At 42.0% G+C, this 144,179-nt stretch overlaps 1 protein-coding gene and 1 pseudogene across 1 annotated transcript; one reads left to right on the top strand and one right to left on the bottom strand.

The window, feature by feature from the left end:
* The first annotated feature begins 31,681 nt into the window (after positions 1-31,681).
* Positions 31,682-32,555, top strand: LOC130832279 (ferritin light chain-like; annotated as a pseudogene).
* Positions 32,556-38,178: 5,623 nt separating this feature from the next.
* On the bottom strand, positions 38,179-134,863 carry ANKRD55 (ankyrin repeat domain 55). The gene is made up of 12 exons (XM_057743344.1): positions 134,485-134,863; positions 126,868-126,958; positions 96,617-96,739; positions 91,425-91,555; positions 87,311-87,420; positions 76,976-77,036; positions 67,015-67,143; positions 57,038-57,222; positions 51,585-51,752; positions 47,972-48,633; positions 40,199-40,291; positions 38,179-38,300 (listed from the first exon to the last, which is right to left on the bottom strand). The coding sequence occupies exons 2-12, from the start codon at positions 126,923-126,925 to the stop codon at positions 38,179-38,181; spliced, it is 1,842 nt and encodes a 613-aa protein (XP_057599327.1). The 5' UTR covers positions 126,926-126,958; positions 134,485-134,863.
* Positions 134,864-144,179: the final 9,316 nt, after the last annotated feature.

Below are 144,179 nucleotides of genomic sequence, written 5' to 3'. Positions count from 1 at the left end.
TAAATATGACGTCAAACATATGTTTTGAAAAGTTCATAGGTTGCCTTCTGATCTCCATCAGTGGAAATGATTTCTCTATGAATCCGATTAAGAGATAAAGCATAACTTGTATTTTTTTAAAAAAGGTTCTAAAGTCACCACATTTGGTGTAGTGATTCCAGTTTGACAAAACTGGAACAAAACCACTGCATAGCCCATGTCTGTGATTTGCCACGCCTGACAGCTTACTTCATACTTCTTGTCTGTAGAAATGTCCAAATGCCATGATGATAAGCAGAGAGACAGCAAAGTTACGTTGGCAGGCCCTGGGTGTCCAAAGTGTAACTTGACTGGGTTATAGAATAACCAAGGTGTCCAGCATAGTCTATGCACTTGTTCCCCAAACAGGTTGCATGTCATAAACTTCCAGGGAACTTCAAAATGCTTTCCAATTTATTTTAAAATTTAAACATAGTAAAATTCACGTTTTGGTGTTACGTTCTGTGAGTTTCGGTGAATGGTTGTTACCCACCACCATGATCAAGAAGCAGAGCCATTTTACCCCCGCTCCAAAAATTCCCCTGTGTTATCCTTTTGTCAAAACCCACCCCCACCCTTAAGCTCTGGAAAACACTCATCTGTTCCCTGTCGCTACAGTTTTACATTTTCCTAGGAAGTCATATGAACGGAATACAGTACTGAAAGGGGATTCCTTCACTTAATGTAACGTACGGGAGATTCATCCTTGCTGTTGCTCTTATCAAAAGTCTGTTCCTCTTAATTGCTGAGTGCCATTCTAGTCTATGGGTGTATCACAGTTCGTTTATATATCCTCAACTGAGAGACATTTAGGTTATTCCCAAATTTGAATAATTATGAGTAAAGCTGCTATGGCCATTCACATATAGCTCCTCGTGTGGACATACATCTTCATTTCTCTTGGGTAAATACCCAGGAGTGAGATGCCCGGCAAGTTTTAAAAAATATTCCCATGTCTACTGAATATCTGTCTCTTGGGTATGGGGCCTTGGAATACGTACTTTTAAAATGCTCCTCAGGTGTGACTTTTAATGGGTATGGAGTCTCCTTTGGGGTCATGAAATATCTCATAAAGAAATACAAGCAGGGGCTTCCCTGGTGGCGCAGTGGTTAAGAATCCTCCTGCCAATGCATGGGACACGGGTTCGAGCCCTGGTCCGGGAAGATCCCACATGCTGCAGAGCAACTAAGCCCGTGCGCCACAACTACTGAGCCTGCACTCTAGGGCCCATGAGCCACAACTACTGAAGCCCCCGCACCTAGAGCCCATGCTCCGCAACAAGAGAAGCCACTGCAGTGAGAAGCCTGCATACCAGAACGAAGAGTAGCCCCCGCTCACCACAACTAGAGAAAGCCTGTGCACAGCAGTAAAGACTCAATGCAGCCAATAAATAAATTTATTTATTTATTAAAAAAAAAAGAAATATTGGTGATTGTTGCACAACAATGTGAATGTACTAAATATCATTGAATTGTACACTTAAAAATGGTTGGTGGTTAACTTTATATGAATTTTGCTTCAGTTAAAAAGAAACAAAAAAAATGCTCTCCAGGTGATTCTGATTTTTGGAAGCTCTGATCTCAGGAGGCTGTATGGGTGTAAGTTTCTTGTTTAAGATGTCTGTACTTGTTAGAGGCTGGCCTCAGGAGAATAAACTGAATCTTGGGTCCAACCTTCAACTTGTGAATCTGTAACAAACTTAATTTTCTTTAGAAAGTTCAGGGAGTCTTCAACAACTTTTGGTGTTTAGAAGGTAGGCCTGTAGCTTATATGCCCTCTTGGAGGTTGCTTCTGGTTTGGATGGGTCTAGAATTCTGAGGTCATCAGAATTCTGCTCTGGTCAAACCAGAGCTCCAAGGAATTAGCACGGAGCCTGGGTCCAGCCTGTCCTGGCGTGGAGCAGTGTAGCTGAGACCCTTCTCACCAGAGGGTTACCAAGGGATGGGATCACAGGGGTGTTACAGTTTAGACCTGAACTGGTGAAGAAGATTCCGTGACTGAACTTCCCTTTGTCCATGTAGGTTGCACCTGACCATGAACATAAAGAGGAAATGAGAGCCGCATCACATACACCTTGCCTCTCCCACCTTCCCCAGCTTCCTCAGGCTGCCCCAGGGCTGGGAGCATTTACTATAGACTTGGTCATGGGGATGAGGGACAAACGTGTTGGCTGCTTCTTTATCTCCTTTTTTTGGACTTCTTCCCCCAGAACTTGACGGCTTTCTAGATAGACTCTGGGGCTGTCCACCCCAGTAGGACTTTATGCACTAGACCATTTCTGACGACTTCTCTTTCCCTAACCTTACTTTTCCTGCATCCTGTTCTCCCATTAGGGCTAGTGTCAAATTGGACATAAGGTGTGGTGAAGGGCAGGGTCTTAACATATCTGCCCCCTCTCTGCTTCTAGGTGACGTGTTGTCCTCCCCTCATGATCCGCTGAAGAAATGAGCAGGGCAGGAGTGTGAGGACACACGGTAGGGCTGTGGGTGAAGATATTTTTTTGGTCGGGGAGCATTTAGATGCATACTACATAGGAAATTGACTTGAATGTATTCAGCTGTTTACATGAAAGGTTAAAATTCCAGAGTATTCTATGGAAGCATAGACTTCACATGCGTATCCACCCACCCATTCATCTCTCCATCCATCTATCCAATAAACAATTATGGACCCCTCCTTATGTACATGCTACTGTGCTATCTGAGCTAATGTAGTATATGCTGGGAAGGCGAGGAGAAGAGACAAAGATAAGGTAAATAACTGCCTTAAGGCAGTTATTGTCAGGGATTTAACATCTGAGAGAGAACTTGAAAATCTTGGCTGGTACTCACAAAGATGATCCCTAAGGAAAACAATGCAACTGCTTCACAGGCTGTAAGGGAGACCAAAAAAGCACATAATGACATCTTGGCAAATCGTACCTCAAGGCACATTTCCCACAGGGCTGTGGTTCCCCCGGTTTGCACCCCTCCTTGGTTATAACAGTGCTAGCAGGCCATGTGCTGTCATTAGTAACAGCTCTCTTTGTGGGAACAGTGGTGTAATTGTGGACAGACGTTCATGCTGAGCTCTATTTATAGCCTCTGATGACTCATTAATATGTTACCTTAGCAAAGGCTAGCTCCAGAGCTAGCCTTCTATTACCTTTTAGTCACAAACATTCTCACTGGAGTATTCTGATGAAATGAAGAGCAAATTGTCTGTAAAACACTCCGAGCAATTTGCACATCAGACTTTTAATTGACGTCATATTAACCAGTCTTACATTTAGTATTGCAAACTACAATTGTCAAAGGTACCGACATCTCCTGGTGCTTCCCAACACATATATTTTGTGTTAAGGAAAAAAGAAAAGAATTCACTGGTAGTTTTCTTAAGAGTTTAACCAGCAGTTGATCTGGAAAATATGTTAACCAACCTTCAAAAGTATTTCCGTTCCCGGAAGTCTTTGCGCCCTCTGTGACTAGGCCCTTTGTGACATTTCCACACACGTGACCTTCACACTCACCACTTTGATTCCAACAGCGAAGTCGTAGTCGGTGTAACTGAGTTTTGTAGAGATGTTAAGTAAGACTTTGAATATGCAGTACTTTCATCAATTCAGTCTGAAAAACAATCTCTGTGGTTAAACATATTAAATCCCCTGTGCTTTCATAACAGCTTGGCTAAAGGTTATTACTGTGAACACTGGAGGGTGAGTGGGAGATAACTGAGACCAGAGCACTGTCACTGAAATACGTTCAAAGGAGTTACTCATCTTCTATGCATTTAGCGAAATCTCACAATCAGATATTATTCTCCGCTTTGTTAAAAATACAGCATGTAACAAAGACTTCCAAAGCCAAGTGCTAGCAAAGATTAAAGCAACTGGAACTTTCATACATTGCTAATGGAAATGCAAACGGTACAGCCACTTTGGGAAACAATTTGGCAGTTTCTTATAAAGTGAAACATATACTTAGCCCATATAACAGTCTCAAACTCCTAGGTCTTTACTCAAGAGAAATGAAAACATATATCCCTGGCAGAGAGTGGTGCGTGTGGCAGGAACAGAGCATTCAGGCAGAGGAAACAGCATCTCCAAGAGTGTGACAAGGTAGAGGAACTGAGGATATAGAGCATGGAGGGTTGGAAGAGGCAACAAGATGAGGCTGGAGAAGGCCAGTGCTGGGCTTGGTGGGCCGTGGTAGACTTTGGTCTTTATCCCGAGATTGATGAGAGACTGTTAAAATGTGTAAAGCAAGAGGATGGGATAACCAGATATGCCTTTTTAAAAGGTCAGTCTGGCTGCAGTGTGGAGGACAGACTGGAGGGAGGCCCAGATGACTGTGGGGAGGCTGTTGAATTGTCTGGGATAATTCACAGTGGGCCTTGGGTTGGGGCTGTAGCCTTGGGGATGTTCTCTTTAACCCCCAAACCCCTGAGATGGTTTACACTGATGTCTTACATAGAACAATTCTTCTAATAGAAACAAGAATGATGCATTGCTTGTTATAAAATTTGCTTATTATAAAATACTCAGTATATTAAAAAAAACTTATGTAACATTAAGGTCAATTAAAGAACATAAGGAAAACTACGCAAAGACATCTTCCTGTTTCAGAACTAGAACTTTATTGTTATGAAAACCTTCTTTAACCCAGACTCTGTGCTTAATTTTAAAAAGGGATTGAAAACTCTCCTTGGAATGTGGTGATATCAGGACTTTCTAACAATTAGAGCTTTTAGGCAATAGAAGAAGCTATCTCAGGAGGCCATGGGAGGCCAAGCTGCAGTCTGTGTAAGACTGTGGAGGAAAGTTTTCCAGGAGGGGAGGAAGGTTGGGTGGATGAGTGCAAAGATGCCTGTCCTAAAATCCTCTGCCTCCGTGCAACAAAGAGAATAAATATATGGTAAGAGCAAAGCTTTTGAGGGGCATTTGAAATCCTGGAGTGTTGGTTTCTTAAAGTTAAACGTGAAATTATAGCTAGTTTTTGGAGAAGTCCTTTGATTTTTTGGATTACATAAGATAGTACCCTGTTTATACATGTATTCCTATATACAGAAATAAATATGACTGCAGTATTTTAAGTTCTTGAGCCCCAGAAGCAGTGGGTTAGGAGCAGGATGAGACTGGAGAGAGCTTTTGAATACTAGGAAAGAGCTGCAACTCCATTTTCTATCTGTAGCAGAGGGTGGCAGACTGCAGCTTTGGGGCCAATTGCTGCTTGTTTTTGTATGACCCACAAGCTAAGAATGGTTTTTACATTTTAAATTTGAGATAACTGTAGATTCACATGCAGTTATAATATATGTATATTACTATACAGAAAGAAATTAGATATACTGGATTCATCAAAATTAAAACTTCTGTGCATCAATAAAAAGACAGCCCATAGCATTGGTGAAAATATTTGTAAATCATATTTGATAAGTGATTAACATCTAGAAGATATAAAGAATTCTTACAACTCAAAAATAGAAAACCAAACAACCTATCAGAAAATGGGCAAAAGGGACTTCCCTGGTGGTGCAGTGGTTAAGACTCCGTGCTCCCAATGCAGGGGGCCCAGGTTTGATCCCTGGTTAAGGAACTAGATCCGATATGCATGCCGCAACTAAGAGTTTGCATGCCATAACTAAGGAGCCCAAGAGCCACAACTATGACCTGGCGCAACCAAATAAATTAATTAATTTTTAAAAATGGGCAAAAAAACTTAAATAGACCTTACTCCAGAGAAGATATAAAAATGGCCAATAAGCACTTGAAAAGATACTTAACATCAATAATCAATAGAGAAATGCAAATCAAAATCACAATGAGTGGGGCTTGCCTGGTGGCACAGTGGTTAAGAATCCACTTGCCAATGCAGGGGACACAGCTTTGATCCCTGGTCCGGGAAGATCCCATATGCTGTGGAGCAACTAAGCCCATGAGCCACAACTACTGAGCCCATGCTCTGCAACTACTGAAGCCTGCGTGCCTAGAGCCTGCGCTCCGCAACAAGAGAAGCCACCACAATGAGAAGGCTGTACACTGCAACGAAGAGTAGTCCCTGTTCTCCACAACTATAGAAAGCCTGTGCACAGCAACGAAGACCCGACACAGTCAGTAAATAAAAATAAATTCATTAAAAAAAAAATGACTACTTAAAACAAACCACAATGAGATACCACTCTATACCCATTAGGATGCCTATTAAAAATCAGGAAAATCCATGAGGAATTCCCTGGCAGTCCAGTGGTTAGGACTCAGTGCTTTCATTGCTGTGATCTGAGTTCAATCCCTATTCAGGGAACTAAGATTCTGCAAGCCGCACAGCGTGGCGGGAAAAAAAAAATTAGGAAAATCAAAATCAGAAAATAACAAGTGTTGTTAGGATGTGGAAAAATTGGAACCCTTGTTGCACTACTGGCGGGAATATAGAAAAGTGTAGCTGCTATGGAAAACATGGTAGCTCTTCAAAATGTTAAAAATAGAGTTAAAAATTACCGTGCGAGCCAGCCATTCTACTTCCAGGTCTACATCCAAAAGAATTGGAAGTAGGGACTTGAATATATACTTGTACACTCACATTCATAGCATCACTATCCACAGTACCCAAAAGGTGGAGACAACGCAAGTGTCATCAGTGTGTGATAAGATAAACAAAATGTGGTATACACACATACAATGAAATATTATTCAGCCTTAAAAAGGAATGCAGTTCTGACACAAGCTACAGTATAGAGGAACCTTGAAAACGCTGTGGTAAGCAAAAGAAACCAGACCCAAATAGACAAATACTATATGATTCCAGTTATATGATGTACCTACAGTAGTCAAATTCACAGAGACTGAAAAGGGACAGCAGGAAGGGAGGAATGAGGAGATATTTTTTAGCAGCTACAGAGTTTCATTTTGGAACAATGTAGACGTTCCGGAGGTAGCTAGTGGTGATGGTTGCACAACATTGAAATGTACTTACTACCACTAAATTGTAAACTTAAAAATGATTAAAATAATACATGTTATGTATATTTTACAATGGTTAAAAAAAATCAGAGAGATCCTGTATAATCTCTAGTTTCCCTCAGTGGTAACATCTTACAAAACCACACAATATAATATACAACCCAGGACATTGACATTGATATAATCCATTGATCTTGTCTAGATTTTCCAGTTTTACGTGTACTCATTCGTGCGATTTTAAAATTTTTAAATGACTGAAAACAATCAAAAGAATAAAATTGTGTGACATGAAAATTACATGAAATTCAAATTTCAGCACTCATAAATAAAGTTTGACTGGAATATAGCCATGCCCATTCATTTATATAATGTCTATGTCTACTTTTGTGTTATAGTGGCAGAGTTAAGAAGTTGTGACAGAGACAAGAAGTTGTGGCAGAGACATATGGCCTACAAATCAAAAACCATTTCCTATCTGGCCTTTATCTGGCCCAGAAGAAGTTTACTGAACCCTGTTCTAGAGTACAACTAGCTGCTCCCTCTAACCCTCCCCGACCCCCCAAAAAAGGTAGTGAGTGAAAAATAACTTAGGGGAATCTACTGGACATATGCATAAGTTTAGATAAAAGAATCATAATGAAAATGGTAAATGGTCAAGAGTGGTATTTACATAACTTAGGCTGGTGCTAATTGGTCTTGCTGGGAATCTTAACTGCTCCCAATGTGCATACTCACTTCTGGAGAGTGTTGAATATTGTTTTTTTGGTTCTTATACCTTCAGTCATTATATCAGTGGATATGTTTCTGATGCAAGTAACAGAAAACAAAACTGAATTGAAATAAAAATTTTTTTTTACCTCTCATTAAAGTTCTAGAAATAAGGGGACTCCAGAGGTGATCAATTCAATGTCTCAAAGATGTAATCAAGGACCCAGGTTCTGTCCACCTTCCTGCTCTGCCATCTTCAGCTTGTTCTTGGGCTCATCCTGTCATGTCCTCAATGGGGCTGCTGTAGTTCACCAGCAGGGGAAGAGGGGAAAAGGCATGGCCCTTCATCATGTTCCAGTGTAAGGATGATCAAAACTCTTCCAGAAGTCCCCCAGCAGACCTGCTTCCTGAATTGCTTTATAAGCCTACCGTTGACAGAATAGCATGATCAACCTAGACGAATCAGGATTCATCCCTGGACGGGGGAAGAGCCCAGTGTTTATGACACACACGGTCATTTAACACTTGAACGAAACTGGGATTTTGTTAGGAAAGAAAACTGTAGGGGAGCGCATGCTGGGAAGCAACAAATAGTGTCTGCCACAGTCACAGTTTGGATGTCTGCAACCTCAGTTGCAAAGTCTGTGAATCAGGATGTGGGCTTTACCAGACACCAACTCTGCTGGTACCTTGATCTTGGACTTCCCAGCCTCTAGAACTGTGAGAAACAAATTTATTGTTTATAAGCCACCCATTCTATGGTACTTTGTTACAGCAGCCCAAACTGACTAAGACACCACTCAATATCTCCTTTCCATCGGGTCTTAAAGTATTTTTGAAAGTTGACTTTTCTTTCTTAGGTGACATAACTCAGTAGTAGTCATCTCAGTTTGTGGGTAGAAATGAAATAGATTAGTCTGGTTCATGCAGAAGCTCAAATTTACCCACAGCTAACCCACCCCCTCTTTTTAGGAACAGGAGAAAAAGTCTGAGAAATCTACCTCTGACTGAAATAGAGAAAAGAGATCAGTAGTATCAATGAGAGGGCTTCTAGGAGAGTGAAGTTAGGTGGGGAATGTTACAGAGGACAGTCTAAGGGCTGAATACTTACATAAGAGGGGCATTTGGGGCAAAAGGACATTAGAACTAAAATTGGGGGGTAACGGTAAGTGCCTTCTCCTTAGACTCTGTTCTCACTCTGACCTGAATCTGAGACGTTGAGTGGTTAGAAGTTTGGATGGGGGCTATTAAATTCAGCCTAGTCCAGAGGAAGACTGTCCTGACAAGAGTCAAACCCTTATCCCTGCTAATCAGCAGCTTTCCCCACCTGCAGTCCTCTCCATACATCAATCCTTGCCTGATTCTTCCAGGAGGTCTAGGGTCCCCACAAAGACAGCCAAGTCTTAGGGAGGGTCCAGCGGGGATGGGCTTCCCCCTCCCACGATCAGATCTCTTTCCTGTATGAAATATTTGTAATGCCATCCCTAGGCCAGAGTGCCTTCACACGCTTAAGAATGTTCTCTGAAACTTCACTGGTATCCATCTGCCCTGAGTAAATTTTATTGATACCCTGAGTACAATCTGAATCTTGGTAAGCATTCTCAGAGCATTCCTTATAAGGAATGGGGGAGGGGAGAGAGAGAGAGTGGGATAAGTTCTGAGCGTGGCAAAGATGGCATAGAAGCAGTTTCCACCATTAGCGTTCCCCGAGATGAAGTGACAGAATGCTGGGATGATGTAAGAGGCACACTTGACACTCTTGGTGAGCGAGCAGAACTATGAGTGCGGAGAGGGTAAGTGGGAAGACCAAGGGTGCTTCACAGCTAAATATACCACCTCCAAAATCTTTTTAGTGTTTGGTGTGGTAAGTAGAGAATTTTTGCTACAAATCCTTATGGCTAAGATAAAACTATAAACAGGATGTCTTAGAAATAATGTTTTATTAATTCATATCCCTACTCTCTTGAGAAAAGATATATAAAATGAACAGCATAGCATGAAAAATAATTAGAAATAAAAGAAGACAACATAAAACAGAGCCAGGCACACCGTAAGTATTAGTTATGACCCGAGTGCAGATTTAACCTCAGGCTGACCAGCAACCGATGCAAAGTGGGAAGTGTGAGTGACTGGTTATACAGTTTACATAGTTGATAAGATTTTTTTTAAAAAAGGCCAGTGGCCCCAAATAAGTAAATCATTCTTGGTACTAAAACCAGACACATTCTTTGGAGAGTCTCCTGGAGCAGGACAGTGTGAAACGCTAAAAAAACGCGCTCAACCATATTCTTACAGGACATCCAATGATAAGCTCTTTCAGTCCCGCAGACTGTACTCAGGGAAAGGGTGGGTGGTGGTGGTGGTGGGTTCTTTGAAATATCAATATGTGTTCATAACTGTGAAACGCCACAAACACATGGCCAGTTTAGAACATTTCAATGTCTCAGTGAGGGAAAAATCATTAACAGTCCATTTTGTAGTAGAAGGAGAAAGTCCTTCCTTCAGAGCCCAAATATCACTGTTCTTTCTCCAGCTGATGGCGTGTGCACACACACACAACACACACACACACACACACACTTCTCTAAATTCTCAGTCCATGTCTTGGCTGAATGAGGGAAACGTTATACTATAATTGTTTTTAAAAATTAAATAGGAGCTACTAATTAAGATTACTAGGAACTGACAGTAGGTAATAAATTATAATTAAATATTATCCATTCTTTTACAATAGTGGAGCCAGATTTTGTGGGTCCTGAAGCTGATACAACTTTGGGTACTCTCTTTAAGGAAAAGAGTATAAAATTATGAAACAATGGGTATGAAAATACACAGAAAGAGGAAAATAAATCACAACAAATTATTAGAACAGTGGAAATCTGAGTTCTTTCCTTCCGAGATTAGGCAATTTCCCAGAAATGTTTGCATAGAAATGCTTCCTCCCTTTCCCACTGGCAACTAATCCCCAGCGCTCACAGGGGCCTCTGCAAGTAAGGGGCCCTGCAGCTCAACCTTCATTAATTTGTGGCTTTATAGAAAATCTTGTTCTCAGTCCCCATCACTAAGTCCATCCTCTTTTCCTAGAAGATCAAGCTTCTCCCTTCCTCTGATAATGCAAACTTTGAACTGTTATTGACAAGACCCCAAAGAAATCAATGCCTTTATGTCTTTGAAAATGACTTCGTATCCATCTGGAGAAAATAATAGCTCCCAGACTTGTCCTTTGAAAAGTGATCCTTTGCTCTCACTCACAGGTCAGGCTCTAAAAACGGGTATCTTTGGCTGTCATGCAAGAGAACTTCCAGAGAAGTGTTTTGGGGCCAAAGAGGAAGAATGTGAGATCTGCTCTGCTCTGTGAGGCAAACAGCAGGAAGCTGGGAATGTCTGATACCACTGAATGTATTTTCTGTACATCTTGTCCTTTCTTCAAATCAATTCTACTTTTATTGTTTGGATGAGGAGCTATAATCAAGTTGCCACTGACGAGCTGTGAGAATTTTGACTTCAATTTTGTAACAAATGAATTTGAAAGTAGAAAAGCCAGATGGAAAAACAACTCCAATCTGAAAAGTAAAACGTAAAATTCACTTCCAGAAAAATACTGCTTGTGACTTAGAGAAAAATTAGAATTATTTTTAAAACGACGCTGGTTTTGCTGAGAGTGTTTCCTCTCGCTTCTTGTCATTTTACTCTGGGATTTAAGCAGTGTTAGCATATTTGCTACACAATAGATTTCCTGTAGTAGGAGGAAAGAGTCACAGGTTGAGTTTATCTGAGGGAAGGCAAGGCCTTCTCATGATGAATACAAAACGTAAAGTGCTCCGATTTTTTTAGAAGTCAGCAATCAGTTTAGCACAGGAAGACTCCCCACCCTTCCCGCCCCCCACCCCCCACCCCAACGTGGCCGTGGCGCCCTGCAGTCACTGAGCTCCTGGCGGTACTCCATGGCAGTGATCCCCTCCAGGTCCCTGGAAGGTGGGGTGTGATGGGAAACTAGGTGAATGTGAGTATACAGGGGAGGCAGGGCTCTGAGCCGAGGCTGGAAAGCAAAGCCTGGGGTTCTCAGGGCTGATATTTAATCTTCTGGCCCATGGGGCTCTGCAGAAATTGGGGAACCCTTTTAGAATTGACATCTTTGCTTAGGAGGCCACAGGGCTGCACACGAGAACGGATCAAGCTGATCCACCCATGTGTTTTATAGGAGACTCTGAGAGGGAACGGAATGGGAAACAATGCACAAGAAGGCAAAAATAAAAAAGAAGAAGAGAAAGAAAGCAGGGATAAATTCAAGCTCAAAATATGGAGAAGAAACACAGACAGACTGTTCTGAAGCATAAAACTACAGTGAGCTCTCAGTAACTCAGAAAAGTGTCAAAGAGGTCTGATCCGGATAAAAACTTAAATAATACATTCATTTTTAAAGTAAACATAAATGTATTATTTTAAGGCCTATTCTTTAACAGTTAAATAGCTAAGAAAGCAAGCAGAACTCCTCCTCGGATTGCTTAAATGCCTAAAGGAAAAAAGATTATGATAAGGTTAATTGATTGTTCTTACCTAAATATATGCTGCCAAAATATTTTAAGTACTTGGAAACAGTTTGTTTTCTTTAGAAGGCTAAACGTGATTTTGGCATTTGTTCTACAAATCTTTCTTTTTCTTTTTCTTTTTCTTTGTTTTGAGTTAAAACATTTTCTTTTATTTATTTTTTTAAGCTCTTTATTGGAATATAATTGCTTTACACTCTTGTACCAGTTTTTGAGGTACACCAAAGTGAATCAGCTGTATTTATACATATACCCCCATATCCCCTGCCTCCCGCAACTCCCTCCCACCCTCCCTGTCCTGGCCCTCTAAGGCATCACCCATCATCAAGTTGATCTCCCTGTGTTATGCAGCAGCTTCCCACGAGCTATCTATTTTACATTTGGTAGTGCATCTATGTCAATGCTACTCTCTCACTTCGTCCCAGCTTCCCCTTCGCCCCCTGCCCCCCAACCCCGGGTCCTTCAGTCCATTCATGTTGTAGATTTTGACTATATCTTGAAATTACTCTGTACTCTTTCTTTTTAGCAGGATGAGGAAGAATGTGGTCTCATTCCATGTGGAATACATGTACCAATAATAACAGTTCTTGTACCAATAATAATGAGTTCTCATTTTGTGTATTTACTGTGTACCAGGCTCTATATTGATCTCATTTTGCGTATGTTTTTTGAGATTGCATTTTTTTAAAATTGGTAATCTCCACCCACTAAGAAATTTAAGAGAAACTGAAGAGCACAGAGTAAGTCTGCGGTAAGTCTTCCTTCCACTCTTGTCCCCTAATCTTTCCCCCAGAGTCCACCGGCCTCACCAGTCGCTTTTATTTGCCTTCCAAGCGCTTGTGCTGAGCATTTAGATTATTTCATTTCATCCTCACTATATTATTACCAACTTTATTAATAGATGAGGACACTGAAGCACAGAGTGTAATTGCCCCAAATCACAAGAAAATAGGAGAACCAGGATCAGAATTCACATCAGTTTCCTCACTGTTGTACTTCCTTCCCGTTATCTTCACTCCAGATGGCCTCAAAGCCTGGACTCTACTCTCTTTTTCCCTCACCTGCTCGTCTAAATCCTACCCATCCTTCAGGGCCCTGCTCAGAAGAATAGTAATAACAATAATAATAACAACAATAATAATAGCAGTATTTATCGAATGCCTTCTGTAGGCCAGGCACTCACACACCATCTTATCTAATCCTCATAGAGGCCTTTGAGGCATGTACTATTATTATCCTCATTTAACAGAAGTGAAACTGAGACTTAGAAAGTCACACAGATGGTCTGACCGGGGCCTTTGCCTCCAAGCTCAGGAAAGCCTCTCAACACTTTTCATCACAAACCAAGATGGTATCAGCTAGCAAATTGTCCTCTGGCAATTCAGCCTTCTAGATTCTTCTCCTTCAACTTTGTTGTCCACTCCTGGAGAGCAAAGACTATTTTTAATGCTCCGTCATAATGCTTCGCAAGTGCCTGGAGAGCAGGAACAGTGCGCAGTACAACTGGTGTTTTATTGTAAGAAAACATTTTAGCTCCATGCAAGCAGTTGTAGAAATCCTCATGAGATTTTACACAATAGAACAAAATGGACTAATGAAAACTGAACTCTTTAAACGTCTGTCTGGAATTATGTCATCAGCGTATTTAACGTCTGAAAAATCAAATCAGTGTGCACTAGAAAAAGTGAGAGGAAAAAAGTCAGTTTAGAGTGCAGTGATTCTGCCTGCAGGCAGGTAGCAGGTGTCTGCAGCCTGTCTTTGCTGGGTGGGTCTCCATTCAAAGGCTTCTCAGAGTGTGATGTACCTTCTTTCTGAATGTGGTTCTACTGCTTCTACTGTTTTTTGCTGGGTTTTGTTGTTGTTGTTGTTCTTAAATACAAACAGCCTCTACAAGTTGACTATTTATCTGGTGTTCAACTGAGGACACTAACTGGGTTCAAATGCTAGAAGGTAATCCAACTGTATATTCTACTTTTAGGGAAATTGAAGAGTTCTAATCTGAGCATACACAGTTTCTACTTTTGGAACCTAACTGCAGTTTAAGATGCTATGACATTGTACCTTGTATCTAAGGATAACGACAGCCCCTAGCCAGGGAAACTTCAGATCCCATTAGTTTGCTTGCTAATATTGGGCAAATAAATCTGAAAAATATTTTCTGCAGTGAAAAAAGACCTGTATGTGAAATGAGGTTGTTTCTGTTTTGTATTGGTTTGCCTCTTCTCTTTCCAGGGACACTGTCTCAACTTGCAAACTAACCCTCATCACAGGTGAGGCCTTTACTTAAGAAACTGACAGCAATGTACTCTGATAGGTCAACTTAGCACAAACTTGGAAGTAAAAGGGATCCTGCTGGGTGGAGCATGGGATTAGAAGTTCTCCACGTTTCCTTCCAAACCTCTCATTCTGTAATAATATTCCAACAGCCCTAAGTCTATTAGAAAAACATCTTCTGAATAATTTATGGCCTCTTTCCTTTAACCAAGCACATTAGCTGCTCTGCAGACACTTCTATTCCTTTGGAAGCAATAGGGTGCTGTATCATCAGCCACACTCTGGGCCAGTTTGCTGGGCTTTGGGGACAAGTGCTCAGACCTGCAGGGACATGTTTAACCTGCTGCTGTGGGGCTGGCCCCAGCTACTTACTGGTCTTGTCTGCCTCCTGTTAGGTCAGTGAACACAGTGAGTGGACTAGTTCAATTTAAGGAGGATTAAGTGTTATTTGAGGATATTTGCACCCTGGAACCCCAGGCAGGGGTACAGGTCTGCTTTGGGGCCCTCTGAAAGCAGAACAGACTTCTGGAGCTTGAGCAGAGGGCCTCTCGGTCAGAAAAGCAGGACACCAGGATGGGTGATGAAAATTTGCTGGGGAAGGATACCAGCCCTTGCCTCAACCTTTGGGGCTGCCTGATCGTTTCTGTGTCTCCTTAAAGCCGTCTTGCCTTGGGACTTCCCTGGTGGCGCAGTGGTTAAGAATCTGCCTGCCAGGGCAGGGGACACAGGTTTGAGCCCTTGTCCGGGAAGATCCCACATGCCGCAGAGTAACCAAGCCCCTGTGCCGCCACTGAGCCTGTGCTCTGCCTAGAGCCCATGCTCTGCAACGAGAAGCCCGTGTAAGAGTAGCCCTTGCTCGCCACAGCTGGAGAAAGCCCGTGTGCAGCAACAGAGCCCCAACGCAGCCAATAAATAGGTACACAAATAAATACATAAAATAATAAATTGCTATCTTAAAAAAAAATCTGTCTTGCCTTATTGTCACCTGTTTTTCTGAGAAATGGCTTTCTTCAGCCCCCTACCTAGAGACCCTCAGTTAAACTTTCTTTCTCCTTCTCTGGGACATATTACCATGAATGGGCTTAAAAAGCCATGTCCTCTGACGATTCCCTTCCCCATACCCCCCTTTCCACCCAGTCTCACAACCCCTGGCCCCCCAAATCGAAGAGTGCTTTCTTGCTAGAGGAGGAAAGCCAGTTCTGGAACTTCTCTGCCCATTTATCAAGCCCCAGCCCAAGTGTCCTTTCCTTTAGGAGGCTCCTGCCCCCCCCCCCACAAATACCAATCCCTGATTCCCACCCCACCTGAGACCACACTCCTCCCTCCCACGGCACCTGGGACGCTGATCTGTCTGGTCTATTTGTCTGCCTTTCAGCCTGAGCTGTTACCTCAACAACTGGCTATTATTCATCCTTCCCCACAGTCCCTGCAAACAGTGGTTTGGGGAATAATTGACCTGTATGGGGAGGTTTTCGCTTCTTATCTTCCTAAGCTCTTTTACATTTTTACACTGTCATACATCCTCATATAAGCAGAAAAATGGAACACTACATAGTGAACACTCATTGATCCAGATTCACCTAGTTTTACTAATTGCGTGCACCCTGCCATACTTACTTCACCTGCTCTTTTTTGCTCAGCTATTTCAAATTTCAGATTTAATAACATTTTACTCCTAAATACTCATGTATATGTTTCTAAAAATAAGGATTTTTTTTTTTTTTTTTTTTTTTTGGCTGCACTGCACGGCTTGTGGGATCTTAGTTTCCCAACCAGGGATTGAACCCAAGCCCTTGCCAGTGAAAGTGCAGAATCCTAACCACTGGACTTGCAGGGAGTTCCCAGGACATTTTCCGACAGAATCATGATAACATTATCACACATATTCATATTATCACACCTAATAAAATAAACAATAGTTCCCAAATATCACCATTGTTCCCAGAAAGTTTTTTACAACTGGTTTATTCAAACTGGAATCCACTTAGGGACTACGCATTATTATCTCCCTAACCAATCAATTGGAGACAGTTGTTATGTCTCTAAATTTCTTTTAACCTTCAACAGTCCCTTCCCCTCTTTCCCTGACTTGTTGAAAAAAATCCAGCCAATTCTGTTGGAGGTCCCACTTTCATGGTGCTGTGTAACTTTACCAGACTTCTGAGGTGAGCTGACCTAGGGAAGAATCACAGCCACTGCTGCAGGAGTCTCCTCCACATCAGGGGCCTTCCAGTCCTATCGTCTTCTTTTCCCTTTAAGCTCTTTATTGGAACATAATTGCTTTACACTGGTGTGCCCGTTTTTGCTGTACACCAAAGTGAATCAGCTGTATTTATACATATATCCCCATATCTTCTCCCTCCCTCAACTCCCTCCCACCCTCCCTATCCCAGCCCTCTAAGGCATCACCCATCATGGAGTTGATCTCCCTGTGTTATGCAGCAGCTTCCCACTAGCTATCTATTTTACCGTTGGTAGTGTATATGTGTCAGTGCTTCTCTTCTTTGTTCTCATCATCTAAGCACAAATCCTTAGGGCAATAAGACTCAAGACTTACCCTGTGCTCTCACATCTTCTGCTTGGATGTCCCTTTCCTGTCCTTGCTGTCAGCTCGTGTGCTCCTTCCAATAAAGCAGAGACCTGCACGGCTCTCCCTTCAACCGCGGGCCACAGTCACTTGAAAATCTGGAGCCCATAAAACACGCCGGGGAGAAAGGCTTTGAACTTGGGCCTCTGAGGCTTCATTAATGGTAGCAGCAACCAGAAGCCACCATTTTCGAATGAAGTTAAACTCTCTCCTCCAACTTCCGTGAAGTCAATAAACCTCTTAAATTCATCCCAGAAAAACAACCTGTTTCCTAAGTGATATAAGGTCTGGCAGTGCCACCCCAACTCTCTTGCCCCAGACAGATGGTCTGTCTCCAGGCAGAAAATCTTTCACACTGGCTGCTCCCGCTGGCAACAAAGAGAGATGTTTCCACTGATTTGGCGGAGACATGTGAGGGATTTAGTCTCTGCATAAAGTCAATAGAGAGTTTTCTTGGCTGAGATGCTCCAGCAAATCGCCCAGGAAGAGCAGGATCTATTTCCCGTTTCAGAGGGAGGGCTGGAGGTGGGAGGCGGTGGGCAGCTTGGGAAGGGAGAGAATGGAGTCGGTGGGGAGGTTGAGAACAGCTGTGTGTTTACATTGGAGGCCCTAGGCCGCGGGCCGTCAGAGAACCAGGCAAATTCAGGCACACAGAGGATTCCTGAAAGTGTCGATCCCTCTTTGGGGGAAGAGAGAAGCAGAGGAGAGTCGTGGCAGCAGGGGGTGTGGGCTGGAAACCCCAAAGGGACAGTTCCAGCCAGCCTAATATGAATGTCTGGCTGTTTCCTTTGGCTCCTGGAATTTTTAGTTGTGTTTATTTTTTTAATGAGGAAAAAACGCTCCAACAACGACATTGCTAGTGGTGGAGTAGGTCTCCTGGTTTATTCTTCCTGAATGTGGTAAAACGCTTGATAGGTAACAAAAGGGAGAAAAGAGAGGCCCTTATACTTTTACAAAAACTTCTCAGTTTGGAGGTCAGTGAAACCTGTTCATTTTCTGGCCCTTCCTCCTCATAACTCCATTTCTTGGTTTCCCTTTCTGCTGGGGTGCTCCCTTCCCTGCCCCCCGCCCCCAACACACACACACACACACACACACACACACACACACCCACTCTCTGACCAAATCAGAACATTATTTGGTTTTGAAATAGTCCCTGTGGAAGTTGATGACATCTTTTTCTTCAGAGGTTTGAGCCTCTCTCTTTGTTGCAATAGCTTAGGGAGCGTGGGTGGGGGAGGGTGCTGGTGAGAGACCAGGTGACCGCTCCAGGACTCCCCTGCTGTGGTATGCAGAAACCTGATCCCCAGGGCAGAGACACAGTGGCAGAAACTTCAGTGTTCCTTCCTCAAGATCCAGGGGGAGGCCTGGCTTTTTTGGCAAAACACTTGTCCTCCACCTTGCTATATGGTTGATTTGGAAAGCAGCTTGCTAAGAACAGCAAGAAAAGCTGGAACCTTGAAACTGCTTTCACGTGAAGGGCGCTCCTAATGCACAGTCGGGGTGGATCTGGCTCACCTGAGCGTGCCGAGGGCCCCCCGCAGCCTTCTGCGGTCCGCTGTGTGGGGTGGAAATTCCCCTTCCTGTGTGAAGCCACAGCGGGAAGTGAGGTCTGGGAGTCTGAAGCAGCTTCAGCTTTCTGGGAGTATATTATGAAGCCAACTAAGTAACAGGAAGTCATCACTTGGGCTTGAAAGCAGGTTAATGCTTTATACGAGGCCAATGAGTACAGAAAATGATCTAAAGATTTATAAAACACACAGGGGGCTGGGGGGAGAGGGAGGGAGAGAGAGAGATGGGAGTTAGCAACTTCAAGTTCTGGATAACCTGCTGTGTGAGTTTCAGGAAGTTGATTTGGTTGTCTAAGTGAATGGCACTGGCTCTTTCTGCACGTCTCTCTTTAGGTTCTTTTTTCTTTCTCTTTAGACTCTGCTTCTCTGAGGTCAGCCCCTCCTTCTTCAGTAATTCTCTCCTGGGGCACCAGGTCCCCTTGGGCTTCAGAAAACCCTCCCATCTCTGTCCTTCCCCAATGTTCCAGTGATTGAAGGCGCATTGGGCACACAGCAGTCATACCTATGATCCAGGTGGTACCCAGCGGTTGTCAGTAGCTGTGCTGGTCCCCACTCTGCTCATTAGAGCTTGACTGAGGCATCTCCTGGGCCTACAGTTGGTGGCTGAGAGTTAAGATCTCCTTGTTAAAGGAAGGAGAGAGAACCATTATTTAATAAGTGTTGTTTTGTCTTGATTTTTACTTACCAGTGAAACCCCTATCAGAGAAAATTTCTGACTGCAAAGTTGGCATCTCTCTTTCTCCATATATACATATTTTAAATCAGTCTTCTGTTGGGGACCCTTCTACTTTATAAGAGAAAACAAGCCACCAGGAAGAAACTCCCTCAAATTCTTGCCACACACTGCAGGGATGCCTATCTTTTCCTCCTTTCCTTTCATCATAGTTGAAACGATTGCTCATTGCCAAGGTCAGTTGTAAGCCTCTATAGTTCTCTTGCAGTCTGATAGACTTTGCTCCATTGCAGGTCCCTTCTCTCTCCTGCTACCTCACTTGCTACCAGTTCATTTCATCATTATTTAAACAAGCCAAATCTCTCCTATCCTAAAAATACTCTCCCCAACTTCTACATTCCTTTCCAATGTATTAACTGTATTTTCATACTTCTGTATTCTCGATGCTCTGGCATTTGAAGCCTTGCTGCAGGGAAGACCTTCCCTGTCCCCCTCCCCCCCACCCCCACAGGGTTAGCAACGTGAGAGTGTATTTCTCCTATGCAAAATAACCAACTCCGGAACCCATACCCCAACCACCTCCTTTGTGGGCTCTCACAGGGCTCTTTCACATTGGCCCACTATCCTGCCCTCATCACCCCAGAGCCAGATACCGGCGGACTAGAAACAGCCCCTACACTGCAGAGCCTGCTAAAATTATTCCAACTAGCCAATCCTAAACCTACGTCCTCTGCCTTCCCTTGGTTTCCTGTGAAAACCATTATCAAATCTCTGCCCGTGTTTCCCCCTCTTTCCTCCTCCTGGTGCTTCCCTGTGTGACCCTACTTGGCCTGGCCGCCCTCCTCTTGAAAACAGTGAGTAACAGACTGTCTTTTCAATGGCAGTCATCTCCTGATCTGTTAGTCTCATGTTACTGGAATAATAATGAAACCTATATTCTAAAACATCCACCTCCTTCCTTACCCGGTTCCTTTGGTCCTCAGTCAAGTGTATTGAAACAGGTGCCTATAGGCACCATCACCACCTCGTTACCCTCCAATCTGGAATTCTCCTTGAAATCTGGCCTCTGTCCCAACATTCCTCTGCTCCTGCCAAGATTACTAATAACCCTGTTGCTAAATTTTAAGGCTACTTCCTCCCCCCCAGCATTATCTGATTTCAGCTTTAAGCAGCATCTGATACCAGTGACCACTAACTCCTTGAAACCGTCTTCCCTTGGTTTTAGTGATATTCATTTTTTCCACCACAATGTCTTAGAATCCTTTGTGGGTTCCATTTCTTTCTTTCTTTTTTTTTAAGGTTTTTAAAATAACATTTATTTCTTAAAAGTTAACATGTGCGTAATAGGAAACCAAAGAACACAAGAAGCAAAAAACAAAGTCATCCATCATCATAAGCAGTTTCCTGTCTGATGTGTCCTTCTAGGTCTTGTTTGTGTATTTACACAACTAAGCACCCATTTTTATGTAATTAAGATCACACAGTTATGCATCATGCTTTTTCACACATCATTTCTGTTTATCTGTTCATCGTAGAATCCAAAGAAAATGCAGTGCTGTACTTGTCATCTCCACATGGATATCCTACCAACACTTTAGAGTGGGAACTTCCCAAACTGAACTCATCGTCTCCAGCCCTGAGCCCTCTCCCCCACCGTGCTCCCTTTCTCAGTGAATAGCAACATCATCCTTCAGCTGGCCCAGTCAGCATCCTGACGTCACCCGTGGCTCCTCCCTCTGCCACATTTCCCACGTCCAGTCGATCACCAAGATCCATCAATTTTACATTCTGAATATTTATAATCCATTTATTTCTCTCTACCCCGAATGCCTGTATGTTAATTTGAGTTACTGTATCTCTCACCTGGTTAATGCAGCAGCCTCCTAACTAGTCTCCTTGACTCTGTTTTTGCCCTCTTCCTTCCATTCTTCATGTTGCAGCTGGAGCTCTTTCTACACATTCACATCAGAGCACATGCAACCTCCTTTCCCTACTTCACACCACTTTGATGGTGCCTCATTATCCTTAGGACAAAGTCCAGATTTCTCCACATGACCTTCAAGGACCTTCCTCTTGTGCTCTTTGTGCACCTCTCTGGTCTCTTTCTCATTATCCCTACCTCCACCCCATCATACTGAACTATTTGCAGTATCCTGGATGCCCTTTCTCAACCCCTAGCCTTTGTCTGTGCAGCTCCTGGGACTCCCTTTCCTTCTCCTCTTCCTGGCTAACTCAAGCTCATCTCTTAGATCCCAGGCTAGAGATGTAAATCCCTAATGAAAGCCTTTTCTGGTTTTCAGGTGCTCCCAGAGCCAACAGAATACCTCCACCAAAAATCTTACCACCCTCTATTGTCAGTGCCTGTCTCCTTGCGTCTTTCCCTAATTGTTCTAAGCACCTTGAGGGTAGCACCGTGTCTGGGTAACTGTTCTGTTTCCAACGCCTTGCCCAATGCTGGCACAAATAGTTGCTGAATAAATGACTGTGATTCCAACCCATGCTTGTGGGCAAGAGCATTTCAATGACAGGGTCTGTCCAGAGAACACTGAGATGATTGTCCTCTCGCTTCTTTCGTCATCAAGAATAACATTCGTTGAGCCTTTACTGTGTGTCATGCAGTTGTTCAGGGGTAGGGAAAGAAGCCAAACCACTTCCTTATTCTTCCATTGAAATGACATTTAAATAAATTCACTTTCATTTTTCTTTTCTTTTATTCCAGTGGTGATTAAAACTGAGATCATTCTTGTAGGGGTTGGTGTATAAAAACCCCAAGGACTGATTTTAAGCAACACTGACCTATGGGTGATAGATTATCCATGATATATTTTGACCATATGCGTATAGCCATTCATTAGATGCCTGGGAATGTTAATGCCAAATCATCACCACTTAAAAATGTGCTTGTTTAGAGATTGTTTTTAAACTTGTTGAGCTGGACCACATGTTTCCCATCTCTAATAATTAAATGAATAGTGAACTAATAAGCTATCTTTTGGTTTGCTTGTAGGAATGCAATTGCTAATACATACTGGGGAAAAGGAGGTCATTGCAGGGCACAATGAAGTCATTATTAATACGTTAGTGGAATTTTTGTTGGTTTCCTGGAGCAAACCGACGTTTACATGTCTGAGATTTTGAGCGTATCTGGCAGGGGCTGAAAGAAATGACGTACCTTACACACCTGAACCTGCAGCTGCCATCCCGGGAGTCTTACCCACATCTGTCATCGGACAGTTTGCAAAGACCTGATAGGAATAGCCAGGCAGTCCTGGATTAAGTTATTCCATTTCATCTTCACAGAGAAGAAATTGCATTATTTACTGCTTCCTTAAGCCACCATTCAGACTGGGGAGAAAAAGTGCTGCCTTCATCCACTTGGGCTGCTATAAAGAGTACCATAGACTGGGTGGCTTATAACAATAGAAGTTTATTTCTTACTGGTCTGCGGCTGGGAAGTTCAAGATCAAGGTGCCAACCATTTTGGCATCTGGCGAGGGCAGCTTCCCGGATCATAGATGGCTATCTTCTTCTGCCTGTGTCCTCACATGGTGGATGGGGCAAGGCAGCTTTCTGCAGTCCTTTTTATAAGGGCACTAATCCCATGCATGAGGGCTCCACTCCTATGACCTAGTCAAGGGTGATGGTATTAGTAAGTGGGGCCTTTTGGAGGTGATTAGTGATTAGGTCAGGAGAGTGAAGCCCTCATGCATCACTAATCACCTCCAAAAGGCCCCACTTACTAATGCCATCACCCTTGACTAGGTCATGGGAGTGGAGCCCCCATGCATGGGATTAGTGCTCTTGTAAAAGAAATCCCACAGAGCTCCCTGCCTCCTTCCATTATGTGAGGACACAGTGAGAGGTCAGTAGTCTGCAACCCAGAAGAGGGCCCTTACCCAACCATGCTGGCACCCTGATCTTGGATTTCCAGGCTCCAGAACTGTGAAAAATAAAATTTTGTTGTTTATAAGCCACCTAGTCTGTGGCACTTTGCTATAGCAGCCCGCAAGGACCAAGACAAATGGATCTTGCCCAAGAGAACTTCCTAGCGTAGAGAAAGGACCCCAATAGAAAGGCAGGCAGTCAGAATCTTAGGGCAGGTTGGGAGACACAGCAAGGGAGACTGAGTGAGATAAACTTTAAGAAGTCCCACTGGGGGAAGAGGCAGGTGGGCCACAGCTAGTACCCAGAGGGCAGAGGCCAGAACACAATGCTATCAGCATTGCAGGACTGCATCTTTGTTCCCTCATCCACTCTCTCTTCCTGAGTCTGACCCTGGAAGGGCTAAAACATTTGCTAGGGAGTTGGATAAAAGAGGAGACAAACCAGTGACAGCCAGTTCTCTGCTGCAGGCTTTGAAGCCTGAAGACAACTTGATCTAGAAATTTAGATAAGAATTAGGTTGGAGTTTCAGTATTAAACTCTTCTGAACTTTTAGAATGACAGACTGTTCTTGGGCCTGGAACACCAATGCGACCTGCTTGAGATTTTATCTGGGGCCTGAAAAAATGGTCCATGTTTACTACGGAGTGGTGGACAAGATGAAAATTGCTTTCATGTTCACACTCTGTTGAAACTGACTTCTTCAAAAAATGACACACACATTTTGGAATGTTTGCTTAAAAAAAAATCAGCTTGATACTTTATGACCTCTTTTCATGTGTATGTGTGTACATCTATACACACATCTCATAAATACATAATCATAGACTTGTACAGTTGGAAGGATATTTAGAGATGTTCTAGTTCAAAACAGTTCATAATGAAGAAAATTGTTTCATCAGGATCTCTTTCAGTTCCAAAGTTCTCTATTATTTTATGGTATCGACAGCCACTCATAGAAGATATTGAAATAAAGAACACTTTTCTCTCAGGGATGTGCATTAGACTATTGTAAAGCAGAATGAAGTAACCTCTGGTGTTGGGGAGGCACTCAGGATACGAGCTGGCTCATTGCTTCTGAAAAGAACATAAGGCTGATTGCTTTTTTAAAAAAATTGACTGGGGATCTGCCAGCTTAAATAGCTGCAGTACTTGACCAGCAGCCAAGCCCGGGAGGCCAAAGACAGAGAGTCCAAAGATTGCCCTTGTTTTAGACAAGATCATTCCTATTCACCTAAAGAGAACGCTTGGTCCAGGGATTCAGGCTTGTAGGCTTCCAAGATGTCAATCTTTCCATAGAGCCTTGGCTCTGCATCCCTGAGTTTTTCTCTCCACCCCAACGGCAGGGGCAAATCCAGAGGGATCTTTCAAGGACCTTTAGGTAGGAAAATAGAGGAGTAGCATTGGCCACACTCTTTTAATCTCATTTCCTTCTGAGTTCTCCATTTAACATCACCACATTGCCTCTCCCTTACCACTCAGGAACCACTTATCCTGTGTAGAATGTGACTGGCAGGAGCTTCTGCTGTAGCTTGGCAAGCATCCCATGGTTGACAGAGCCCTGAAGATGCTAATACCACTCCCCTTCTCTTTGTAGGCCCCCAGTGGTGTTGAAGTAGTAGCAGTGACTGAGTGGTTAGTGCCTCAGAGCAGAGACGCCATTGTCTGGAGCTGTGTGTGTGTCAGGGCCTTGCATATTCAGACAAACACTGAGACCAGTGACAAGTGTGTAGAACTTTCTGGAAAAATCTCTTGGGCAATCTGCATTGCTAGAACACAGAAGTCCAGCGTCTCAATGGCCTGGGGATTGAAGAAGGAGGAGGCTTGAGCATAAAGATCTTTGTTTCAGCCTCAGGGATCCCCCAGCAAGTTTCAGGTTGACTCTACTAGGAGACTCAGCTTGTACCAGCTCTAGGCTGGTAAGCCTCTCTGGCCTGCAAGAGCACACAGGTTCCCGCTGCCTCGGTTGCTGGTCCACCGAGCATTCTGAAGACGCATAAGCTCTGGAAGCAAAGCCAGTAGCCACTCTGTTGTTTTGCTGACATTTTACTTTATCGTTATAGATGACGAGGAACTTCTCCAGAAAAAAGAGGAGCTCTTAACAGCAAAAAGTGTCCTGCCCTTAGAAACGATACAATAAAATGACTGAATTAATTGAATGCCCATCAGTTTATTCTCACTGGTTTTTCTTATTATCTCCCATTTTTTCTCTCCTGACTACCTGTTTGCTTTAAAGGAAACTAATAAAATCACCTTTTAATAGAATCACGAATGACCTCAGCCGTTGTATGAATCAGGATACATACAGTAAACACAACTCCTAAATCTCAGTCATTTGAGACGAGAAAGGTTATTTCTTTGAAAACATTGAGGTCCAATTGGGTCTTTGGCAATTGGACACGGATCACTTCCAGCCAGTGGCTCCGCCATCTTCCGGGCCTCGGAGTTCTCCACTAGGTCCTCTTCATCGTTCTCCCGGCCAGAGAATAGAGCCGCTGTGAACCACCCCGCGAGAGGTTTTAGGGAAGTCGGGCGCCTCGCCGCCACTCAGGTTCAGGATCAGCCCTGGCCGCGACCCCTGCAGGGGCTGGGAGGCGCCGGGCAGCACGTGCCCAGGAAGGAGAGGAGGCTGTGGTCCTGGGGAGCGGGCGCAGGCTCAGCCGCAGCCCACTGGCCCTCCTGGGGGACGCAGTGTGTGCGGGGACTATGACCACAGCTTCTAGAACCAGACTGTCTGCGCCGGAAATCTGGCCCCGTCACTTGTAGCTGTGTGACCTTCTTTGTCCAATGGGCATAATAATGGTACTGACCCTTTAGGGCTGTTGTGAGGGTTAAACAAGATGACGCCTGTAAGTACGTACTGACCATAGAAGAGTGGCTGCACATGGTAAATTCCGGCGGAATATTCGGTGCTTATCATGAATGGGAAGCGCTTAGACCAGGTCTGATAAGAGGATGCGAGAGGGCATGAGCTGTACTGTTTCTCTTTTCTCTTACTGTGACTCAACTACAAATGTCATTTTCTAACACGTTCAAGGTCCTCGACTTACCTCCATCTGCTTCTCCTTTTCTTTTTTGTTCTCTTCTTTGCTGCAAGTTTGGATGGCTATTTCTGTTCCTGATTTTTATTTCTTTCTCCTCCATCATGTACCCTCTAGCTGTAAAAGTCTCCTTTATTTATGCCCCACTGTGGCCTTCAGTCCCCTACCCGCCATCAAACACCTCCTGAAAAGTTCCTCCTGATGAAACCTTGTCTTTATTGCCCATTTAAAGAATCACTCTAAATTAAGTGGAGTGGTCCCCTCTGGTTTTCTATTTCCCCCTCCTTTTATTGTATCAATTCTCATAGGAAATGAAACTCAGCAGAATCTGGGCTATTAGCAGCAGCAATGCCAGTAATTGGGAATCAGATTTATGGAGTTTCTGGGATCCTGATAGGACAAAGTCAGAAAATAGAACCTGAGACAAGTAACAGTTTTCATAATTGCTTTACCTGTATAAATGCAATCTGTAGGATTTTGGTTGGCATCCTCATAGACAATGAGCTACATGAGAGGAGGCATTTTGTTTTTTTAAAGGTGCTTTTTTTGCCTATTTTTTAATGTTTTTTTTAAATTAATTAATTATTTATTTTGACTGTGGTGGGTCTTCATTGTTGCACATGGGCTTTCTCTAGTTGTGGTGAGCGGGGGTTACTCTTCACTTCAGTGTGCAGGCTTCTCATTGTGGTGGTTTCTCTTGTTGTGGAGCACAGGCTTTAGGTACATGGGCTTCAGTAGTTGCGGCATGCGGGTTCAGTAGTTGTGGCGCCCAGGCTTAGTTGCTCCGTGGCATGTGGGATCTTCCCAGATCAGGGCTTGAACCTGTGTCCCCTGCATTGGCAAGTGGTTTCTTAACCACTGTGCTACCTGGGAAGCCTGGCATTTTGTTTTATTCACAGCTGTAGCTCCCTCACCTGGAACAGTGCACATGATGGGTGTTCACAACTTTTTTGCTTAACGAAGTGTTAGCAGCAGAAGGGATGAGAACAAGGGAACATTTATTTATTAAAGACTATTTGCTACCACAACTTTTTATGGATTTTTGATTAAAAGAGTAAAGTATTTTCCATTGCATCAAAAAGGACACTAGCAATATTGGAAGGACTAGCATTTTATTTTATAAAAGCATATGTCTTGGATCCAAATGGCCAGTCTTCATCATATTATTCATTTTCTTTTAAAAATTGTCAAGAAGACACTAACTGAAAAAAGGCAATTACTCATATGTGCACACTGGTGAAAAATTTTTATTCTTGTGGGGAAGAGAAAATGATTCTTAAATTATTTAGGAGGAAAAAAAATCATGAAATTTAGCACACAAAAAAATAGAAGAATAATGACAGCTAATTTGCCCAGCCTGTATTAAATACAATATAAAGCTGTACTAAGTGGAACCCAAGGCACTACAGCTGGAATAAGATAGCAGTAGCCAGCATTGATTAGTTGTTTTCTTTGTCCCATGCACTGTTAAGTGCTTTACATGTATTAACTAATTTTTTCTCATATGTAACAATGCTGGGAGGGGGCTACTATTTTTATCTCCACCCAAGAAGAAAGCAGAGCAGTGAGATTAAGTGACAGCTGGCCCCATTCACACAGCTGGTGAGTGTGGGACTGCATTCAAATCTAGGCTTCCCAGCCTCAGAGCTTGTAAAAGATGTTTTAGAAGAACTTAGTATATGAAAAAGTTTTCATCATGTACATAACTTAAAATGTCAAATAATACCTCAAAGCTTCAAATGAAACCCAACGTCTCACTCTTACACACACACACTGAATTCTCACACCCCAAAGGCAGCCACTTTCAATTCTTTTGGGTTTTGCTGTTACTGAAACAGGAGAGAAGGGGGCAGGGCACAACCTTTAAAAGAATGACAGAGCCATAGGACATGACAAAAACTGGTTAGAATCAACGCGGTACAAGATGGTGGAAGTTTCAACTTCCAGTGGACCTTGAGCTTCATTTTCCGCTCATTGTAATACATTAGCATGCTAGATGACACACCCACCAGCACCATGACAGTTCTGAGGCCAACCATAAAAGGTCAAAAAATGGGCAGTGGCCCAATTCCTGGAAATCCCCATCCCTTTCCTGAAATAATCCTCCCACTCATTAGCCTATGAAATTACCCAGCCCATAAAAACTAACCTCCCCATATTTCAGGGCCTCTCGCCTTCTGAGAAGGCCCATATTGTGTCTGTGGAATGTGTTTCTCTCTAAATAAATCCACTTCTTACTTATCACTTTGTCTCTCACTGAATTCTTTCTGTGACAAGACAGCAAGAACCTGAGCTTCATTAAGTCCTGAGACCAGGTGTGTGATCTCAAGTGAAAAGCACGTGGATTCAAGTCCCAGTCAGGGTTTTGGCTGGGTTCAAGTCCCAGCATGTGGATTCAAGTTCCAATCTGAGTTGCATGGTTTCATTACTATTTAAGGAATATTTAATGATATTTCTAAATGTAAAGCTTACACTGCTATTTCTTCATATTTCAATTTTAGACCTTATCTATTGACTTCCAAGTCTGAAAGATGAGGATTTATCTCTTTTCTGCACAATAGTTTCCTATCCTCACCTTATAGTAATTAAACAATAGTTGGTTAAAATAATATTTACTGTTACATTGCAATAATATAAATATTATTCACAAAGTCAGGTGTAGACCATGATCACATTTTACTTTTGTAACAATGCCCCAACCCTTCTTGGAGTTAATTCTTGTCCCATTTTCTTTTAGTCCCCCAAATCTCCTCTACAGTTACAACTGTCCCCTTGATATAAATCAAACACATCAATCAATCCTATTAGTTTCATTTTGTTTTCCTTGGAAATATCTTGATGCTTGCCATCTTCCTGATTTTTAAAAAAAATTAACTTTTATTGGAATATAGTTGATTTACAATGTTGTGCTAGTTTCTGCTGTATAGCAAAGTGAATCAGTTATACATAAACATATATCCATTCTTTTTTAGATTCTATCCCCATATAGGTCATTATAGAGTATTGAGTAGAGTTCCCTGTGCAATATAGTAGGTTCTTATTAGTTATCTATATTATATGCACTAGTGTGTATATGTCAATCCCACTCTCCCCACATTGGTGAAATTTTAAAGTAAAAACAACAACAAAAAAATCAGAGCAAAGCATTACATTCTATTAAATTATTATGGTTTGTAAAGTTAACGGTCAAATGTTAAAGATAAAACACACTTGAGAAGCTGCTTTATGTTGCTTCTTTTCTTATAAGAACCAGCACTTCACTGAAAACATAGCAAGAGACCTTATTTTAACCTGACACTCCATGTCTGTGTGTGCATGTGTTTGGGTCTGGGCTGCACGCAGCCAATTCTCTGTCATTGGGAACTGCTTTGAAAGTTGATGGGTCCAGGCCTCTTTCCTTCCTTCTCCCCCTTCCAGAGTTCAAAAGCACAGTCACAGGATAGGTAAATGGTTAAGAGAAATGAGAACATGGAAGTCAGTTTGCTTTGCTTCTTGTGAGCAGTCGTCTTAAAAGGTTTGAGGGAAGAGAGAGAAAGTGATGGGTAACCCATTAAAACGCTGGGCCTCGGGAGTACCATGGATGCCCCTCAGGCTCTGCCGCGTCATTCCCAAAAAGGAATATTGCTGGATGCTGTCCCTCCTGCCCCTCCACCCCGAGAAACTGTGATCCTCACCACTGACTGGGTGTGGGACTGGCTGATGAAAGGGTCAGCTTTGTCGTCCCCCACCCCCACGCCCATCCTCTTCTCCACTTCCTACAGAGTCTCAGAAGTAGGCTCTCCTTTCCTGAATAGGTCTACTGATGAAGAAATGAGGTCAAATTAGCATGAAGTATCATTTTGAGAAAGAAAAAGTTAGCAATGCCAACGCTTTTGATACGGGGGCAGCTTTGTCAAATCTGTTAAGATTTCTTTTTTGCCTAACCAGTAAGGTTACCACTTTATAAGAACCAGTCCAGATTTCCGCATACTCTGACTTGTACCACCTACAAAAAGACTCTGGTTTTGAGTGTCAGGATCTTGAAGAGGTACAATGTTGATACTACGGATTGTCATTTCAGTTTTTCTTCAAATTTGTTCATGTCTAGAGTCTTTTTATTTATTTACTTTTAGGCTCTGAGACTGTGACTCTGGGACTGTAATTATAGTGGAGGAATAAAAGCAGAGAAATAATTTTGAGACTTAATATTTCGATTTATTAAAAGATAATTTACTGGCTTCATATCACAAAAAGATAAAGAGCGAAAACAGAGACTATAGCTTAAATAATGACTTCTGTTTTCTCTAAGAAATATACAAAAATCCTTATCACTTAACCTCATCTAAACTTGTTTACATCCTTTATATGTTCTTTTTCCTGCAGCATCTACCCCAATGCAAGTATCAGTGAATGTTTGGTGAAAGAAACACATTGTGGAATGAATGATCCACAAGCTAAGGCAAGGACAGAGAGTAGGTGCCAGAAAAGGGGATAATTTCCAGATCTTGACATTAGAACTGGATACGAAAGGGGCTTTCCCACTCATCTGAGTGATGTCTGAGTTCTTGGGCCACGTGCTTTAAAGAAACCTTTCTTCTTACCAACCAATAGTGACTGGCTATGCAACTAGCTGAGTAAGTCACTCATATCTATCCACTCCTCCACAAAAGATATATAATTTGCCTTGCTCATGAATAAATAAGACCTTGTTTATCCCCTTGACCCTGGGAGGGCACGCCTCAGGAAAAGCACTGTCACCATCCATTTCCTGCCTGATTTCATCCCTTACCACGGGCTGGTGTTTATTTCTTCGCTAGGAGGACAGTGAAGAGGGAACACATGCATTTCCTGAGTGTTACAGGGTGTGGGGGTGGTAACAAGGTCAGACATGAAGTCACAGAGAGTGCTGCCTACATGAGGACTGGGCTACCTGAACAGAAAAGCTGACTACATTAAGCTGTGAACTATTAATTAGGCTTACAAGGCAACAAGGAGAAACAGCATTCATCCAAGAATACTCATTCAGGTGTGATTGGTCTCAAGATTTACTATGAGGGGAATCCCATTCTGGTTGCAGTGTTGAGTCATGTATGCATATATAACCTGGCTTTCATCAACCCTTGGATTACATTATATCTCATGAAAGGTTACAATTTAATGCAGTAAAACCTAGGCAAGTCAGGATTCCTCTTGAGACAGACATGAGTCCTGTTTCCCAGAATCAGTGTTAGCAGAGGGGTATCTTTGAAAAATATTACTGCAGCGAGTCCTGCAGTCCCGCAGTCTGTCTCTTGCTTCAACAGTGTTTGGACAGAACAGACCTGAGGATGTGCCTTTTTCTAGCCTCTGAACACCCTCCAACCTCTTTTCCAGTCACAAGTTCCTGAACCATCTTCTCGGCCACCCTCTGCCTTCAAGATCAACCAACACTGTTTTTTCAGCTTACTTTCTCATTGAGGATCAGCCATGAGCTCCCAGATGTGTCAGAATTATTCCACCGAGGTGGAGGCTGCTGTCAATGGCCTGGTCAACCGGCATCTGCAGGTCTCCTACACTTACCTCTCTCTGGGTATCTATTTTGACCAATGATCTGACTCTAGAGGCCACTTCTTCCGTGAGTTGGCTGAGGAGAAGCTGAGGCCTCCAAGTGTCTCTCTCTCTCTCTCTTTTTTTTTGGCTGCATTGGGTCCTCGTTGCTGCACAAGGGCTTTCTCTAGTTGTGGCGAGTGAGGCTATTCTTCCTTGTGGTGTGGTGGCTTCTCTTCTAGGTGTGTGGGCTTCAGTAGTTGTGGCATGTGGGCTCAGTAGTTGTGGCACGTGGGCTCAGTAGTTGTGGCACGGGGGCTTGGTAGTTGTGGCTTGCAGGCTCTCGAGCGCAGGCTCAGTAGTTGTGGCACATTGGGCTTACTTGTTCCGTGGCTTGTGGGATCTTCTTGGCCCAGGGATGGAACCCGTGTCCCCTGCAATGGCAGGCAGATTCTTAAGCACTGTGCCACTGGGGAAATCCCCTCCAAGTGTCTCTTGAAGATGCAAAACCAATGCTGTGGCCACGCCCTCTTCTAGGAAGTGCAGAAGCTGTCCCAAGATGAGTGGGGTGAAACCCTGGATGCCTTGGAGGCTGCCATGGTCCTGGAGAAGAAACCAAACCAGGCCCTTTTGGATCTGCATGCTTTGCATCTGCTCCCATCTCTCCGACTTCCTGGAGAGTCACTTCCTAGATGAGGAGCGGGAAATTCATCAAGAAGATGGGCAACCACCTGACTAATCTTGCAGGCTGGCAGGGCCCCAGGTTGGGCTGGGCAAATATTTCTTGGAAAGGCTCACCCTCAAATACAACTAGGAACCTCTGGAGCCCAGTGGCTTTTTTCTGGAGGTGCCCCTTTGCCATTCCTCTGGTGTCAAAGCTTCTGCCTGAGACTTTCCCTGCAGTCAGCAGGCAGCTTTTAAATCACCCGGAAGCTCTCTCCCAAGTCATGAACCAAATGGAAACAAGAAAGCATTTTGCAGAAAAAAATTTTTTCATGTGCTCTTAATTCTGAAAGCTTTCCTCCCAAATGTAACATCCAGTGGTGCGCTTGTAACCAGATCTCCAATAAAAGAAAGCACTGATTTGTAGTGTTTGCCATTTTTCATGGTGTAAGTGTTCCCACCATGGCCAATGTCAAGCCACCAATGGTTGGGCAACCAGTTCACAAAATTCCTGAATATTAGATTCAACAATCAAATCTTGCAAGCGAGAGCTAGCTCCAGCACATCCATGAAAGCAAAATCTTATTCACTTTATAAGCCTTTATTAGACCTGTACAAAGGGCTTTGTGGAAGTTTGCATCTTCATCCATAGATGAAGACAGGATGTGGCAAAGGGAAGATGATTCTCGCTAAACTCCCTGCGATGGAAATTTAATGGGCTAGCTCTCAGGGACTAGAGATTCAAGGGAGGGAAGATACTCTAAATCTTTTTGATTCATTTTTTCTTTGTATTATATCCCCCTGTCCCCCACTCCTCCCTTGCCCCAAGTCACTTGTTCAGAGAACACTGAGATAGATATCGTAGAGTGAACTACTTAGACATGTGAGAACAGTGCCTTTGTTTTCAGCTTTTCTTGAATTCAAAGCCTTGCTTGGCTTCATCATATCGATCTGAGAAAAATCCTCTAGTAGCCTCCTTCTAGCTGTAAACTATAATGTTGAGTGGCTTCACCTTCTGCTTATTGTGCTTTTCTTACATACTTTAAGAAATTGCTCTTGTCATCTAGCTCAGCAGCTTGAATAAGTTATACTTTCAAATACAGATAGTGTTTGGCTCAATACAATACAAATGGCAGAGCAGGGTTTAGCAGTGAAGTCTCTCTAGTCCCACAGTCCACACGCAGAGCCTCCTTTCTGAATGTACCTGTTCAGCCGATCTGCCACCCAGGCAAAGTGGAGCTGTAGTTCATATTTGTAGAAAGAGCCCACCAACCTAGTAATTTGTGCTAAACCAGTTAGAATTTTTGGAAGTTACAATTTTTCCCCCTTGTTTTCTTTAGTCCCCTTCAGTAATCACCTGGTTTAACACAGGTGTAATTTCTTTAGTAAACACTTAACTCCAAGGCTCTTGTCTTCCTAGAATTAAGCCGATATAAATAGACTCCTATGATTCCAGCTTATTATCCCTTCCAACCCTGTTAGGTCACAGCTCAACACACAACATGATTTTAGAAAACCCCATCAAATGACTGACTAGAAATATAGTGCCTCCCAGAAAGACAAACATAACCATCGATCTTGATTTTGCCTCTACTCTTTGAAATGTACCAATGCATGTCTCTAAGCAAGTATATCCTGGCATTTTAGGGGTGGTCTTTTGCAGACCACCCTTTGGAATCCCATAGGCTTAAATGGGGTCATTAAGAAAGAACATATTTGACCTTAGCATGAAATAAAACACTCAAGCCAAAATCAAATTAAAGGAACATGATAGCAGCTCTCACATGCAGTAGCTAGACTCTCTTATCGCTTTCAGGGGAAAAGGATATTTTAAAATCAGGAAATTCTACCAGAACCACATATTTCTTAGACATTGAGATAGAAATATTAATACTGGTAGATGAACACTGTCAACAAACCATAGGTCTCTATCAAAACTATTGTTCTTCAAAGCAAATACCTTCCCATTCTGACCTCCATTTTAGTCCAACCTTGGTCTTTCGGGCAGCTGAATGAATTCCAGGACATATCCAGAGGCCAAATCTGGGAAGTCATTGAAAAAATTGTATCAAAAGCTGAAGAGTTCAGTCGGCATGTTATTCTGGCATAGTTGTCACTAGAAGGACAAAAGTAAATATACCATTAATATGTAAAAAAAATAGGAAATATCTTGTTAATTATTAAATCCCTAGTAAAAAGTATATTAATGGTAGATGATAAATTACCTTACAGGGACTTCCCTCATGGTGCAGTGGCTGGGAATCTGCCTGCCAATGCAGCGGACACGGGTTCGATCCCTGGGCTGGGAAGATCCCACATGCCACGGAGCAACTAAGCCCGTGTGCCACAACTACTGAGCCCATGCACCACAACTACTGAAGCCTGTGTGCCTAGAGCCCATGCTCCACAACAAGGGAAGCCACCACAATGAGAGCCTGCACACTGCAACACAGAGTAGCCCCTGCTCGCCACAACTAGAGAAAGCCTGCACACAGCAACACAGCCAAAAATCAATCAATAAATAAAAATAATAGTTAAAAAAAATTACCTTGCAATTGCTATTGGTCCACAGACTAGGAAAAATGAGAGCAATATTCTCTTTATTGCAGTGGTCTGAAGCTGGACCTGAAATATTGCCAAGACATGCTTGTATTAGCTGTGTGACTCTGGGCAAATTACTTAACTTCTCTCTCTGTGTTGGTTCCTTATCTGTACTTGGGGAATATATGTTGATGTAAGGACCCAAATGAAATAATGTATGCAAAGTTATGATTTTTATGGCCTTTGCAATGAAGGGAAATAGAAGTGGTAAAGGAACAAAAAAGAATTATTTTGGAAGAAAAAGTTTGAAAATTTTTTAAAATTGAGCACAAATTGGTAAATACCTATATCTGATTTGGTCAGTAAAATATTGGCTGAGGAAGACTCTCCCCCAAACAAGGAACTTCACCTAGAGACAAAAGGATAGCTGCTCTATTTAAAGAGGTGGTAGGGGGCTTCCTAGGTGGCACAGTGGTTAAGAATCTGCCTGCCAATGCAGGGGACATGGGTTCAATCCCTGCTCCAGGAAGATTTCACATGCCGTGAAGCAACTAAGCCTTTGTGCCACAACTACTGAGCCTGAGCTCTAAGAGCCTGTGAGCCGCAACTACCGAAGCCCACGCACCTAGACCCTGTGTTCCACAACAAGAGAAGCCACTGCAATGAGGAGCCCACATACCACAACAAAGAGCAGCCCCCACTCAGAGCAACTAGAGAAAGCTCGTGTGCAGAAACGAAGACAGCCAATAAATAAATACATAAATAAATTTAAGGAAAAAGAAGACAAGGTGGTAGGGACTTCTTGGTGGCACAGTGGTTAAGAATCCACCTGCCGATGCAGGGGACATGGGTTTGAGCCCTGGTCCAGGAAGATACCTTATGCTGTGGAGCAACTAAGCCCGTGTGCCACAACTACTGAGCCTGCACTCTAGAGCCAGCGAGCCACAACTATTGAGCCTGTGTGCCACAACTACTGAAGCCTGTGTGCCTAGAGCCTGTGCTCCGCAACAAGAGAAGCTGCCACAATGAGAAGCCCAAGCACCACAATAAAAAGTAGCCCCTGTTCTCCGCAGCTAGAGAAAGCCCACTTGCAGCAACAAAGACCCAACACAGCCATTAAATAAATAAATAAATAAATAAGTTTATTTAAAAAAAATAAAGAGGTGGTAGTGGGCAGCCATTACTTCCTTGTAGCTAAGCAAAGATCTTAAATCAACTTGGATGGAAAGGCCCAACATTAGAAGATTCTATGTGCGTATATGTAACTGCAAGTGTTGGGGGATGGTGGGTTTTATACGGGGTTGTTCTGTTCTGTTTTGTTTTATTGCTTTGACCTCTTAGCCATCCACTTGGTGGTCTCTTAGGGCCTGAGCTTTGGTTAGGGTGGTAATCTTTTGGATAATTCATAAACAGTCCAATTCTCCCCCTTCCTGACGCAAATGGAAGGACTGCGTTTCTCTATTCCCTTTGAAGTTAGGCATGTCCATATCACTCAGTTTGGTAAACAAAATGTGAGAGGAAGTGATGAGACTCACCTCTGATTTTCTCTATTTTGGTGATCAAGGAAGTACAAGTTGAAATGGAATCTACATCAGCCAACTTTGCCAGCTGGAAATGGGACATATATTGTGAATGAGAAAAAAAAATTGTGTTAGCCAATGACTTTTGGGGGTTGCTTATTACTGAAGCAGAGACTAGGCTATCCTGGGTAGTCTAGGCAGCGTAGGGCCAGGTTGGACATGGGTGGACATGGATTCAGAAGTAGCTAGGTGACACAACTGAACAGCCTAACTCATACTTACAAAGGATGATTCTTCAAAGACAAAAATAGCCCCCCCCCCCCACAACACACAAAAGAGAGAGAGAGAGAGAGAGAAAGGAAAGAAAAAAGAAAAGAAAACCCTTCAGAATCTATGTCCCGAGAGCTCTTCCATTTGCATAAGGACTTGTTCTCTCTCTAGCTACTGTCTAGCTTGGGAGGTTGATACATAGGCTTTTCCTTTTATGATCCCCAACTCAGACAACTATCATTAGCAAAATGAGACTGTGGACTAGTAGCTTCTTTCATTGTCACTTCTTACACCTCTCTACCTTGCCACATCCCTATCTCCCTATTTCCTTCCCTTCCTTCTTTCCAAAAAAAAAAAAAAAAAAATTAGATGAATGAGTGGCTAAGTATGTTCCAGGTACTGTACACATTTTTAGAAGTGCAAAGCCAAATAACTGGGATTTGGTCTCAGAGGAGCTTCTATGTAGTTAATGGCACAGTCTGACCTTCCTAAATAAATAACACTAACATAAAATGGTAAATGTTATTATACTTGAGATATTTGCTGAATAACATTCAGGCTTGGAAGTAACATGGAGTGACTATGATCTCATATGGCTAAACCTTGAATTTTCAATCAATCCAAACAATAGAGAAACATCTTAGTGAGGAGATCTGCAGTTAGTAGTAGTCTTTCGAACTTTGCTACGTCATAAGTATGAGAATGTCTTGTGTAGGCAGAGACCATTATTTTGAAACAGAAAAAAGAATGATTAAATATGTAGAGTATTTGAGGAATGTATGAGAAATGTCTGTTTCTGTTAGGCTGGGATGTGGACCTTTCCAACTCACATGATCTTCTTAGTATTGGAACAATCAATCATATCTGAAAATGACAATAGGTGGAAATAATCAAATAACAAAGAAGATACATAAACACTGTTAAGTGATTTGGGCTCTAGCCAGGAGCTGACAACGTTAGAAAATATTTTGCAGACGATTGTACACTTAAAAGCCATAAACACAGACTGATTAAAGAAATTTGCTACTTTAATTTTAATTGTTTTGTTAGTCCAAAGTAGAATTGCAATAAATGTAAAGAATACGTATGGAATGTGCTTTCTTTTTATTTAGCAAAGCATATATTTTTTAAAAACATAAAACCATTAAAAAAAAATCAGCAAACATGCCACAAAGCAAAGCAAACATAGCTAAGGTTCCCTGCTGATAACATATTGTGACTTTTACTTTGGCATGTAGAGGTCACAGAAACTCACAGACTTACAATATATGCACAATCAAAGATTCTAAGTGCTTATTTGGAACAAAGAATTTTGAGTTGTAAAACCATGAATGGCTTATAGAATGCAATTTACTAAATTAGTCTTTGTTCTTACAAACTAATCTTATCATTTGACAGTTGAAAATATATATAATCTATATTTTTACAATCACTGATCCACAGTTAATTTTCATCATTGGTGGATTTGGCAGAGTTTTCATCTGCTTCAGCTGGTGGGCTGTGTCCCCGCTGGCTTGGGATAGCAGGAAGCACACGGTTTGTCCGAAGAGGTTCTCCGGATAGAACTGGGAGGAAAGAATAGGATGAGACACTTTCAAGGTTTGCGTCTCACAAGGAATGATGGTAGGAGAACTGTGTTATTTCTGAAGGAATGAAGGCCCTTCTAAGAAGCTTTTCTTGGGGAGAGCTATACTGCACGACAAAGCTATGTATATCTACCTATCTATTCAGGCTTACTGCATGTAGTCAGGGATGTCAAATATGCACAAATACAGGCGGGGCCAAGTCTGAGCAAAACATGATCAGGTGGTGCGTGCTTGGCAGTGCTCTCTTTTCCTTGGGTGGAGTAGAGTAGCCCTTGATGGCCAAGTCAGCACTAGGCTCTAAATAGGCCCCAAGATGCTTTTGTACTGTGCTTTTATGTAAACCTCCATTGGTTCTCAGGCTTCTTTTAGGAAAAGCACTGTACCTTTCCATTTCTTTTTCATAGAGCTACAGTTGATCAAAGATGATTATCTTCCCCTCTCTCCTTAATTTTAATTGTGAAAAGCAAAACCCCTGGGCTCTGCCAAAGAAAATCCCCTCTTTGGCTTCTCCAAGCCACACTGGGATTCAAGGCTGAGTGGCTCTTTCCTTAATTAGATGTCTTTGTGACTACATTTCTGCCTAAAGACAAGGTCGGACTTGAACTTCATTCAATAATTGAATTCACATCATCCAAAACTTTCCCTTTAGATAACTAGTAAGGTCAAAGGAAATAATCTGTCAAGGAAGAGGTCTTGGTTTCTGCTACTAACTCTGTGTGTGACTTTGGACAAATTTCTATCTCTCCCTTTCCTTACTGGAAAAAAGACAGAGTTGTACTAAGACCCCCAGGGTTCTTTGTACCTGAAGGGTTCTAGAACTCTTGATTTGTCCCATCTGAACTGAAGCCTTGGGCAGAAAAGATATATTGCACACTTACTCTGTGCAAATATTTGCCAAGGGTTTTACATACATTATCTCATTTAATCCTCTCAACAATCTTATCAGATTGCAGTACCCTTATAAACTAAGTATAGAAACTGAAGTATAGAAAGGTTAAGGAACTTCAATAGGGCAGCTTCTAAATCATCTAACCTCCTTAATTAAGAGGATGTGGAGTGTGTGTGTGTGTGTACATGCACGTGAGTGCTCGCACACGTTATAAACAAATAGGTTGGGATAGGAAGAGTAGGAAGGAAATTAGAATCCAATGAGTATTACTTGTTTCATGAGGCAGCTGACTCAGTATCCTGTAGTTTTGCTTCTGGCTCAGCTACTTACTACCTAAGTAATGGGCAAGTCATGTGACCTCTCTGAACTCAGTTTTCTCAGCTACACTGCCTCCAAGTACAGATATAAGGATATAAGTACAAACTCAGAATTTCTGGGCGTGGGGCCCAGGAATCCACTTTATAACAAGCTTAGGCACAGGCAAACCTGATCACTTGATCATATATTAACAGTTTATGTTGTGAGAAGGTTCGTATGAAATAATGCCCAAAGTAAAACTGATGAACAGCATCTACTTGATTACTCCTTTCTGCTGAGGAATGCGTAGGCTGTGAGTACAGAAGTAGCACACATTTCTATCTGTCCAACATAGTGAGGAAAACAATGTCAGGAAGCCAGTCTTAAGAGAAGAATTTTTAAATCATTAAAGACATTAAATAGTGCATAGCAAAGTAAACTTCTGTTATTGTTTTTATAGTCCAAACACAAAAATTCCTCAAGGAAGGGAGTATTTGTTTTAAACAAACATTATTACCATGTTGGATGAAGCTTTAAAGACTGTCTCTATTCTATTTTCCTGTAATTTACAAGTTTGGCGCCTGACATTCTCTTGAAAAAAATGAAAGTAAACTGAAATAACAGTCCTGTCTAGACGTGTTAACAGTGTGAACATTTGCAAAGGAAGCTGAGGAAGATTCAAAATACTTACATTTTTGGTCTGGTAGGGGAGCTAGGTTGTTCCGAGTGAAAGGAAGATCCCTGATTTTAGGTCTGTTTGGGGAGAGATGCTGAAAATTTTGTCCTGAGGACAAACATATTGGTGTCAATCACGTGAAACTCAACCAAGTGCAAATTATAAAATCCAACGGATAAGAGCATCATAGAGGTTGTTATAGATCATGAAATTTATGATGTTAACAACAAAAACGATAATAATAGCTATACAATATTCAGTTTCTATCACATGCTAGTCACCATTTAAATGAAAGGGAAATGTATCAGAAATCATTTCTTGAGTAAACTAGTTTAAATAAAATTTTATAAGCAAGCACAGTTGGCCACGTACTCCACAAAACTTAAAAGTTTGAAAAAATAAAATAGGGTTTAGTGTATCGCGTGTTTGTCAATCTGTGTGAATGAGTGGGTGATGAGTAGCATACATTCTTCTAGAGCAGTGTTTCTCAATCCTGGCTGCACAGAGAAATTATCTGAGGAGTCAAAAAAAGATGCTGCTCTGGCTAAAAACCACACCAATTAAATGAGTAACTCTGGGGCTGGGACAGGATGCCAGAGTTTTGTCAGCTCCCCGGTGATTCTAATGGGAATCCAGGGTTGAGAATCACTGATCTAGAAGATGGGAGCTGACGGCAAGCACTTGGGAGATCAGGATGATGTAATGTAGATAACCCAGTTGGAGCTACGCTGGAGCTGTGCACACCAGCTCTAAATTTTCAGGAATTTCGTGAGCTGGCTGACATCATACTTGGTGGCTTGACATCAGCCGTGGTGGGAGTATTTACATCAAGGAAATCAGCAAGCACTGATTTTTCTCTGAAGAGCCACCTGTTAAACATTTATTAGCACGTGACTGATTACAAGAGATGGATGTTCCAAATACCTGGAAATAGAAGGGACTACACAAAAGTTATTTAAGTCTATTTGACAAGTTGACCGAATGGTGTAATAAATAGGAGTTTGGGGCTCTGGAGTCAGACAGGATTAGGCTTAATTCCCGACTTTCTAAATCTCAATTTCCTCATATGCTGAAATGCTAAAAATAATTTTATCTGTCTTTTCCAGCTGTCATAAAGATTAACTAGGAGAAGAACAAAGGTAAAGCATTTAGCTTATAGAGTACACAATAAACATTAGCGATTATTACAGTGTTATTCTGTGGCATGTTTAACGTGATCTCCTGGACAGTGGGGCATGTATTCATTTGATTTTTTGCTTAGTAGTCTAATAGGAACCAGAATCACCACAGCAATGCTTATAGGGGTTAAGTCTTCTGTTTGGGTAAAGCAGTCCTTGTAACAGGGAGGAAAAAGCATTAGTCAAGATGTATCTCCAGTCTGCTCTGGTGGGTCCAGTGGTAGATGTGTAGGGGCAATCATCTGAACAGTGCCATCTGATGACTATTAAACAAAATTTCCAGTCTCCTTGGTGGACATTTTGCCATTATATTTTTATTCCTTTGAACTTTGAAGGTTAAATAACCTCACAAGTCATTATTTAAAAAGAAAACATTCCTGAGTAGAATTACAGTAAAACCCATATCAGCTCATATCTGATTATTTATCCATGAACACTTGAGCAGAAATCTGCAAAACCAAAAATGAGATAATGATAATTATGGATAATGCATAGTGAGTACTTTCTATTGTCAAGGACTGGACTAACTGCTGCAGGCATAACCTCATTTAATCCTAACAATCACCTTCCCTTATGAGATAGATACTATTATCACCCCCATTTTGCAAATGAGGACACTGTGGCTTGGAGAAGTTCTAAATGGTGCTCAAGGTCACATGATAGGAAATGACAGAGCCTGGGCTCCAACCCAGGGCTGTCTGGACCTAAAATTCACACTATCCTGCCTCCTTAGGAGCCAAAGCAATATCAGTAGGATGGGAGAAGTGGCAGAGAGGGACTTCAGTAGTGATTTGGGAGGAGGTGGGAGGAGAGTTAAACTTTTTCCACACTGGCATTTTGCTCGGGTTTGAAGGACAAGGTAGAAAGTGTATAGTCCAAAGCTCTCTTATCTGTGCTGTAGGCACCTTCAGGGAGTGTCCAGCCTGTGGGGACAGGGTTGAGGACCACTGCCTCAGAATAAAAACGCAGGAAAGGTTTTCATAGTTACATGAGAAAAAAGAAGTGAATGAAGGTTCATAATAACAAATAAATTCAGCACTCATCTACTGAAAACTCCCCGTATTCCAGAACCTAGAGTTCAAAGAAAAGGCAAGGTGCTCAGGAGGGGCGGATGGGGAGAGAGGCAGGTAAAGCTGTACTTTTGAAGGCCATGAGTCCTGTGTGAGGGTATCACAGAGGAAAGACGTGTCCAGAGACGTCGATGTGTCCTGAATTCCATAGACCTTGCTTGAACATCTGCTCCACCACTTGCTAGCTGGCTCTGTGACCTTAGGCATGTGGGCTAACCACTCTACCCATCAGTTTCTTCATCTCTCAGATGGGGATAAAAACTCCTCTCCTGCAGTGCTGTTGAAGGGGGAAGTATGTGGTTCACTGCCCCAGACGAGACTTAACAAGGCAGAGGAATTCTTTTATGACAGATAGTAAAAACGGGCCACACCTCCTCCAGCAGTCAGGGTAATTCTACCTAGGAGGCAAGTTTGGGGCTGGTTCTTAAAAGATTGTAGGAATGTGTCAAGCACACAGTGGACGAAAGGTAAAAATAACGTGGGCAAGGTGTCACAGAGTGAAAAGGTATGGGGTTGTCATGGAACTGAGAGATATTCAAGGAACTGTTCAGGGGGATGGGGGGTGGGGGGAAAGGACTTGAAACGGGAGGTGCAGAAGTGAAGAATGGGAAGTGAGGCCAGGCCATGTTGGAGGACTTCATTTGCCAGCTAAAGAAGTGGCTTTTGTCCTGTTAAGATGCAAAGCTTCTGATGGGTTTAAGCAGAGGTGGCCACAGCATCAGACCCATGTGGGGAGGAGAGCGTGTTGTTGCTGGGATAGTCTAGAAAATTCTCAAGAAGAAAGTTCCCTCTTGAGGGAGAAAGGAAGCAAGCACTTTCTTAGGGTCCTTGTGATGGCTTGTAAATAACCAGGCTGGTAGCAAACACCACAGAGCTTTCTGTTCCATTTTCTCTGAAAGCTGCTCACAATGAATTAAGCTGATGTGCTCCAAATTCCCTCATTAGGTTAAGTGCCTCATCCCCCTCCTCGCTCCATCGAGCCCACTGACAGCTCTCCATAAAAGTTAAGCAATAATCATTACAGCTAAATGTGCAGGGCTGCTGATGTAAGCACGGAATATTAGCTGCCAGGAATTCAAACGGTAGCAATCAGGGCTAGCCCATATTATTTCTGCTAAACCCAGGGCAGGAAAAGAGAAAATCCAAAGTAAAGGGATGGTCAAGTTCAAGCCAGTGGTGCAGTGGTATGATGTATAGTATCCAATTGCTTTACCACATTAGGTTTTCACATCAAGTGTGGGAACTCAATGTAGAAATCTGCTGAGTTTCAACTCGCCTAGACTAACAACTTAAACCACTTAAGTGAACCCTCTCAACTGTAGTCTGGAAGCTTCAGTAGTTCTAAAAACAACACCTCAAGTTGGGTTAAAAATATTCACAAAAAATAAAACCTATAAGACAGAGAGAAATTTTTTTATTTGGGGGAGGACAGTGTAATTTCTAAGAAAATCACATTGTAGGTAATTTGGTAAGCATACTTCCAAACTGGACTTTGAGATTTAAAGACAGACATATTTACATTGCCATGGTGATAACTTCCTATTTAGGAGGTCTGGATTCAAGTTCTGAATATGTCACTAATTAGTTGTAAGACTGAGCAGATTGTTTTAACTTTTCTAGGCCATGTGAATTATCATTGGAAAGGGCCCCATGAAACAAAATTGTCCCAGACTCTGTATCCAGAGGATAGGAAAACTGTAGCCGAGAGAGAGGTGACATGTCGTACCTTATCAATCAGGGCTCAGGAAAATAGAGACCTCTTTAGGCCTTTGAAACAGAGGGAAATTTCATACAGAAAGTTGGTTATATTGCTGGGGAAAAGCTGAGAAGCCAGAGGACAGGGTAGAAGGACAATGCAGAGATTAACCACAGCAGGAAGGTGCAACCACTGCTAGGCTGGAGTGATAAGGGGAAGAGTTGGTTATATCAAGGCCCACAAGCTAGTGGCAGCCAGAACCACAGAGTGAGGGGCTGTGTGGAGGAAGTGGGAGGAGTTGGAATCACTACTGGAGATTCCATAGGAAGCAGAGGGACATTGTATAGAACGACACTGGTTTTCCTCTTTCTCCTGCTTTTACTCTTGTGCCAACGCCTCCTGGTACTTGGCCAAAAGTACCTGGAAGCATCTGCAAGGGAGCCTGGGAAGTGTAGTTTCCTGAGATACAGAGTAGAGTTAGCAGGAAGAGACTAGATCTGAGAGCAAAAAGGCAGTTGACTAGCACATTTACTTAAATGTCATCATCTTTTAAGCAAAGGTCATCTGTAGCTTGTCTCCAAGGCATAGTGCTTAGTGCAGGGCCTGGCACATAGTTAAAAAACAATGACCCACAAATGTGTGTGTGTGTGTATGTTCAATCACTGTTCTAAATATTTTATATGTATCAATTTATTTTATCTTAACAGCAACTCACAGCCCTAAAAGGTATTTCCTCCCATTTTTGACATAAAGAAACAAAGGCTCAAAGAGATTCAGTAACAGCAAGTAAATGCAAGAGCTAGAATTTGAACCCAGGTCGTGTGACTTTAGAATTCCTCTTTTCAGGGAATTCCTTGTGGTCCAGTGGTTAGGACTCAGCTCTTTCACTGCCATGGTCCCAGGTTTGATTCCTGGTCAGGGAACTAAGATCCCAGTAAGCCATGTAGTGCAGCCAAAAGAAACAAACAAACAAGCAAGCAAACAAAAAACAACAAACAAAAAACAAAAACAAAAAACAGAATCACTTTCTTAACCACTGGATATGTTGCCTCTTGATAAATTAAGATAAGAAACACTCAGTAATCGTTTAAAGAATGAGTGGATGACTAAGTTCCTTTCCATTAAAAACCTTATGATTTTGTACCTAAACATGAGAAGAAAATCAATTTAAAGTGAGTTGTATAATCAATTTAGCAAACCCATGTCCCTAAAAGCTCATTTATAGGCTGGAGATTCTTGGGAGATTTATCTTGTCGTGACTCAGTTACCTAGATTGGCTCCTGGTTATCACCAGCACTCAAAAACATCGGTTGAAAAAAATAAATGCCTTGATACAGGCACAGCTAATTATTTAACATTCACTTGGATAATTCTGCCTCTCCTTTTCTGCTTTTCTGCCCCTATAGGACTTTTCAAGTTACTTCACTGGAAAAGTGAAACAAATCCTCAAACCAAGTTTATTTGAATTTCCTTTTGTTTTAAATAATACAGAAAGTTTTAGGTGGCACGTGTGACAGAATCTACTAGTTCTCTATCTAATATCTACTCTCTTTTTTCTCTTAGAAACAAAAATCCAGTTTTGGAGGGACAGCCATGTGTCCAACTAAAAGAATACAATTCCCAGTCTCCCGAGCAGATAGGTATGATCACGTGATAGGTATGACCACGTGATAGGTATGATCATGTGATAGGTATGATCACGTGAGAGGTATGATCATGTGAGAGGTATGATCGTGTGAGAGGTATGATCAAGTTCTGGCCAATGAGATGGATGCAGACTGTGGACTGCACGGGCGATAACATTAACAGGCGCTAATTCAGCTGGCGGACATCCATTTTTTTCCCCTCTCTCTCCTTCCTGCCTCCTGCTCTGTTAGACATTATGAAACGTGAAACGATCCAAAGGATGAAAGCCACAGGTTAAGTTGTAGAGCATACAGATGGAAGAAGCCTGGGTCTCCAGTGCTCATGGATTCACCAAGCACCTGGGAACCATCATCTTCAACCTCTTTCATATGAGAGCAATAAACTTCTATGCTGTCTAAGCCACTGTTAAACAATGGATTTCTGTTACAAGCAGATGAGCCCAACCCTAACTGATAAGGAACAGACAACCCAAGGCTGTTCTGGGAACAGAAAAAGAACAAGGCTTTCAAAAATTTCAAAAAATTTTCGAAAAAAGAAGATATTAGCCAGGACAGGACGAACTCCAGAAAGCAGGCTGAGTTAAGTCCCTGGAGGCCACCAAAGTGTCAAAACACAGCAGATCCACATTCTTCCTTCCTTCCCCTCCCACTGAGCACAAGGGAAAACTAACCAGGCTCTAGCGCTTTGTGGAGGAAGTAAAGTTTCAAGGGAAGTTTTTCCCAGGAAATAGCCTTCATATGTTTATTTCTCTTTATCCTGTGCTTAAAAGCATGTAAATATGTACGAGGGAAGCCATACTCTGTCTCACAGGTTTCAGACCCCAGGCACACGTAGATGAGTGAGGAGTGCCAGACTCACGCTGCGGATTAAATGGGAAGGAATATTCCTTAGTTCCAAAGGTATACTGTCCTTCTCTACTTCTGAAAATATACATAGCCCTCTTGGTTTTTTTGTTTTTCTACTTCTGAAAGAAATACGGGTTCAAGAAATATATCATTTTTCCTCTTAATCCTACTATAAGACAAACAACAACAGAAAGTTGTTGATAAAGAACAAATGACACTCCATGGAGAGATACTAGAGAGTGGTGTGGACTGGGCTGAACCGGGGACAGTGATGTCCAAGTGGTGTCCGTGGAGTAGTGTTTACTCAGATCCAGCCAATTATTGCCAAGTGAAATCTGAGTTCAGCATTGCCAGACTTTTCAATTTCTCAAGAGAAGCTAGAGTGTTAAGTTTTTATATAAAACTTCATGATTTTTAAATATTAATAATTAATTCACTTGATAACAAAATAAGCCATTGTAGTAATGAACTGATGTTGGAAGCTGTTTTGCAGCCTCTGCTTTAGAACAATAGTTCTTAGTCTCTGGTGTACATAGGAATCACCTCTGGGCCATTTAAAAAAATATAAGTAAAAATGTTAGTATGATACATTTGTTTAAAAGTGGGGGGGAAATAGATAAGTATATATTGCTTGTATGTATACAAAAACATAGATTCTTTAATGTGATACACATTTAAAATGTATATATACATATATATTTAAGTATGTATAAAATATCTCTGGAAGGTAAACAAAACATTAATAACCTAGTTGGCTTTGGATGAGGGGCACTGGGCAGCTTGGGGAAGAGGCAGGAGGGAGAACTGCCCTCCTTTGTAACCCTTTGGTGTGTGTGGAGCCTTGAACCACACGTGTGTGAATGTGTCCTCTTTCTACACGTATGCATAGAAGGCATTGCCATTTTCCCTTTTGCCTCACCAAGATCTTGGTCCAGTAGGCCTGGAGCGGGCACTGAACACCTGATTTAAAAACAAACAATCACACAAACAAATCAACCCCTCGTGGGTGATATTGCCAAGTATCCCTGCCTAAGAATCCTTGCTAGTGGAAGTAGTAACATTCCTGCTCTCATCTGCCAGTCACCACACACATTTGCTGCGATGCAATAAGATGAGAAGGCACATACTTTTACTTGATGGTTGCTTTCAGGGTGGAGAAGCAGACTGTTTCCAATGCCTGCAAATCCTGAATCCAGTGAACTTAAGGGAAAAAGGTGGCCTAATCACCCATTTCCTTCTGCCCCTGCCCCCTAGGCTACCTACTGTCACTCCAGCTCCTAACCCAGGATTGCGTGACTCATTTCATGTAAAGAATCTGTGAGAAATGAGGAAGAAGGAAGCAAGGACGTTACCTGATGAAGGATTATGTAGATGAGGAAGGTGTGACAGCCCTGACACCTCCTGGTGACTGGATCTGCTGGTAAGCAACCTGTCTAGCAGCTTATCAGAAGAAGACACAGTCCAAGCTTTACAGAACACCTGGTTCGAATCACCTTTCCAAGGGTTATCTAGCAGCGTCTGGTAGCCAGTTCTGTTATTCAATAAATCCTGCTCACTTCGGCTTTTCTGAGATCGCTGGACGGCGTGATGAGTACCAGAGCTCAGGCCGGCGTGGGAAGTGGCCCCCTGGGAGGCTGTCAGGAAGTTATGGCCCAGGGTGATGGGTGGGAGACTCTGCGTTCTGATTGGTGGAAGCCCTTTACGGGCCAGTGGCTTCTTCTCGGGCAAGTGATATTTTGAATTCTCTGAGGTCCTCTTCTTAAAGTCCACCATAGCCACCTGGTCATCAGGCTGTTCTTGGCAGCTGGTATCCACGTTGCTGTCGAAGGTAGTGATGATGTCATCGACTTCCGAGGTGTGCTCCCCCCTGTGCCAGTCCCTGCTGTGATCCTTCTGATAGGCCCTCTGCTCTTCTTTTTTGCTCTTGCAGAAGATTTGATTGAGCACGCTGAATCGTCCCTCCTTCTTCTGGGGTCTATTGTTCTGGGGAGGAAGGGGTCGAATCGGCTCTGTGCTATGGGAATGCAAAATAACAAGGATGCTATGTGAGAACAGGAAGTGGAGACAACAGCAGTATAACCAAACAAAATACCTCCCTCTATTCCATCTACCTGAGCAGGTGGATCATTCAAAGATACTCAAAGCCCTCTCAAGTCAAAGGTGGTGTGCAAGAGCTACTTACAACATCCTTTGCCATGCCCTTCCTTGCCATGCTCAGTTCTCGGTCCAAGTAAAACATTTCTTAGTTAGATTTCACTTGCTCCCTCAGAAACTATCCTTTCAAAATTTGTTTTCACCAAGGGATCACGTAAGCTGAAAATACCTTAAAGTGTTACTGTTCTCACTTCTTAAGGACAGTCAGTAGGAGTACAACTTTAAGTCAAAGAGATGAAGGCCAAACGTGGAGTTCAGGCTTCAACCAGCAGCAGTAGGGTGGAGGTTGCAGACGTGGGGGGAGGATGATTTTAGGCTTGTCTCTGAAAGGGATCCCAGGAGATCTGGGCAGAGCTCTGACATTATCTACCTTAGGAAGCCTGCCCATTTTACGCCGTTTGTGTGTTATTTGTTTCCTGTTGAGTTTCTACTAAGTTTCCTATTGAAAAACACTTTTGAAAAAGGTATACCAAAGGAAGCCGAGGAGAGAAGCTTTTGTCTGGGCTTCAGCTGCAGAAGAGGAAGTGTGTGTACCAGAGGTTGGGTGTGGCAGCAGAAGAAAAGTGAGCCATGCCCAACAGGCAGGCAAATTCTAAAAGAAAAAAAGGTCAGCAGTGGTCCGGCTGGCTCTTCTTGTGTGGAGAGTTTCCCTGAGGCACTATTCTGTTTTTGTTCTTTGGAAAATTCTGTGTTATTCTCTTCTGAGGCCACAATTGATTTAATGCTTTCTGTGGCATGAGTTAATGATGAAACCTGACCCGTGTGCACGCTCTAAAAGCCAGATTGCAACATTACTCTTTGGAGTGAGATATTGTAATCTGTAATTTGAAAAACATCACCCCTCATTCTGGCTGCATATAATGAACATTTTTTTTTTTTCCCCTGCAGGTCACACAGTATATAATTGAATCTTTATCCCTGTGATGTATTTTTATCTCCCTCCTTTCACCTTCCAATAGGCTTTTTGAAATATGAAACATAGCTTCTGGACTCCTGATACTACCAGAGAGAACCCCAGGAGATCTCTAGAATTCTTTCAAGTTTCCCCATATAGAATATGCCCCTGTGCTAACTGATGCTACTTCAGCATCTTCTACAATCAATCTCCTCCTCCTATTATGGTTGTGATTTTGGCCAGTGGGTCTCAAACTGTGGTCCACTGAACCCTGGAGGTGAGGTCCCTGACAGTCTTCAGAGGTTTCATAAGGTTAAAACTATATTCATAATAATATGAAGATGTTGTCTTTTTCACTGGTCTGCTTTTTACACCAAGCGTGCAAGAGAGCAAGTGGGTGAAACCATGGGCTCCTTGGCACAATTAAAAGTAGCAGCAACAACAGACTTTCATTTAAAAAATTGCCATTTAACTTAATAATGTCCAGTAAAAGTCAGTCATTTTAGTAAATATTGATCCTTGAGATACACTTTTTAACAAAATAGTAAGCACTAATAAGCAATTCTGCTGTACACTGAAGTATAATGGTTGTTTTGAAGTAAAACATTGTGCCACTGTTTGAGTTGCTAGCTGAACTAGACACTTTTTTTTTTCATGAAACATCATTTTTATGGCTTATAGACAAACTATGGTTATTTGGAGTTGGGCATTTGATTTCTCAAAAACGAACAAAGTGAGCCTGTCATTTCAAGGTAAACAATTGACAGTAATTGTTGCCAATGACAAAAATATAGCTTTCAAGCAAAAATTAGAATTTTGGAAAATTTGTATGCACACTCTGAGCTTGACAGCTTCCTGATATATAAAGGCTTTTCTGATGAGATCAGTGATGACATTAATAAATGTGATTTTTTTCTGATATTGTATAATGAAATTTATTTGGAAGATCTTCATAACTAAGTAAACCAATATTTTCCAAATGACCAATACAAGATATTATAAAATCATGCATAGGTGTAAGACACATTTAAAGTGAGAGAGAGTTGAATGGATTTTAATATAGCAGAATTCAAAAAGCTCACTGATATGGTGACAGAGTCCATATTGCAACTAACCTTTAGGAGACTAATACTTGTCAAGTTTTGGTGTAGTATCAAAGGAAAAGTATCCACAGTTATCTGAAAAGGCTATTGAAATACTCCTCCCTTTTCCATCTACACATCTATATGAGGCCACATTGTTTTCATACACTTCAGTCAAAACAACAATATTGCAATGGATTGGATGCAGAAGCAGATGTGGAATCTAGCTGTATTCTATTAAGCTTCCATAAAGATATCAAAGAGATTTGAAGAACAAAGCTGCTCTTCTCATTACATTTTTTTGGTTTGTTTTGAAGAGTGGGTTATTTTTAACTAAAAATATGGTATTATATTAACTTGTAAATGTAATGGCTTGTTATTACTTTAAGTTAACAACTAAATATTTTATCAAAAGTTTCTCGGTTTTAATTTATAATGTCATGACTATTGAGAGGTGTGGCTCAGAGAAACAAAAGCTCTTTTAGGGTCCTCCATAATTTTTGAGAGTGTAAAAGCGTCCTGAGAACAAAAAGTTGGAGAAACGCTGATTTAGGCAAAAGAGCAACTAAGAGTATGTGGCCTAAAGGGATGAGGAAAGGGAGGAAAAGGAAACAGGAGCTCAGAGTTCAGTGAATGTTAGGCTGAGGGATTCAGGCCTACTGCTATAAATTTGCTCCACAGAGTAGAGGACATGTCATTACATGTTAGATAATGGCAAACACATTTATTAAGTTATTGCTGGTTTTGTGTTGGTTTTGGCAGTTTCAACAATTTCATCCAGTTTTATAAATCTTTGAGAGGGAGAAAAAAATGAGTGCCTCCTGGTGCGCTCACCTGCTCTCTTGGGAGAGGAGCTTGACACAGGCCGTGTGGCCGCAGTACAGGGCGTAGGCTAGGGGCGTGCTCTCATTGATGTCTCGCAGGTTGCTGTCCATGCCCAGCTCCAGCAGTGACTGCACACAGTCTGCCTTCCCTGCAGCTGCAGCCCAGTGCAGAGGTGTCCTGGGGGACCACAGGGGAACAGCACAAGTATCTGAACACACGAATGGTACAGGCTACGTAGCTGGCAACAGCTCCTGCTTGAAGTTGGGTCATGGCAGGAAAGATTTGTTGCTATTTACAGTATGGAAATGGTACGTATTAAATGGGTTTTCAGGATGATGGTGGATGTGTGCAGGGGCCTGTCCTCTAATTCTGATATTCTGTGGCCTTCCACCTGCTTTGGTCTTTCTGAGAATTTCCTAGGAGAGGAAGTAGTGGGTCAAAGGGTATGAACAATCATAAGGCTGCTTATATACAGTGCCAAACTGCCTTCCAAGAAAACTCACTCAATTTCTCCTCCTAACAGCTGTGTTACTCCTTCCTAATGTTGTGTTATCACCATCTTTAAAGATCTTTGCCAACTTGGTAGGCAAAATGGTACCTCAGTATTGTTTTCTTCTGCATTTCTTTAATTGATAGGAGAACTTTTGAAATATATGTTTATTTGCCATTTGTGTTTCTTCATTGAAATGACTCAATGCCCTATGCCCATTTTTCTATTAGATAAGTTTTGCTTACTAATTTATATGAGCTTTTTAAATATTTAAGGTAGCAGTTTTTTCTAGGGTGTGCTTATGAAAACATTTTCTCCAATTTGTTACTTAGCCTTTAATTTTTTAGTGATTTTCCATAAAAAATTTAAGAAATAATCACATTTATTTACCTCTTCACTTTTGGTTTGTTTCATGATTTTATGTTTTAGAAAGTCCTTCATCAGCCAGAAGGTGGCTATTTATCAGTATTTAAACTTTTGTTAAATGGTAAAACCATTATTTTCTTAAGAAAATGAAGAAAAAAAGCCAGAGACTGGGAGAATATATTTGCAAATTGCACATTCAACAAAGATTTTGTATTCAGAATATGTAAAATATTTCAAAACTGAACAATAAAAAAATATGAAGTCAATTTAAAAAAATTAGCAAAAGATCTGAACACTTGATCAAAGAAGATGCATAAGTGGTAAATAAGCACATGAAAAGGTGCTCAATAACATTTATCATTAGAGAAATGCAAATTAAAACCACAGTGGCATACCACTACATACTTATTTAAATGGCTAAAATTAAGGGAAAAAAAGAATGTATGTGTATATATATGTGTGTGTGTGTATAACTGAATCACTTTGCTGTACAGCAGAAATTGGTACAATATTGTAAATCAACTATACTTCAATTAAAAAAAAAAAAGAATTGAGAAAAACAAACAAACAAACCCAAACCTGGGAACACCAAAGGCTCATGAAAATTTAGGGCAACTTGAACTTTTATACATTTTTGTGGGAATACAAAATGGAAACAGTCAGAAAACAGTTTCTTAGTTCCTTCTAAAGTTAAACACACTTATCATATGATCAAGCAATCTCACTTCTAGATATATAGCTAGAGAAATAAAAATTTATGTTCACACAAATACTCGTACACAAACATTTATAGTCATGTTATTTGTAATCACTGAAAACTGTAAACAACCCAATGACTTCAATGGGTGGAATGGACAAACAAATTGTACTTCATCCACAAGATGGAATACGACTCAGCAATGAGAAGAACAGCCTACACGGTATATGAGACATAGATGAATCTCAATTCATTCTACCAAGTGAAATAAGTCAATCTCAAAAGATTACATACTGTATATTTCCATTACACGACATTCTGGAAAAGGCAAAACCCAAGAAACAGAACGAATCAGCGGTTGCCAGGGCTTAGAGACGGAGGAGGCCTTGACTACAAAAGAACAACCTGAGCTGATGTTGGAGAGGATGAATCTTGCTTGTGGTGGTTACACAAATCTACGCATGTGTTAAAATTCATAGAACTATACATCAAAAAAAAAAAAGGTAAATTTTACAGAATGTAAACAAAAAGGAAACCCCTGTTTTCTTCTAGATTTATTTGGATTAAAAAAAAAACCTGCACATGCGTCCGTATGTGTATTTTGATATGTGTGGTGACGTGTGGAGCCAACCTGACCATTTTTCCAGTTACACTTTTTCAACCCTATTTATTAGTGCGGTGGGATCATATTTTGAGATCCTGACCTATATACGTACTTTTCTACCCTTCCTCTTTCCTCATTTAAGGATATGGTTGACCTTATGCTCAGCCTCAGGGGAGGGATGTAGCAGGGTGGAGAAGAGAAATAGTCAGTGTCTTTCTGTTTCCAAAAGCCAAGCCCAGAATTGAGAGCAGATTTGGAGCAAATTAGTTCCCCAGCTGTAGAAAGAGCTATCAAGGCAGATGGCACAAGAAGGTGAGACGAGCATAAAGGACAACCGGACCCAAGAGCAAAGGGGACCTGAACCTCGCTTCCTTGGCAGAGATGCTGGGAAGCAGGTGGTGGGGGATGTCTATGTGGTGTGTCTGGGCAGCAGGACCCTGGGAGGCTGAGGGGGGCACAGTGAAAGACGACATTCCTGTAATGGGGCCTCCCATGAAGAGAGTGGCTGTTCTTCCTGTCAGTCACTCTGGGAAGGACCAGTCCTGGGTCAGGAAAGGAGGCCGTGGAAGGCCTTTCCTTGGCTTCCTTTTGGGGCTTGACTGCTGGCAGAAGGCCACCCCTGGGAGAGCCAAGAGGTCTCTCAGACACGGAGGCAGCCTGGGGGCTGGACAGAGAAGGGCTCAGTTGGGGCTATCTGTGAAGCGGCCTGGGCCTTAGTATTTGGAGAGCAGCCATGTCCACAGTGTGACCAGAGTCCCCGTGGCTAGATTGTGTCCTCTGTCAATCAGGCATCCTTTTCCTCCTGTTACGATGTGGGCAGCAACTGGAGAACACTTAAGAGGACCATCTATGTTTTCAATAGAGTCGTCAATCACACAGCCTATTTGAACATGTAGCAGATATGATACATTTCATGCTATGCGAGTGAGGTCTCCAAACAATATTTATTATGAAACAACATGAGACACCAGCCATATTATGCCTTCCTGCTTAGAGAATACTGCCAATAAACTCAATAGATGGAGGGTTGGATATGAGCGTAGTCAGGTTTACCAACACGTGACAGTTCTCTTTGGAGCATGGTGAAATACTCCTTTACAACCATTGCTAAGAGTGACTGTTTTAATTCTTCCGACCATCAGCATGGAAGAAGAGGTCCAGAAGGACACAAGGGAAAAAACTATTTTGCAGAGAAACAAGAGAAGCATAGATAACTTCTAACTCATACACACAGAGATTTCCTGGGCAATATGTAGTATCCAATTTCAAGTTATCGAAGCCCTGGTTCCTTTCTTATCTCTAAGCTTCAGGACAGTCCTGCAAACACAGCAGACTGAACTCAGCTATCACAGGGAGGAGCTGGCGAATCAGTGCCCATGATTCAGAAGAAATTCATCAGAGACATGCAGTGGGCTGATGAGGTGGTCTCTGAGTGGCAGGAGATGATGGGTACAAGAACGCAGTGTTAGTTGACGTGTCAGAAGCCAAGGAATGATTTAAGGAACATGCAAACATTCCCTAGATAATTCCCAGATATATGAGGGAGGAGAGTTTGATAAAAGACTCTCCTTCCTGAAGATAAATGACTGGGTACTAAAGGAAAGTATGACCTCACAGACTGATGAAATTTGGACATTTAAGCTACATAAGCTATTTATGAGTTATGTGTTCTGTGCTATCAATCTTAGGCTAGTACCACCATGTTTTAAATGTCATAGATTTATGATGTGTTTTAATATCTAGGAGGACTAGTTTCCCCATATTTTCCCTTATCTTTTTTTTTTTTAATCATTGCCTTATTTTTCTTCCATTTCCTAAACTTTCTCCCCACTGGGGGAAAAAAAAAGAAGGAAAGCAAAGTCACAATTGTTGCAAATGCCTAAGTACTTAAACCTATGAAAATTTTGAAAAAGTCTATACTAACACAAGCATACAGTTTCAAGATGAAGGCACAGCCACACTATGCAGGATGCAGAAACTGAAAGAAGATGGAGAGCAGGATTTGATCAGTGCCTGAAACACAGGAGCTGAGCTTTGGAGCAGGAACTAGACCTTTCTCGAGATTTTACTTTACTTTGAACCCTCACAGGACCCAATCTTTTGCACTCGCTTTCTTCCCTGAGGCTGGGGGAACTAAATTTTCTCTGCTAAGCATGTGATAACGCAAAGTGGGAAATACTCTATTCAGAGCTGGTTCTAGAAGTATTGTGAAGTGGGCAAACGGTTCTAGCCCCTCTTTCCTAAGTGTGTTCTCTTCTTCTCTTTTTGGATCATCCACCTTTTCTCCTCATGTAACTAAGTCCTTCTATGACTTTCTTACCTGCTCAAGTTCAACGTCTGCTCTTGGCAAAAGGTCTGCTTTCAATGATTTATACATTAATTTTAATTAAAGTCATCATGTTAACCATCTCCAGCTTCTGAGGCTTACACATAACCCAAGATGTTTCCCGCCCCCCCAGTGTTATAAGGATTTCAGGTATTAGGAAGTAGGAAGTGCTTTTGGGGGCATCTACAATCACGATAAATGTGTGGCCAAGTGTGCACTTCAGAGAAAAAGGTGGAAAAAAAAAACTATACATAGTGTACAAGCCTTATACTTGTTTTCAGTAGTCTTATTTGTTGTGTATTATTCTTATATTTCCATTCAGTCTATGCCCTAACTGAAACAAAGGTTAGATACACATTGTAATTGAAAAGTTCTAATAGTTGATTATGGATGAAGGGCATGTTGGTGAAAAGCTCTGTTCACAAGACAAGGGTTCAAGTTTTCATTTAGTTGCTAATTACCTCTGAGGCAAGCCTCTTCACCTTTCTGGACTCAGTGTCCTTTTCTATGCATATACATGTTTAATGACTGAAGAAAACCAAAGCAGAACACTGATAAGGTCACATCTAATTCTGAACACAAAGCCTCTATTATGCTCTCCTCTGGATAACTAGGACTTGTGGACTTTATGACATAATCCAGGAATGAAGGAAAAAAATAAGACTTACTGTTAAGAACAAAAAGTGCATACAGCAGGAAGCTGATATACAGAAGGCCTTCTGAGAACACTGAGGAGGGTGAGCAAAAAGTGGAAAGTCTGACAATACTGTACAGACATGGTGTTTCTCTTCATAACAATGATTTTTCCTGCCCTGACTAAAATAGAGCAGTTTTTATTGTCACAAGTACTTGTATAAGTATTACTGGCAGTAAGGATATAGTCATATAGGATAACTCCTTAAACATCTTCTTTACTTTGAGATTAAAGTTTGGAAAAGATGACTGGTAGTTCCCCACATTTCTGAGTTGCCATGGATACCTGTCGTCCACATCCAGAGCCTGCAGGTTGCACTCAGGGACTCTTGCCAGCTCGTCGATGATGTCGCTGAAACCTGCTGCTGCAGCGATGTGCACGCACGTCTTCCCGCTCTCATCATCGTAGTTGATTATGGACGGACCCTGGTGATGGCTCAGAATGATGGAACACAGAATTCTATTTCCACTCTGGAAAACAGTGTCAAAGAAAGCTCATTATGTACACCCCAGTGCTCTTCTATGTCTATGCAAGTTAAGATAAAAATTCAAAAGAAAAAAATGAAAATACATTTTATCAGACCCACCAACAAATTTCCAGTCGTCTCAGGTCGCTACAGGGATTTTTGTCTCCTGTAGGAGCTAAACTGTCTTCCATAATTAGCAGACGAAGATGGACTTAAATACAGGTGTAACCGATTGACATCAGAGCTAGCACGATGGGTGGGCCGCCTAAATAACTTCCTCATTAAATACATTCATTTTGTTTCCCACTTGCTGTAGAAGTTAACCCCGAGAAGCTGGCAGAGTTAATTTTAACGTTAACAAAATGACTGTGGTGAGTACTGACTGGTGACATAATGGTGACCAAAACGATCTGGTAATGGTCAAATTGCTATAAATTGTATGTAATTTAATTGTCAAAAATCCTTTGTGAAAGGAAGTGGGTCATAATTTAGCAGCTAATTGGTAAAGAAATAAAACAAATAAGTATGAAAAGGGAAAAACTTCAGGCAACCATCTAAATTGGGTGCCTCTTTCTGGGTAGGTCTGCAATAAGTTTTCATCTTATCTTTGAAGGGAGGCTCTTCTACATTCTTTTTAGTAACCTGTCCCGGCCTTAAAAGTCACCAGCTCTTCCTTGAGAGCGTCCTACATCTCTTCAGCTTGAACAAATGAGTAAGTAAATGCCATGCATGTTACCTTTCATTGGACTGAAAAATACAAAAAACACTGCATAAGCACTTGCAAGGTAAGATGACAATAAATCCTCAATGGCCAATGAAATAAATTCTAGTTTTATCGCACACAGTGGAAAGTCTTATGTTTCAGATTTCTCCTGATAGCTGTGTAAAGATTATAAAACAGTCAAAATAATTTGTCAGCATTTTAATTTTCTCAACGAATCCATAGAGACTGCATCTCCACGCAGCAGGTCTTATGGGTAGAATGGAGGTCCCTAGCGGGCACGAGGAGCAGGTTAAAGAGAAGGGAGAGACATGCTGTAGTTCTGGGGTCCAGGAGCCAGGCCACATGCCAGGCTCAGTGTCCCTGGGCAGAAAGAGTGTTGAACTTTTTAAAAGCTGCAATTCTAATACACTCCCAATGCTGTTCAGCAGCCACCTCACAATAGATTTTCCCACGTAACATTTTTTTTGGCATTCTTCCCACTTTATTATCCCAGTTTATTTGACCCCAGGGTCATGTTTTAGAACCTCTGAGTCAGCTTGCACAATTCTGTGGAACAGCACCCATTCATTTTTGCTTTTCCTCTTCCTTTTCCTCCTCTCTCCCTGTGTGTACCAAGGACTCTCCGGATATCCCGTTACCCAGCATGGCTTCACAGGGAACCATTACACAGTGAACGCTCGGGCGTTCTCCCACCATTTCAGGGACGGCAGCTGATAGCAGTTCTAAAACCTCTTGCAGGACCAAAGGCTTGGGGCACTCAAAGCTTTCAACCTGGAGCCTCAGGAAAAGTGCTAAGTGGGTTTTAAATGCTACAACCTGGGCCAGCTACATAATTTGTGGGGCCCGGGGGAAATGTGGGGCTCCCTGCTCACATGGCAGAGGAAAAATGCATTCCTTTCTTCCATGGGGTCTCTCTTGACCTGCCATTGTGATTTTTTCCTGCTATTTAGTGTCGCACGCCCTTGGGCTGGGCATTTTCACAGCGAGTGCAAACCATCACAGGGGCCTAGGGCCCCATCTTGCAACTCAACACATGCTCAATGCTGACCTTCCCTGAGTCTGTACCCAGACCCCTGCCAGAGGACGGAGGGGCTGGGGCCTGAGCCCCTGTCCCAGGGCAGCAGGGAGGTGGGACCATGTGAGCTGGGGCTCCATTGTCCTGTCAGACTTAACATACAAAACACAAATTCAAAGATAGAATTACTGAGAATTTTCAGATGGCCACAGGGCACTATACCCCGAGCACAGAACTCCCTGCTGAGCGTGGGGCTGTCTGTGGCTTTACAGGTCACATACCCATCAAGTGGGCCCTGCCTGCAACCTTTCTCCTTCTCTCCCTCTGGCCTTGTACCTTACATCCTCTTTCTCCCTCCATCCGTCTTCTGTCTCACAATGACTTTCAAATAATTTGGATCAATGAGTTCAGTTCTGTGGCATGCCTGGCATCAAAAGGTGCCTACAGTGAACACATCTAAGCTTTCGTGCTTGCTTTATCAGCTTTTCTCAGATTCTTTCACCTGATGTTACTTGAACATATTTTGAGGGGTCTGAAATACGTATATTTAAAACAATCACAAGACCCTTCTTCTTTTTCAAGGAGCACTAGCCATTGGAGAAGGAAAACAAAAGCGAAAGAGTGTCTGCTCAATGAATTCATTTTGTTTACGGTTTCCTGGAAGAGCAAAGGAATTCAAGTTGGCAGAGTGATTCAAACAGCAAAACACCCTGTCACGGTTCTCCCTGTGTGTGGGATGGAGTGTCAAGCACAGATGGAGAAAACAAAACCCACTTCTCACACACTGTCTTCCTCCCTGCTTGCCTGACCCACGGGAGAGCCACTGTGGCAGCAGCCGGCTGAGATGCGGGCTGCCGTCCAGCACATCTGAGCTCCTGACCAGACAGTCCCGTCAGCATTTCCCTCGTGAGCTGGGGTCTTACACGGCCTTTCTGGATAAGAGAAGTCCCACCCCTTATACTTTCCCTCCAAGATGCCTTTTGGAGGATGCCTGAATCTTTCAGACAGTCCCTTTGCCTCTAAACCTGGCCCTCACTTACAACGTTATTGTTGTATTTTTTGTTCTGTGTAAGAACACGCTCCCCGGAGTGATGGCGATAGCGACGTCTACGAGAGACGGTTCTGTGCCCAGCAACTGCATTTCCAGGTTTTAACCTGTTCAATCCTGACAACAGCTCCACGGGGTAGGCGCTCTTATCACCCCCATATTGTAACGGAGAAATTGGAGGCACAGAGGGATTCGGCAAGTTGCCCAACGTCACAGCCAAGAGGTGGCAAAGCCAGGACTGACTGTCTGCAGAGCCCTTGCACTTCCCCGCTACACCATTTGTCTCCCATTAAAGGAATGGTCTATTTATCTGATCCTGCACGTTCACACGGGAGGAATTGAAAACTGCTGTTGGGACCAACAACATCGGCAGCAATGAAGTGCGCCTTGCCAACTGAGACCTTCTTTCAACATTAGGTGCTTTAAAATTCTCTCCTAGGAGGGTTGCCATGGTTCGCCCTCAACAAGAATTTGAGAGAGCCCTAGAGAGTACTAGTTTGTGAGCTGAGGCCCTGGCTCTGTGCTCTCCTGGTAACAGCATTCCCTTTCTTGGCAAACTGGGCCGAGGGTCAGTCAAAGGGAGTCTCCAGGCTGGGAAACCTGAGTCTCAGGCACCAGGAAGCACCAGGAGAGAAGAAATGGGATGCGGCCCAGAAGGGCCCTTAGGAAGATGGAGAGTGGGTTTCAATTTGGTGGGAATTATCATTCAGCAGGGGAAGAATATTATAGAGGTCTTATCGTGGAGCTCTAGAATTCTGCATTGGCCGGCCAAATGAGATTGTGGGTTTATTGATTTTTGTTGTATTTTGGTCGTTTTTGTCCACAGGTAATCCGTAAAGTGCCTTCATGTACCCTGAAAACTGCTGGCAGCTACTGAGTCCTAGTCATTTTCTCCTTATACTTCATGAGGGAGGGGAATTCATGAGACGCCTTTGCCAAGAAGAGAACTGAATTAACGTACAGTAATTTTGCTATAGGAGATTGAGAAAAAGCAAGATTCCAATACCCTGATGGTAGACCCTTTTTATTCCAGGTGACCGCCCAAGGAGTCTTCGTGTGAGATTTAGGACTAGTTGTTTATTTGTTAATGTGTTGGCAGAATTAGTTCTGTGGTGGGTGCTCCAGGGAGGGAACTCCAATCTCTGTCCTCCTCTTGGAAGTAGGGATCTACCTGTCACATGATAGTGACTGCACAAAGCAGACACAAGGGTTTTAGGTCACGTGGCCCTTGTAAAGGGCTGGGTGGTTCTGTGATGTGAGAGGACCACTGGCCCATAAGTTCAGCTGGAGCCAGAAGTGTTAGAGTGGAATGGAGCTGGAGGGGAAGGTCTACTACTTTGTCACACTTGAGAGTTGAGAGTTTGGGGCTAACTAGAGGAGAAACAGGCCCAATATCCTGGCTTGGTGTCAGGACCATCTTCATGGTTAGCCCTTTTGGACACAGGCTTTCTGCTTGGTCTGATTCCAGAGGCTGCTGTATCCCAAAGCCTGGGGCTGACGCCCCTGGAGAGCTAGTGGAAGACAGAAATGGTGGGGGAGGGGCAGTGAGGCATGGTGACCCTCAGCTGCTGAGCTACTTTCACAGGTGTTCTAATGATTCATATGGAAAAACCCCCCACAAAACCTCCTTCCTTGCTGTGTTAGTGTGTAGACAGTGTCTAGCTTCTGCTTCTGGCTGTCTGGCAAGGTGACAGCCTCCAGGTCATCTCTGCCTTGTCCTCAGCACACCTACGACTGGGAATCTTTCTGCTGAAATGGAGCCTAGCAAAGAGTAACTCATAATAAATATTTGCTGAACAATGCATAAGTAAATAAACAATAAATAAAAGAATAAAATACGCTTTACAGACTATGGGCAAAGCCAAACAAAATAGAATTTTACCCACCATTTTCTTAACTTCCCTTTCTTTTTCTATGTCCCGCCTGTCACTACCTTTTCGCTTCCTTCTTTACTTGTATTTACTCCTAGGTGAGTTCCTGTTTTTTCTCCATCTACCTCATCCCCTTCCTCTCTGCAGCCAAGCCCTGGGGAGCTGACACATGGAGGCCACTTTAACTTAGGCTACCCTTCAAGACAGCTCAGTCTTTGCTCCCAGGGTAATGGGGGCTTGATTTCACAAGTTTGACTTTCTCTTTGTTTACTGTGGGCTTATGCGGCTTTGTAGTTTTCCTCTTTTCAAGCACTGGGAGTAGCATGGCCTGAGTCCCTGTGGGTGTGGGGGCTGCTTGAGCAATGACAACCTCCCTGTGCACTAGTTCCGCCACGTGCGAACTCAGGGGTTGGACTAAATGGCTTGTGTGGCCCCTCCCAGTTCTAAGGCTCTTTCATCTATGAACCGGATCTGGTATTCTATGACATTTATAACTATCCTTTGGCATTCTGAATATATTTAAAGAATATTTATAGGATTTTGACACAATCCAAACAGCTGACCACAGATCTTGGCCGCCATGGGAAGGAGGAGGATTCCATGCTGGACCAAATCAGTCTCAGGCACCAGGGGGCTTGGTGGTTATATTCAAGAGCTCCAAGGGTGTGTGTCTGCGTGTGTGTATAATTTCCTTAACCACATAACCACATACTGAATGAACAAACATGAAATAGTTGTTTTATATTAGTTCCGTTCTTTTCTTTCTACCCTCCCTTGAAAAATGCGCTGAAAGTAGAGTACTGCTGAGGAAGATTTCAAATAAATATATTTTCTAGGATGAGGAGGAAGGAGCTAGAGGTGAGATGTGAAGGGTGGTAGATACTTGCCCCTCACACGGACCTGCCATCATCTCTACCCTAGAATTCCTATCATTAGAAAAAACTCCTCGATACTAAGGCATTGCATTCCTGGAAGTCTCAGGTAAGCTGAAAGTGGTATTTCACAGAAAGAACCCAATAAGCCACTAATCCCACTGGCTTGCGGGGGATAAGCTTACTGAACTGAATTTAGTGAATTTTGGTGCTCACAAAGGTTCACAATGATCTGTTTCGAGTCTTGAGAGACATCTGGATGAGTAAGGCACATTGCCCTTAAGCACATAGTCTAGAGGAGGACACACAGGCACCCCACGGATGGTAACACCAGCAACAGAAGTAAGGAAGTGCTAGACAGAGGGAAAAATTCTGAAAGGGAGCTCAGCAAAGGGGGTGAACTTAATTGAGCCTTGAGCAATAAGGAAGAACAAGTATAAATTCTGCCCTTAAAAGGAATGATGCAGGGAATGCAAGAAGAAAGAAGTATTTCAATGAAAGGGAAGAGCGTGACCAAGGGGAAGACAGGACAAATCTTTATGATGTTTTTTTTTTTCACTTTTTAAAGCTCTGTACTGATTTGAAGGTTTTTCCAGTGAATTAAAGAATCCATGATCATTTAATGGAATCATGAGTCTGTGTGTCAGAGTACTTTTTTATAATTGGATATAGTTGCTTTACAATGTTGTGTTAGTTTCTGCTGGACAACAAAGTGAATCAGCTATATGTGTACATATATCCCCTCCCTCGGGAACCTCCCTCCTCCACCCCTATCCCACCCATCTAGGTCATCACAGAGCACCAAGCTGAGCTGCACTGTACAGCAGGTTCCCACTAGCTATCTATTTCACATATTGTAGTGTATATATGTCCATCTCAGTCTCCCAATTCATCCTCCCCCCCTCACCACGTCCACACGTTCATTCTCTACATCTGCGTCTCTATTCCTGCCCCGGAAATAGGTTCATCTGTACCATTTTCTAGTTTGATGTGTCCACGGGAAATTATGGGAAGATGCTCGGTAGAGCTGAAGTGTGTCTAACGTTCAAGAGAGAGGTCAGAGCTGGATTTTGACCTGAGAAGACTCTGAGTAGAATGATAGTCGAAAACCTTAGGAACTGATGGGCTTTCTGCGGAAAGGAGAATGAGAAAAAGATTAATGACTAAATTTCTGCAGGGTGGAGGAGTGAGAGGGAGATGAGGTCGAGAGATACCTGTGCAGACTCCTGATAAGCTAGTATCATCACAGATAGGCGAGAACATGCCCTGAATGGACTGAGATTTCATCAAGGGAGACCAGATGCAGATAGCGACAGGGCTCTGCTCCGTGTTCCCCGGAGAGGGCTAAGCAGTGGGGTCTCCTGGGCAGATGGGGGAGGTGGCCAAGGGCAACGGGCCCCCAGGAGGGCACCACCAGCTACCAAGGGACCTGAAGTGAGGGCAGAAGTCAAACTTAGATTCCTTTCTGGCTCCAATGTTTCAGATTGTTCCTGCTTTGGTTGCCTGGGTCAACTACAGAGACTTTATTGGTTCAAAGTGCTATAGCTTTAAATATGGTCTCACAGAGTCCAAGAGAAAAGCAGGAAGTTTGGTGAAAGGAATTGATGACAACGGGAAACAGGCTCATTCACGTGGAAACACTTCATGAGGGGCACCGTGCTGGGCCTGTGTTACAAATGAAGCAGGAGGCTAAAGGGAGCAAGTATAACCGCGGTGTCAGCGGGCACTTGGAATTACCCTCAGTCTACTTTGCAGAGTAAAGGGCAGAACACACCGCTCTGGAATTTTACTGCTAACCACAGGGAGGGAGAGGGTGCACAGTTCCTCTAGGGTGTGATTCTTAACCTTTTGCGGGGTAGTTACGGATCCTCATAGAAGAGCGGAAGAAATTTTGGACACCTTCCTCAGAAAAACATACGCTACCATCCTCACACACCCACACATGCAATATGACATACAGTTGTAGGGTCCTAGGAGGGGCCTGTCTTGTTCATTCCCCCCGCCCCAAATGCCAGATGCAGCATAGGTGCTCACGCACTGCTTATTCAGCTACTGCGTATATAAATGTGCGAGGCATCATGCCTATCGTACAAAATCATGGTCAGAATATAAACATCTTAGGTAGGAGTAGCTAAGGTCTTAGCGCACATTGATATGAATTCATTTCTCACAGTGGTTTTCAACCCCAGCTGGACACAACAGTTTCCTGGAGGAAGGGAAAACTGCAAAAATTACTGACACCTGGGCCCCATCTCAGACTAACTGACGGAATACCTAAGGGTGTGGGGTTTGTGTATCAGTATTGTTTAAAAGCTTTTCAGATGATTCTACTGTGCAAATAGTACTGAAATCAATGTAGTAGGTTAAAAGCTGCATCATTTAGTAGAGAGAAAGAATACAGTATGTAGATGTGGGTATGACAACTAAGCTTTCATGGAGGAAATTGGGACCCATCATAAAAATGACAGTCACTTCCAATTACATAGAATATTACATATCCCTGCCATGTGCACGGTCTCATCCGCGCCCAAAAGATACACCAATAGTTAAGCCAAGCAGGTTTAGGTGACTTTTCCCAGAACAAAGCCAGGTCTGTTAATGCAAACTCAGATCTTCTGAGTTGAGCACGTTTTTCTTTTGATTTTGCCAAGTTGCCTCTTGGAGGATAAAAACAGGAGTTTCCACCCATGAAGAGCCCAGCTCAGAAGGTCTGGCGTAGGGTCTGGGAATCTGTTGTGTAACAGGCACTGCTGGTGATTCGATTGCAGAGCCATGTCCCAGGCAGCAGCTCTAAAGTGGGGGTGCAGGGGAAGAAGGTGGAGCAGGGAAGGCACATCAGTCAGAATATCCTGGGGAGCTTTTTCAAAATGCACATACATGAGCCCCATCCCAGATCTATGAAATCAGAAAACAGGAGTGATGGGAGCGGATATACAGAAGATGCCTGACTCTCACACCTCCCTCACCTCAGCTGAGAACCAACACATGTGGGATACTTCTTGGTTCCCAGCCAGGTTGCTCTGGGGCCACTGCTACAATGGTGACCCCTGACCAGCCAGAGAACGGGGCTCTGGGCAGCGACTAGCATGAGGGGGGAGGGCAGCTCATTAGATACTGAAAGTATGTAGGAGGGTGCTAAGCGCAGGTGGGGATGACAAAAACAAGCTCTGTGCGCTTCACAGTTTTGCTGGCCCTGCTACAAAGTAATTGAAGCCAAGTTTGTAAGAACAGAAACAGAGCAGTTTCCAAATCACTTCTGTTTTCCTCTTCTCTCAGGCACACATGTCAACCCTGAAAGTGCCAGGTGCCCTTCTCTGCCATGTGTGGCATGTGAAAACACCTGAGTGAAAGCACCACGAGGGCGCACAGAACCACAGGGATCCTGGCAGCAGTTCAGCAAGGCTGTCTTTATTGGGCTGGTGGAAGTAAACAGGGGGGCTGTCTCTGTTAGGCGTGAAAAGACGGAATGCGCTAGCGAGTGTGTTGATGGGATGCGTAGTACCGCTCTCCTCTTCAGGACAGAACAGATAACTCTTAGTTAATCATTCTCCTCGAATGATTTCCCTAGAAAACACTGCAGTGAATGTTCGCCACGGTCATTCTTTCACCTTAGTCTCAGTCTTTCCCCCTTTGGACTGTAGATTTCGTATTTCTCTGGTCATGCGTGCTGATACAGACTCCCTTTCGGGACAGCGATGTAGGGTCGCGAGCCAGGATTTTCATCGTTCGGAGGAGAACTCAGCCACCTGGAATTACTCTGTTTCAGAGGACTTGGAAGGAGAAAGAGAGTCACGGTTCAAAGACTTTGAGGGGACTTTCCTAGTAATTCTTTGAAGCGTTGCACTGTGAGCCAGTAGCAATCACAGAGATAGAGAAAGGGAGAGTGAGAGAGAGAGAGGGGGGTATGTATGTGTATGTGTATGTCCATGTGTGTGTGTGCGTGTGTGTGTCTGTGTGTGTTTAACAGCCAAGGTGGGCTCTGCCTGATATTCTGTAACTCCTCCCCCTCTTTATCGTGGCAGGATGTCTTCTCAGCACCTGATGTACCCAAATCTTCCAGAGTGACAGGCTGCCATTGCCTTTCTGGGTATGAACAGAGGGAGAAGGGCAGCATGTATTTACTTGCTCTTCCGTACGTATAAAGTCCACATTAGTGCTGGGACTATACCTTTGATAATTCCATCTTTCAGGTCTGACATACTCAGAACTGTTAACACTGCTTAACACCATTTATACTTGAGACAAGCCCACTGGCTAACATCTCACCTGGACTGCCCAGTGGAGAGCCGTTTTAAAGTCTTTATCCACGAGGGTGGGATCTGCCCCCTTCTTCAACAGCATTTGGGTGTGTTGAGGCCGGTTGTGGAAAGCTGCCCAGTGGAGCGGTGTCATTCCCTACAAAACCACAGAGGGGCAGAGGTGAGCACAGGGTGTCAGGAAGGGACACGGAGCATACATTCTCCTCAGGCCTAAGGGTGTCATCAGAGGCATTGGTTGCCACCTGTCGGTTCATTTGTTCCTTGAACCATTCATTCAACAGATACTTATTGAGCTTCTACGTGGTGCCAGGCAAACAGGTGTTAAGAGTACTATAGTGAGTAAGATAAATAAGATCCCTGTCCTTGTGGGATTACACTGTGGTAGAGGAAGATAGATAATAAATGCACGCAAACAAGCCAGAGGAGTTTCCAGATTGTTGCATGCTATGAAGAATGCACTTGGGGTGGCGTGATAGAGTAACCACCACAGGGGTAGGAACTGTTCTGCGTGGGTCTCTGAGCTGGGGCGAACTGTGGGAAGAGACAAGTGAGCAACAAATCACAGACGCAGGCACCTGTGATCAGGGATGCCGCCTCCCATCACCAGGCCAGTGGTACTCTCTTTTACGGCAGCATCCCCAGGGACTAGCACCAAGGCTAGATAAATAGCTGTTGAATGAGTGAACGAATAGGGAGAGGAGGAGAGCCATGTGAGATGAGGTTGGAGAGAGAGGCAGGGCCAATCCTGGCAGCGTGGGATGGGGAATACCCTGTATAAGGCATTTGGATTTTATTCGAAACTCAGAAAGACAGTGAAGGATTTTAAGCAGATGTTGACATGATCTGATTTACACCGTTTAGAAGGAATCACTCTGTAGCAGCTTAGAGAACAGATCTGGATGAGTCAATCTGGTGAATCCCATCTTCTTTCAGAGCTTAAGGTCACACACTCAGGCATCATTTATATAATAAATAATAAAATAAGCTTTTTCTGGGAAACATTTGCCAAAAAGAACCAGTATTATTTGGGAACGTATTACGAGAAGGTGGCCGCTTCTCCTTGCCTACAGCTCTCAATTACATGAAATATATCTAAAATGATTCTAGATTAAGATGCCCGGTAAAGGCAGCAAAGGATGTGGGCAGCTTTCTCTTTTTGGAGTTGTCTCTGCAGGTAACATAAAGATAGGGTCACCACCTTGGCCTTCTCTGTTCATCCAAGATGAGCTGAGTGGAGGAGATGGGCCTCAGCCTAGCTAAGGATGCAGCACTAATATTATTTCAGAATTAACATGTATTGATCTAGAGATCTTTATGAGTTCTTATATATATTATCTCAATTCTCCACATAGCTTTTGGGATTAAGTATTGTGAAGTCTGCTACATGCTCACCAAACTCTATCTCCTCTTCCTCCAGGGTGCATAGTCAGTCTACATTCCCCAGCCTCCCAGCAGATAGGTGTGACCCCGAGACTGAGCCTTGACAATCACAGTGTAAACAGAAAGGATGGAGGGATGGAAGCCCCACCCCCTCCAAGGCCTGCCTAGAAAACAAAACCTATGTAGTCTTTTACATATTTTCTTTTTTCTAACAACTGAATGTAGAGGAGAACAGGGCTCAAGAAGGTGCTGGAATCATGTGACAAAAAAGCCCAGGACCCTGATTGATGAGGTGGAACAGGGTCGCCTCATCAACCAGCATTGGGCTAGGAAGCAAGCAGGAAATAAGCTTTTATTATGTCAGACCACTGAGATTTTGAGTTGTTTGCTATAGCAGTTAGCCAACTCTGACAGGTGCCACTGTCCTTCCCATTTTATGGAAGAGGAAGTTGAGCTCTAGGGAAGTTCACAAGTCTGTGATCAAGCACAAAACTGAATCTAGGGTTTGAGGTTTGTGGGGCAGTGAGATTAGAATGTTAAATCCCCTTGACCATTTCCACGTTCTAAATCATTACATTATGGTCTGCTTTCAAGTTTCAAGTTTCAAGTGTCACATAACACTGAGCCTCCAGATACTCTTAAGGATATTTCAAGAAATTGGTTCCATATGGAAAAGGATGCTGGTCTAAAAACACTGGGACTTCTTGTTCTTATTCCAACAGTGGAATAATTTACCAGGGATTCAGAATAGCTCAAAGCATTTCAATGGGTCCTCTCCATTTTTAATTTGGCCCCCTGGATTGCAAATCTGAACTCCAGAGAATCAGATTCTTTTCATTGTGCAAGGATTACTGCTTTCCCGGTGCTGAGTCCCATTTGCTTCAGAATCATTGGCTTCGTTATGAAGTGCCACCAGCATCCAGGGTTAAAGGCATCAGAGACAATTTTGAGGTCACTGGAGTGTAAGCTTCATGAAGTCAGGGCCCTTGTCTGCCTGTTTGAATCCCTGGAGCCTAGGACAGTGCCAGGCATATCGTGGATGCAAAGTAAATGCTTATTAAATGAATGAGTGACTTCTTACTGTCCTTGATTGAATTTTGCTTTTGTAAAATTTGGCTTTGCATTCACACAAGAAAGAAAGACAGAACATGACTTCTTTATAGAAAATGAACTTGTCTGATATGATCATTGTTACCAACTGTTCAATTGAAACCTGTTAGAATTCTTGGTGAGTGCTCCAAATGAGGTAGATGGTAGTCACTATATGCAGAGATATAGATTTAGCAGTGTGAGAATTCAGTGTGAAATTGTACATTAAGCTGTGATTACACACTGTTAATCCTTGTCTCCTAAACACAGTTTCTAGACTGCAAGAGTTATTCTCTTAAAACAACAACCACCCCTCCCCATCCCCATGCTAAAAAAACAAAATACGAAAACAAAACACCCCTGCTCTTACATGCTTTGGTAAAGAGTGGGGAGGAGCACTTCCACTTTTCGTATACCTACTTGGTGCCAGGAACTTTATTCACTTCATTGAATCTTTATAACAATCCTAAAAGATAGATATTTTTAGACCCATTTTACAGATGAGGAAACTGAAACACAGTTAAATAATTTCCCTAAGGTCATTGACTGGGTATAAAGTAATGCTGGGATTCAAATCCAGGTCCCTCCAACTCTGGAGGAAAATGCTTGTTTCATACATCAAGCTAGTAGACTTTCATTTTGGAAATGAACTTAGACGCTGGAAAAAATTTTTCTTTGTGATTTTAGCTGGATTTGGGGTCTTCTCACTTTCTAGAGTGGTGATTCTCACTAGCATAAGGGTGGGTTGCCACCCTGTATAATTATTTGTTTCATTTGGCATCACTTCTAGTTTTCTTCTGAAAGTGCAGCAGGTGAATATTTATTTTTGTAAGTTATTGAAATGTATATATTCTCCCTTCCTTCCTCCCCTACCCTGGAATTTGGGATCAGTGTTATAAATAACTGTTGATCCTCTCGGTGGCCTCAAATCAAGACTTGAATTACTCAATTAGTTCTTTAAATAATAACATATAATATAAATACATTGTATATTTATATTACAATATAAACAGGTTTCAAACATTCAGTCAAGTTATGGGAAATTTCCTGTTGCTATTTTTTTCAACTGGGCTAATGAGAAATAAAAATACATCCTCTTATTAGAGTTAGTAATATGAAAACCAAAACTTTCAAAATCAGCTCAAGTGCAGTTCTTTGTATTGCACAACACAATTTGTTTAGGAACTTTGTCCTACAACTGCCTCCTCCTTCTTTCAGCTTCTGCTAATTCAGCTAAAACATTGTAGTTGTGTTATGTCAAGACTCTGGTGGGTATATAAGGAGCAGACTTCAGGCTTGGCAATTGGCATCTGTACTGAGCTGTGACAGGGATTCAGGTTAAGCTGTGATGCATCTAAAGGCAGAGGCTGTGGCCCATTCACTGTGATACGCCCAAGCCCAGAGTAGGTGTTCAAGAAAGCAGATGTTCCTGTTCACAGGAAGAATTAATTAGTGAACTGCAGGTTATCCAGGTTCCCTTGGATTCAATGGGGAGTGTAAAATACCAGAGTCTGTCAAATGCAAACCAGCCACCTGTACCAAACTGTGATGCTCTTCATTGAGTCATTGAGAACTCAAATCTGAAGAATCTAAGGGTTGAAAATCTAAGAGTCACCTGAAGACGTTGCAACAAACACCCAGAGGGCCCTGGCGACAGTAGAATTCCACTTTTTTGAAAAAGAAGGAGTATTGGCTCAAAGAGGGAAGAGTAACTTACATTCATGTAAGAGCACAGCTCTCTAGAATGTTTTGAAGGTACATGTTAAGTTTTGGTTGACTTAGGATCCATTTCGAGATTGCTGATAGGACTAACTCCGTGGGATAATTGTTGAGTGCAGAGCAGGGTTGCTTTGGAACATGCTCTTGTACAGATGAGTAATTCTGTGCCTTGAGCCTGTGCCACCAACATTTCAGTTAAGGGCTTTCAAGTCCTATCGACTTCTCAGAACTTTTTTCTTTTTTTCCAAAACCACTGTACCTTTTGTGTTTTTTGAAGCAGAAATCTGATTAAGTGCTTAGCAGTTTTCATGTTTCAGAACTGTGCTTGTAGACCAGCTCCTGCAGATGCTGAAAGGCACAGAGAGAGAAGTGTGTGATGTGGCTGGCTGCTTGGTTCCTCCCCTGCCTTTGTGCACTGGAGGATAGAATTTTAGCAGGTGTTTGAGAGATCAGCAAAACAATTCTAGGTCATCTGAAGGAGCTAGAATGTCACAGAAGTCCAGTCTGGCTCTGTTTGACATTTTAATATTCACACATTATTAATTTTGTTAATAAACAAATAATAAAACCCCTCACAAAAGTTATAGAGGGTCTTCTGCGTACAAAACATTTGAAATAAATGATGTACTTTAAAAGATTCTAAAAAAAAAAAAAACCCCCTAAAACTAGATGAGAAGTGCAGTAATGAAAGCCATTTTCCTCAAATTTATTTGGGAAAAAACTTAACAATTATAGATCACAAAGATCAGTAGTGTATGAGCAAAAAAAAAAAAAAAAAAAGGAAAACGAAAAGGTTGCATATTACTACTGCAAATTTATTCTTTAAAATATTTTGATATCTGTTTTTCAGTATATTTTTTTGTAATGCTATGTGTTTTATTTTAGATGACTACAAACATTTTTCTGAGAAGGGATGCACAGTCTTCCCCAACATACCAGATGTGTCTATGTCATGAAAATGGATAAGGACTCCTGCCCTAGAATCTACAGTACATTTTTAAAGCTCTCAAATGATATAATATCTTATCTTTTTGAGAGTCGATTTGGAAATAATTAAAAGTCACCTAGAGTTAAGTCTGGTAAATAAGATGGGTCATTTATTTGGGTCAACAAAACAGAGAAAGGCCAATACAATAAAATCATATGATTTTTCTTGAATTTAATAATTTAATTCTCTATTTATCTAAATATATATTTTTTGGCAGGGGGACTCTACTATGTGCAAGTTACTGAACTAGATTCTAGGGATACAAAGATAAGAAAATACACGGTCTGCCCCTAGGAACTTATGGAGAAAGGAGGCTTGGGGGAGAGAGGGAAGTGAGGGCTCCTCGGTATTAGTGACTCTACCCCATTTGTTATGGTGTTCATTTTTAGGATAAAAATTCTGGTGCATTAAAAATTTTTTTCTTTATTATTTTACCTTTTGCCAACTGTAAAGTAAAAAGATTTCTAGAGTCAGGGACTATTTCTATTGATTTTGCCTTTATAGTGCACAATCTCTGCTTGTGCTTATATCTTAGGAATGTTGTAAGTGGATTTTAGTGCTAAGAATTATGTCCAAAGATTCACATCTGTTTTTGCAACTTGGATTTATTTTCTGAGTGTCAGGCCACTCAGAAAAATCTACTTATATCAGAATGTACATTTAATACAGGATCAACAATCTATCCTCAATACCATCCGTAAGAGTGCTTTTCTGGAAAAATGCATTCAAAGTTCTAACCCAGGTGCCAATGTTTTACAGTCCCTCTTCATGGGGTGCTCTCCCTGTCAAAGCTAAAATGAAAGCCAGAGAGGTTAGATTCCGGGAATTTAGCAGCTTAACTCTCTGTAGCTGCAATAGACAAGCCTCTCTCTTTGTCAGTGATTCCCCTGAGGTCCAGAAAAACAAAGGCACAAAGGACGACCTGACCCATCTGACCCATCCTGCCTTTCCCACAGTGTTAAACTCTGCAGTGTGGACAGCTTCTAAACAAGTCACTTTATAATTAGGCAGTGTGGTTAATGAAACAGGAAAAACAAACAGATCATTGGAATGAGAACAGAGTTCAGAAATGAAACCACATACTAAAAAAAAAAAAAATCTTATAACAAACTAAAAGAAAATTTAGCATAATGTAGTTATGTCCCAAGGGGTAGGGAAGGCCTTCTTTAAAAAGGTACCAAAAGCAAAAAAGATAATGGACGAAAATGCTCATTTTGATTGTATCGTATTTTTAAAAATTTCTATGTAGGAAAAGATATCAAAAACAGTTCTAAAATAAGGAACAGATTATGAAAAAATATTTGCGATCCAACAGCAGAGGATTAATGTTCAGAATATAAAATAAACTCCTATGAGTCTGTAAGAAAATTACAAGTAAGCCAACAGATGAATGGACAAAGGACCTAAACAGGCAAGTCACAGGAGATCTAAAAATGACCATTGTACCTGTGAAATTATGCTTGATCTCACTGGCTATTAGGGAAATGCAAATTAAAACGGTGACAGTGGACTTCCCTGGTGGAGCAGTGGTTAAGAATGTGCCTGCCAATGCAGGGGACACAGGTTCGATCCCTGGTCTGGGAAATTCCACAAGCTGCGGAGCAACTAAGTCTGTGTGCCACAACAACTGAGCCCAAGTACCGCAATTACTGAAGCTTGCGTGCCTAGAGCCTGTGCTCTGCAACAAGTGAAGCCACCACACTGAGAAGCCCACGCAATGCAACGAAGAGTAGCCCTGGCTTGCCACAACTAGAGAAAGCCCACACACAGCAACGGAGACCCAACACAGCCATAAATAAATAAATAAATAAATAAAATAATAAATAAAATTAAAAAAAAGAAAAGCTTAGTCATTTCCACAATTTGAAAAAAAAAAAACAATTACAAGAAAATCCAACAACAGGAAAACACCCAACAATTCCACTTCTAGAGAAATGCTTGTATAAAATACTCAAGGAGACTTATACACGAACACTCTTCAGAGTAGTGTTTGTAATGGTAAAAAACTGGAGACAACCTAAATACCTACTCATAGGGGAATAGAAAATAAAAGGAGGTATTTTCATAGAGCGAAACATCATGAACCCTTTAAAAGGAAGGAGCCAGATTTATATGCATCAACATATCCAAGACACTCTAAGACATATTCTTGAGTGAAAAAACGAAGTTGCAGAACAACGTATTACATGAGATACCTTTCATGTTATACTCCATAGTGTGCGTATATATGTACACACACACACACACACACACACACACACACATATAGTGTGTATAGACAAAAGACTGGGAAAGAGACATCAAATAGCAACTGGGGGCTAAGGTGGTGGGGTGGAAGGAACCGAGGGCTTCTAGTATTACGTGTAATATTTAAAATTTTAAAGCAGCAGCAAATGTGTTCATGTATTACTCACACAGATAAAAACTCACAATACAAAATATGTTTTAAGTCACTGAGCTCAGATCAGGAACGCTCTAGAGTGGCATTCTTCTCTGCGCTATAAAGCGGCACATATCATGTTTTTTTTTTTAATGTGAGCAGTCAGAGAGTGGCTTCAGAAATAGATTTTTTTCTTCCTCTCTCCATTCTGTAGTTTCAGTTAACAATCTAATATGTCTCTTAATGAAGGTAGATTTCTATTAGTTGATCAGTTAACCTTTAACCGTTATTGTGATAAGCTTGGGAGTCCTTCAGCTATTCTTGGAAAATAATTTTATTCGAACTCTGTAGAGGTTATGTCTTGTGCTTTCCTCTCGTCTTTAGGAAACTATAATGCTTTGGCAGCGCTAGCTTACCTTTTCCCTGGTTTCTTTTGCCTTTGCTGTTTTTTGCTTCCTGTTATCTAGCAGATGTAGGGTGTGTGTGCTTTAACTGTTACCCTCTCATATAATAGAGACTACATTGCGCTTGGAATTCACTGGAAAAGTGATCGTGGCGGGTGGGGGAGGGCACAGTAGGCAACTGCTCGTTCAGAACAGTGAGCAGCCACATGCAGGAACTCCACCAAGGTAACACCTGAAAAAGAAAGCCTGGGCTGTGTGCTTTCCATTTCAGAGCTGTCCTCATTTCCCAGGGGCAAAGAGCGAATCAGCCCTTGCACATGTATACGGGTTGGCTAACACTAGCCATATAGACATTAATGAAACATACAGGCAAGCCGTAGCAGTTGGCTTCAGATGAATTTCAGACATGCTGTGACACGGTGCAAGGAGGAAGCTGCGACCCCGGGGGGACGTGTTCTTTCTGAGGCTCAAAAAAGCCAACAGGTCAGAATGCTGGTGTAAGAGCAGGAGGAATCTTCTCTGAGAGATTGCTTTGCATGAGAAGGAACTAGAGACTTGTCCAATATCTATCACATATTATCTGAAAAGTGTTATAATTACCACTATTAGAAAGATCTTTGTCTACTTTCATTGTCTCCACCAGGCAGAGGCCTTCCAGGGTGGGGAAAAATAGGGAACTGTCACTTTGCTGGGGGATGTTCAGCTCCACTGAGGTGGGGACAGAGTTGGATATCTATAAGAGGAATTTAGCCTTAGGGTGTGAATGACTGAATTTGCCCCTTTCTAATAAGTCCCAGTTGGTGGGGGGGGGGGGGGGGGGGAGCGAAGGTAGGAGTTGGAGGTGGAAGAAGTGGTTGGTAAGTTGCCCAAAGCCTAGAAGTTCTTGATCAGCTGACATAAACTGCAAGCCCCCAAGCTCCCTGCTTTCACACCGTGGGCAGAGTGATAGGAGTGTCCTATCTCATCTCTGGTTCTTGTTTTTAAAGCAGAAGTTTAAAACAGTGTGATAGTCTCTCATCTGGAGTTTTGCTTTAAACCACTGAAGACGTGAGGGGTGGAAGCAGCATGTGACCACCGAGTCAGGCAGATGTCCAACCTGAGATCCAGGCTGTGAAGTAGGGGCCTTTTGGTGTGGAAGGAGGCCTTGGATCAGAAGGCTCAAGAAAGACGAGCCGCCCAGCCCGGGAGAAATATGGGATAGGGGGCTTCCTCTCATCCTGTTTCTATGGCCAGTTGGTCTCCTTCAAAACAGTATTATTTGGCATCTTGAGGCGTATGCATTTTCAATGCTATCAGACTTTCTTAAAGTTATCAGGCATTCTTAGTGCAGTCAAACCAAGCTTACTTTTTAAAAAACTTCCATTAAAAATCAGGTATTTAAATCAGTTTTCAGAAGCTTATTAAAGAAATCAGTTTGGCTAATAAAAATCAGACCTGGTTTTTAAAAGCGGTAAGTAGGGACAAGCTGCTTTGGGGCAGCTCTGCCTGGTCGGAACCACCCTCCCTCAGGAGCTTTGCTGAGAGTGTCGTGGCTGTCTTCTTGGAAGCCTTGTACAGGATTGCCTTGCAACGTAAAGGAAACAGCAGTTGTGATCACTGGCATTGATAATGTGGTTTTTGGAGCAGGGAACCTAGAATTGTTATCTATCTTTCACTCAAAGAGACAGCGTTGGCAGCTGTCGAAGTTTCTGGTACTCAGAAGACAGGAAGAACAATATTTATTTCTCAATGTCCAAAGGGAAATTACAAAATTTCAGTGGTATGATAAATGCTTAAATACTTAATGCAATAAATCCTTCCCTATTAAAAGCTACCCACACCCGCAGTGGGATACATTTCTGCCTAAGAATTAATAGTGGAGACACAGGCTTCCCTCTCAGGGTAGGAACACAGAACAGCTCCATCCCCTCCTTGCACCTTTGAGAGAGGAAGCACTGTGGTTCAGAAAAGCCCTTCTTCCCATCCTTACATGCACAATAGCCAACTTTCCTTGAGAGGGCAGGCTCACCTCGTTGTCCTGGTGATTAATCTCGTTGAGGTTTGACTGTTGCACCAGGACTGTTAGGAGCCTACAAAGAAAAACAGGAGAAGTGGCTTAAAAGAACAGAATCTGAATGAGAACATAACGTTAGAAATACAGCCTGTTGAAGGCCTCCAAATGACCATATGCCCTTTGCATTTACTGGGGGAAAGATCCATAGGAAAGAAGCCAGTGTGATAGGGAAGAAGGCACAAGAAGGCAAGCAGGGGGAAGACCTCCATCTCTTCTCCCACCTCCTCTCTACCTTAGTGCTTCTGGAGGGGCCAAAGGGAACACAGAAAGCAAACCCTCAGGCTTATCTTACTCACCAGAACTCTATCCCTCTGTGTTCACTCTAAGAAGCAAAGCCCTCCAGTGCTTATTCTTTATTCATTTTACATAAACTTATGGGGTGCTTTCACATTGCTTCACCACTAGGTACGTGTGTCACGCCTTCTAAATGTATAGGTTATACCTGGAGGCAGTCAGCATTTACAGCTTTGCTTATTCTTTCTGAAACACACAAGTATCTAAGCACACGATGGCAGTTACCAGTGTGAAACAACTGCCGATGACTCTCCAGCTCAAGCTCTTATCCCACTTGGACCCCATACTTGGTTGACTGAGGTGCACACGCCATCTGTGGCGGAGAAGCAGTTGAGTATAGTGGTGAGGAGCCCAGACTCTGGAGCCAGACTGCCTGCGTTCACATCCCAGGCCTGTCACTGATCAGCTCTGTGACCACAGGCAAGTAACTTAACTGCTCTGCGCCCATGCATCTTCATCTGTAAGATGGGGGTAATAAAAAGTGCCTGCCTTACAGCTCAGTGTGAAGATTAAGTGAGTTAGTATGCATACAGAATTTAAAGCATGCCTAGGACACAGTAAGCGTTATTTCTAGAATACTTAACCCTAGAAGTTTTAACCCTGGCTCCATCTCAGAATTCCCTGAGGAGATGTTTTAAAACCACAAACACCTGGGCTGTATAGTCAAGGTTTCTGACTCAGTAAGTCTGGAGAGAAGCCTAGCTTCTACCGATTAAATAAGCTGTTCAGGAAATTCTGGTAAACAATCAGATTTGGAAACCACTGAGAAAGGTGCTGAATGAATCAATGAGTGGATACTCATTGTTATAGACAAAATGGTGTCTCCCCCGCCAAATTTATATGTGGAAGCTCTAACCCCCCAGTGCCTTAGAATGTGACTCTATTTAGAGACAGAGCCTTTAAAGTGGTAATTAAGTTAAAATGAAGGAGTACCATGGGCCCTAATCCCATTGGACTGGTGTTCTCATAAAAGAGCAGATTAGGACACACTGAGTGACCCCAGAGGCACGTGCTCACAGTGGAAAGGCCACGTGAAGGGGCAGCGAGAGGATGGAGATCTGCAAGCCAAGGAGAGGCTCTCAGGGGAAACCAACCCTACTGGCACCTTGACGTTGGACTTCCAGCCTTCAGAACAATGGAAAAATAAATTTCTGTTGTTTAAGCCGCCCAGCCTTTGGTCGTTTGTTATGGTCACTCCAGCAAACTAATATACTCACCAAGATGATAAAGGATTGTCTATGGGGAGACAATGAACACATTTGGAAATTATTTTGGAAGAATTATTTGAAAAATAAAATGGCTTAGCCTCTCCTGAATCAGATTTTCATTGTCTCTCACCTTGGATGACATCTAAAGTCCTAAGTATTAAATTGCTTAATACTGGTCAGAGGGATTGATCAGACTGTGTTACAAAGAGAACATAAATGGGGGTGGACTCCTTTAGTGGGGGTAATTTAACCAGGAAGCCTAAGTTTTAAATTCTAGTCTTTTTAAAAAAATTTTATTTATTTAATTTATTTATTGGCTGTGTTGGGTCTTTGTTACTGCGTGCAGGCTTTCTCTAGTTGCGGAGAGCAGGGCTACTCTTCGTTGTGGTGTGCAGGCTTCTCATTTTAATGACTTCTCTTGTTGCGGAGCACGGGCTCTAGGGCACACGGGCTTTAGTAGTTGCAGCATACAGGCTCAGTAGTTGTGGGGCACAGGCTTAGTTGCTCCGCAGCATGTGGGATCTTCCTGTACCAGGTATCAAACTCATGTCCCCTGAACTGGCAGGTGGATTCTTAACCACTGCACTACCAGGGAAGTCCCTAAATCTAGTCTTATCAGTTTTTTTTAATGCTGTGATTTAATTCTGGCCTCACCACTGCATGACCTCTCTGAGCTTCTGTATTCTCACTTCTGTAACAAGGATGATAACAGCAGTGCTAGTGGTGAGGGTTAAATAACATAACAGGTATAAGGCTCCTAGTACACAGATTTTAAAGGAACAGTGGCTATGACTGCAAACAGCACATCTCTTTTATCCTTTCTGAATTCTAAAATTTCTCTGTCAGGTGGGAAGATGCTGTAAAAATAATTGCATTTTGATTAAAGCTGTTTTTTATATTTTCCCTTATATCTGCCTTATGGGGGGAGGGTAACTGGTGACTATCTTTCTTCTTTCTCTCTTTCCTACTCTCTCTCGCTCATGAATGGCCATTATCTAACCTCTAGGGCACATTTGGTTTGAAGTGCTGGGAGAGGGAGAGAGAGAGGGAGAAGGAGGTCAGTTGCGGTCCAGTCTGGTTATCCTCGGCTAACCCTGAGCAGACTGAGATCATCTGTAGTCAGACAGGATCTTCTGGGACTGCTCCAGAGCAGCGTGATCACATTGGGGGGGGGTGTTGGCTCAGATGGGAATGGGGGGTAGGGAGGTCAAGGCCTCTTCTCACACCCTGGGTGAGCCTCCAAAGCGCACGGGCGGAGCCCTATGCTGGTGTTTCTCTGTTTGCCTCGCAGATCCAGTCTCTGCCCTGCAGTGTCCTGCTCTGAAGGCTGACCTCCAGTAACTTCATCCTGCAGGTCTCTGCCCTCTGACTGCCCACTGGGTTTGGTCAGTGAGAGAACCTGCAGGAGGAAGGAGAGAAGCCACTTCCCTTTCTGACAACAACTTCTTTTCCTCTGCTAAAGGCCTTGGCTCCGCCCAGGTGGCCCCTCTCCTGCACTGCCATTATAACTACCGCCCAGCTCCCAGCAGTTCTCATAACCGCGTCCTTCCTCGCCTCTCGTGGCCTAGGGGTGGAACGTTGTCCTGCATTTGAGGGGGGAGTGGGGGTAGCGCATTGTCCCCATCTCTTGTTGGTTAATTTCAAATAGTCTTTCATTAAACTTTCTTAGTCACCGCTTTTACTATTTCGTGTCTTCCCTATCACCACCCTGAGTGATACATGCCAAACTATACTGTTTGCCTCCATCTGATTCCTAAGTCGCTAAGACTCATTGACCTTTAAAGCTGGTATAAATTTAGAGAGGAGTATTCCCTCTCTCTCTTTCTCTCACTTTATGAGATCACCACATTGCTTGCCAAGGCCATCCCACATTGCCTTGTTTGTCCAGCCTGGACTAGAAACCAGGAGTCTGGTTTCGGGCCGGATGCTTTCAGACTGTTCCGTGGTTCAGAGGTAATCTGCAAGACACTTGTCCCACATCTGCCTTCATTACCCGCAGACTTGCAGACCTCTTAGTTTTGTTTTCTCAGCAACCCTGTTTTGTGCTAATGTGACCCAGGCGTATTTCTTTCACAACCCCCCAGCCCAACCTCCTATAGCACCAGCTAAAACTCTGTCCTGCTCTCAGATACCCTTTGTCCTGCTCCTCTGACTGGTGAGGAGCCCTGGCTCCCTCACCAATCAGCCAGACCTTGGACAAGTTATGAAACTCTCAGTGCCCACATTTTCTTATCTGTAAAATAAACGTAACAACACCTACTTCTTAAAGATTTGTTGTAACTTTAAATGAGTCAATGCATATAAAGCACTTAAAATGGCATTTACATACTATAATAAATTCTACATAATGTGTACTTTCTTAAAAAACTCCTATCCTTTATATTCTGGGGTCCTCTGATTATCATTAAGCGATTGGTAGGCCAGAGAGAGCTCAGCTAAATGCATCCAGAAAAGAGGGGAGGGTTGTCTCCTTGAGTGTCTCTATTTTGCTGGCCCCTTGGGCTCACAGTCCTGGAGCTGGTTCAGCCCAGAGACGGCTGGGAAAAAGGGTCCCCAGGCCAGCCATTGGCTCTACTATCCCTGAAGCTGCCTCGATGTGAGAGTATGCTGCAGTGAAACATCCACCGCAGGTTAAAATGCATCACCTGGAAACTAGAGAACAGGACCCCAAAGAAATGATTTCCTTCCTCCTTCCCGCTGTAGTCAAGAGGAATGAAAAGAGGCAGAGCTGCTGGCACTTTGGCAGGAAAAAAAAAAAACAACTGCTGGTAACCATAGAGACCATGAAAAAGACTTTCAGAGAGCCCTGTGGCTGCTTTCAGAGGAAATCGCTGCTTGCCTTCCGACTCTAGCATGTGCAGCGTTGTACAAACACAACTGCGTGCTTTTTGGAGCTTTGTCTTAAGGATCACGCCCCCTCTTTCACACGGGTGCCCTCGGAATGTCCCAGCCAAGGAAGCAAGAAAAGCAACGGGGAGCTGAAAGGGAGAAAACTCGAACCTGCTGAGAAGCAGAGCATTCAAAACAGGAAGGGGACTCGTGAGCTGAGACCTGTGTTCCTTTGCTTTTGTCCATCCAACTTGCCTTCGTGTTCTTAATTATAGGTCCTTCATCCCTGCAGCAGTTTAGATTCCCCACATGAGCTGTAGCTTAGCTAAGGCTGTATACCGGCACTGGTTGGTTTGCTAGTGAGTTGTTTCCATCAGAGAACCAAAATCTCTCTGGAGGCAAAGGGCTAAGTGAAGTGTCCCCTTGGCTTGTCTACAAGCAGCCTCCGTCTGCGACTTCACTCCACGCAGTCTCCAGCAAGCACTGAGTGGAAGGAGTGTGCTGTTTGGAAATCTAGGGGTTAGTGGATTTTAAAAGGAGTATGAATATCTGAGTACAAGGCCACAATGTGGCTAGTACACATGCTTATGATTAGAGGAAAAACACAGACGCACGTACACGGACAAAGGTTGAGAAGGGAGTTTCAGAGGAGCCGAATGGCTGAGGTCCGATGGTCACTGGGTTCTAAAATCTCGCAATACTCTGTGGCCCAAGGTTAATACACATGGGAGTGCTGTTCACACCCTGACCTTCGCCGTAAATGATGCTCAGGTCCGTGGGTGCAGGACTGTGTGTGCGTGCACCCGTGTGTGTGGATATGTTTTCGGTGGACCTGTGTGTGCTAAGGTGAAGAAGGCCAGGGTGAGAGCCGGCGGGGGCCGGTCGCAGGGGTTCACTCCTTAGTGCTGATCTGTGGTACGTCTTCATTTCTATTGTCCATCATCACCCTCTTCAGCATGGCCAACGTTTACTGAACACAGACAACCGACAGTTATTTTCACATATTTTTTCATTTACTTTTGCCTACTTACCTAAGGTAAGTACTGTAAGTACTGTATTATTCCCACCTTCTAGAAAAGAAAGCTAGCTGAACCTTGACATGTTCACTTGCCCAAGATAATATGGTCTGTAAGAGATGGAGGCAGCTTCATAGTCAGTCTGACTGCTGAGCTGGACCTCCTGGCTGCCCTTTACCTCAATCCAAAAAAAGGATTTTAGGCGGTTTTCAGACACATATAGTAGAAGAAGATCACAAGCAAAGAAACTAAGCAAAGAGAAAATGAGGGCAGGACAGCGAACACATAATTATGGTCCTATGTGCATGCCAGAGGTGAGACACAAATTGGGCTTTGAGTTTTCTAAATATGCAAAGAGAGAAACATGATCATAAGTCACAGTGTCCACACAGTAAAAGTAAAAAACTAATTTATGAGGAGAAGCACAGGAATTCCTCCCCTAGTAGAAATTTTTCTTACGGTCTTTCAGAAAAGATTTTTTTAGACTCTGTAATGCACAAAATATTTCCGGACAATCAGACAATAAGGAGTTTTGTGAGGCTGTTTCTTATAACGCCTCTCAGTGTAGTCTGAGGACCTCACGACAAAATGTGGCCATTAAAATAAATTCGACAGGGTCCACAGCAGTGGACTCCAGGAGCACAGCAGACCTATTGGGCAGGTTACTTATCTTCCCACATGCACGAGGCAATTACTTATCTTCTTGATGCCTTAGTTTTCTCATCTATAAAATGGGGATAGAAGTATTACCTATCACATAGAGGTGGGGAAAGATTAGATGAGATAGTACGTGGAAAGTACCCAGAACTTTGCTCAGAACGTGATAAACAATCAGTGCTCTTTGTCTCATCGTCCTTGTTGTGACTACAGTCCTATATGCTTTAATGGTCAGACAGGCTGGCCTACAGCTGTGCTCACTCAGGAAAATGAAGTAGTCAAACAGGTCTGCATGGCCTAATGGAAGTTCCTGCAGATGCACAAACAAGTAGGCAATTGAAGCCCAACTTCTCCGGTGAGGTTAATTTCAGCTTGAAGCATTTAATGCAGATGTTATCGAACTCTGCCATGGCCACACCATTTCTCAATAAAACAGTGATAAAAGATCTCATTTTGAGCAATGTAATTCCATAAGCTAGTTTTGAAATGTTCTCTAGGTAACAGAGCCAGTTGATTTGCTATATGGGTTGTGTCAGAATAAAGGTTGGCACTTGTCACCTGCCTCTACAAGGATTAAATCACAAGCTGTGGAGACCACGGACCTTCAACGCACCCTGAAAGGAGGTCGGGGTGGAGATCAGGAATGAGGCAGTCTGAGCTCTGGGAAAAACTGGCAGAACAGGCCTTCGGATGGTTTTATGAGCCCCATTCTTGCACCTCCTCACGTGCAGAAAAGCACTAAAATCCTACCAGGTGACGTCTGCTCCTCGTGACAAGCAGCAGCCTTCTCCAAAAAACGTGTGCTTGACTGCAAGTACCCCCCCTTCACCAAAACTACGCATGTACTGCTGTCTCCCCCACCTCTTCGGAGCCGTTTCTCAGAGCTATCTGAAATGCTGTCTCCCGGGCTATGAGTCTTCATTTTGCCCCAAATAAAACTTAACTCACAACTTTCACATGGTGCATTTTTTTCAGTTGACAGTTGTTAAGGTTTAACCCAATTCGCTTTTGGAGAGCATTTATCAGAAATGCTAATTTTGGTTTCGGACTATTTAATCTTAACCTTTGGGTTTTACTAGCTACAGCAGCTAGTACTACCATAACTAAAGCAGATTTTATCTTCCAGAATCAGCTAAATGTCCATTTAGGACAATAAAACTATATCACCAGCACACAGAGGATGTTTATTTTTCTGGCTTCAGCTCTTCTGAAGGTGGTGACTGGATCATTCGCGGCAATTCCACGAGAGGGGGAAGCCACAGCTCTATGTTATTTCAGTTATAGCGACGTCATGTAAATCCTAGAGAGTCAGGGGGCACTGCTGGGCACGATAAGAGTGAGACTAATAAGTCCACAAAGGAGGAAGTCCGTTTAGATTGGTTTCTAATACATCATTGCAGTGATTTCAGGTATTGAGCCGAATCTATTGACCACACTGATCTCGAGTGTGACTCTGGCTGCCAAGGCGTCGCTCACCCCTCAGGTGCGGCGGCGGCGTAAGGGCAGGGCCAGCTTTCCACCGACACTCTTGCCCCCTTTTCCTGGACTGCAGTCACTGCCAGGAGGCGGATTCCTGGTCAGGGACTGGATTCCCCAGCACTCTTTATGGCCAAATGACTCATCCTTATGAACGGAATGTGAGCAGCAGTCAGTTGTACCATTTGCAGGCTGAGATTTCAAAGAAATAGGTTAGGCTTATCTACACTCCTCTTCCCCTATCTGCGGGCTGAACAGAAAGGATTCTGTGATCCTGGGAGATGATGAAGCCGCAAACCTGCTTTCCTGAATTACCTGAGAGGGGACCCCCCGCCCACCCCCCATCTAGGAAATGTACATTGGACTAAACTTTTATTATGTTAAAATGCTGAAGCTTTGGGTTTAGTGTGTAACAACAGCTGTGATTACCATAACTAAAGCAGCTGTTCATTTTCCAGAATCAGGCAGGTGGATTTTAAAACGGCTACTCTGAGTGAGGCAGGTAAAAAAGCATTTAAGTGGAGTAAATCGAGGCAGAATAGTCTGAAAAGATACATTCAAACTGTATTTTCTAAAGATTACTCTTGGGAAAACCATGATTTCGTGACTAAATATTCTTGTGGGTTGTCTAGAAAAGTCACTCTTTTTTCATCAAAAGGTAGTCATCTTCTTATGATGTCTACTGATTGTTAGCTTTGGGCTTGCTGTTTCTTCTCGAAACTTCCTTGTTTTGTTGGGCTTTGAGTACATCCTAGTTTTCTATTATTCTTGGATACGATCCAACGATAATCAGAGGCAAGGCTTGGTTGGGAATAGTCCTGGAATTTCCCAAGCCCTTTTACTTCAGTGTAAACCAGACTGAAATGAAGAAATCCTATTACCTCTCAACCTGGAAGGGGCCTTGGTCTCCTCAACCCCCACAAGACTTCAGTTTACTTCTGGACACAGCGTGTGGAGGAGGAGGCAGCAGAACGCACCCCCTGTGGTGCTGGCCTGCAGCCTCGCTCTGCGGGATGTGAAATTCCTGTCAGGGGCCTGCTCTGTCATCAGAGGTTCAGGAAGGGCCCAGACTGCTGCTGATTCCACAGTGGGAAACGCTGTTATCAAGCTGCTAGGAGGGGCCTTTGAAAGATCGGGGACCCAGGCCACTTAGATACAGAGGGTTGGGGTAGCCACACTTGGTCTGGTCAAAGCTTTTTCCTTTGCTGCTCAATCGTCTTACCAAAAAGTGACCTTCTCAATCATCCAGTGATTTGAGGACTTTTCTTTGCATGGCCTCCAAAAACACTCCTGGTTTTCCTTCTAACCCACTGGTCCCCCTATCTCAGTCTCCTCTGCGGGGTCTTTGCCTCCTTCTGAGGTAGGAGATAGATGGGCTCCAGGCCAGGCATTTACAACTGGCCTCCTGTTTACATGTCATGAGGCAGAGACGAAGATGAGCTCCAGGCTGGACATTCATTACCAGCCCCCTGTTTACATTTCCTGAGGCAAGAGACAAACAGGCTCCAGGACTACATATTTATGACCAGACTCCTGTCTATATTTCGATATCTGCACTTTGATATAAGAAAGAGCAACAGGAATAGGGTAAAGAACTGAACAGTGGACACTTTTATGGCAGGGACAGGGCAGGGCTAAACCCTGTTAAGAGATCAAGAGGTCAGACACTCCCCATCCTTGGGGCAAGGGAGACATTACACAGGCACAGAAAGCCTCCTTGGAGGTCAAAAAGGAGGGGGGACCATCCCATAATGTCATGCTAAGCCTTTCCCATGGGCTTCTGGGCTGAAATCCATCCCGGAAAAAAGTTGCGCACGCGTAATGGGGAGGGTCCTAGGGCAGGTCATGTGTGAAAACAGAAACCAGATAATTGGCCAAAGGTACACAAAGACCTGGCAGAACTGCCCTGTGTAAACGACTCAACCGCCTCCTCTTTACTGCACCCCTCCTCATGAGGGCGGACGCCTGCACCCTTTCTCTGCCGGGGTGCATCTCTGCCTTGCTTCGGTCTTCAATAAACAACGGGTTTCTCTGTGTGCTCTCCTACTTGTTACTCTATATCTCTAATAATAAACTTTGTACCTGCTTTTACAGTTTTAGCTTTGGTGAGAAATGCATTTTTCACTGGGGGCAAGAGCCAGGGAAAAATAGCTTCTAGCCTCTAGCCCTTGCTGGTCTGGTGGCTAGGACTCCTGGTTTTCATCCAGGCTACCTAGGTTCCATTCCTGGGCAGGGAATGAAGATCTCACTTTGCACCACCGCTCACTGCTACCTGATCACTTCCAGCTCATAAACGTTGGCACGACTCTGAGTTCAGACATTAACCCTCTCTTACCCTGTTTGTTTTCCTTCATAGCACTTGTCACTATTTGAAGTTATTTATTTGTGTGCCACTTAACTCCTTCACTAGAAAATAAGATCTGTGAGGTCAGAGACGCTGACTTGCTCACCGTGGAACTCTAGGGTCTCGAGCAGTGGTTGGTCCAGAATAAGCACTCGATAAATAGTTGTGGAATTAATAATTAAATGATTAAAAGAATGAATGAATCTATGAATTCAGATGATGACAGCATTTCTGCTTAAATCAGAGACTAGGAGAAAAGGGTTTTATCGAAGCAAGATTGGGACTGAGAATAGAGTTGCGATTATTCCAGGATATTTTGATTCACTGAGATGTGGTCCTGTCTGCTACAAATACCAAAAAAATAGATGGATTTTGTTTTGATTTGCCACATGGATTGGATTAGATGACCTTCTAATCCAAATTGGGTGCCTCCCAACTTGAGCATCGTGTGAACCTGGCTGCGTACCTTACATCGGGCTCCGCGGTGGCAGCGTGCAGTGGCAGACGGCCATTTTTATCTGGGATATTGTGCTTGGCACCATTTCTTAGCAGACTCACGCAGCCTTCCAGCCAGCCCTGGAAGAGCAAGAGCATCATTATATAACACAATCTCGCATAACACAGTAACGGGATCCAACAAGCTTCCTCCAGTTTTCTTTCCCTTTCTTCTTTGGTTTGGCTAAAAGCATGTTCTATTGGACCTGAAGTGGTTGCTTAAGGACCAATACTCCCATTTAGACAAAAGAGGCTGAAGGTCTTGAGGTGTGGATCCCCACATCTTCTGGAGGACCTTTACCTTGTCAGATGCAGACCGATTCCTCGACTCTTCTGCCTCTGCCTCCCCACTTCTAGGGCCACTGGCTGCCACCCCACTTTTCTACCCAGTTCCTAGAGCCAAATGCGGCATGTGGTGGGGGGGGGTTAATCAGCTCTAGATGCTTATTCTGTGTGCTTGGCTCCACATCATGCTTGCGAGTGGTCTGACCTGGATGTCATGGTCCAGTTCCAAAACTGGGCTCCTACGCCATTCTTGAGGCCCAGCCTCCACTCCGTGCCTCAGTTCATCAGTATCTGATACGTGGCCCTTCGTCCTGGCTTCTGAGTTCTTTTTCGGGTAACCACGAAGATACTATCTTGCTTATTCTCGTCAGTCCCCCTCCTGATGCCTAGAATTCTAAACTGAGCCCCTCCTCCGATGGCTGGGACCCTGCCACCCTGTTGCCCGACCTTCCTGCTGCTGAATATGGGGCGATCACCAGCACCCTCTAAGGGTTCCCCATTGCTGTGTTTTATCCACCTATGAATTCCCCAAGAAACTTCCTGTGAACGCCCTGCCGTCTGCTAATTCCCCTGATTGAGACCTGACGTTGCCACATCTGATGCCTGTCTCCTCCTCGCTTAGCGCTTACAGCTGGGACATTTCTCCACTGTCTCTCCTATTTCAAAGGGAAAATACAACTGCAGGCTAGTCCTCCCTTTCTGTGCATTAATACTTTAAGTAACTGACCCAACCCTGCTGATAACTGAGTTTGGCTCACATGCCAAGGAGAACGCTTCCTACATTCATCCAGAATCACTTGGGTTACTGACCTAATTATTAGTAAACTTATAAGTAAATGAAGTTATTATTATGAAGAAAAATATAAAACAGCTCTATTTTTTTCCTGCCTTCTTCCATTCCTGTATAGTTAAGCCTCAAGACTACCCAGTAACAAGAGAAAGATTACTGAAGATTTTCCCTTGCAATACTGGAAGCAATAGAAATGTTACTAAAAGCATGCAGGAGAAAGAAAGATAATGATAGGAAAAGACCGTTTGGTTTTGCAAAGTCTGGGAAAAAAATCTTTCAACAAAAGCACATTAAAATTCATAGGTTTGGGACCTCCTAGGTGGCACAGTGGTTAAGAATCTGCCTGCTAATGCAGGGGACATGGGTTCGATCCCTGCTCCAGGAAGATCCCACATGCCACAGAGCAACTAAGCCCATGTGCCACAACTACTGAAGTCTGCGTGCCTAGAGCCCATGTTCTGCACCAAGAGAAGCCACTGCCATGAGGAGCCCACGCACCACAATGTAGAGTAGCCCCCGCTTGCTGCAACTAGAGAAAGCCCGTGTGCAGCAACAAAGACCCAACGTAGCTAATAAATAAATAAATTTATTAAAAAAAATAAAAATAAAACCCATAGGTTCTAAGATTGAATATGGCTTTGTAGAATTGACCAATAATATCTAAGTGTTAAGTAGAAGCAAATAATTTTTAGTCGAGTCATAGTTTACTAATGTATTAAATCTGGTTTTAGTTCCTAATGCCCGAGTTATCAAGTCCTCTGATTAAAAGGGAAAAATATGACCGGAAGACCCCAAAGAAAGGCATGCTGGACCAATCTCAGAGTTGCCACATTTTAGAGTTGCCAAGGTTTTACAGGTTTTGAGAAACAGATCTGATGGGGGAGGGTTTGAAACATTTTAATCATTTTGCAACATTTCCTGGAACTATGTGTGTATGTGGTTTTCTTTTTTTCTTCAGAAAAGAAATCAGAAAACCACTGACTACATCTGACACCCACGGTCACCATTGAAAACCAACAAATAGGTTTTGTACCTACTATGTGCTGGGAGATTCTGCACGTTGTTCTTCAGTTGTGATAAGCTTAGGGTATTATTTTTACTACATTTTACAAATGAGGAAAGAGGCTTAAAGAGGTGAAGACATTTGCCTAGGATCACACATCTGTGGTCAGTTTATTTGTATGTTGAGTTTGAAGCTGTGACCGAGACAATTTCTAAGCGCTCCCTGTGCCAAGTTTCTCTTTGATACTTGAATTCAAACATTGCCAGAGGGAGCGGTGGGCTTCCCAGTGTGACGGCTAAGACACCACCTACTCTCACCTTCCCAGGGAGCCTCAGGAGAGCCAGTGAGGGGCCCTGCCTTGGGCTGCCGAGCGGGGGGCGGGGGGGGGGGGGTCAACAGTGAGAAGGCAGTGCCCATGTTGTCACGCAGGCAGGCTTCCCCATGTGACTCCTCAGAATGCGTTCCTAGAAAGAGTTGCATGCAATGGTGGCACCTCGCTAGGCTCACTGTTCTCTGTGATCTCAAGAAAACCTTCTTCCCAGTCCCTTAAGTGGCCATCTAGCCCAAGAAATTTGAAATTTTGAATCTTAGAATTTTGAAAGAAGAGTAGCTTGGTTTCACTCTATTTTGTATGCTAGTGGCAGTTAACTTTAGAAACCATCTCTATTGCCTTCCTCCATCCCCTGACCCAAATTTTCTCTTTTTTTCAGCTTAGACGCCAAAAATCTCTATAGCAAGAGCAGTTATTAAGGCATGTGCTAGACGGAAGGAGGACTGGGAGGGCTGTCATAGGTCTGTCTGAGACACTGTACTTCACCTAGTACTCACAGACCAGTGTTTTTCAAACTTGAATTAGGCATAAAAATTTCTGGGGAGATTTGTTTAACATGCAGGCACTTCCCTTTGTACCCATAACCCCTGTCCTGCTCCCAGAGTGTCTGACTCAGGATGTCTAGGGTGTAATCCAGGAACCCACATTTGAAACAAGCACTCTGACACTGAAAAATTCTCCCGTTTCATGTGTGAGTCCTAGAGAAAGAAGGCATGCAAATAAGAAATGAAAGAGTAGTTTCTAAAGAAAATCTCTGTGAGGATTGGGTAATGCTTTATTGCAAGCAGGAAGGTGTGGTGCTTGGGGAAGGGAAGTGTTCTATTTGTACAGGGCAGCTTCAGGGCACAGTGGGTGCGTCCACCGCTGCCAATAGGCAGCAACAGCAAATGCAAGAAGCTGCGGATGCAGCAACAGTGGTTATGATGAAGATTTCCAGGAGCCACGTTGGAGAGGAGGGAGAATGATGACCGTCAAGTGGCACCAAGGAGGGCTTGTTTGACATGGACTCAAGATAGCCCTGGAGTCTCCCAGAAGGACTGCAGAGAAGATTTGAGAGGAGAAAGGCTTGAAGATTTTCAATAAGGCTTTACCAAGCTTATGCTAATATTGGGAAATGCCAGACTGAAATCTCTTATGTTGAGGACTGGCTCTACACAGTTTTTAAGTTAAGCTCTGATTGTGGGTTGAATCCTTTGCCTGGTGCTGTCCCTTAAGAGACTGGTATTTTCCCCCTACACCCTACTCACCACTCTTCCCAGCTCTCATCGTTCCCTACTTTGCTCTCCCTTCAGCTTCCACTCAATGAATCCTGCCCCAAAGAGGCTAACTGCAGCTTCAAGTGCTACCGCCCAGTGAGGGTATTAACAAAGTGCATTCTTAGAAAGAGTAGAGAAATGCCCCAAGGGAAATTCTGATGCAGTTAAGATGGAAAAGAGTATTTCTCTAATGGCAATATCATCTCTACCTTAGAAGACTGTTAGGAAGATCCAAAATGACTTAAATCCATGAAACTAAGTGGTTATGTAAATGTTGGAGATGATTAAAGCAAAACTTTTAAGTTCTGTTTCTATTGGCCAGCTGCACAAGCCCAAGAACACTCTTCCGCAACTGGGGCCCCATAACAACACATTTAGTCTCCCCCACTCCTTAACAGCTGCCGCAGACGCTGTGGGTACCAGATAGGTTGCCAGGCATAGACTTGTGCGGCCATAAGCATCCTGCATATTAATATTGGCTCCCATCTTCAACAGCAGCTTCACTGTGTCCACTTGACGTCCAGAAACCGCATGCATTAAGGGTGTACATCCTGGAATGAGACATTTCAACAGCTTTTAAAAATGTTTGACTTGTGAAATTTATGAGCAGACTTTATTTGCCTGTTCATTTATTATGCTCTTTGCAGATGAACTACCCTCAGCAAAAACTCTGCTGTTGAGCTGGAGAGATGATGATTGTTGCTACATTTATATAGACTATGTATGCATATATTTCAGGCCCTATTAAATCTTTTGTAATTTTGCTGTCATTGGTTGATTAAAACATTTTGTGCAGATGGTAAAATTTGCTTATTACTATGTTGGGAATCAGCATAATTTGGGACATAACAGGCAGGTTTATCCTGACTTGGTTTGAAGAATACAGAATATGGAATTATCTTTGGAAAGCAACACCAGCCAGGCTGACAGATGCAGTACACATTTATTGGAGGTGGTAAGGGATATAGGGCAGCGATGGTAGCCTAGCCTTGGGTTGCACAAATTCTTGCTAAAAGGGTCCACCTTTACTGAAATACTTCTCTGTTTTTGGAATCTATATAAGCCACATTTGGTTTTTCATTTGTTTTCTTCCTGAATAAAAACAGAGATGAAATTAGACATTTTGATTAACTTCACAGGGCGGCAGGAACAAGCCAGACTGGTGAGGCAGAATCCAGGTGTTTCACGCTCCTGCAGGTGAAGAAACCAACGTCAGTCATATCACTTTCCCAGCTGAGACTTGTTTAGATGCCTTTTGATTGGAGATTCATGAAGAGGTTGTAATTCTTCTCCAGGTGAACTGAAAACTATGACATCAGTGATCCCTGAGAATGGGTAAATTCCAGGACTCTTATTGAAAGATTGCAGCCGGTAACCCAGTTTCTCTCCAAATTTCTCCCTTCTAATATTCTTCCAGACATTTGTACTGGGTAAAAGCAGCAATGAACTGCTCTGTCTTAAATAGTGGTAAAATTTTTCCCTCCCCTCCTCTTTTCTCTCTTCTCTCTTTCCCTCTTCCTCCTCCATTTTATCTCCCTTCCTCTCTCTTCTCTTTCTCTCCCTCCCTCCTCCTCCTCTCTCCTTCTTCTCCCTCCCTACCTTTCCCCTTCTTCCCTTCCTTTCTTCTTTCCTGCCTTCCTCCCTCACTTCTTTCTTCCCTTCCTTCCTTCTTTCTTCCCTCCCTCCTTCCCTCCCTTCCTCTTTTTTTTTTTTTTTTTGCTTATGGGTGTTGAATTGCTCCAGCACCATTTGCTGAAGAAGCTTTCTTCCACTGAATTACATTTACACCTTTGTCAAAGATCAGTTGAGCATATTTGTGTGAGTCTGAGTTCTCTCTTCTTTCCTATTGATTTATGTGTCTATCTGTCAGCCAATTTCACATTGTCTTGATTTCTGTAACTATATAGTATGTCTTGAAATTGGGCAGACTGATTCTCCCCCACTTTATTCTCCTTTTTCAAAATTGTTTTAACTATCCTAGTTTCCTTGCTTTCTGTATAAACTTTAGATAATCTTGTCCATATCCACATACACAAAAATCTTGCTGGAGTTTGACAGAAATTGCATTAAACTTGTATATGAATTTGGGGAGCATTGCATGTTTACTATAGTGAATCTTCTAATCCATGAACATGGTATGCCTCTCCATTTATTTATATTTTTGATTCCTTTCATTAGCATTTTATAATTTATGGTATACAACTCTTGTACATATTTTGTTTTATTCACACCTAAATATTCTTTATTGAGTGATTTTACTTGGTATTGTGGTTTTAATTATGGTGTCCATGTGTTCATTTCTAGTATATAGAAATAAATTTGTTTTTGTGTATTGATCTTTTATACTGTGACCTTGCTCAGCTCACTAGTTGTAGGAATTTTGGGTAGGTTCCTTAGGATTTTCTATGTAGACAATCAAGTTGTGCAAAAAAGGAACAGTTTTATTTTTTCTTTTTCAATATGTATGCTTTTTATTTCCTTTTGTTGCCTTTTTGCACTGGCTAGAACTCCTAGCACTACGCTGAATATGAGAGGGAATGGGCATTTTTGCTTTGTTGCCCATCTTAGGGGCAAAGCATTCAGTCTTTCACCAGTAAATAAAATGTTAGCTCTAGGGTTTTTTGTAGATATTCTATCAAATTGAGGAAGTTCCCCTCCATTCCTATTTTTTTGAGAGTTTTAAACCATGAGTGTGTGTTAAATTTTGTCAAACAATTTTTCTGCATCAATTGATATGACCATGTGATTTTTCTTCTGTAGCTGGTTAATATGATGGATTACATTGATTGAGTTTCAAGTATTGAAACAGACTTACATTCCTAGAACAAACCACACTTGGTCATGGTATATAACTCTTTTTATATGTTACTGAATTCTCTTTGCTGATATTTTGCTAAGGATGTCTGTCTGTATATGTATTCATGTGGAGTATTGGTCTGTAGGTTTATTTTTTATATCATCTTTGTCATGTTTTGATATCGGAGTAATACCAGATTCATAATTATAACCGGGAAAAGTTTCCTCCTCTTATCTTTTCTGGAAGAGATTATGTAGAGTTGATATTAATTTTATGTAAAAGTTTGCAGAAGTAGCCAATGAAATCATCTAGGCCTGATGATATCTTTTTCTGGGAATTTTAAAATTATGAATTTAAGTTCCTTAATAGTTATAGGACTATTCAAATAATGTTTCTTATTAGATGAACTGTGGTAGTTTATCTTTTTTGAGGAACTGATCCACTTCATCTAAATAGTCAAATTATGTGTGTAGAGTTGTTTGTTGTATTTTCTTATTATCCTTTAGATGTCTGTGGGCTCATTCCTGATAATGGTAATATGTGTCTTCTTTCATTTTCTTTTTGTCATTATTGCTAGAGGTTTGTCAATTTTATTGATCTTTTCAGAGAATTAGTTTCTTGTTTCATTGATTTTCTCTATTTTCTGTTCTCAATTTCGTTGATTTCTATTCTTCTCTTTATTTCTTCTTTCCTTCTGTTTGCTTTGGGTTTATTTTACTCTACTTTTTCTAGGTTCTTGAGGTGAGAACTTAGATTATTGACCAATACTTTTCCTCTTTTCTAATAAATGTATTTAGTGCTATAAATTTCCCTCTTAGCATTGCTTTAGCTATGTGCCACAAATTTTTATATGTTATATCTTTGTTTCCATTCATAGTCAGCACAAGCAGGATTGAACGCAATCAGTCTGACTCTCCTACTTATCACACAAGTGGTGTTTAACCTTTGACTCTCCTCATTTTCAACTTCTAACCTCAAGGCAGAGTACAAGTAATTCTGCTTTAAAAAACAAATGAACAAAAAAACTACCATGGATAAATTAGGGAGCAACCACACACTTTACAAAACACTTTATTGTCATGACAAGAGAATCCCAAGCTCCTCCTGGGACAGGTCAACTGATTAAAAATCATTAATGACTTCCCAGAAATACCAGGATAGAGAAACCAATGGTAAATCCTTTGTTATAGTTCCATAGGTCCTGGAGGCTGCTACTTCTTCCTCTTCTTTCTCTCCTCCTCCTCCTCTGCCATTTTCTTTTTCTTCTCCTCCTTCTTCTCTGCCTTCATCTTCATTTTTTAACCCTGTTTTCTTTCAGTTGTCCAGACTGTTTCATTTCTATTGTTCTATTTTCAGGTTCATTGATCATTCCCTCTGCTTCTTCATTCTGCTGCTGAGCTTAGCTATTGAGCTTTTAATTGTAATTATTGCACTTTTCAGTATTAAAATTTTCCACTTGGTTCTTCTTTACATCTATTTCTTTGCTGAGACTTTCTATTTTTTCATTTGTTTCAAGCATATTTGTAATTGCTCACTGAAGCATTTCTTTCATGGCTACTTGAAAATCTTTGCCACATAATTCTAACATCTGTTATCTCAGTGTTGTCATCTATTGATTGTCTTTTTTCCATTCAGTTTGAGGTCTTACTGATACTTGGTACTTCAAGTGATTTTCTATCAAAACTTGGACATTTGGGGTATTGCATTATGGGTTGCCTAAATCTTACTTAAATCCTCTATTTCAGCTGGTTTTCTCTGATACTGCTCCAAAGGGTAAGGGAAGGCGGGCGTGCCACCTCATTATTGCCAGGTGGGTTTAGAAGTCTAAGTCCCCTACATAGCCTTCACTGACATTTAAGGGAGAGGACTCTTCATTACTAAGTGGTGGTAAGAGTCCTAATTCTCAAGGATTCCTCTGACACTGCCTCAGTAGTGGGGATATGGGGACCTCATTACCAGGGGAAAGCGGAGGTTCAGGCTCCCCTCTTGGTCTTTGCTAGAATGAGTGGGATTGAGGTCATGGTTTTTTGTTTTTGTTTTTTGTTTTGTTTTGTTTTTGGTGGTAGTGTTTGTTGGGCAGACTCATTATTGTCTAAAAGTTTTCTGTCTTGCTGTGTGGTCCCTTTCTTTGCTCTTTGGCTAGAGAGCAGACTTTTGCTGGGGGTTTTTTTGGTCTCTGTCCATTGGTATTCCTGCATTACTGGCTTCTTCAGCTCCAAGCCTGGGAAATATGAGGCAAAATGGAAGCCCAGGAAATGCATCACTATGTCATTCCTTGGGTCCCAAGGTCCTAGCTAGTCTGTCATTTTCTCTCCACCTTCCAGAGTATTCTTATGTTTATGTTATACACAATGTTCAGGATTTTTACTTCTATTTAGAGGAAGGAATAAAGAAAAAAGTACTACTTCTACTTCATCTTCCCAAAAGCAGAAGTCCTTGTTCTCTGGCTTTAATAGTCACACTTTCCCAACACCCACTGCTACCAAAAAATAGTCTCCTCTTTTCATACCCTTCTTCTAACTTCAACTACTTGGCCTATCTACTTTAGTCACTCACACAGAAAAGCTGAAAACAAACTCAAATCAAACAACTTCATGAGAAGAGGTGATGTATATTTGAAGATTTGTGTCCATGACTCTCATTAAATGAAATACTGAGGAACCTGAACATGGCTACAGGCAAGATATTCCTTGACCCTCCAGTATCAACGCAGCCTGTCAAATATAATTCTATTAACACTGCTCACCTCTGGAGGCCATCTCTAAAAGGATAGATCAGAACATTCTTCAGGATTTGAAATGCATAAATAGCTCACCTTCACTGTCACAGCATTCTAGGATGGAAGGGTCTTCCCGAATCACGGCAGTCAGAGCATTGACATCTCCATTAGATGCTGCCTGATAAACCATGGTCAGGTCAACTTCTTCAGATGAATCACCTTCGTGAATCAAACAGAGACAAACTTAGTGAGTGGAGAGAATTCACTGAAAGAATAACAACACCCAAAGCATCACTCACATAAGTGATTCATGAAAATCTCTCTGGTGAATCCAAGCAGAAGGCTGAGTCATCCTGCTCACATGCACCTTCACCACTTCTGAAGGCAGGTGGACCACTGTGGGCCGTGTTGTAACGTCACCATATATTGAGAAGGAGCCTGAGGGATTAGATGTCCTCTGAGAGTTAATGATTCTCTCCAAGCATTCAGACTACTTGAAATCAGTGAGACCAGATTGGGAAGTGGAGCCTTTATCTTGGTTCTGGGTTTCCCTTTTCGATCTGAAATATGTTATTTTCCCTTTCAATGACTCAGTCTACCCACCTTTGAAGGAGATATTGTACTACTTGTTCTCTGTCCTCTCGATGGACTCTCTACCCTTTTCCTCTTGCTCTGAAACCTGAGGGCTAACATTGCTGACCACATCACCCAGGCCCCCAGCCCCTCAGTGTCCATGGCAGGCACTGGCAGTGAGGAGAAGAGAGAGAGATGGGGCATTTCCTCCTGCCTTCCCCTAGTGCAGAGAGTCTAGCAGTAGCTGCTTCTCCCCCATCCAGGAGGGTCCTCCTCCCCAGAACTAGCCCTCACTGGGCTCCCTGTGGTAATGAACCTTTTCCTTTCAACCCTGTCTCATGTCTATATGTAGTTCCTTCACAAAAGCCCTTCATTTGAACCATCTTGGTTTTTAATTACATGGTGTTTCCAGAAGAAACAGCTGTATGCAACTCCTTTGAATTTGGTAGCCACCTGTATTTTACCTTTGTGCATGATTGAACCAACTAATAGTACTGCCAATGGTGACAAGAGAACTGTGGGTCAAGCGACCCCAGGGGAGTAGTGATGGAAGGGCTGGGAGACAAGTTTTACTCACGGGAACACCCCTTGTGCGGTGCTGTGCCAAGCCCTCTACTTAAAGAGTTTCTCCCACACATGGCCATGGTTCAGGGAAAATATGTATACAAAACAAGTTTTTAAAGTTGTGTTTTCCTACTAGTGTAGATATTATGCTAGTGATACTTTACAGTTCTAATTGATCTTTAGTTGGCAGTGGTCGTAATCCTTTGGCGTGGTTTCTCTGTTCCAGTATTTCTGAGAAGTCACTGATGACTTTTTAACGGGTTGCCCTGTCCCAGGAGAAGCTTGTCATTAAAAATGATTCACTTAACGACAACAAGCTGCTTTGTAAAGTGAGTAATTGCTCCCTAATCTATCCATGGTAGGTTTGCTACTGTAGGTGTTGTTTTTAAAGCCAGCTCACCTGTATGTACATTTGTCAGAGGGCTGGAAGTGAGGCATGTGAAAAGCAAATGCCACTTCTGCAGTCAGTGTAAGGGCTCTGGAGCCACAACACTGGGGTTCAATTCCTGGTTTGCACTAAGCAGCTGTGTAAATTTAGGCCAGTGACCTTCTCTGGGCCTTAGTTTCCTTGTCTTTAAAATGGAGATGATGTTGAAAACCATGCATCTCATAAGGTTGCTGTGAGGAATAAATGAGTTAATATGTAGTCCTATGTGCTTTTAGAACAGGGCATAGTGTGTGGTAAATGCTATATATACTTGGGTGCTACTACTGTTACCTTTTTTTTTTTTTTTTGAGAGTGTGTGTGTTTAGAGAGCATTTGAAACCTGGGACATGTAGAGAAAAAGGTCTCTCTGATGATGGCTAGATAAAAGATCCATAGATTGTATACAGACCATTCACTCTCTATTAGAAAACCTCCCAGGAGTCTAGATATTTTGTGAAAATTGCTCACAATATCTTTGGATGCAAGAAATAGGGCCCAGACTTAAGCACAAGGATGGGCCTGGTGTCTGGTTGTATGACCACATCCATAGATGCTGGTGATATCACTTCAGAAGAAAGGTCCTGGTGGTGGGCTGAGGTACAAGGTATGCTGTGTTTATAGCCTGTTTATATCTTACATGTGTTTATATAATGTATATAAATGTGTTTATAACCTGTTCATCACTGAGTGCAATAAAATCTGTAAGGCACATTCATCACACTGTGGAGTACACACAGCTGAGGGGAACAAGGAATGCATTGCCTGGTAGAAACAGAATCCCAAATAACTTGCCAGAAGCATTCTAATAACACTATTTAATAGGGATAAACATTGTCTGCAAAATACCCAGTGGAACTAACTGAAGGGTGGTTGAACCTGTAGTTTTTGTTCCTCAACACCCATCCCCTCACCATGCTGGGGACCTTAACCTGATTATCCTCTAGGGACCAGGTCCTTTCCACATTCAGCACAGGGGGTTGACTACATTTCTGCTCAGGGGCGGAAACATGTGACCTAGAACTAAGCCATTCAACCCCAGCATTATCCTAACCACAGAGACTGGTTCAGGGATGTGCCCCAATGATATTTTGGATGTTTTGGGATTGCTGGGAGCAAGCTTTGTTCTACCACCCACGTAACTGGGAATTATGGGGGGGGGGCATCTTATGGGTGGAGAGCCTAAGAATGAAGACAACAGAAGAAGAGCAGAGTTAGGCTCAGAGAAGGAAATAATTGAGGCCTAACATCATTTAAAGTCTTGAATCAAGCCATACCTTGGGCCAGCACCATTTTTGGAACATTTACACGTACCAATGAATTTCTTTTTTTGCTTATGTCCATTTGAATAGATTCTATGTGTTTGTTTTTCATCACTGCAAGAGTTCTGACAAAAGCTTTCAGTGGTGGCACATTAGAAAAGCACTTAGGGTTTTAGTTGGGCAGTTAACACTGTAGGAGTTAACAGCATGACAATAAACTAGTAGGATCTCTAGCTGCAGTAATAATAGTCTAGTAATGAGACTGAGGGAGATAATAGGCTTTTTCCAGTCTGTTCAGTGTCATGTTGAGGTCTCTGGCCCATGAATTAAATGGCTATAGGTAGCTGGAGAACATTCAGAGGAGAATGACCAGAGTATACTGGACTTCATGTCACATGATGAACAGTGGAAGGAAATAGATCTGCTTACTCTGGAGATTACTCTGCGTGGTCATGATGGTTGCCTTCAGATAACTGAAGAGGTGTTCTTGTTTTTTTAATTTAAAAAATTGTGGTAAATATACATAACACAAAATTTGCCATTTTAACCATTTTTACGTGTAGAGCTCAGTGGTATGATGTACATTCACATTGTTGTCCACCCATCACCACTCTCCATCTCCAGAACTCTGGTCATCTTCCGAGACTCAAACTCTGTATCCGTTAGACAAAAACGCCCCCTTCCTCCCTCCCCTCCATCTTCTGGAAACCACCATTCCACTCTCTGTCTCTAGGAATTTGATCACTCTAGATAGCTCATTTAACTGGAATGAACAGCATTTTTCCTTTTGTTACCGGCTTATTTCACTAAACATCATGTCCTTGAGATTCATCCCTATTGTAGCAGGTGTCAGAACTTCCTTCTTTTTAAAGGCTGAATAATCATCTGTCGTATGCATAAACCGTATTTTGTTTATTTGTTCATCTATCAGTGCACACTTGGGTGGCTTCCGCCTGCTGGCTGGTGTGAACAACGCTGTTGTGGACACTGGTACACAGATAGCTGTTTCAGATTCCTTTTTTCAATCCTTTCGAGTATATACTTAGACATGAAATTGCTGGATCACATAATAATTATATTTTTAATTTCTTTAAGGAACCATCATATTGTTTTCCAATGTGGCTGCAACATTTTATATTCTCACCAACAATGCACAAGGGTTCCAATTTCCCTATGTCATTACCAACACTTGTTATTTCCTGTTTTTGCTTCTTGTGTTTGTTGGTTTTAATAATAGCTAGCCTAATGGGTGTGAAGTGATATCTTGTGGTTTTGATTTGCATTTCCCTATGAGTAGTGATGTTGAGCATCTTTTTATGTGCTTTTAAGCCATTTGTATATCTTCTTTGGAGAAATGTCTAAGTCCTTTGCTCATTTTTAATTTGTTTTTCTATTAAGTTGTAGAAATTCTTTATATATCCTGAATATTAACTTCTTATCAGATATATAATTTGTATACATTTTCTCCCATTCTGTGGGTTGCCTTATCACTCTGTTAATAGTGTCTTGGTGTACAAAAGTATTTAACTTTCATGTAGCTCAGTTTGTCTATCTTTTGTTATCTGTTCTTTTGTCATCATGTCCAAGAAATTATTGCCAAATTCTATGTCATGAAGCTTTCCCCCTATGTTTTCTTCTAAGAATTTTATAGTTTTAGGTCTTATGTTTAGGTCTTTGACCCATTTTGAGTTATTTTTTTGTAGATGGTGTTAAGGTAAGGGTATGACTTCATTGTTTTGCATGTGACTGTCCAGTTGTTTCCACATTATTTATTGAAAAGACAATTCTCCCCCCACTGAATGGTCTTGGCACCTTTGTTGACTCCTCAGTTGACCCTTAAGTTGACCATAGATGTATGAGATTATTTCTAGACTCTCAGTTCTATTCCATGGATCTATATGTCTGTCTTTATGCTAGTGCTACACTGTTTTGATTGCTGTAGCTTTGTAGTATGGCTTGAAATCAGGAAGTGTAAGACCTCCACCTTTGTTTTTCTTTTGTAAGATTTTTTTTTTTTTTTTTTTGGTTATTTGGGGGATCTCTTGAAATTCCATTAGAATTTTAGGATGGGTTTTTATATTTCTGCAAAAACATCATTGGGATTTTGTTAGGGAGTGCATCAAATGTGTAAATCTCTTTGGGTAGTATTGACATCTTAATATTGTCTTTTAATTCATGAAACCAAAGACATCTTTCTATTTATTGGTGTCTTTAATTTCTTTCAAAAATGTTTTGTAGATTTCAGTGTATAAATCTTTTGCCTTCTTGGTTAATTTTATTCCTAAGTATTTTATCCTTTTTGATACTACTGTAAACAGGATTATTTTTCAAAGATCCTTTAGGCAGACAAGTTTAAACTTTTCTGTGAAATTCCAGCAGTCAGAAATAGCAGTGGGTGAGAACGACACAAGGATATTTTAATTGTCAGAGTACTGTAAAAATGTCCTGGATCACCTCAAAAGGTAGTGAACTTCCTGTCATTAAAGACGTCAATCTTGGCTAGGTGGTCACCAAGGGAGTGTGTTGCAGAAGGGATTCAGACACAGAGTGAAGTACAGGTATAGAGAAGGGAAGATGTGTGAGGCAAAACAGAATGTATTTCAGAGTTTCTTCTAGCCCTGAGATACCATACTAAGGAGGAAGGAAATGAAGGCAATTCCATAGAAGGAGATAGGAAATGAAGGCAATTCCATAGAAGTTGTGTAGAAATAGTCAATTTAGATTGCAGTCAATGCAAATAATTAGGCCTAAACTTGAGATAGTACAAAGAATTTCTGTAGAAATGAGGAAGGATGAAGTAGAAAAAACAAGTATGAGGAGAAGGATAACTGATGGTCCAGATGGAATCTAAAATAGAGACAAGAAAAAAATTTTTCTATCAAAGGTCACAAAACAATGTAAGATATGCAGAAGATCTACATAAATAGACAGTACATAAATTCTTCCTTCTCTCCTTCCTTTTTTCCTTATTCATCTGTTTAGCTATTATTTGTCTATTTTTTTAAATTTTCCATTTCTTTCTTAGATTTTTTAAAAAAATTATTTATCTATTTGTTTATTTTTATTTATTGGCTGCGTTGGGTCTTCGTTGCTGTGTGCAGGCTTTCCATAGCGAGGAGAGTGGGGGCTACTCTTCATTCTACCTACCTACCTATCTATCTGGTATCACCTATATGTCTACTATCTACTTGTCAACTATTTATCTTTCTTACCATTCAGCTTTAGAGGAGGAGCATGGTTTGAATGGCTTTTGCCTCTCTAACTGTGTGAAAGTTAAACAAATAGACTTATATATGGGTGCATAAAGAAAAATTCTAAAATTCACTGAGGGAGAGAGACTGGAAGTAGAGAGAATGGAAAACAGACATAAGAAATAGGAAGAAAGAAGTATGTGAACAGATGTAGATTATATTTTATAAAAAATTATCCATGTATATGTATATATATGAAAAATATAAAAGATGAGATCATGCATCAAACATCAATAGAGATCATTTCTTAGATATTATTCAGTACTTTCTATATTTTCCCAATTCTCTACAATGAATTTATGTATCTTTTATAATCATCAGAATAAACCAAGTTTTAAATGATGAGAGAGGAATGTGTCTTACTAGCTTTACATTAAAGTGTTACTACTAGAAGGGTAGACAGAGCCTAGTGTGTCTGTAACAGAGAAAACAAGTCAAAGTGCTGAAAAAGGAAAAACATACATGTATTTAAAAAATTCTGACCTTTATAAATATCCTAGTAGTTTTTTTCTTAAAGAGGTACATATTTTAAATTTTTGTTAATTTCTAACTAAAAATTGGAAGGATAGACTTTTTGGAAATCATCTATTTCCCTCATTTTTCATGGCTAAAAACCTTATAAACAATTTTCTGGGTGTGTCGTAAATTATCTAATTCCAAGGGCCCAGCTTTTTTTTTTTTTTTTTTTTTTTTTAATTTATTTATTGGCTGCGTTGGGTCTTTGTTGATGCACACGGGCTTTCTCTAGTTGCTGCGAGCAGGGGCTACTCTTCATTGTGGTGCGCAGGCTCCTCATTGCAGTGGTTTCTCTTGTTGTGGAGCACGGGCTCTAGGCGCGTGGGCTTCAATAGTTGCGGCACATGGGCTCAGTAGTTGTGGCTCATGGGCTCTAGAGCACAGGCTCAATAGTTGTGGCGCACAGGCTTAGTTGCTCCATGGCATGTGGAATCTTCCCAGGACAGGGCTCGAACCCCTGTACCCTGCATTGGCAGGTGGATTTTTTACCATTGCGCCACCTAGGAAGTCCCCAGCTTTTTAATAGTAGGATTGCAGACAAGAAATGTTTTGGATTAGAGGACCTTCCTCAAAGCTTCTCACATTTTACACAAATGTGGGTTCCTTCACATAGTCATCTCTGGGTTATTGTAGACTTCCTTAGGAAAGCCCTTGACTGCATCAATTACTAGGTTTATTTTGTTGAAATTACCCAGAGGTCAGCTTGGCATTTGTTCTCTTTAAGTTGAGACTGGTTTTTGGAACAGCCAGGTCAGTGTAAGGATAGATCGAGTACTGCAGTTTCAAGAGTCCAGACCACAGGATTTTGGGAGGATTTCTTTGGTTCATTCTATTCTGAGAATGCTTGGGTGGCTGAACCCAGCCTAGAGTCACTAGTGAAGTCTGGATTCATTTTGGGCACCTACAGAAGATTCCACACATATTTCTTAGATTGCTTTTTGGAGTGGAATTGATTGCATCTGAAGAACTGAAATTTATTCATTCATCCGTTTACTTAACATCTACCATAGGCTAGTGAAATTGCAGGTACAAAGGTTATAGAGTCTCTGTTCCTAAGAAAGACATGCCCTGATGGAAAAAGAAGTATGTAGTTTATGATTGAGCTATACCAGGGATACTATGGCAGGACAGAGGAAGAATGATTTAAACGAATATTTTCCTGCGCATTCTCCTAACCCACATCCCTCTGTCCTCCCGCAAGATTATCCTGGGTGCCTTGGGGACAGTAGAGAAATTGTATTCTGTGGGCTGCCTGGAATGATCTACCCATAAGGTAGGGAGGTCTTTCCACTTGTGGGGAAGATGCCAGGCCTTCACTGCACCCTGATGGCTGCATGGAACAGTATTGCCACCCACTGGTGATAAAGAGTCTCTCTGGACCTTGACCTGGGCCCTGAGCCAGGATGGTGCCAGTTCTACTGGAGAGAATTAAAAGCCAGTTTGGAACACTTTGGCCATGTAGGAACAAGTTTAAGGTCATTGATACAGTTGGCTGGCACTGAAAGCAAATTAGTTTCATGGGACTCAGCATATACATCATATGATACAGCACACACACAGGCAAGCAATATAGAAAAAGTAGTCAGAGTGGATGCTCTGGGGCCCAGACTATGAGTTTGAATCCTAGCACTGCCAATTTCCTCCTAGCTGTGTGATCTTGGGCAAGTTACTTAACCTCTCTGTTCCCATTCTTCTTTTGTCAAATGGGTAAGAACAGTATTTACCTCGCAGGGTTGTTCTGAGAGCTAAATGAGTTTATCCACATAAAGGGCAATGCCTGGCACAAGGTATTCAAAGCATGTCAATAGGACTTCCTAGGTGGTGCAGTGGTTAAGAATCTGCCTACCAATGTAGGGGACACGGGTTCGAGCCCTGGTCCAGGAAGATTCCACATGCCACGGAGCAACTAAACCCGTGCACCACAACTATTGAGCCCGTGTGCTGCAACTATTGAAGCCCACGTGCCTAGGGCCCGTGCTCTACAACAAGAGAAGCCACAGCAATGGGGAGCCTGCGCACCACCCAATACAGCCAATAAGTAAATTAAATAAATAAATTTATTGAAAACAAAAAGCATGTCAATAGTAATACATCATAACCATTACTACTTTGCCATAGATAGGAACCTCTGCCTTCTTTCCCCTTAATGAGACCCCTTTGCCTTGCTCAGCAGGCTGTAGAGATTTTGTGAGCTGAAACATTTTGCTATTTTTCGTGGTTTCTCCTCCAGTCCCTCAGGGTGTATTGGCTGAGGCTCTAAGAGTGTTTTATAAAGTGCCAGTCATATGGAAGGAGGAAAAAGAGTTTCTTTCTAACATTTTAAAGAGAAAAACAGCTCCAAGCTTTCTGCATGTACCCCCAGAGAACAAATAGTCAGGGCAACCTTCATGCTGTGGGAGTGGAAGAGAAGGGATTTCATTCTGTGGGGAGGAAGTCTTGCAACAAGATTATCTCAAGGGTAAGTATTTGGCCACAATCAGACCTTTCTTCATAACCAAGCTTGTGATGCAACGTATGTTGCATTTCTTTGAATCTCAGCATCTCTGTGTTCCTCAGGATGATTCTCCTGACCTGTGAATGCTATTCCATGGTTAGTATCTCTACTGGATATGGGGTAGGAGGTAGTGCTGGAAATGGAATGTGCTGTTCTAAGAAGCATGTCTGTGTTGAACTTCAGTGATGATGCCTCCCTAGAGTGCCTTTTCATAAAATGAACTTTCATTTTAATAATACTAATTCCTAAAAGATCTCAATCTTTAATACATAGGACCTTTAGTACGTGTGCAATAAATGGATGGACTGATTGATGTAGTATTTGTGTTCAATAGCTTTCTCACCCATTGGAGTCTTGTGGAAATCTCCTTGATGTTAAAAATATTGGGTCAAGAGGGTCTCTGGTCAGTAAGCAAGTATCAATCTTAAGTGATTTTGTGAAGGATTACTCTAGCCTAGTCAGTCTTTGGAAATTGAAGAGTAAGTGAAGTTTTATTTTGACCACTATTTCTTCAATCTTCCTTCCTTTTTTCTGTAACAAATGTATGACACCACCCACCTCTTTCACTTTCAAGAAATGTAAGGGGTTCATGTCAGGAATTTGCATTTTCACTGGGGACTCTGGAAGGTGAGGAATAGATGAAGAAGCAGGGTTTGTTTAGTTTTAAGAAGATCAGACTTAGTTTGACATGACAGCTGTTGGAAAAGCTGGAAGACAGTTTATGCTTGTTTTCTGTAGATCCAGAGGGCAGAACTAATACTCGTGGGTAGAAATTGGAATAATTAAGATTTTTAATAACTAGAGCTGTTCAGAACTAGAAAGGATTGTCTTGTGAGCTGCGTGGTCCTCATCACTACCCATGTCTAAGCAGGTTCTGATCAAGCCTATCTCGGAATGCTCTTGAGGAGATGTCTGTACTGAGTAGAAGGTTGACCTTTAAGTTTCCTTCTGTGCTTAATATTCTTTGTGTCTTTCTCACATCTGTGTAGAATCAAATAATAAATCACCTATTGTTGATGAACAATGACTATTGGGCTGAAAAGGATTTGGAGATGTGGGTTTTCCTTGAGTGCTAGTGGCCCTCCACTGTGGCCACTTGTAAAACTGCCCCAAGTGCCCTGATCACCTGAAAATAGTTTAAGAAAACAAATGCAATTTGGGTGGCTGGTCCAAGTGTCAGAGATTGAACCAATCTATTTCTCTGTCGTCCTTTAGATCTGCATCTCTCCTGAAGCCCTGCTGCAGTCACATTCAGGCGGCTGGGCTTCCATAGCTGTCTTCATTGTCTTGACTCTGCTTTCTCCCTCTTCATGACTGTCTCAGGGGTTCCTTAAGGTAATTGAAATGGAATTGCTTCTTACTATATTGGGATTGTTGCTTTATAAAAGGCACAGAATAAAACCCAACCTGGTGAGTAATCACCTTTCATGTGACCCCACTAGAATTCTGGCAGTATGGCTTTGCTTTTATTGCAGAAAAAAAAAAAATCTTGAACATTAGATAGAAGTTAGAGTAGTGTCGGATACTTTGTAGATACTTGAGAAATTTGTGTTTACTGATTTAATTAGCATATTCTTTTCCAATTGGCAAATTGAAGAGGAATAGATATACAAAATGAAGTCTCATTCTTCCCAATCCTTGGGAATAGAATTAGGAAAAGTGATAGAAGAAGGAGTCTTCCGCTCCTTTAAATAATTTCATAAGGCATATCACTAGCATCTCAAGTAGGGTTGGAGTAAATGAATAGCTTCTATCAACTCTCATGTATTATGGATATATGGTTAAGCAAGGCTGATTTAAGCTGTATTATCAGAACTGTGAGTATAAAATATTGTGAAGTCTAAGAAAGTGACAACACAGCAAAGGAAACCATAAACAAAATGAAAAGACAATCTACAGAGTGGGAGAAAATATTTGTGAACAGTGCAACTGACAAGGACTTAATTTCCAAAATATACAAACAGCTCATATATCTCAACAACAAAGAAACAAACAACCCAATCAAAAACTGGAAGGAAGACCTAAATAGACTTTTCTCCAAAGAAGACATACAGATGGCCAATAGGCACATGAAAAGATGCTCAACATTGCTAATTTTAAAAACAAATTATTTATTTATTTTTGGCTGCATTGGGTCTTTGTTGCTGCACACGGACTCTTCTCTAGTTGTGGCGAGTGGGGGCTACTCTTCACTGTGGTGTGTGGGCTTCTTATTGCGGTGGCTTCTCTTATGGAACATGGGCTCTAGGGCACGTGGGCTTCATTAGTTGTGGCACACGGGCTCAGTAGTTGTGGCTTGCAGGCTCTAGAGCACAGGCTCAGTAGTTGTGGTGCACGGGCTTAGTTGCTCCGTGGCATGTGGGTTCTTCCTTGACCAGGGCTGGAACCCGTGTCCCCTGCATTGGCAGGTGGATTCTTAACCACTGTGCCACCAGGGAAGTCCTCAACATTGCTAATTATTAGAGAAATGCAATCAAAACTACGGTGAGGTACCACCTCACACTGGTCAGAATGACCATCACTGAAATGTTTACAAATAACAAATGCTGGGGAGGCTGTGGAGAAAAGGAAACCCTCCTGCACTGTTGGTGGGAATGTAAATTGGTGCAGCCACTATGGAAAACAGTATGGAAATTCCTCAGAAAACTGAACATAGAATTATCATATGATCCAACCCACTCCTGGGCATATATCTGGACAAAAGTATAATTCAAAAGGATATATGCACCCCTATGTTCATAGCAGCACTATTCACAATAGCCAAGACATGGAAACAACCTACATGTCCATGGACAGATGAATAGATAAAGGTGCCAACTGCAGCAATATGGATGCAACTAGAGATTATCATACTAAGTGAAATGTCAGAAAGGGAAAGATTAATACCATAAGATATCACTTATATGTGGAATCTAATATGACACAAATGAACCTACCTACAAAACAGAAACAGACACAGACATAAACAGACCTGTGGTTGCCAAGAGGGGTTGGGGGTTGAGGGAGTGGCGCAGGGATGGACTGGAAGTTTGGGGTTAGTTGATGCAACCTATTACATATAGAATGGATAACAATAAGGTCCTACTGTACAGCACAACAAACTATATTCAATATCCCGTGGAAAGAATATAAGAAAGAATGTACATATATGTATAACTGAGTCTCTTTGCTGTACAGCAGAAATGAACACAACATTGTAAATCACCTATACTTCAATTTTAAAAATGCAAAAAAAAGTGACAATAGAAATGAATTCTCAATTAAATCTGAATTTCATAAAGAACTTTATTTCTGAACAACAGAAATATTAGCCAAGTGTATTACTATGACCACTCTGAGTTCAGTTCTCTATTTTGTAAAACGAGGTTGACTTCATCCCTGGGTCTCAACATTGGTTAAACATTAGAACAATCTGGGGATATACAAACCAAAACCAAAACCAAAGAAGCACACAAAAACAACAGCAAAAACACCCTGATACCTAAGTGCTAACCCCAGATATTGTGATTTAACTGATCCATCATTTTATATGTTATTTCATTTTGGATTACAAAAATTATGAGAATACAGAAAAGAAGAAAACATATGCTCAAATAGCATCACTATGAAGATGTTGGTATGTTGTATATACTCCATTCATGGGCTTGCTTCCCACCCGCCCTCCATACGGGAGCCCTTGTTCCTCTACTTGCCCGTGTAACGTAATACAGGAGCGGGGAGAAGTGCTAGCCGGAGGGGAAGCGTGGAGGCCTGAAAGATCTAGTTGCTGCAGAATGTGCAGTTGTGAGCCTCTACCCTTGCCATCTTCCCCCTCTAAAATCTAAACTGTCTCCTGCACTCAAAATGAACATGGCTGAAAATAAGTGGTAACCCAACCCAAAGGCTGTATAAAAGAGAAGGCGAGTTCCTAGGAGCAAGCATAACGGGTAAAGGTGCAAAAAGCTGTGAGGTCAGGAGGCATAGAACAGGAGGGAGAAAGTTCTGCGTGGTGCTGTGGCCTGGGGTGGGTAGTACTCTAGGACAGTGGAATCACACCTGTGGCTGAAGCTTGGGGGCAGTGGCAGGATTCGTTGACCAAGGTAGCGATGCGAATCTCAAATCTCCCGCATTGTGATCTTCTGTGGATAAGAATACAATCATAGAACCTGAAGAAAATGACTAAAATTTTCTGAGATCCAATATGAGTTTGGCTAACTCTAAGGCCATTTTGTTACTCATTTATTAAGTGAATCTCTGTTTCTCCTCCCACTCCAAATTCCCCTCCCACAATAAGGGACCAGATCAAGAGTGATATTAAAAGGATCTAATGACTGGCTTGTCAGGTTCCCCATCAGACTGAAGGCAGGCCTAACAGCTGCAGCAGGGCTGATAACTTTTTAACTGCTGGATTGTGGGCTGTGTGTGTTCCTGGGGAGTCGCTGGAATAATCTCTATTGATCTGAGGATACAGAGATGTCTTAATATTGTAACAACGAGTGACTAATAGTTCTTAGCATAGTGCTGGAGTTACATTTTACAAAAGAAAGAGATCACACTGTACATATAATTTTGATTTTTTGCTCTTTTTCAAACATTTAATATTGGATCATAAATATTTTCCCATGCCATAAGGTGAGATTTGAAAATATTATTTATAAAGTGTGGCATAAAATCCCACTGACTGGACTTAGCACAACTGATTTAATCATTCTCTTACTATTGAACATTTAAATTGTTTTTCTTTTGGGGGGAATTATTAATTCTGTGTTTATTCCAAATAATGCCATAACATTCTTGCATGTTACAACATTCTGTGCACCTTTGATTATTTCCTTTGGACACATTCCTAGAAGTGAACTTGGGAGTCAATGGATTTGACTTTGTCAAACTGCCCTCCAGAAAGGTGGACCCAACACACCCTCCCGAAGCAGAGCCTGACAGCATACATTTCACCTCATTCTTAATGACACTGTGCATTATTGTTTTTAAACTGCTGATGTGAAAGAAAGAAAAGAGTATATAATGGTCATTTCTTTTCTTTTTCTTTTTTTTTATAATTAAAAAAATATGTTCCTTTATTATTTTTTATTTTTATTTTTTTAATTTAATTTAATTTAATTTATTTATTGGCTGCTTTGGGTGTTTATTGCTGCTGCGACGGCTTTCTCTGGTTGCAGAGAGGAGGGGCAACTCTTGGTTGCATTGTGCTGGCTTCTCATTGCCGTAGCTTCCCTTATTGCAGAGCACAGGCTCCAGGAGCATGGGCCTCAGCAGTTGTGGCACATTGGCTCAACAGTTGTGGCTCACGGGCTCTAGAGTGCAGGCTCAGTAGTTGTGGCCCATAGGCTTAGTTGCTCCTCGGCATGTGGGATCTTCCCAGACCAGGGCTCAAATCCATGTCCCCTGCAATGGCAGGCGGATTCTTAACCACTGTGTTACCAGGGAAGCCCTCTTTTATTATTCTTGAGAGAGAAGCTTTTTCATACGTTTATAGCCATTTCATGAATTACTTGTTGGTATCCTTTACATATTATTTCAAAGCATTCATCTTTATTTAATTGATTTGAAAGAGCTCTATACACATTACGGACACTAACTCTTCATCTGTTATCTATGCTGCAGTTACTTTTTCCTGTTTGCCACTTAAGTTCTCAGTTCATTTTGTTGGTTTTTGAAAAATACATTTTCAAAATCTATGGCTATTGTACTCATGATTCATCACTCGTGAAACCTTATACTTATGTGCTAACATTTAGCTATAATTTATATGCAACTTTTGAACTTTATATTTGTATGCCACAATTACTTCCCCCCCCCCAATACTGTATAATTCTCCTTTTCCTCACTAATTTGTAAAGGCAACCTTATTGTATAGCACTAACTCCTTATTAACACCTTGGAGGAGGCTCCTCCTACAGCCCGTTCACTGGAACGGTGGCTTGGAAAGCAGGGATCCCAGAACTAAGTTCTCTGCAGTGGTATATGCATGAATGTGGGAATGTGGCCAAAGTGCACCTCAGTCACACTCCATAGAGTCTTGTGGTCTGTCTATAGTAACGGTTCTTAGCTTTTTTGTGTTTCCTGCACAGTTTTGAATTCTAGAATTTTTGGTAGCATGTTTGAAGGAATTAAAAACTCAGAACAATCCTAAAGATAGCCAAAAGTTCGATACAATCACTTTGACAGCACAGCCATGTCTCCCAGTAGCTATGAATGCACCCACTGTTGGGGAGGGGGGTTCCATCACTATCTGAATAACAACCGTAACGATGGTCCACAATTATGCCGTGATTATCATGCACCAGGCACTGCGCTAAACCTTTTCTAGAGATCAGCTCATTTAATTCTCACCTTATGAGAATGATTCCCATTTTATGGATGGGGAAACTGAGGCGCAGGGCAGGAAAGTGACTTACCTGAAGTCACAGGTAGTAAGTGGTGAAACTGAGATAAGGCTGCAGGCTGTCAGGCCTCAGATTCAACGCTATCACTACCTGTTCACTCAGGTGCCAAAGCCCTCATATATTCCAGGGAACTTGTGACCTTTCTTGGTGCTGGACAATATGCCACATTCCGTTCTCTCTTACTCACAGCAGCCTATACCCCACTCTCCACAAGTTGTGCGGCTCAACATTCTGCTGGCCACACATCATTGTGCCAGAGTCTATACTCTAAATATAAAATCTACACATTAATTGAAAATTGGGAATGCATCTATGAAGAGCTGTTTGCACATCAGGGAAACAAAGTTAGTGGCAGTAGCATAAAGATTCTAACATGAGGTGGAGTGAATTCTTTTAAAATGTTAAGATAAATGTTAAATGACCAAGGAACAAATAATTCTCATACTGAAGCAGAGAAAGGGACATTTTTCTAATTTATTTTCTAAGGCTAGCATAAACTGCTAAAGACACGTGCACACAGGCACCTTTAGACAGACCCAATGTGTAAACTCAGAATTCTAAGTTTTAAAGTAAATTCTGCCAGGTGAGATTTAGTCAGATGTTGAAAGAATAATACACTGTGACCAAACAGAGTTCATCCCAGAATATAGATGTTTTGATTATCTGGTGTCTGTTAATAAAATATATCACATCAGTAAAACAAAGGGGAAATATATGATTATATGAATAAAGAATAGAAAGGCATTTAATAAAATTTGATCTCTGTTCCTTAAAAAATGCTTAACAACTAGGAATAAAAGATTTCGTTCTGAATATGATTAACTACATTTATTTCTAATCAATTTCAAACATCACACCTAATAGTGAAAAAACAGAGAAAAAGAAAGAAGACAAACTTTATGTAATGCTGTAACATATGAAGCAAAAAGAAATGAGGTGATAATCAAAAAGGAAGGGCAAAATTATCAAAGTTTAATCAAACTTTACTTTTACAGATGACGGGTGTTCTATGCACTTTCCTAACAGTTTTCTTTGCATTCAGCTATTTATTTGTTTCAACAATTTTATGAAGTAGGTAGTATCTTTACCCCTACTTACAGATGAGGGAATTAAAGCACAGAGAGGTTTAATAATTTCCCCAAAGTTGTACAGCTATTAAATGTCAGAGCAGGATTTGAAACCAGTCCATCTGGTTTCATTCTATGCACCAGGATGGTACAAGAGAATTAATTAACCACAAAGCCATTAAAAATAGCCAGATTTAAAAATAAATATGAAACTAAATAGTTCTTCTATATTAAATAATATGAGGAAACTAACTCCTCCTTACATTGAAAATAACTCATTAAAATGAAAATATAAAATAGTAATAAATATTCAGAATCTAAACAAGGAAAACTACAGAACTAAGAAAAGAGTTGGATTCATGAAGATACTTGCCACGTTTCCAGATAGGAGAACTAAATAGTATAACCAATTTTAATTACTACAGAGATTCATTTTTAAGTTTAATGTCATTTCAATAAAATTTTCAACAGTTTTTTTTTGGGGGGGGTGGGCTCAGAAAAATGATATTGATTTTTATATGTAAAAACAAAAGGATAGCTTTATGCTGTAATGAAAAAAAAAGAATATACTGAAGTATTTGCTTACCTATACATAAAATCTCTTTGTAAGGATATATAAGAAACTGCTTATATTGTTTTGCTTCCAGGAGGAGATCTGGATGGCTGGAAGGGCTGGTGTGAAAGGAGATTTCTCACTGTACATTGCTTTATACCTTCAAATTGTATAACTGTATTATTACACCAAAAGCAAAAACAAACAAAAAGAGGAAACCAAAAAAAAAAAAAAATTGAAAAAATATTGGGGAAAAAAAAAAAACCTCCAACAAAAAATTGAAAAAAAGTATTGAGGGAGGATTTCTCTATCAAATAGTATAAGATTATGAAACTATAATAATTTGAAAAGTAAGATTGTACTTCAAGACTAGATTGATTCCTGGAACAGCATAGAAAGTCTAGAAACCTGCCTGGCACCCGCATTGAAAGTGGAAGCTAACAGGTAGGCTGGCTTTTTTTTTTTTTTTTTAAACAGACAATAAAGTGCATATATTTAGAGTGTACAATTTGGTATCCCAATCTCCCAATTCATTCCCCCCCCAACCCTCCCCACTTTCCCCACTTTCCCCACTTGGTGTCCATATGTTTGTTCTCTACATCTGTGTCTCTATTTCTGGGTAGGATGGCTTTTAAGCAACAGGATGAGTTATATCTAGAAGGCAAGGCTTAGACTGAGAAGATAGAACACCAGAAAAATAGGAAAGGGAAGGTAGTACTCCAAGATCTATGAGCTTTCCTGGAGAATTATTTTCCTTCTGATGTAGTTTCCCTGCTAGGCAAAGTCTGCCCCTTCCAATTTCCAAATAAAAAGCAGTGCTATCAAAAACAGACACCTAGGTCAATGGAGTGGAATATAGAGGCCAGAAATAAACCCACACACTTTTGACAAAGGAGGAAAGAATATACAATGGAGAAAAGACAGTCTCTTCAATAAGTGGTGCTGGGAAAACTGGACAGCTACATGTAAAAGAAGGAAATCAGAACATTCTCTAACACCATATAAAAAAGTAAACTCAAAGTGGATTAAAGAGATAAGTGTAAGACCAGAGACTATAAAACTCCTAGAGGAAAACATAGGCAGAACATTCTTTGACATAAATCACAGAAATATTTTTTTGGCTCTGTCTCCTAAAGTGAAGGAAATAAAAGCAAAAATAAACAAATGGGACCTAAATAAACTTCAAAGCTTTTGCACAGCAAAGGAAACCATAGACAAAATGAAGACAACCTACTGAATGGGAGAAAATATTTGCACATGATATGACCGATAAGGGATTAATAGTCAACATGTATAAACAGCTCATACAACTCAACATCAAAAAAAAAAAAAAAAAAAAAAAAAAAAAAAAACCCCAACCCAAACAACCAACCTGATTAAAAAATGGGCAGAAGAGCTGAACATTTTTCCAAAGAGGAAACGCAGATGGCCAACAGATATGTGAAAAGATGTTCACGGTTTCTATAGTTCTGGGGCCAGGACTAGGGAAGTATGCTGGGCCAGGATGGTTTTTCAGGGCAGCTTTGGCCTGTACTGGTCCATCTCTGGTCCTCACCATCATCCCGCTTTGCTTCTTTGGCCAACATTGCCAGGGCCACTTTGGCCAGTACTAGTGTATTCTCTGGTCCTAAATACGAATGTAGGGCCTCAATTACTGACACGCTATTGGAATTAGGAACACAGTCACAGAAAAGAAGAAGGAATGATAATAAAGAGATCAATCACCATTCCCCCCAGTCCAAAAGGAGTAAGAGAAATCTTCTCTTTCAGGAGTCTCAGGATGTAACGAAAAACATTAAGAAAGGCCAACGAAGAGGAACCAAATTGTGTGCGACTCCAAGCAGTGATAATGACAGGAGCAGCAGTGTTAATTCCCCAGAGAGAGTCACTGGATCAGAAAGCAGCTTAAACCAGATCATTGCTGAACCCAACATGAGTACCCCTCAGTCCTTATATGAGGAGCATGCACTATGCCAGGGTCCTTACTCCCACATCACTGGATCATAAGGGAGGCATACTTCAACAGCCTGTAGTAGTGAGGACAATCTCCAACATAATGAAGTAGGAGCTCCTTATTCCAGCCTAAAATTTATTTATAAAAGCAATTGCACACACACACACGAAAAGATGCTCAACATCTCTAATCATCAGGGAAATGTAAATCAAAACCACAATGAGACATCACTTCATACCCGTCAGAATGGCCATCCTCAAAAAGGACACAAGTAACAAATGTTGTCAAGGATGCAGAGGAAAGGAAACCCTCCTACATTGTTGGTGGGAATGTAAATTGGTACAGCCACTGTGGAAAACAGTATGAAGGTTTCTCAAAAAACTAAAAACAGTTACTATATGACTGAGCCATTCTACTCCTGGGTTTACATCTGAATATAACAAAACACTAATTCAAAAAGATACATGTACCCCCAATGTTCATAGCAGCATTATTTACAATTGCCAAGATATAGAAGCAACCTAAGTGTGCATCAACAGATGAATGGATCAAGAAGATGTGGCACATATATACAATGGAATACTACTCAGCCATAAAAAGGAGTGAAATGTTGCCGTTTGCAGCAACATGGATGGACCTGCAGGGCATTATGCTAAGTGAAATGAGTCAGACAGAGAAAGACAAATACTGTATCACTTATATGTGGAATCTAAAAACCACAACAAACTAATGAATGTAACAAAAAAGAAGCAGACTCAGATACAGAGGACAAATTAGTGGTTACCAGTGGGGTACCGGCAGGGGAGGGGGAGCAGGAGGTACAAATTATTGGCTATGACGTAGGCTCAAGGATGTATTTTATGCTCGGGGAATAGAGCCAATCTTTTGTAAAAACTGTAAATGGGAATTAACCTTTAAAAATTGCATAAAAAATTTAAAAGTAAATTTTAAAAAAGGACTGCTATGCTACGAATTCATTACAGAAGGGGTGATAACTTGAGGGATGGATGTCTTCTTGACCAGGGAAGACCAGTAGTCCCTGTGACGTTAGGGAAGTCATCCATAAGAATCACGAGCACTTGCTAAGTGATTACCCTGGGCCAGGCATGGTTCCAAGTGCTTCATATGTATTATGTCCTTGAGTCTTTTTTTTTTTAAAGTGTACAATTTGTTTTTTTTTCTTGTTAGTAATGTATATATGGCAATCCCAATCTCCTGGTTGTCACTGAGTCTTTATAACAATCCTCTGAAGACTGTTATAACCATCCTTATAACAACCCTATAACCACCTCTAGCAGTTACTGAGTGATTATTATGGGCCAGGAGTGGTTGTCAGTGCTTTGCATGTATTCGTTAATTCAATCTTTATAAACAACCCTTTGTAGCAGCACCACCTTCATTTACAAGGTAGGAAAGGGAGGTATACAGGTGTTAAACAGCTGGGTCACACAGTAAGTCATCAGCTAGCCCATTAGCAATTCACAGAAAAACAGAATCTGGGTAATAAAATAAAGTCTAACCTTTTTTATTCTTCCTTTCTGATTAGTCTGGTGTCCCTCACTCACAGGGGGCCGCGCGTAGAGACCTCGTGCTGGTACCTGGCACTTCAGACCAGAGATCCTCCTTGCAGGAGACAGCTGTGCCGGACACCTCCACTCTGGGCGTGTGCAGAAGTGCTGCACAGGACAGCTCACGTCAAGGTGGTGACGGGCCACCTGCTGCACAGGACAGCTCACGTCAAGGTGGCGACGGGCCGCATGCATGGACGCTGTGATCTGGCCTGAGCGGCACAGCTGCCCCGGGCCCTGTGAGAGCTCCGCCCCCTCCCTGCTGATGAGATCCCCGGCCACAGCCTGTGGGGAGAGCATGTCCTCTAGAGCAGGGGTCCCCAGTCCTTGGCTGAGGAGGGTACTCGTCCAGGGCCTATTAGGAACCTGGCTGCCCAGCAGGAGGTGAGCAGCAGGCCGGCAAGGGAAGCTTCATCAGCTGCTCCCCATCACTCACAACACCTCCTGAACCACCCCCCCCCCAAACACACACACACCCCCCATCTGCGGAAAGACCGTCTTCCATGAAACCGGTCCCTGGTGCCCAACATGGGTGGGGACCGCTGCTCTAGCACGTGAGCTCGCACCCCTCCCTTCTTTGATCAAAGAATAAAACTCCCCTTTCCTTCGGAACCAAACTCAGCCTCCTTCTATTGACTCCAATGACACTGGCCAGGAGGACCCTTGCTGGATGCTGCCTGGAAAGGGTTGGTGACAAGAGTGGCAGCACTGGGACTTGAGCTGTTTGGTTTGACTCCAGTGGCCATTACAGTCCACTACATTGTACCACTGCTAACCCTCTGTTTCAGTTTTCACACGTAAAAGTGAGGGAGCTGGATTACACATTCACTGAGGTCCTCTCAATTCTACAAGTTACTGCTCTTCTAAGAAAAAACACCTCCAGGATTCATCCTTAAACTGGTTTCCACAGTGACCACCGGAAAGCAGACACCTGTGAGCCCATCTCGAGGCCTCTCTACAGGGGTCATGCTGAGGCAGCCGACTTGTGGCCAAAACTCTAGGACACCGCTTTTGAATAGCACTAAGTAGGAAGCATAAAAATATCAATTCAGATGAATTTCAGGTATTCCTATCACGGTTCTTAAAAATAAGGTTTTGTTTTGTTTTCTTTTTTCTTTCTTTCTTACTTTTTTTCTTTTCTTTAAACACCAAACTGTGTTCTGATCTACTGTTGTGAGTTAGAGAACAAAGAAATGACTTAGGGTCACCAAGGATCAAAGCTTAGGATGTCAAGGTTAAAATAATCCTTTTTCCTCTTTATCAACAGCTGTTTATTTGTGACCTTGATTACAGGGTTGGGGCTCTCTGAACTGTCTCTTGGAGAAATGTTAACCTGCTGCTGCACAGAACAAACAGGTTGAGTAGGAAAATGATAGAGAACCTGGCTTCAGAAGCTTCTGTGGTGGAAGCCAAGCCATGACCTTGCAAATTCCCAATTCCCATCACCTCAGTTCCACAGGTCACATTCCAGTGTAATCCTACCCTTTTAGCCACCTCCTCCTCCTAGGATGCTGGTGTCCTTCTTTGCTCTAAAGGCAGGTTGCCATGGAGACTGGATCCAGTACTACCGTGGAAGAGGTCAGCCTGTCATTAAGCTGAGCCTACTGGGCAGAGCCCACTGTAACTGGAAGCTCAGTCCTGGGGAGACTTGAGCAAATCTCGTCAGCATCACCTTTATTTTCCTTTGTGCTAGGAGTCATGAAGGGGTTGATGGGGTGGGTTAAAAGAATCCAGAAAGTATAACTTCATGGTAAACAGGAGTGTGAGGAGACCTTGGGGGTCAGAAACCAGAGGTAAGGGGAATTCCCTGGTGGTCCAGTGGGTAAGACACCATGCTTCCAATGCAGGGGGCTTGGGTTTGATCCCTGGTCAGGGAACTAGATTTCGAATGTATGCCACAACTAAGAAGCCCACGCACCACAACTAAGAGTCTGCATGCCACAACTAAAAGATCCCACATGCCACAATGAAGATCCCAGAGTGCTGCAAGTAAGACCTGGCACAGCCTGAAGCAAGCAAGCAAGCAAGCAAGCAAGCAAGCAAGCAAGCAAGCAAGCAAGAAAGAAAGAAAGAAAGAAAGAAAGGAAGGAAGAAAAGAAAAAAAGAAAGAAAGAAAGAAAGAAAGAAAGAAAGAAAGAAAGAAAGGGAAAGAAAGAAAAGAAACCAGAGTTAAAATGGGAGCCTTGCCTTTGTCCTTTGTGACCTTGGATAAGTCATGTAACCTCAGATGGACTAGAAATGGCATCTATCTCATAGGCTGTGTTGAGGATCAGGTGAGATGACAGGCATGAAAGTTTCGCACAGTGTCTGGCTTAATAAATGGGAGCTGCTTAATAAACCAGAGTTCTTGCTCTTTTTCTGATTATTGCCACTGGTTAATATTCTTTGCTAACCAAGAATATTAAGAAGTTAATATATTTGGTCAATATTCTATCCTCCTCGGTTTCCCTTGGGAAGCTACTCCCATCCCTGCATGGAGGGTGAGTTGCTAGGGTCCATCTTGGCAGCTGAGAAGCTGGGAACAGGCTGGGGCTAAGAGACTCTGAAGAACAGAGACCTTTGCTAGTTAAGAGAATACAACACTTTCTATATTGAATTATTTTGTATTGCTTGAATATTTTGAAAAAGGTGATGCTAATTTTACATTTAGGAAGAAACTCCAATATTTAATAAAAAACTCTGTAAGAACCACTTGATATCTAATAGTGCAACACCTGTAACCTCAAATTACCACCTAAAAAATTTAAACAATATTGTGATAGCCTGAGATGGATACACTGCCCATGTGGTATTCTTGCTGGGAATGCATAATCTAAATCTAGTTGTGAGGGAACGTCAGACAAACCCATAAGGAGGAACCTGGTTTTTTAAAAAAAGAGACTGTAAGTTCAAAAATGTCAGTGTCATAAAAGACAAAGAAAGTCTATAGAAATGTTCCAGGTTAAAGGAGACTAAAGAGGTGTGATAACTAAATGTAGTACCTAATCCTAGACTGGATCCTGTACTGGGGGTAAAATGCTATAAAAGACACTATTGGATCAACAGATAAAATTGGAATGCAGGCAGATGAGATAAAAGTACACACACACACACACACACACACACACACACACACAAACACGCATATACATACACACATATAGAGAAAGAAGCAGAGAGAGAGAGAGACAGAGAGAGACACAAAGCCTGAGAGGTGTAGAGACAGACACAGAGAAAGAGCTAACAATAAAGCAAATGGGGTAAAATGTAAACATTAGGTGAATCTGGGTAAAAGACAGTGTTCTTTATACTCTTCTTACAATGTTTCTTTAAGTTTGAAATTATTTTCAAACAAAAGGTTACAAACATTAGAATGCTATTAAATATTATATGTGTATATTTTTAAATTCTGAGCATACTTTTAGAAAAGGAAATACTTCCCATGTAGACTGGAACACTGTCCCTTCACCTCCTCCCCAGTGTACCCAATAAAACACGAGTGGCCTCATCAATAAGCAACGGACATTTAAAAATTTTATGTAGAGAAAACAAATTTAGAGCCTTTATTAAGCAGGCAGACCTATTTATTAGGCTCACAAGGGTGAGAAACACGACTCCTGGCTGGATGTGGTCTTTCTGCAATACAGTGTCTAGCCCATACCCATCTTTTACACCAACCTTGGACCTCAGTGCATCCACACCCTCACGTTCTTACCTCGTCGTGTATTTGGGGATGGGTGAGATGTTTGTTTTTCTACTTGTTTGGGAATAAAAATAGCTACAAGTTTAGTGGTTTTTCCTTTAGGCTCCATTACAATATCCTTGCATCAAAATGGTTGCCTCAAAGGGAAAATCCATGGATCTCAGTTACTCAACACAGTTGTTTAGTAATTACTAAGGAAATGTGGAGTTAACGAATAGAGATGGTAGGAAAAGCTCAGTGTGGCAACTCAGCTGACTTCCGGACAAGGGGCTAAGCTGACGATTTGCCCTCTGAAGTTGATCTAGCCAAGTTGTGGGACACGACATCAGGAGATCTGGCTCAGCAGGGGGCCCTTCACTCCCTCTCCATACCACTGCCTGGTTCTCCTTTTTGAGATGCACACTGGGGCAAGAGGCCCCATTCCCGAGGATGCTTCAGCTGCCCTATGGTGGAGAATACTGACAATGACACCACGCCCCTCTTTCCCAACCGCTGAATCACTTTCGGTTCCATGGTTCTCTAAGGCTGTGAATGGTAATTGTTTGGATAAGATCAGTCAGGGGCTTCCCTCTAGGTAGGCCCAGAGGAGGGGCCAGGAGTGGACTGGTGTGTCATAAGCTTTCCCAGGAGTTGGCTGATGGAAGGGAGGGTCCCATGTGCTGGAAAGGGACAGCACAAAGAAGGAGGCAGAGAAGGGGGAGGGGCAGGCTTCCAGTCAACATGTTTGCCTGCGTTAGGTCTTCAGTGGGCAAGAAGATTGGAAAAAGAATTCTTCTCCCATCTCTTTTTCCCTCTGCTCCTCTTTCTTGACCAAGAGAGGGAGGAGGCTGAGCTTTTTCCCAGAGGTAACAGATAATCTCCTTCTGAACCTCTGGAATAGTCATTTGCCAGCTAATCTTCCTTTACCTGGACCAGCAGTCTGAAAATCAGTCACAGAATTCTCCTCAGTGCTCCTGGGTTTCATCCCACTCAAGGTCATGCCTAAATCAGCTGAGCCCAAATCATCCCCTCTCTTTCCCGTCTCCTTTGCCTGCCTTTTTCTCTACTCTCTTCCCAAACATCTTTGAAAATCTGCTTATTCTTCCTTTGGTAGCATCTGGTTGTCACATCAGAATTTTAACTTTTGCTTTTTCAGCAAAGTGCATATCTGTGCACTCTAAATTCCTTTTGTTTAGCGTTCCCATTTTGGAACGAAAAGTTGGAAATTAAAACCAGCACAGCTGCAGGCAGCTTTAAAAATCCACAATACAAACAGGAACAGCTTGATTGTAAAAATATATGCTTCATTAATTTAAATTTTTGTTAATGTCTTATGTCTTCATTAAAATGTACGGTTGATCAAGGAAGAATACTGCAATAGAAAGAAGATGGGTTTTTCAAGTCAAGCAGGTTTAGGCTAGAATCTCAGTTTTGCCATTTATCTTACGCCCTTTCCACTCCACCTCCCACATGCCAAATGTTCTTCAAGCTTAAATAAGAATGGATTTTACCAAAAATGAGCACTGAGGCTGCAGGCTTCTGAGAAGGAACTTGAGATCTGACCTCTTTGCATGCCATATAGCAGGCTGAATGGTGGCCCTGAAGGTATTTCCATGTCCCAGTCCCTGGGACCTGTGAAGATTACATTATATGGCAAAAGAGTCGATATCACCTCACATGTCAAAAGATGGAGTTAAGGATCTTGAGAGTAGAAGTTTATCCGGGCGTGTCTGGGTGGGCCCTAAATGCAATCACTTGTATCTCTATGAGAGAGGGGCAGAGAGGGTCCTGAGACACACACACAGGACAAGGCCACGTGAAGATGGAGGCGGATTGGAGCGATGAAGCCACAAGCAGTTGGAAGCTGGAGAAAGCAAGGAAGAACTCTTCCCTAGAGCCTCCGGAAGGAGCAGCCCCCTGCTGACATCTTGATTGCATCCTTTTGGTCTCCAGAACTGTGAGAGATTACATTTCTGTTGTCTGAAGCCACCCTGTTTGTGGTAATTTGTTACGGCGGCCCTAGGACACGGATGCTCTGGATGAGTCTGGGCTGGAGGGCCGAGTCCCTCTTCACATTCTCTCCACAACTCTACCAGAGGAAAACCTGTGAGGGGGTGGGCCACAGCCTCCACAGCTGCCTGCAAACACACCGCTCAGCCTCCTCAAACGTCCCTCACAGAGCCGGGGCGGGGCGGGGCTGGGTGAGGTCTTTGGGACCTCCTTTCGCGTTCCTGTTTTCTCTCTGAGGCCTGGGTTCCTCCTCATGCAAACATCTTCAGTTACATAACTGAAGTCTCAGCTTCAGTAGGCACCTCTACGTTCTGTAGTAAATGATTTTACTACGGGTCCTTTCCTGCGTGTGGGCTTTTAGAGGGAAGACAGCCAGGAAGAACACGTGGGACCAGAGAGACGTTGCCATGGTGAAAGCAAGAAGCACAAAGCCAGAGTGGAGCCCTCTGAAGACCCAGGCTTCCTCCCTCACAGCTTCACAGGGCAAGCCAGAGACACGGCCCAAATCCCCTCGGCCAGGCAGATAACCCAATCGTTACGCCTTCTAGCAACCCTGTGAACGCAAAATATCATCCACATTTCACAGACGGGAAGATCAACCAGTTTGTCCAAGTTCATGCAACTGGGATGAGGACTGAGGCTGGACAAATGTCCACGTGTCCCCAGGCCCCTTGGCATAGGGTTATCTTACCACCTCTGCTAAAGAGAAAAACAGAAAACGGCAGTTGCAGGGACTCAGACTTACCACATCCGCCTGGTTTTGGTTTGAGCCCTCAAGGTCATTATGCACCATATTTTCCAGGTGCACAGTGCTGACCACTCCCTGGGCAACCGTAAGCCAGAGCGGATGAGCCCCGCCCCTACGTCCAAGCAGCTGCTAAGACCAGAGGTGGCCCATGAAGAGAAACGTCTTAGCCTGTCGTCTGGACAGCGAACACCTGGGTCTCAGTCGCCTCTGTTACAAATTAGCTGCGTGTTATTATCAGAAATGGGCCTACATTTTAAACCTCTCTGTGCTTTTCTTTTGGCATCTGAGATGTTGGGGGTGAGGTGGGGTGGAATGAGTGGTTCTCAAGCTCTGTTGTACGTTAGAACTTCCCGGGGAGCTTTGTCTGGCCATGCCCCCCACCAGTTACGCTGGAATATCCAGTGGTGGGATCCAGCCACCAGCATTTTCAAACACTGTCTAGGTGAGTTTTATATGTGGCCAAGTTTTTATTTTTCCAATGTTACGTTTCATTCAGATAGATCTGTAATCTCACAGTGATGAGAGGAGAAAGCCAGGTCTTTAATAATTATAATAAAAAACAATAAAAAAAGCGTACAAACAGCAATGCAACATTCCTCTCCCCTCCCCCTGCCCCGTGATGGATTAACAGCTGGTAGAGAATTCAGTGATTCAGAATCAAAAAAACAAAAACAAAAACAAAAGACAAGCCAAGCCCTGGAACAACCCACACGGTCGATGACTTTCCATACATAATTCAAACACAAAATCAAATGTCAACCACTTGTGGAGACCACCATGGACCTCCTTGGGTTTTGATAGTTTTTCTTTTGAAGGTAAAATAAAATAGAGCACGAAGTGGTACACAAATGCCAATGTCTACATTCCATAAAGGCGATGCCATCACAGCAGTCTTCCATGACTTCTAAGATCTTTCCAGGTGTAATGTCTTTTGTCAACATCTGCATGTAAAGCTAGTGGCTACTAGACTTTTGATATTCCAGATATCAGGAATTCAAGGAAAAACCTCTACTAAAGCCCCATCTATACTCAACTTTTCAAGACAAGGTCACTTCAGCATGCTTTTGCCCAACAATATGGTACTTAGAATCTATGCAATGGTCTAAACCCATTATGGCCTTTCATGCTTTTAAGGAGGTGGAAGGATTCATGTGATAATGGAACTATTTAGGTATCATTTTGTTAACTGTTATTCCAGGGGTTGCTCTAAATGGGACCCTGGAGTTCTAAAAAAAATTAATGTAATCTAGTCAACTGGCCTTAACTTAAACTCTCATTTGTTCTGAGGACTGGTAAATTCAAGCTAGAGATAGAGAGCTGAATAGTCTTTCACATTTGAGGAACTCACAGTCCACGGTAGTAAAAATTATAACAGCAACAATAATAACAAAAGCAGCCAGAGTTTGAAAGTACTTAGTGCACATCAGGCAAAGTGACAGGTGCTTTTTATACATTATTTTAGATTCTCACAACCACCTTGCTAGTAAGCATCATTTCCTCTATTTTACTGCTGAGGCAATTAAGGCCCAGAGAGGTCAGGTAACATGCTAAGGTCACACAGCTAAGAAGTAGTTGCTCTACCATTCCAACCTACGCCGCCCATGCTATTTCCACCATATCCCAGCACCTCTAGAGAGAAATGATTGAGAAATAGAGATGGCGGTGTGAGGGAGAGGGTTAACTTACAAGGGGGGAGAATCAGGCCTAGGGTGGAGACACAGCTGTGAATTGCTCACGTGAAAGGTGCTATAAGAAAATACACATTATAAATTAATACTTTAACTCTGTTTTGGGCTCAGTCCTGTTAGGAGACACAACACTGGAGCAGATGGATTCATTATGAAGGGCTAGTGCTCCGCAGTTAGGCTCTCCAATTAGTCTTAAATAATAAACCCATTGTGTTCCTCTTTGGATTGCATAGCTCAATAATGTCATTTTTTAGCCAGCGTGAGGTCTTCAGATCTAAGTACGTTTTCACCTTTGCTGATTGCCGTCAGGGCAATGAGCTGTACAGAGGGAAAGGATGTGGTGGGCACACGTGTAACAAGCACTTTCTCTAAGGCGTTCCTATCCAAGTGCTGTGCACCTGCACATCCCCAAGACGCACACACGCACATGTACACACACGTGCACACGCATGCACACACACATGCACACACGTGCACACACATGCACACGTGCACACACGCACACATACACACATGCACACACACACAGTGGTTACTGAGAAATCTAAATGTAAATCTGTGATTTGACAAAGCCCTGAACTAAAATAATTCACCCATGAAACCAGAGGTAGCTGGAAGGGTAGTGAGTAAACACTCTATGGCCTAGAGCAGGAAAAGGGAAAAAGAAAGAAGCAATGAGTTTTCTTAATGAGGCTTTCACAGACCACCGTTTTCACGGGGGAGCCAAAACAAGTAAACCACCAAAGGATCTTAGGGTTTGGAGGAATACTCAGAGGTTACTGAAAATGGTTTAGATATCAGATTTTTGAAAAAAATCTTCTAAAAATATTAATTACATTTAAAGAATGGAAATTTCTTGTGCTTACAGAGAAAAGATGCATAATCACACACACACACACACACACACACACACACATATATACACACACTTCATATGCAAAATGCACATGCATAGACTGTATGGCTGAATACATGCTTTTTATAAGGATGGATCAATTTCACAGCAATCATTTCATGTGGAAAATTACCTCCACAGTGGAAATTATGAATAAGAAAGAAATATCCTTTCACTGCAAATAATAACATAGTGATGTCATTATGCAACCTCGGATGAGATAATATACCAACTACAGCATGAATTTGGGCAACATCTCTTCCTGAAGGGAATCAAGAGATATGTATGAAACTATAGCAATGAGATATTGGGTTAGTACATTGAAAAGATATATATGATTTTTCTTTTTATGTTATGTATTATAATGTGTATATTTTAAAGATTTGAACAAAAAGCTAATGAGAATAAAGATGATACTATCTGAAACAGCTGGCGTGCTTGAAACCCAATTTTTAAAATTTGTAGGTAGAGGCACTTTGACAAGACTAATGGACCATAAGCTTATTTTTCCCTTCCAGATGCATATGAAGTGAGAAGTGAATATTTAGAACAGGTTTGCTTCCTATGTGAAATCCTCTTTCCACATCACACACACACACACACACACACACACACACACACACACACACACACACACACACACACACATTACTCTCTCTCGCCATACAACTGCAAATCCCTACTGTTGAACTAAAGATGCAAAGAACCAAAGGGTGAGTTAAAGCAGCATTTTTACCTTTTTGCTGATCAAACACAGATGGAGTGCTAAAATCCATGGTTGCCTGTCTCATCATTTACCATCAGAATGGCAAAAAGCATCCAGGTCTCTAGAGAGGAAAAAAACACCATCTCACACGTTACAGTCAACACAACAGTCAGATACAGCATCCCGTGCCAAGACGTCTGTTTGAGAATTAAATGTGCATTAGAGCTGCAGGTCGTTGTCAAGGCAAATGATGGAAATAGGTAAATGTTATTCCTGTAATACCTAACAGGAAAAAGAGTTACTTCTTATGGTCTCATTCATCAGCTATACCCGTGTGTAAGTATTACACATCCTCCATCCCCCAACAAATACAGAAAAAAAGCTCAAACCCTGAAAAACGGTGTTCATAGAGGGCCACCTGCCTTGGATCTGGGTCAGGAAAATACTGGAGGTCACGGAGCGTCAGCAGCTGGTGTGTTGCTTTAAACCAAAAGGGATCTCAATGGGTGAGTGAGGATTCACAGGGCCAGACGGAGCATGTGCAAAGCTGCCAATGCAGTTTGGATTCGGCTGTGTTCCTGGTGGAGTGAGAACTGCATTTGGGTCATGTGAGCAGAGTGCCATCTCAATGGAATAGCACGTAAGTATCGTAGCAGGAGGCTGCTGGCCATGTGCTGTATGGAGTAATTACTGGCTTTCCCAGCTCATCTTTAGTCTCTTTTCAGCTCTGTTCTCCAAATGACAGGGAGGATGGGGAGAAGGAAGTGGTGTTTGAAGGGTTGTATTTCAGGACTCAGATATCCACGACGATAAAATTAAAACAGTGTACAATCACAAGGGTGTTTAGTGCAGTATTATACATGGTGGAAAAAAAACCCTCAAAAATCACACAAATGTATATTGTTTGAGGAGCAGTTGAATAAATGGTAGTAAACTCATATTCTAGATTTAAAACTGAAGTAAATCTATATGAAATTATCTGGTAGGGTGACTCTATTATTGAATGAAAGAAAGTTATATATTTCATTTGTTCACATTTTTATAAAACCAGCAACCACCCACTGTATATATAAATATGCTTATGTAGGTTCACAGGAACAGAGGAAGCTGTATGAAGATATACTGTTAATGTTGGTTACCTCAGGGCATTGCAATTAAAGTAGGAGATTTCTAACTTGTTCTTTATCTCTGTATTTTTAGGCTTATGCTCTTGTTTTATATTTGTTATTAAAAATCTGATATAATAAATCCAAAGCAAACAAAGCTGTACATTCAGGACAATCAGGTGCTTGGATAAGTCAGTCACACAGAAGATGCTCTCATAAATGCTGTTTACAGTGATAACTTTTTTTAACTTAGTGTGTGAATTAAAAGCAGAAACCATTTTTCTTCATATATAACCATATTTGTTTTGATCTGCACTGACATGGACTGTGTCCTTCAACAGACAAGCTTCTTTCTTGTCTCTCCTCTCTCGTATTTTCCCCATCAACAGACTGTCTGGCTTCAGTTTCCTGTGACAATACTATCATTCGCTTACCTTCCTCACAACAGCCTTTCCCCCACAAATGACCTGTGTTCATTTTATTTAAAACACAGGTAGAACCTACTTCTTATAAATCACTACCCAAAATGAGCTTCATAGATATTTCTTAAATTTCCCAGTGGTTTGTTTTGTTTGTTTGTTTGTTTTGCATTAACTATGAAAGCCAGACTTTGAGGGCTGAGAGTGAATTGGTGAAGACATTTTGGCTTATACTAGCAGATATTTAGCTAAGGAGAGATGGCTTAAGCTCACCCAACTGACTGAGGTTAAAGCAGTTGTGGCCACTTGGTCCCAAACATGAGAAAAATCAAGGATTTAGGTTCACTACCTTTAAGTTCATTTGTTCATCAGTTCATCAATTGCTATGGAAAGATTGCTATGTTCCAATCATTTCGATAGTCTGATGCAGCCGTGAGCATGACAGGAAAGGTTTCTGTGCTCAATGAACTTGACTTTGGGTGCAGCTTCTGCTTCTGGCTATGCTGGAGGAACAGGGACTGCATTTATCCTTCTGCTTAAATGAGCAGAAAACTAAGCAAAATATTTGAAATATTTTTCAGATAGCAGGCAGTGCAGGCCAGAGATCCCTGGGAGCGGAGAAACAAGTGAGCCGAGCCTGGTGAGTCCCCAACTGACTGCTTGGGGAGAGTTTCCAGGCTGAAGTGCAGGGAGGGTGCGGTGGGTTCAGTGGTGCTCCCCCAACCCCAAAGAGGCATCCAAATCTTAATTTTCAGAACCTGTGAATGTGACCTTATTTGGAAAAGGGGTCTTTGCCTATGTAATCACATTAAGGATCTCAAGTTGCACTCATCCTAGATCATCTGAGGAGACCCTAAATTCAATGACAAGTGTCCTTATAAGAGACACACAGGGTTAAGTGGAGCTCATGTGACCAGAGACTGGAATGATGCAGCCAAAAGCCACGGTACGTTTGGAGCACTAGAAGCTGGAAAAGGCAAGAGACAGATTGCCCTCTGGAGACTTCAGAAGTAGTATCCTGCTGTTGACACCTTGATTTTGAACTTCTGGTCTCCAGAACTGTGAAAAGATGAGTTTCTGTGTTCTCAGCCACCAAGTTTGTGCTACTTTGTTACAGCAGCTTCAAGAAACTAACGCAGAGGAGGACTTCTCAAAATAGATGCAACCTCTGTAATTGTTAAATTTCTGCGCCCATTTATATCATTACCAAACCCAAGTTAAAATATAGACAATTTCATGTTTGTAAAAGGGCTGTTTGGGGCTCAGTTTGAAGAAAGGCAGTCAAAACAGAAAAGACATGAGTTTGAGTTTGTTTCTTGTTAGCTGTGTGATTTGAGCAAATTATATAACTTTCTGAGCCTCAGTGTCTTAGTCTGTGGCATGGGGACCACACCCCCTAACTTCTTGTGAGAGTTATTATTGTTCAGTCCACTTCCCGGGCTGCAAACATAAAGATAATTCTTCCCATACAACCAAAGCCAAGTGTAAGATAACATTTGGTTGTTTTTTTTCAAGTGTGTTTTGAATAAGGCCCTTATTCAGACATAGTCACACACTTTTCACATGTACTGGGTGCCTGTGATTCATTAACTCTTTATCTATAATGTAGGAGGGGAAAGGGGGAGAAGGCCTGTGTGACTGCAGAATCTGGCTCTGTGCTCCCGCTCCAGCTTATCTGTCACCACCCTCGCTCCGTTCTCACATCCGGCCACACTGGCCTCCTTTCCGCTCCTGCATGCCCTTTCCCAAACTCCCCAAACTTTGCTATTCCGTCCCTCCACTTGGAATGCTCTTTCCCTAGTTCAAATGTCACCATTTCACAGAGGCTTTCTCTGACCACATTTCCTAAAATAGTCTCTCATTCCTTTACCCCATCTGTCACTTCCTTCTCTGGCGTGCCACTTGGTGGGTTAACAATGAGGAGTACCCCTGCCAGGGAGATAGGCCTTTGCCCATGTACAGCATCTGTCTAGGTCAGTGCTTCACAGACTCCCTGTGGTGAAGGGCCAGGGTTTTAAATTTCCAAAGCATCATGGAACTGATACGTTAATAAAATATGATAAAAATTAATAATTGTAAATGAAAAAGAAAAAATAAGATTTACAGTATGCAAGCCCCAATCTTTATCGTTAGGTTCAACAGGCATAAAGTAATGTCAATAAATGTAATCAAAACAGAGAATAATAAAAGAATTTTAAAAATGTACACATTGTTCATTGAAAGTACATTTAGGCATTACTATGCTGTGCTGTCCAATATGGTAGTCACTAGCTACCAATGGCTATTTAATTAAAATTAAATATAAAAGATTCATTTCCTCAATCACAGCAGCCACTGTGACTTTTTGTCATAATTAAAAACTTTTGTTCTTCAAAAGATGCTGGTGAGAAAATGAAAACCACAGACGGAGAAAAGATTTGTAAAACATATCTGATAAAGGATTTGTATCCAGAATACACAAAGAATTATCAAAACCTAGTAATAAAAAAAAAAAAACCCTAATTTTAAAAAGGACAAAGATTTGAACAGACATCACAAAAGAAAAGATATAGATGGCAAATAAGTATCTGAGAAGATGCTCAGCATTATTACTCATTAGGAAAGTGTAAATTAAAGTCACAATAAAATACAACCACACACCTATTGGAATGGATTTACAAAATCTAAAAACACACTGTGTGCTGGTGAGGATGCTAGAACGCTGACACATTGCTGATGGGAACGCAAAATAACCCAGCCATTTTGGAAAACAGTTTGGCTGTTTCTTATAAGTTAAACATAAATATGGCCCAGCAATCTGACTCCCTGGCATTTACTTAAGAGAAATGAAAACATATGTTTTCACAAATACCTATATGTGAATGTTTACAGCAGCTTTATAATCACCTAAAACTGGAAAGAACCCAAATGTTCACCAACAAATAAACGAATGAACAAACTGTGGTACGTTTATATGATAGAACACTACTCAGCAATGAAAAGAAGTGAAGCACTGATTCCTGCAACAAATGAGTGGATTTTAAATGCACTTGATTGAGTGAAAAGAGCCAGACACAAAAGACTACCTACTGCGTAATTCCATTTATAAGGCATCCTGGCAAAAGATGCAGAGATCGAACTCAGAGGAGTGCTTTCCAGAGGGGAGGAATTAAACTACAAAGGGGCCGGACAGAACTTTTGGAGTGATAGAAATACTCTCTATCTTGATTGTGGTGATGATTATACACTCTCTATTCACTTGACAAATTCAGAGAACAAAACACTTCAAAAAGGTGAATACTACTAAATCATATCTCAACAAATCTGAAATAATAAACAATATAAATTTTACTTCTATAATTTGACTAATAATATTATCCTAAAATATGTTTTAAAACACACTTGTTAAAATTAAAATGATTGAAAATAGCAAATTTTAAAAATAAATAAATGTGAAGAAAACAGGCAGTACATTCTCTGACAGAAGTCTTAGTAATATTTTTTTGGCTATCTCTCTTCAGGCAAGGGAAACTGAAGCTAAAATAAACAAATGGGACTATATCAAACTAAAAATCTTTTGCACAGTGAAGGAAACTACTGTATGGAGAAGATACTTGCAAACAACATAACTGATAAGTGGTTAATATTCAAAATATACAAAGAACTCATACAACTCAACATCAAAAAACCAAATCAAACAACCTGATTAAAAAATGGCAGAGGGTATAAAGAGACGTTTTTCCAAAGAAGATGTACAGATGGCCAACAGCCACAGGAAAAGATGCTCAACATCACAAATTGTCAGGAAAATGCAAATCAAAACCATGAGACATCACCTCACACCTGTCAGAATGGCTACTATCCAAAAAACAGCAAATAACAAGTGTTGGCGAGGATGTGGGAAAAAGGAAACCCTTGCACACTATTGGTGGGAATGTTAATTGGTGCAGCCACTTTGGAAAACAGTATGGAGAGTCCTCAAAAAGTTAAAAATAGAGCTACCATATGATCCAGCAATTCCACTCCTCGGTGTTCATCTGAAGGAAAAAACCCCACAAATTCAAAAAGATACATACACTCCTATGTTCACTGCTGCATTATTTACCATTGCCAAGATATGGAAATACCTAAGTGCCCCTCAATAGGTGAATGGATAAAGAAGATGTGATATATATAGAATGAATTATTACTCAGCCATAAAAATGAACTCTTGTCACTTGAGACAACATGATGGACCTGGAGGGTGTTATGCTAAGTGAAATAAGTCAGACAGAGACAAATACTGTATTGATTTCACTCATATGTGGAACCTAAAAAAACAAATGAACAAACATGACAAAACAGAAACAGACTCAGATACAGAGAATAAACAGGCGGTTGCTGGGGGATGGGGGTTGCGGGGTGGGAAGAAAGAAAAATAAATAAGTGCTTATTTCTGAGATTTGTATACACATTTAGATTACAGTGTGCAAACTAACCGTAAAATATCACGTATTTAACACTACCCTACCGTGTGTGATTTTTCACACAAGTTTGACAGCACCCAAGATGGTCTACACCATACTCACAGAGACAAGTCCGTTACCACAGGCTTGGAGGTGTGGCAAAGTCTAATTGCTGTAACAATAACTAAATGGTTCCATTTAGAAGTACTCTCGGTTTTTGAACATACCTCGTCTCAAACTGGTGACACGCAGTTCCTGAACTGGTACCAGTGGTGGCCAATATTTTGCATAAGGCACAAACCTCTCTTCCTTTGACGCTTCCCATGGTGGGCGTCTTCCTACCATCCGGGTCTTGGTTCGGAGAGGCCACACCCACCCTCCACATTCCATCTAAAGCAGCAACCGCCTCCCTGTCCAACCCCGACTATAGTTAACAGAATGTCCTCATTTTCCCCTGCTTGTAACTTTCACCATCTGTAATTACCTTGTACTTCATTACGTTTTTGTTATCCGTCTCCCTGTAGCCTGTGCTGTCGTTCCCCAGATTTTTCAATGCGCTTCAGCTGACTTTCAAATGCCTGTGTCTGTGTCTTGGGCTGAGGGCATTTTCCCAGAATGCAGAAAGCCACTTTGCCAGCCCTGGGGGTTAGGCTGGAAGTGCCGGGGAGCGAATCACGCCCTTCCCCAACCCACAGCTGCCCTCAACCAGTGACTCTTGAGAACGGGCCTACAGACTCCAGCTGCCTCGCCTTTAGATGTAATGATTCTGAGGGGTGCTGTTTTACACCATTTCCCAACGCTTCCCTTTAAGGATTAAGCGCCGCTGTGATAACTGGTTTAAGAACATACTTTTAATGAGCTGCCATTCCCTACCTGTATGACATCCCCTCATCCACCTTTCCTCCCGGTATTTCCTGTACTTCTCAATAAGCTGCTTGCGTTGGAATCATTGTCCCAGAAGCTTCTTCTGGGAAAACTCAAATTAAGATGCTTCTTCAATAGAGGGTGAACTTCATAGGAGCAGGGCCCTTGTCTGCTTTGTGCACTCTGTGATCCCAGTCCAGTTCAGAGTGAGGCACAGAGGAAGCGCTGATAAATATTCAGTGAATGAAGGACTTCATTGGAGGACTTTCCTTGCCAAAGGTGATGACTTGTTCATTGACAGTGTTGCACTGAGACCCAATTAACCATTGCTTAGTGGGGTAATTCCTTATTAACTTTTTTTGTGAGGACTTCTGATGACCTTGACATTTTCCCATGTAAATAAGAAACCATACATTTGAGAATTTCAGATGTGCTGCCCTGTTTCAGTGATACCCTGATAGTGTTGAAACCCTTAGTGTTGAAAACCAAGGGTGCACGTCCAGAGAGGTTTTAGGGGGTCCTACATTTTATTCAGGTGAAACCAGAGCCTTCCCTGCAATGTGCTCAAGTTTAAGAGGTGGGAGCTAGCACGGTGGCCTTGTAGGCAGTGATGGGGGCTTGGACATCACACAGCCCTGAGGTAAGTTCCAGCTCAGCACGTTTCTAGCTTTGTGATATTGAGCAAATTACTTAACCACAGTTACAAATGAGGATGAAAAATACTTATCTCATAGGCTTGTTGTAAGAATTAAGACCCAATAATGTATGTAAAGTGCTATTGTGAGAAACTGGGATTATGCATTGGTTTTAGAGAAATCAGTTGAAGCCACTTACCCATTTCACTGAAAAATGGCTTTAGGTTTGTTTCTTTTTCTTTCTTTCTTTTTTAAATTAGTTAATTAATTAATTGGCTGTTTTGGGTCTTCGTTGCTGTGCGTGGGCTTTCTCTAGTTGCGGCAGGTGGGGGCTACTCTTCATTGTGGTGCACAGGCTCCTCATCGTGGTGGCTTCTCTTGTTGCAGAGCATGGGCTTCAGTAGTTGCGGCACACAGGCTCAATAGTTGTGGTTCATGGGCTTAGTTGCTCTGTGGCATGTGGTATCTTCCTGGAGTGGGGCTCGAACCCATGTCCCCCATGTTGGCAGGTGGATTCTTAACCACCGTGCGACCTACGAAGTCCAGGTTTGCTTCTGATTTTAAAAGGATAGGCATAGTCTTTTTTCCTGGTTAATTAAAAGTAGACAAAAAGAAATCAGTTAGTAGGTGAATTATTCATAAGACACAAGAAAAACCAATCTCTTAAAACAAACATGGTTATAACTTTCAATGAACAAATATAGTTCTCTACCACAAACTTTCTAAAATCTGTAATTCTTATAACAAATAAAAGTTGTGAAATCCTTGGATCTATCAAAAGAAAACTTTCAATATCCTATTGCTTTTCCCTTTACTGAACACACACTATAATGCCAAGGGGACACATAAGTGTAGATTAAACTTAAATTTTATGGTAACTGGCACCTAATTTTTTTGAACCCTCTTATTTTAAAAATGACTTAAAGGCCAATAACTAACCAGTACTTTGCATCCTCAAAGTAATTCGGTCAATATCTTCTTTATTTAAAACTTTTCATTAAGATTCATATGCAATTTGAATTATAATTTTAACCAATACCGATTTAAATAATTCAGTTTTTTTCATGTTTTCACAGTGCTTGCTGTAGACTGAAAGCTTGTGTTTCCCCAAAATTCATGTGTTGAAACCTAGTCTCCGGTATGATGGTATTTGGAGGTCCAGCCTTTGGGAGGTAATTGAGTTATGAGGGTGGAGCCCTCATAAAAAGGATTAGTGCTCTTACAAAGACTTTTTTTTGAGATTTTAATTGGATCCTTATAAGGATCATTTCAGAGCTTCTAGAGCCTGTACTGTTCAGTAAGGTAGCTATCAGCTAATACATGTGGCTACTGAGCACTTAAAATGTGGCTAGTCCAATTTGAGATGTGCTTTACATATAAAATATATATCAGATTTTGAAGACAGCATAAAAAAAAAACAACAAAATGTCCCCTTAATAAATTTTATAGGACTTCCTAATGCCAATGCAGGAGACACAGGTTTGAGCCCTGCTCCAGGAAGATTCCACATGCCGTGGAGCAACTAAGGCCGTGTGCCACAACTACTGAGCCTGTGTGCTGCAACTTCTGAAGCCCACGGGCCTAGAGCCTGTGCTCTGCAACAAGAGAAGCCACTGCAGTGAGGAGCCTGCTCACCACAATGAAGAGTAGCACCCGCTCACCGTAACTAGAGAAAGCCTGTGTGCAGCAACGAAGACCCAATGCAGCCAATAAACAAATTAAATTTTAAAAAATAAATAAATTTTATATTAATTATATATGATGATAATATTTTAGACATATTAAATACAGTATATCACTAAAATTAATTTTACCTGTTTCTTTTTACTCATTTTTTGAATATGATTACTAGAAAAATTAATATCACACACATGGCCTACATTCTACTTCTATTGGACCGTGCTGGTTTACAGGATCTTACCTTTAGGAAAGGCTGCTTAGCTGACTGGCTGAGCCGTATTCCTTATTTTCAGCAGGATTGATGGGGCACAATTTGAAAGAGGGTCAAGGAGGAGGAAAGGAAGCATGCCCACACTGAAGAACGTGGAATACTGAAGAGCCCAGAGAAGCCATTATCATTATTTCTATTGTTACCATCATTGTTATATAACCCAGGAGTCAATCACCCACCCTCCAGCATCACCTTCCTTTTGTATCAATCTATAGGCTGCCTGAGCTTATGTCTCTGTGGAACTGGAGTTATTTCTTGGTGATGTGTTTCTTCTCACTACTTCCAGTCCCTCCTCTCTCACTCCTCATCCCCTCCCATTCTGCACTGCTTCTCACCTTGAAGATCCCCCACCTGATCCTTGACTGGATGCTTCTATGAAACCAACCCAGTTGGGGATGAAGAAGCAGCGGCTGTTCAAGAAAAAAGCAGAGGAAAAGAACAGTGGACCATATGGTAAAGGAGTCCTCGATGCTATCCTTGGAGTCAAGGGCTTTCTAAACCACTTTTAAATCCGTTCCTTTAAAATCAGTAGATACTGTTCATAAGCTACTTTAGGCCGTCTCTAAGAAAGCCCATACGCTTAAGCGTTCCACTGTTTTACTCTGAACTATATTCTTGTCTAAACTCCTGGAAGAGCACTAGTGAAAACTGATGCTGCCTATCACTTTAGATTTCCAGCTACACTCACTTCTCATGTAATGAAGCAACAGTATGAACTCTCTCCCTATGAAATATGAGTGTGTGTTATCCTTGAGATAATTTTCATATTGCTTTCGTCTTACTACTACAATCAATCATTTAGCACTTACTACGTGCCAGGGACTCATCATGGCTCAAAATATATCTCCTTTATAAAGACTTCTTTGACCTTTTCAGCATCATCCTATTTGGCACGCAATCATAAATTAGGTATGGATAACTCTCCTGCTGACATCTTGCACTGTGTTTTTTTCTTTTTGATATAATCGCGTTAGTTTTACATTTTACAACCAAGTTTTAGGTTCCCAGAAGGTATGATCTGAAAGACAAGTCTTCTGGCTCTCACAGCGCCCAAACAGTGCTACTCGAATAGTCAGGAGCCAGTAACAGATACTGGTTTGTTAAACACTAAATGTTAAGTGCCCAGTGAAATGGAGCAGGACCCTACGGTCCTTACACCCGCCCCCCCCCCCCCCCCCGCCTCCCACCCCCATCCCCTCAGCCTGCCTTGCGTCTTTGGAAGACCTTTAGTCAAAGAATAAGTTTAATCAGAGAAGTGAAAAAATGCAGAAACAAAGGAAAACAGTCAAAGGAGATCAAATAATAATAAAGGATAAGAATTGAGTCATTAAGCAGAGCCAAGGACCTTTAGTTCCTTCTCAAGGGCTACAGATAATATTCTGAGCCATATGCTGTGAGCTGTGTTATAGAGACTGAAACCCCCACCAGGTGGAAGACGTTAACTACATGATGACCAGGCTGTAGCCATGACATAAGCCGCCACAATTCCGAGAATTGGCCTTAAAGAAATGGAAACAAACCGACCCTGGAACAGACGATTAACTGTACCTAAAACAATCAAGATGACGCTGGTCAGACCGCCGATGACCGAGATGGTCTTCCAAGATGACTGTCAGAGCTGCCTGTACTGTTTCTTCATGTAGCCGCCTCCCTCTGTCTATAAAAGCTTTTGCCCCTGATTGTTCGCAAGGGCGGGGGGTGGAGTCGGCCTTTGGACATGCGTCCGTCCTCACGCCGGTTGCCAGCATCCAAAATAAAGCAAACTTTCCTTTCCACCAAGCTTGCCCCTTTATTGTCTTTTTAGCGGCGAGCAGCTGGACCTTCGGTTACACCAAATGGACAAATCCAACTTTTGGCAAAATGGTAAAGTGGGTGACGGAAGCCTTCTGGCTCCACAGTGAGTATTCCTTTCCTCCTTTCCTTCCCAGTCTGCACAATCCTATTCTTGGTCAGTGCAGACACCCCCATTTCTGACTTTGTCTTGTGTTTTATTTTTAGTTTTCAGGCTACTATCAACTTTTATTTTCATACACATCATCCTGAGAATTTGGTGAGTATTTCTCAGGCATTTCTAGCATGTTCAAGTTAATCTGTAGCAATGACTTTATTTATCCATCAATCATATGATGACTAGTTAATGAGCACTGACTATATATCAGGCTTGTAAATGTCTTGGTGCTGGGGATATGGTGGTAACCAAAATAGAGATGTGATCCCCATTCATGAGAAGCTCTCAGTTTAGGGATGATTTAGGAGGCCTTCTTCTATGGTCTTCTGGCATCTCAGAGTCCTTGGATGCTATTCTTGGTCACAGAAGCCTAAGGAAATGTCTCTGAATAACCAATGTCTGTTAAGACCCTCCCCATAACTGGGCAGACAGGATGCTTTTCCTTTTATCCCCCTTCCTTGTTGACTAATGCTGCTGTTCTGCTCTCTAAGAGTCAGATTTTCTAGACTACCTTGCCCAGATGAAAAATGTAAAGGGGTTTCTCAACCTGTTATTCCAGTTGGATGTATTTAAGCTAGTACAGGCTGGTAGACATTGCTATTACCGTAGGTGTCCACACCTTAGAATAATTTTGGTCTTTACTTTTGAAATCCAGAGTTGATATTTTTGACATTTTTTCTTTCCCTGAATTGCATTTGTTTCATTTTTAGATTTCCATCTCAACTGGAAAGATTGAGGATTTGCATTCAATTGCATCTGGATTGAGGCCACTCCCTCAGTAATGCAATGGATTTGGGAAAACATAGAAAATAAAATCTAATACAATCCCAACCCACAGTGCTTTTAAGTATTTGTGGATGGTGAATTTGCTGAACATCTCAAAAGTATTTTTAAAAAGTTCTAACTTTGGCCACATATCCTTTCCTTCTATTTTCAACTCATGAATTATTGGCCAAGTTCAAATGAAGCCCTGTGGTTTGAATTAAATGGGCATGTCATAGAGGCCTGGCTCCAGCAATCTCACTGCTCCCCTCTGCCCCTTCCTGGCAAACTCTGGAGGGTTTAGAAGATATTTTTCTTTGCACTAATTTTTCTGAGAGGAAATCCTTGTGAGAAATCTAGTTGAACTTGGCTCTCCAAAATTTCTTGTACAGTTAGAAAAACAAAATTTGAGGTTACTAAGCAGGTTAATGGAAGAGAAGCCTGTAGCTGCTTGCTTAGAAATGTTGCTCATGAGGCCAGAGTCTCACTCTATAGAGTCGCTCTGTTTTACGACCACAGGCTGTACCCTTAACAGCCACAAAGGGGACAGGACAAGATCGAGTGTGTTGTTGTATCAGTGCCAGTCCCCGCCAACTGCAAGAACAGCATACGATGTGAGACACTCTTGGTACGTGAGAGCTCCTGTATGACCCTGTAGGCTAAAGTTTCTCAAATTTAACAGGCACACATATCACCTGGGGATTGTCTTAAGATGCAGATTCTGATTTAGGAGATCTAGGCAAGGGCCAGAGATCCTGGATTTCTAGCGAGTACTCAGATGATGCTGGTAGTTGTGTAACAAGGTGCTAGAATATTTTTCAAATACTGAGTAAAATATACACTTACCGGCTTTTACACAGAGATTCTCTACTGAACAGTAAAAACCTGGAAATATAAACTAAGTTCCCAAAGGGCCTCAGAAAATCTATCTGTAACAGAAGTGAGCCAGAGGTGGAGATTGGTTGATGACTGGCAACCATTACCACCTTGATCTCTATGGCTATTTTTAGGGTAAAGAAGGAGCAGGCCTATGGCTAGATGTTACTAGAGTCACGCAGTCTGAGCTTCCCTCAGAGCTCTGCCTTGCTGTGGCTCTGTGCACCTGTACAAATTATGAAACCTCTGAATGTTTTTCCTAATACGTACACTGGAGATAATAATGCTACCCACCTTAACAGCTTGTTGTGAGGATGAAATGGGATAACAGAATGGTGGTGTGCTGGAGGTAGCTCCGGTGGCCCTTAGAGCTGCCTGAAAGATGGGCAGGCATTCTGTGAGGTGGTTTGGTAGCTTGAAATTGGCCATGGTGGGAATATTTAAACCATGGGAGCTGGCAAATGCTACAAGTTGAGGCCTTTTTATTGTTTGTTTGGTTTTTTGAGCACTGATTTACCAGCATACCACTCTGTGTAAAGTACCTAAAAGAGCTCAATAAATGTGAATTACTACTATCTTAGCTACCTTTTCTGAATTCCTCCAGCACTTCTCATTTGAAACACATCATTGAGCACCGGATATTCCACGCCAGCTTCCTTCTTTAAAAAATTCTGTAATTGAGTTCTTCTCAAGAGTTAGACTGTCTCAAAGGTGTGACCATATTCTGCCACATTCCATGACTGACCAATGCCTTGCTCTTTCACCTCTCCAAGGAAAACACTGAGCATACTTTCAGAATTTTTGGAGTTCACTGCTCTAACAGCTTTGATCCTCTCCACAGAAAACATCAGGGTACAAACTGAACAATCTCAGGGTAGATCCAAGGATATTAATGTCTCTCCAAAGAATGTCCAATGATAAGTGTGCCTGAATCAGAACAGGTAAGAACAGAATATGTATGAGTTCTATAGACTAGATCTGTGGCCCAGTCACATGTTTTCACGTTTGTCTAAATAATTGTAGCTGGTAGCTTAATTGGAAAATGAACCCTGTCGTAGTAGGTGAGGAGGTAATTTCCTTCTGTGTGTTTGTTCTGACAGCGTGATTTTGAACATAAGGGCCCTTAAGAATCAGCCTAGTCATCCAATGTGAATGCCCGCAACTTTTCTCTCCTATACCTCTAAATTTCTCCGTTCTTCTCCTAGCCTCTCCTTACTTCCTTCTGCTAGGCTACCATTAGTTCACCTCATCCTGCATAAAAACTTTCCCTAGACAAGCAGATTTGCACAACTATTAAGAGTGTGGACTCTGGAGCCTGAATGCTAGGTTCAAATCTCAGTCTTGTAACTTGACTCTGCTTAAGCTATACCTTCTTTTCCTCATCTGTAAAATCAGAATACTACTAGCAAGTTTCCCATAAAAATGTGAAGTGAATTAACTTGATTTAAATATGTCAAGCTCTGGGAGCAATGCTTTACACATAGTAATTCTCTCATACATTTGCTATTACTATTCATTTCCATCAATTATTCCATCTCATTTGCAACTTCATCCTTTTCTCCCCTTGAGATTCTTTTTCCTAGACTGTATGTATGCACATATCTTAACAACAAGCTAACACAATATAAAACAAAACTGTGATGTTTCTTCAAACAGGTCTACTCTCCCTTTCCTGATGTACTTTTGGGGGAAAAAAGCCTATGTTTGCTCTTTCCTTCCTGACTACCCAATCTCTTCTTGGTCCATTGCCATTTCAGCTCTATAGCTGCTGAGTGCAGGCACTACTGTGCAGACACTTTGATAAACACCTGTTCTGATGGACCTGCTGGGATCTGCTTTACCAGGGACCACACTTAGGTTTCCAGTGGTTGGGGGAGTTGGTTGAGAACGCCTGCTATGAAAATCATATAGGCTCAAATAATATTTTCCTCAAATCTCAGGGCTTTTACCACTTAAGCATCCAGCACTATTTTAAGGGTAGAGGTGGGGCCTTGCCAGTCTAGCCAGGGCAGTGGGGTATGGTGGAAATAATGGTGACTTTTGGTGTCACAAGACCTGGACTCCAGTTCTCCTTCTGCTCTATACATGGCAGATGATCTATCAGTACTTAACTGAAATAAATCATTTGCTCAGCAAATCACTCAGGATTCTTGCCTTCTTATTTTTATGCGAATACACCAGCTGTTTAGGTTGGGTCTGACTCTTTGTAGAGCTTGAATGGAGGTTGGGTGTCTGGACCTGGAACTCAGGCTTCTGAGTGCTGGAATGAATAAACCCAGGGGCTTTGAAAGGATTTTCTCTCTGAAGGAGATTAAGGCAGAGAGATGAAGGTTGATGAAGTTGGTCACAGGACCCAGATCTGACCCTTAAACAGAGAAATGGGGTTCAGATGGAATCCTCTCCTGCTTGAAGCTAGTCTGGCATTTCTCAGGTATCATCTATACATCTCTTCTCTTTCTAGCTCTGCCTCTAATCTCTTTTTCCTCGCAGAAGAACTTTAACTCTTGAAGTTTTCCTGTCATATGTCTTGGGAAAAAAACAAAAAACCTCACTGTCCACAGAAGCATAAACCGGATTAGAACAAAAAGCTATCTTAACCACTCCCCTTTTACAAACAGAACTAGAGAGCTGATAACTAAACCAACAGTCATCAGAGAAAACATTTTTCTTTTATTTGTAAGGAGAAAAATAAGGAAGTTTGGATTATCACCTGGCTGGTTGGGGCGACACTGCAGTGCGTGAATACAGCATCAACAATTTAATGACATCAAGGGCTCGGGGGTTTCCTTTCCATCCTGTCCAAAAGGATGTTTTCACATGAGGTTGTGCTAGATAAGTTTTGAAATGCTGTGCGTTATCAGGAATCCCTTTTTTGATTTCACAATCTTTTAGTAAGACACAACTTTTAAAAAACCTATTTTCTTCCCCCTGAAAATAGCCTTGGGGTGAACAGATTTCTATTAAGCTTACAGAGCAGAAAATTAAAATTGTAGTCAGCCATTGTGTATTTTATTTGATCTACATTATGTTAAACAGCTTGTTTGATGATAGACTTTGGGTCCCTAACATAACCATCTTTTTGGTATCATGTAGACCCAACTCCTATGTTTCTGGGTGAAACAAATGCCTGAATCCTTCCTTGGCCTAATTTGTCCTATTTGTCTGGGAGAGATTTGCTGAAGGAGTTATACATGCAGCAATAGATCAGCCTTTAGGCAAGTTTAGCTTGATGGAATATTTCACCTATCAGCAGGATTTAAGCTTCCAGAGTTTATATTCTGACATTTCCTTCTCTTTCCCTCAGGGAAAGAAATTGTATTGAAACCAAAATTGAGATATGGGGAGGAAAAGAGAACTCAATTTTCAGCATGAAGTTTTTGGCATGGCTAGATTTAGCGAGACAAAACAATAATTTTCAAGGACTACATCTGAATTAATCTCTGACTCTCCAGACAACAGGCTAAAGCTTTCCTTCACCCAGTTAAATAAACAAACAAACTGAAATTCTATGGGCATAGGAATATCATTGTTATTTTATTGTCATATTCTCTTTGTTATCATTCAAGATGATACAAAAAAAAACAAAAAACAAAAACCACACTCGGAAGTGTTTTAGCTATCTGCTTGATAGGCTGAGATATGAGAGAAGTGATTTTCACTATTAGCCTAATAAGAACATTTGATGGGAATGAGAGGTGACTATGATGATTTCTGAATCCCCTTCTGGCAATGACAGACTCCACCAGAGGAAATCAGCCTCTTTAAGTGCTGTTTACATAATTCTGTTTGCATGCGACAGACTCCTGTGTATTAAATTCTATGCTTGCCATGTGCAAGTAGAGATCCACATCAGAATTCTTAAGTTCTTCTCTTAGTGAAAAACTGAATAGCTGAGTTAGAGGAGATCATCCGTGGACCACTGATGAATCAGTGGGTATTGGGCCCTCATTGAGTGCTTGGCCTGATTCACTAACCCAACGTGCTTTGTAATGAGCTGCTCTTCTGTGACCTACGACCCCTCTACCCCGCCTCCCCGCAATGATCAGAAATGATAAATATTTTCTCTTTTTAAAAAATCCAATTTTCTATAGGTATAAATTAAGTATACATTTTGTCTCTGGTGGCCCCCTGTCCATCTTTCATCTTCATGATGAAAATCCTAATGCCCTATTTTCATTTTTATTCATCTCTTCTGCTGGCTCACGAGTCTCACATTCCAACCTCCCTAGACCACCTTCCAGAACAAGTCCTGTGTGCTCAGAAGCCGTCCTTCCCTTTGGGCAGGAAGGTATATGTACCCTGCAAGGCCAGCGCCGGTGAGTCAGGCGGCAGTGGCTAGCTGTTCTAAGACCCAGCT

Source organism: Hippopotamus amphibius, chromosome 1, assembly GCF_030028045.1.
Source record: "Hippopotamus amphibius kiboko isolate mHipAmp2 chromosome 1, mHipAmp2.hap2, whole genome shotgun sequence".
NCBI classification, from domain to species: domain Eukaryota; kingdom Metazoa; phylum Chordata; class Mammalia; order Artiodactyla; family Hippopotamidae; genus Hippopotamus; species Hippopotamus amphibius.
Note: the sequence above shows the minus strand (reverse complement) of the source record. Positions and strands in the feature narration are given on the sequence as shown.

Excerpts from the sequence above, each read along its gene's own strand:
- ANKRD55 (XM_057743344.1), bottom strand. The coding sequence starts at position 126,925 with ATGATGAGACAGGCAACCATGGATTTTAGCACTCCATCTGTGTTTGAT. Across the intron at positions 77,037-87,310 it reads ACCGCGGAGCCCGATGTAAG|GCTCCTAACAGTCCTGGTGC; the intron begins GTACGCAGCCAG and ends TTTTCTTTGTAG. Across the intron at positions 57,223-67,014 it reads CTCTCCACTGGGCAGTCCAG|AGTGGAAATAGAATTCTGTG; the intron begins GTGAGATGTTAG and ends ACTGTTTTCCAG.